The sequence below is a fragment of the Bufo gargarizans genome, chromosome 1 (assembly GCF_014858855.1).
Source record: "Bufo gargarizans isolate SCDJY-AF-19 chromosome 1, ASM1485885v1, whole genome shotgun sequence".
Classification (NCBI taxonomy): Eukaryota; Metazoa; Chordata; class Amphibia; order Anura; family Bufonidae; genus Bufo; species Bufo gargarizans.
This window is the reverse complement of record NC_058080.1, coordinates 535,944,353-536,088,531: the sequence shown is the minus strand read 5'-3', so window position 1 is coordinate 536,088,531 and position 144,179 is coordinate 535,944,353. Positions and strand designations below refer to the sequence as shown.

At 44.8% G+C, this 144,179-nt stretch overlaps 4 protein-coding genes across 4 annotated transcripts; 2 read left to right on the top strand and 2 right to left on the bottom strand.

Annotated features, from left to right (window-relative positions):
* The first annotated feature begins 26,458 nt into the window (after positions 1-26,458).
* On the top strand, positions 26,459-34,674 carry POP5 (POP5 homolog, ribonuclease P/MRP subunit). The gene is made up of 5 exons (XM_044289468.1): positions 26,459-26,530; positions 26,608-26,750; positions 32,942-33,091; positions 34,152-34,235; positions 34,304-34,674. The coding sequence occupies exons 1-5, from the start codon at positions 26,514-26,516 to the stop codon at positions 34,393-34,395; spliced, it is 486 nt and encodes a 161-aa protein (XP_044145403.1). The 5' UTR covers positions 26,459-26,513; the 3' UTR covers positions 34,396-34,674.
* A 38,513-nt stretch (positions 34,675-73,187) lies between these two features.
* On the bottom strand, positions 73,188-94,025 carry RNF10 (ring finger protein 10). The gene is made up of 17 exons (XM_044275434.1): positions 93,430-94,025; positions 90,341-90,522; positions 88,369-88,565; positions 87,103-87,193; positions 85,339-85,523; positions 82,557-82,693; positions 81,968-82,128; positions 81,673-81,789; positions 81,269-81,467; positions 81,056-81,189; positions 80,841-80,958; positions 77,328-77,429; positions 75,121-75,282; positions 74,947-75,032; positions 74,749-74,806; positions 74,312-74,467; positions 73,188-74,243 (listed from the first exon to the last, which is right to left on the bottom strand). The coding sequence occupies exons 1-17, from the start codon at positions 93,536-93,538 to the stop codon at positions 74,170-74,172; spliced, it is 2,268 nt and encodes a 755-aa protein (XP_044131369.1). The 5' UTR covers positions 93,539-94,025; the 3' UTR covers positions 73,188-74,169.
* Positions 94,026-94,106: 81 nt separating this feature from the next.
* On the top strand, positions 94,107-117,961 carry COQ5 (coenzyme Q5, methyltransferase). Its single transcript, XM_044275436.1, has 7 exons — positions 94,107-94,319; positions 96,760-96,909; positions 102,396-102,620; positions 104,691-104,797; positions 105,340-105,428; positions 117,232-117,343; positions 117,720-117,961. Exons 1-7 carry the CDS (start codon positions 94,166-94,168, stop codon positions 117,819-117,821), a joined length of 939 nt encoding a protein of 312 aa, XP_044131371.1. The 5' UTR covers positions 94,107-94,165; the 3' UTR covers positions 117,822-117,961.
* A 10,768-nt stretch (positions 117,962-128,729) lies between these two features.
* DYNLL1 (dynein light chain LC8-type 1) lies at positions 128,730-129,582 on the bottom strand. Its single transcript, XM_044289455.1, has 3 exons — positions 129,432-129,582; positions 129,154-129,291; positions 128,730-129,064 (listed from the first exon to the last, which is right to left on the bottom strand). Exons 2-3 carry the CDS (start codon positions 129,283-129,285, stop codon positions 128,927-128,929), a joined length of 270 nt encoding a protein of 89 aa, XP_044145390.1. The 5' UTR covers positions 129,286-129,291; positions 129,432-129,582; the 3' UTR covers positions 128,730-128,926.
* Positions 129,583-144,179: the final 14,597 nt, after the last annotated feature.

The following is a 144,179-nucleotide window of genomic DNA, read 5'->3' as shown; positions in this document are numbered from 1 at the left end:
CCATATACACTCCCTGATCACCCCCCTGTCATTGATAACCCCCCTGTAAGGCTCCATTCAGACGTCCGCATGCGTTTTGTGGATCCGATCCATGGATCCGTAAAAAATCATGCGGATGTCTGAATGGAGCCTTACAGGGGGGGTGATCAGTGACAGGGGGGTGATTACCCTGATCACCCCCTGTCATTGATAACCCCCCTGTAAGGCTCCATTCAGACGTCAGCATGCGTTTTGTGGATCCGATCCATGTATCCATGGATCCGTAAAAAATCATGCGGATGTCTGAATGGAGCCTTACAGGGGGGGTGATCAGTGACAGGGGGGTGATCACCCTGATTACCCTGATCACCCCCTGTCATTGATAACCCCCCTGTAAGGCTCCATTCAGACGTCCGCATGCGTTTTGTGGATCCGATCCATGTATCCATGGATCCGTAAAAAATCATGCGGATGTCTGAATGGAGCCTTACAGGGGGGGTGATCAGTGACAGGGGGGTGATCACCCTGATTACCCTGATCACCCCCTGTCATTGATAACCCCCCTGTAAGGCTCCATTCAGACGTCCGCATGCGTTTTGTGGATCCGATCCATGTATCCATGGATCCGTAAAAAATCATGCGGATGTCTGAATGGAGCCTTACAGGGGGGGTGATCAGTGACAGGGGGGTGATCACCCTGATTACCCTGATCACCCCCTGTCATTGATAACCCCCCTGTAAGGCTCCATTCAGACGTCCGCATGCGTTTTGTGGATCCGATCCATGTATCCATGGATCCGTAAAAAATCATGCGGATGTCTCAATGGAGCCTTACAGGGGGGGTGATCAATGACAGGGGGGTGATCACCCTGATTACCCTGATCACCCCCTGTCATTGATAACCCCCCTGTAAGGCTCCATTCAGACGTCCGCATGCGTTTTGTGGATCCGATCCATGTATCCATGGATCCGTAAAAAATCATGCATATGTGTCAATGGAGCCTTACAGGGGGGGTGATCAATGACAGGGGGGTGATCACCCTGATCACCCCCTGTCATTGATAACCCCCCTGTAAGGCTCCATTCAGACGTCCGCATGCGTTTTGTGGATCCGATACATGTATCCATGGATCCGTAAAAAATCATGCGGATGTCTGAATGGAGCCTTACAGGGGGGGTGATCAGTGACAGGGGGGTGATTACCCTGATCACCCCCTGTCATTGATAACCCCCCTGTAAGGCTCCATTCAGACGTCCGCATGCGTTTTGTGGATCCGATACATGTATCCATGGATCCGTAAAAAATCATGCGGATGTCTGAATGGAGCCTTACAGGGGGGGTGATCAGTGACAGGGGGGTGATCACCCTGATTACCCTGATCACCCCCTGTCATTGATAACCCCCCTGTAAGGCTCCATTCAGACGTCCGCATGCGTTTTGTGGATCCGATCCATGTATCCATGGATCCGTAAAAAATCATGCGGATGTCTCAATGGAGCCTTACAGGGGGGGTGATCAATGACAGGGGGGTGATCACCCTGATTACCCTGATCACCCCCTGTCATTGATAACCCCCCTGTAAGGCTCCATTCAGACGTCCGCATGCGTTTTGTGGATCCGATCCATGTATCCATGGATCCGTAAAAAATCATGCATATGTGTCAATGGAGCCTTACAGGGGGGGTGATCAATGACAGGGGGGTGATCACCCTGATCACCCCCTGTCATTGATAACCCCCCTGTAAGGCTCCATTCAGACGTCCGCATGCGTTTTGTGGATCCGATACATGTATCCATGGATCCGTAAAAAATCATGCGGATGTCTGAATGGAGCCTTACAGGGGGGGTGATCAGTGACAGGGGGGTGATTACCCTGATCACCCCCTGTCATTGATAACCCCCCTGTAAGGCTCCATTCAGACGTCCGCATGCGTTTTGTGGATCCGATACATGTATCCATGGATCCGTAAAAAATCATGCGGATGTCTGAATGGAGCCTTACAGGGGGGGTGATCAGTGACAGGGGGGTGATCACCCTGATTACCCTGATCACCCCCTGTCATTGATAACCCCCCTGTAAGGCTCCATTCAGACGTCCGCATGCGTTCTGTGGATCCGATACATGTATCCATGGATCCGTAAAAAATCATGCGGATGTCTGAATGGAGCTTTACAGGGGGGGTGATCAGTGACAGGGGGGTGATCACCCTGATTACCCTGATCACCCCCTGTCATTGATAACCCCCCCTGTAAGGCTCCATTCAGACGTCCGCATGCGTTCTGTGGATCCGATACATGTATCCATGGATCCGTAAAAAATCATGCGGATGTCTGAATGGAGCCTTACAGGGGGGTGATCAATGACAGGGGGGTGATCAGGGAGTCTATATGGGTGATCACCCCCCTGTCATTGATCACCCCCCTGTCATTGATCACCCCCCCCCCTCCCCTGGTAAGGCTCCATTCAGAAATTTTTTTTGGCACAAGTTAGCGGAAATTTTTTGTTTGTTTTTGTTTTTTCTTACAAAGTCTCATATTCCACTAACTTGTGTCAAAAAATAAAATCTCACATGGACGCACCATACCCCTCACGGAATCCAAATGCGTAAACATTTTTAGACATTTATATTCCAGACTTCTTCTCACGCTTTAGGGCCCCTAAAAAGCCAGGGCAGTATAAATACCCCACATGTGACCCCATTTCGGAAAGAAGACACCCCAAGGTATTCCGTGAGGGGCATATTGAGTCCATGAAAGATTGAAATTTTTGTCCTAAGTTAGCGGAAAGTGAGACTTTGTGAGAAAAAAACAAAAAAAAATCAATATCCGCTAACTTATGCAAAAAAAAAAAAATTCTAGGAACTCGCCAGGCCCCTCATTGAATACCTTGGGGTGTCTTCTTTCCAAAGTGGGGTCACATGTGGGGTATTTATACTGCCCTGGCTTTTTAGGGGCCCGAAAGTGTGAGAAGAAGTCTGGGATCCAAATGTCTAAAAATACCCTCCTAAAAGGAATTTGGGCCCCTTTGCGCATCTAGGCTGCAAAAAAGTGTCACACATGTGGTATCGCCGTACTCAGGAGAAGTTGGGGAATGTGTTTTGGGGTGTCATTTTACATATACCCATGCTGGGTGAGAAAAATATCTTGGTCAAATGCCAACTTTGTATAAAAAAATGGGAAAAGTTGTCTTTTGCCAAGATATTTCTCTCACCCAGCATGGGTATATGTAAAATGACACCCCAAAACACATTCCCCAACTTCTCCTGAGTACGGCGATACCAGATGTGTCACACTTTTTTGATGCCAAGGTGGGCAAAGGGGCACATATTCCAAAGTGCACCTTTCGGATTTTGCAGGGCATTTTTTACACATTTTGATTGCAAGTTCTTCTCACACATTTGGGCCCCTAAATTGCCAGGGCAGTATAACTACGCCACAAGTGACCCCATTTTGGAAAGAAGACACCCCAAGGTATTCCGTGAGGGGCACGGCGAGTTCCTAGAATTTTTTATTTTTTGTCACAAGTTAGCGGAAAATGATGATTTTTCTTTTTTTTTCTTTTTTCCTTACAAAGTCTCATATTCCACTAACTTGCGACAAAAAATAAAAAATTCTAGGAACTCGCCATGCCCCTCACGGAATACCTTGGGGTGTCTTCTTTCCAAAATGGGGTCACTTGTGGCGTAGTTATACTGCCCTGGCAATTTAGGGGCCCAAATGTGTGAGAAGAACTTTGCAATCAAAATGTGTAAAAAATGCCCTGCAAAATCCGAAAGGTGCACTTTGGAATATGTGCCCCTTTGCCCACCTTGGCAGCAAAAAAGTGTGACACATCTGGTATCGCCGTACTCAGGAGAAGTTGGGGAATGTGTTTTGGGGTGTCATTTTACATATACCCATGCTGGGTGACAAAAATATCTTGGTCAAATGCCAACTTTGTATAAAAAAATGGGAAAAGTTGTCTTTTGCCAAGATATTTCTCTCACCCAGCATGGGTATATGTAAAATGATACCCCAAAACACATTCCCCAACTTCTCCTGAGTACGGCGATACCAGATGTGTGACACTTTTTTGATGCCAAGGTGGGCAAAGGGGCACATATTCCAAAGTGCACCTTTCGGATTTCACCGGCCATTTTTTACACATTTTGATTGCAAGGTACTTCTCACACATTTGGGCCCCTAAATTGCCAGGGCAGTATAACTACGCCACAAGTGACCCCATTTTGGAAAGAAGACACCCCAAGGTATTCCGTGAGGGGCATGGCGAGTTCCTAGAATTTTTTATTTTTTGTCGCAAGTTAGTGGAATATGAGACTTTGTAAGGAAAAAAGATAAAAAATAAAAAATCATCATTTTCCGCTAACTTGTGACAAAAAATAAAAAATTCTAGGAACTCGCCATGCCCCTCACGGAATACCTTGGGGTGTCTTCTTTCCAAAATGGGGTCACTTGTGGCGTAGTTATACTGCCCTGGCAATTTAGGGGCCCAAATGTGTGAGAAGTACCTTGCAATCAAAATGTGTAAAAAATGGCCTGCAAAATCTGAAAGGTGCACTTTGGAATATGTGCCCCTTTGCCCACCTTGGCAGCAAAAAAGTGTCACACATGTGGTATCGCCGTACTCAGGAGAAGTTGGGGAATGTGTTTTGGGGTGTCATTTTACATATACCCATGCTGGGTGAGAGAAATATCTTGGCAAAAGACAACTTTTCCCATTTTTTTATACAAAGTTGGCATTTGACCAAGATATTTTTCTCACCCAGCATGGGTATATGTAAAATGACACCCCAAAACACATTCCCCAACTTCTCCTGAGTACGGCGATACCAGATGTGTGACACTTTTTTGCAGCCAAGGTGGGCAAAGGGGCACATATTCCAAAGTGCACCTTTTGGATTTCACCGGTCATTTTTTACACATTTTGATTGCAAAGTACTTCTCACACATTTGGGCCCCTAAATTGCCAGGGCAGTATAACTACCCCACAAGTGACCCCATTTTGGAAAGAAGACACCCCAAGGTATTCCGTGAGGGGCATGGCAAGTTTTTAGAATTTTTTATTTTTTGTCGCAAGTTAGTGGAATATGAGACTTTGTAAGAAAAATAAATAAATAAAAAATCATCATCATTTTCCGCTAACTTGTGACAAAAAATAAAAAGTTCTATGAACTCACTATGCCCATCAGCGAATACCTTAGGGTGTCTACTTTCCGAAATGGGGTCATTTGTGGGGGTTTTCTACTGTTTGGGCATTGTAGAACCTCAGGAATTATGACAGGTGCTCAGAAAGTCAGAGCTGTTTCAAAAAGCGGAAATTCACATTTTTGTACCATAGTTTGCAAATGCTATAACTTTTACCCAAACCATTTTTTTTTTTGCCCAAACATTTTTTTTTATCAAAGACATGTAGAACAATAAATTTGGCGAAAAATGTATATATGGATGTCGTTTTTTTTGCAAAATTTTACAGCTGAAAGTGAAAAATGTCATTTTTTTGCAAAAAAATCGTTAAATTTCGATTAATAACAAAAAAAGTAAAAATGTCAGCGGCAATGAAATACCACCAAATGAAAGCTCTATTAGTGAGAAGAAAAGGAGGTAAAATTCATTTGGGTGGTAAGTTGCATGACCGAGCAATAAACCGCTAAAGTTGTGGAGTGCCGATTTGTAAAAAAGGGCCTGGTCACTAGGGGGGTATAAACCTGTGGTCCTTAAGTGGTTAAGATATTAGAGATAGCAAAAACTTTTGAAGAGTCAGCAAAACAACGGATGCCGCAGTCCCCTGGCCAGTGTCTCTGCAAACCGCCAAGAGATGGAATACATGTCAGGTATGTATATATTATGCAATAGGGTGATTCACAGGAAAGTGGCATACAATACTAGCCACTAAAGTGTAATAACTGTGATCATCACTCTAGTGCAGTGATAGCAAACCGTTTAAAGGCCAAGTGCCCAAACTGAAACCCAAAACCCACTTATTTATCGCAAAGTGCCAACCAGGCAATTTACCCTGAATACTACAGTCCAATATAGTATATCTTCCATGTACTTTATCATTTAGCTATAACAGCCTGCCTACATTCAGTACGGTGCCTGTGCTATTCATAGCGCGCCCTGCACTGATGAATGGCAGGAAAAGTCTAAGGCATATTGGTACACCATAGACTTTTTCCAAGCCACCACTGCTCTAGTACATAGCCACTAGATGAGTCTCAAGCACTGAATCCTGATAATGCACAAATGAGAACATAGACAAAGTTATGTATATGTGGAATTCTCAAATAAGTGGGACCCCATGCACCAGACCTTCAAATAAAGGCTATAAACAGAGCTCATCTATAGGCACCTGATGAAAAGTTACAACATACCATAAGATATGATGGAGGGCAGAAACAGCAGGCACAGGACAGGCTGGAAACCTTGACGCGCGTTTTGCCTCAGCTTCGTCAGGAGGTAAATGAAAGTGTGACCATAGTCCCCAATTTATATCCCCCATGTAGCTTCAGGGCATATAATCCCAGTAATTAAATATAACAGCTGATACTCACTATCGAGCGCTCCTGTCTGATGATGCACGCCGAGTACATCATGGAGACGCCGCATTCATCAGGAGGAGGGATGGAACGCAAGCTATGCGTTCCAGCCCGCCTCCCAAGGAAACGTAGCGGCATCCCCACGTGACCCGGCGCACAGGCCATCACAGCACAGCGCTGTATCAACCTATCCAAGCATGAGGATGTCCGAACTGTAAGACTATCACAACCACATGTAACGTATTGGACACTGTCATTCACATTGAAAAGCCCAATATACGAAGTCTACAGAGGGGATATTAACAGTATAGAGCAACAATAGAAAGCAGAGTACATCTGAATACATTTACACATAAGTATCAATAGAAGAGAAGTGATATGCAGCATCGTAATTATTGCGGAGCTGAATACATCTGAATACATCTGAATATATGTAAATAATAAATACTGTTCAAAAAGATGATTGCCTAATGTCATCATTATATTATCATGTAATGCAACATTAAGTACACCATATAATCTATCCAAAACATATAGTATCACAATAATGTAGTCATGATGCATATTATAAATAGATACCATACATGATTATAAAAACACAAATGGCATGGACAATGTATAGAAATACATAATACACAAAAATACATAATCACATGACAATATAATCCTGATGCATATTACAGATAGATACCATACATAATTACAAAAACACCAATACATACAAGTGCATTATCCCACGACAATATACTCCTAATGCATATTATAGATATATACCATACATGATTATAAAAAACACCAATACCATAGACAATGCATAGTATACACTATATAATCACATCTATCATGATAGTATCCCACTAACCACCAAATATACAAAAAGTATGGGCAATCTTTTTTAATACCATCATAATGAGATTGCCGTAATCCATAATTAGTGGTGATAAATATACCCGAGTTGGCAAGGGCAGCATAATCAAATTATCAACCCAGCCAAGTCAAGTATTTTACCACCCATCTAAAGTGCTTAGTGCATAAAAAGTGACTAACAACAACAATACAAAAAAATGTGCTTCACCTCGATCATTAACCCTAAGTTCACACCTGAGCGTTTTACAGCGCGTTCAAACGCGCTGTAAAACGCTCAACACGTGAAAACCAATGCTTCCCTATGGCCCTGGTTCACACTTGAGCGTTTTACAGCGCGTTTGAACGCGCTGTAAAACGCCCAACGCATAAACAAGTTCTTGAGCTTTTTTGGGGGCGTTTGTCGCGCGTTTTGGCCATAGACTCATTGGACAACACTGCAGTCAATCACACAAACGCGCGTCAAACGCGTGTTTACTATTGCAAAAAACGCGCATAAAAACGTGCGACAAATACGCACGTAAAACGCGCGTCTCAGAAACGCTCAGGTCTGAACCCAGGGTAAGTGATACAAGTGATTGTCTAGCTAGTGTGACTGGGGCAACAAAGCCCTAACATAATAAGTCACTCTCCAATAACTAAAGTGTCCTTAAACACAAAGTGCCTAACCATAACAATAAGCCAAAAATACATAAGTGTCATTAAGTGTATTAAATACAGTTCTTATATATAAAGGTCCATCCCAGTATTTGCATGGTAGTCCTTCTCCATGTTCACAGTATAATCAAATATCCATCTCCATATTCTCGATGTATATAAAAATCATCCCTCTCCTCGCAGCTCTCCAATCATCACTTTATATGGCCACACGAAAATGGAAGACTGCGTTCAATACTCCGGCAGGACACTTTGAATATCAGGTGATGCCTTTTGGACTCAGCAATGCCCCATCTGTGTTCCAAAACTTTATGAATAACATTCTTAGGGAGTTCTTAGATAAATTTATTGTCTATCTTGACGACATTTTGATATTCTCTGCTGACTTCGAATCCCATGTGTCATATTAAACAAGTATTAGAGGTGTTGAGGGAGAATCCGCTATCCGCTAAGCAACAGAAATGTGTCTTTGGTGTACAGGAGATTCTGTTTCTAGGGCATGTTCTGACTCCTGACGCCTTCAAGATGGATCATGGTAAGGTACTAGCAATTAAGGAATGGGTAAAACCTTCATCCTTAAAGGCCTTACAATGGTTCTTAGGTTTCGCCAATTACTATCGTAAATTTATTATTAATTTTTCCGTAATTGCTAAACTGTTGACCGACCTTACTAAGAAAGGGGCATTCAGTAGCGCTCCCATTCTGATCCAGCCTGATCAGGAGAGACCTTTTATTGTGGAGGTGGATGCGTCCGAGGACGGCGCAGGAGCAGTCCTTTCACAAGGTCCTGCTAGCCTCACTAACCTGAGACCATGTGCCTTCTTCTCCAGGAAATTCTCTCCCACGGAGAGAAACTACGACATAGGGAATAGGGAGCTGCTGTCCATTAAATAGGCATTTTCTGGAGGGGGCAAGGCATTGTGTAACTGTTGTCACTGACCATAAAAACCTTATGTTTCTCGAGTCTGCTAAGAGGTTGAATCCCTGTCAAGCCAGATGGGCTCTGTATTTTACTCGTTTTGATTTTTCCATTACGTTCAGGCCGGGTAGTAAAAATGTGAAGGTGGATGCATTATCTCGGAGCTTCCATGCTTTTCAACCTACTGAGGTACCACCTGAATCCATCCTACCAGCAGAAATCTCCATAGTAGCTCTAACCCAAGATATCTCGGCTTCCATTAGGTCTGAACAACATCTGGCACCGGTATCCACCCCAACAGATAAGTTGTTTGTTCCCGTACGATTTCGTCTCCAGCTGTTGGGTGAGTGTCACTATTCTGCCTTTTGTGGACATCCGGGTGTTGAGGGCACTAAGGATCTGGTTTCTAGATCTTATCGGTGGCCCACTCTAACTAGGGATGTCAAGTCCTACGTGTCAGCCTGTGAGGTTTGTGCCAGGTCCAAGACACCTAGGACTCGCCTGCTGGTAACCTACGACCCCTACCCATTCCCAGTAGACCCTGGTCCCATATCTCGATGGACTTTATAACTGACCTACCGCCGGCGGAGGGTGAGCTGTAGTTTGGGTAGTGGTCGATAGGTTTAGCAAGATGGTCCTTTTCATTCCCCTGTCTAAACTCCCGAATGCCAAAACCCTGGCGTCTATTTTTGTGAAAGAAATTGTTCGATTGCATGGTATCCCGGAAAATATTGTTTCTGACAGGGGTGTGCAGTTTGTGTCCAAATTCTGGAGGGCCTTCTGTCAAAAATGTAAAATTTCATTGTCTTTTTCCTCTGCCTACCACCCTGAGAGTAATGGGCAGACTGAACGCCTTAATCAGTCTGTGGAACAATTCTTGAGGTTGTATGTTGCTGATGACCTGCAATTATGGGTGAAATTTCTTCCATTGGCTGAATTTGCTTTGAATAACCGTGTCAATTCTTCTGCTGGGGTTTCACCTTTCTTTCTTAACCATGGTTTCCATCCCCGTTTTTATTCTGGGGCATCCGTCTCCTCCTCTAACCCTTAGGCGGATAGGCTCTCCTCTTAACTGGGCCCGGGTTCAATCGAACTTAGAAAAGGCTCAAAGTTCTCCGAAACTCAAGGCCGATAGGAGACGTTCAAGCGGGGTGAATTTTCAGGTTTGGGATAAGGTATGGTTGTCCTCCAAGAATCTCTCTCTTAAGGTAGATTCTAAAAAGTTTGCTCCTCGTTTTATTGGACCATATAAGATCACGGAGGTGATTAACCCGGTATAATTTAGGTTGGAGCTACCTGAGTCATTCCACATTCATAATGTGCTCCATAAATCTCTACTTAAAAAATATTTTGAACCGGTAGTACCATCGAAAGCCTCGCCTCTGCCGGTTCTTGTTAATGATGCTGTCGAGTATGTAGTGTCTAAAATAGTAGATGTCAGGAAGGTGCGTAATTCCTTGCAGTACCTGATTCACTGGAAGGGGTATGGACCTGAAGAGAGATCTTGGGTACCTGCCAGGGAGGTTCATGCTCCTAGACTTGTTCGAAAATTTCATTTAGAACACCCTGAAAGGCCATCGCCTGAAGTCTTGGGTCCGGTGGCCCCTCGTAAAAGGGGGGGTACTGTAACAGGGTGCTGAAGGCGTACTCGGTCTCCCATCAGCTGCAGACCTGCTGCTTAGCCCCGGGAGCGAGGATCTGTGTTTGACCTCGTTCCCAGGGCGGCTTTGCTAGCTGGGAGGCTCCCTGCCCCTAGGTCTGCCTTGAGCGCCGAGCTGATCACTCGGTGCTCGACTGGTCGGTCATGTGACGCTGGCCACGTCACATGACCCTCACTCACCACTATAAATACAGGCAGCTGGCCACAGGTTGCCTGTTAATTAAGGTTCCTGGCAGTTTTTGGATACCTGTGTACTTACCTGATCCTGTTCCCTGACGTTCCTTTGCCTGCTCCTCCTGTACTGCGCATCCTTCCTGGTATATTGACCTCGGCTTCCACCTGACTATTCTTTGCGGACTCCTTTGGTACTTGTCGACTCTCCTGGTATTTATGACCCCGGCTTCTCCTGACCATTCTTTGCTTATCCCTCTGTACTGCGTTGTCCTCTTGGTTTTGACCCGGGCCATTCACTATCCGTTATTTGTCTTGTCTGTCCTTCCCACACGTATCCTAAGTTAGGGACTGCCATCCAGTTGCCCCCTGTCATCAGGACTCGTGAGGCAAGTAGGCAGGGCCAGGGGTGAGGGTGGAGAGCAGTGGTCACTATCCTCCCGCCTGTGTGTGTGTACATAACCGTTACATTTATCCTCGGTCCGCGCTATTTTCCAGTCAGGCTTGAAGTCAAGGTAACCACGTCCCCTTCCCTGCCCCTTCGCCTGTGACTGACAGCTGGCTGTTCGGCAAAGCCAGCCGGCTGTAAGCGCTGTCAGTCACAGGCGAAGGGGCAGGGAAGGGGCGTGCTTACTTGACTTGAAGCAAGGAGGCCGCTGCCCCCTTGACTTCAAGCCTGACTGGAAAATAGCACGGATCGAGGACAAAAGAACAAATACTTCTTCCTCATCTGAATGCAGTAAAAAAAATCATCATTAGAAACTCACTGCCTGCTACTTGGCGGTGTGGGATGGCTTTTGTCCCTGACAGGTTACCTTTAACTGAAGCGGACTGCGCCTACAGACCCCATTGACTATAATGGAATCTGATAGGTTCTGTTCAGGAGAAGGTTTTTGTAGCGGAGACAAAAGTCCTGCATGTATCAAAAACCTTTCCTGAACAGAAACCTAACGAATACCATTATAGTCAATGGGGTCCGTAGGCTCTGTTCACTTAAGTTAACTCCTTAAGGACACAGCCTTATTTCACCTTAAAGGGAACCCGTCACCGGAATTATGGGTAAAGAGCTAAGGACATGGGTTGCTGGGCGGCCGCTAGCACATCCGCAATACCCAGTCCCCATAGCTCTGTGTGCTTTTATTGTGGGAAAAAAGACGATTTGATACATATGCAAATTACCCTGAGATGAGTCCTGTCCCTGACTCATCTCATGTACAGGACTCACCTCAGGTTAATTTGCATATGTATCAAATTGTTTTTTTTTCCACAATAAAAGCACACAGCTATGGGGACTGGGTATTGCAGATCTGCTAGCGGCCATCTAGCAACCCATGTCCTCAGCTCTATACCCAAAATCCCGGTGACAGGTTCCCTTTAAGGACCAGGCCATTTTTTGCAAATCTGACCAGTGTCACTTTAAGTGGTGATAACTTTAAAACGCTTTTACTTATCCAGGCCATTCTCAGATTGTTTTTTTTTCGTCACATATTGTACTACTAAAAATACCAAATTTGCCCAAAAATATTAGAAATTTGCAAGTTTCAATTTCTCTACTTCTATAATACATAGTAATACCTACAAAAATAGTTATTACTTTACATTCCCCATATGTCTACTTCATGTTAGGATCATTTTGGGAATGACATTTTATTTTTGGGGGACGTTACAAGGCGTAGAAGTTTAGAAGTACATCTTGAAATTTCTCAGAAATTTTCAAAAACCAACTTTTTAAGGACCAGTTCAGGTCTGAAGTCACTTTGTGAGGCTTAAATAATAGAAACCACCCAAAAATGACCCCATTCTAGAAACTACACCCCTCAAGGTATTCAAAACTAATTTTACAAACGTTGTTAACCCTTTATATATATTTTTTCCAGTTACTAAGCAAGGGTTAACAGCCAAACAAAATATTTGTCGTTTACAGAAACACCCCATATGTGGTCGTAAAATGCTGTACGGGCACACGGCAGGGCGCAGAAGGAAAGGAATGCCATACGGTTTTTGGAAGGCAGATTTTGCTGGACTGTTTTTTTTGACACCATGTCCTATTTGAAGCCCCCCTGACGCACCCCTAGAGCAGAAACTCCATAAAAGTGACACCCATCTAAGAAACTACAACCCTCAAGGTATTCAAAACTGATTTTACAAACGTTGTTAACCCTTTAGGTGTTCCACAAGAATTAATTAAAAAAATGGAGATACAATTTCAAAATTTCACTTTTTTTTGCAGATTTTCCATTTTAAGTGGAAGTTTTGTTGGTACTAGTTTAGGGTACATCTGATTTTTTTGTTGCTCTATATTACACTTTTTGTGAGGCAAGGTAACAAGAAATAGCTGTTTTGGTCCGTTTTTTTTAAAATGTTATTTACAACATTTATCTGACAGGTTAGATCATGTGGTATTATTATAGAGCTGGTTGTCACAGACGCGGCGATACCTAATATGTATAAAAAAAAAATATTTATCTAAGTTTTACACAATGATTTCATTTTTGAAACAAAAAAAATCATGTTTTACTGTCTCCATAGTCAGAGAGCCATAGTTTTTTGTTTTTGGGTGATTATCTTAGGTTGGGTCTCATTTTTTGCAGGATAAGATGACGGTTTGATTGGCACATGCGCACTTCGCTCAACGAGGCAGAATCTAAAAGTCCGCACGGGCGCATCAGGCACAGGCCTGTGCGCACGCGCGGGATCTTTGAAAAGGAGGAGGGGGCACTGAGGAGAGCCGGAGGCGGATTTCATTACATCGAGGTGGCGCTGAAAGGATCATGGGAGGAGCTGGGCACCAACGGCGGCGGCGAAAAGCGGCAGATTCAGACCTTCAGAAACGCCCTGGGCACCTTATCCAGAGGATTGACAGGTTAGATAAAAGCGATTTTTATCAAAACTACAAGCCGGATTTATCTTATAACAACAGCTTTGTAATGACAAGGGCACCATGGAGAGAACAATAGTTTTAAAAGGGGGGGTTAGAAACTGGTGACAGAGTCCCTTTAAGTTTTACACAATAACAGCTTTTTTAAAACAAAAAAAATGTTTTAGTGTCTCCATATTCTGAGCCATAGTTTTTTTTTGTTTGTTTTTTTGGGCGATTGTCTTAGGTAGGGTCTAATTTTTTGCGGGATGAGGTGACGGTTAGATTGGTACTGTTTTGGTGGGCATAGGCCTTTTTTATCGCTTACTGTTGTACTTTGTGTGAGTGTTTATAGAGCCGGTCGATACGGACGCGATACCTATTTTTTTTTACCTTTATTTGGGGAAAATTAAGTTTTTGTTTATTTTTACTTGAAACGTTATTTTTATTTGGGGGGAAAACTATTTTTTCAACTTTTTTTTTCTTTATTTTTTGTCCCACTTTGGGACTTCAACTTTTGGGGGTCTAATCCCTTTTACAATGCATTCCAATACTTCTGTATTGGAATGCATTGGCTGTATGAGTAATACTGTGTGTATTACTCATGCAGCTTCCGGCCTCTGAGATCCAGGGGGCTGTATCTCACAGGCTCATCACCGGAAGGCATCGCACTGCCTTCCATGCCATCAGGTCCCCCCCTAGAGCTGCAGGGGGACCCGATGGCACCGCCGATCGCCGCATAAGGTAAAAGCCGCAAACCGCAGGTCTGAATTGACCTGCGGTTTACGGCGATCGCAGACACGGGGGGGGGGGGGGTCACGCTCGTATTTAGCCAAGGTGCCTGCGGTACGCCCTGTGTCTTTAAGTACCAGGACATCAGGGCGTACCTATGCCCTGTGTCCGTAACAGGTTAAAGGATATGGACACCTTTTACACCAATTAATTTATTTTGTGGAGAAAATCATTTCTCCAATTGGTTCTATTTTTTAAATCTTTTTTCGTTTTTGTTCTACAACCTGCTGTCCTTTCTATGCACAGCAGGCTTCTCTCAGTGAGTTTACAGATAATCTGTCATCTGATGGATTTTCTGTAACTCCTCCCAGCTCCACACAGGAGCGCGCAGTGTCTCTCTCCCTCCTGTACCCCCCCTTCAGGATGGCAGAGCGGTGTAGACTGTCAGCTGTAACATACTGCAGACATAAGCCCTTCCATGCCATGGTCATTAGGGACCTCAGTATGGAAGGGGGTTACCATCGGGCCGCTACTCTGCTGTGGCAGCGGCCCGATGCTTGAATGGTTAATTTGGGGAACATGACCCCAACCGCATCCCCACTGTTCAGTATGGCCGTCTGTGCCCCCCCTGGCATCGCAGCGGTCCTGCATCCCTCCAACCCCCCCCCCCCTGTAAAGGCTGCACACAACCCCCTCCCCCCCAGTACAGGATGGGTGAGGAGGGGGTTAGGCAGCAGACAGTACCCAAACCGAACTCCTGCCCACCCCCCCGTTCAGGATTGCCGAGGGGAGCAGATTGTCAGCTGTAACACACGTTTAACCCGTTCTATGCCGCGGTCTTTAGGGCTTGCTGTATGGAAGGGGCTAACCATCAAGCCTCTGTGCTTTTGTGGCTAACTGTAATTGAAAATACACTGCAGTGGGCTTCCGGTTCCGGCGCCGACATGACAAGCCGCAAGTGAGCTGAGCTCCGGCTACCCTCATCCAACATCCTCGACAAATCCCCACTGAACCGAATACTAGCTGGGCGATTTCACCCGCGATCATCATACAAGGTCCTATGGATCGTTTTGTCAACACTATGGGGAGCAGATCGAAGGCTAAAACACAGATGAAGGGTGGAAAGGTGGACGCTCAGAATTTAAAGATGGAGGAGAGAGAGAGCGCGCCACCAGAGGAAATCACACTCACGCAGATTGCACCAGACTCCCCTGGCTCTGCGTCTGGTGAGATTCATCCGCATATTGATTATGTCAAGCTGGCATTGGAGGTAGCAAACCGCATCTTACCAGACCTGCAGGAGTCTCTGACGACCACAGTGTCGGCCTCCTTCACTGCCTTGCAAGGAGAAGTGGCGCGAATGTCTGAGCGCATGGACATATGCGATAACAAACTACAAACCGCAGAGATTGACATTTCCAATGCTCAAGGGCAACTAAAAGATCTCATGGCTGAGAACAAACGGCTCTGGGACAAAGTGGACGATTTAGAAAATCGCTCAAGGCGCAGTAATATGTGAATTGTGGGTCTGTCCGAAAGCATACCGGCTAAAGATTTGCACATGATATGCGAGCGGGAGATACCGAAAGCACTGGGCCTCCCTCAAACTTGCAAGGTCGAGCGTGCTCACAGGGTGGGCCCGTTGAAACAGCTCAATCCTGCACGAAACCCTGAATCAGGGCAACGGATGCAACCCAGACCCAGGCAGGTTATTGTGAAATACCTTGATTATGCTGATAAGGTGGACATAATGCAACACTATAAAACTAAATCTTCAGCCTTAGAAATACGTCACCAGAAACTTCTCCTGTTCAGTGACTTTTCAGCTGAGGTGACCAGATTCCGGAAGGCTTTTGCCCCCTTGTGTACTTCACTGCACAATCGCAAGCGGGAGAAACCGAAAGCACTGGGCCTCCCTCAAACTTGCAAGGTCGAGCGTGCTCACAGAGTGGGCCCGTTGAAACAGCTCAACCCTGCACGAAACCCTGAATCAGGGCAACGGATGCAACCCAGGCCCAGGCAGGTTATTGTGAAATACCTTGAATATGCTGATAAGGCGGACATAATGCGACACTATAAAACTAAATCTTCAGCCTTAGAAATACGTCACCAGAAACTTCTCCTGTTCAGTGACTTTTCAGCGGAGGTGACCAGACGCCGGAAGGCTTTTGCCCCCTTGTGTACTTCACTGCACAATCGAAATGTAAAATTCATCCTGATGTACCCTGCCATGCTGAAAATATTCAGTCCAAATGGGTCCTTCACCACCTTCACAGATCTAGCAGAAGCAGAAGCCTTTCAAGCATTGGCAGATGGTGAACACAGCGCAATGCCTGACCGAGAAAAACGTCCATCGCCTCCACCACTGCCAACAGATGAAAGTGAAGACAGGATCCAATACAGAGGACAAAGAGGACTTTCGCGTTCACGAAAGGACACTTGATAGTTTCACTTCAACTGGGGGGCAAGTAATCTGTTTGCCGTTGAAATATGTTTTGCTAGCGGGTGTCGCTACATATTCGAGTGTGGCTAACTGCAAGCACGCAGGGTCCATACTATGCAATGTTTGGGCCCGAGTTCCACCTTTTTTTTCTCTTTACCCCTTTTATTTTATCTTCTTTCTATCTCGTTGCATACTATAGCCTGATATATCTCTGACTACTATACCGTATGTGGGGGCTTTACACTGTGATAGCTTTGGGACTTATCTCAACTATCTTGTCAATGCCTACATGATTTGATGTTATGTTGGGAAGAAGCAAAGCACGAAAGTACGATTTAAGTTGGCCATTGTTGGCCCAATGTTTAGTTGTATTCATTGGTTGGAGCTTTGAGGTTAATGCACATGTCCAACAAAACAATGCTACAGGGTTATTCCCCCTCAATGTCTTATCCTGTAGATTCCTAAATGCGCAGGATACTCTGAATGGGTCTGACTTATACATATCTCGACTAAGATATTTTAAATGGTACGAGTAGTATCGTGGAACGTCAAGGGGCTTAGATCCCCCCAGAAACGGTCAATGATACTACGTCACCTAGCTAGGTTACATGCCAAATGAGCTTATATAATTTATATGGTCCAAATGAGACGAGTGATCGATTCTTCAAGAAGGTGGAAACCGCCTTAATGGCGGACACAATACAAGATAAAATAGTGGGGGGTGATATGAATGTGGTTGTAGATGAGATAGAGGATCGTAAATCAGATCACAAACATTCACGTTCTACAAAAAGATCCACCACTGTCCTCGGTGACTTTATGGCGGCAAGTCAGTTAATCGATATATGGAGATTGTGTAATCCAGAGGGAAGGGAGTTTACCTTTTACTCCCAACCCCACAGATCCTGGTCTCGCATAGACTACTTGCTGATTACTCGTTCCATGTTCAGCAGGTGCCAAGATACTGTCATTGAGGACTTGGTCATATTAGATCATTCACCGATATCACTAGCATTAAGTGACATGGCCCCTCATGGGTCAGATTATCTATGGCGTTTCCCGTCGAACTTGTATGAGAACGAGGAGTTTTGTGACTTACTGAGAGGGTGGTGGGACGAATATATAAGCTTAAACAACATGCTAGCTAATGCCCAACTAACGTGGAGTGCAGGGAAGGCGACAATAAGGGGCAACTTGATTTTGTATATAGAGCGGGTCTAAAACAGGAAGACTCAAGAGCAGCTTGATAATTTCAGCACTATGCTGATAATATCATATAAGGCTTTTAAAGATAATACCACAGTAATTTCAGAAGCGGCGTGGAAGGCAGCTAAACAAAACTACGAACAATGGGCGCAAAAAAAAAAGAGCAACTGTTTCGTTCACGGTCAGAAGCGCATTTTTATAAACATGGCAAGAAGGTAGGTAAACTTCTAGCTAGTCTAGCGAGAGGCTTCAAGCCAGGACCTCCCATTTTAGCCCTGCGAGATACTAAGGGTATAATACAACATGATCTGGTAGTTGTCAGCAATATATTAAAAGATTATTATGCCTCCCTTTACGCGAGAGATGAGTCTCAGATTGGCTCAGACGAATCCTGGCCCGAAAACATGGACATCCCACAGATATCTACAGAAGATTTAAATAGACTTAATGCACCGATATCCAATCTGGAAGTTCAAACAGCAATAGCGGTCTGGCACTTGGAAAGGCCTCTGGCCCAGACGGCTATACGGGCGAGTTCTATAAAATACTGGGAGAAAGAGTGGTAACACTCCTTACTCCACTCTACAATCAATATCTAACAGGGACCCCTCTTCCCCAGGAGTCAAAAGTGGCATACATAAAGGTATTACCTAAAAAAGACAAAGATCCTCACCAAGCACCGTCATACCGACCCATATCACTAATAGATGTCGATATCAAGTTGATATCGAAAATTATGGCAGATAGATTGGGGACCATCATGCCCAAATTAATAGCCAACTTGCAAGTAGGATTCATAAAAGGCAGATCTGCAGTCACAAACATGAGATGCGTTCTGGCAGTGCTAGATGAAGTCAAAATGAGACCGAATCTCCACCCATCTCCAGCTCTCCTTAGCATCGATGCAGAAAAAGCTTTCGACAATGTGAGCTGGAGATGGCTGGAAAAAGTTCTTGACAAATTGGGATTACAGGGGCAATTTAGAAATTTCATTTCTGTCCTTTATGATGCGCCAGCTGCAAGAATCAGCACACCTGGTTTCCTGTCTCATAGCTTTGAGCTATTTAAAGGGACTAGACAAGGCTGTCCCTTGTCACCTTTACTATTTAACCTAACCCTGGAACCTTTGTCGCACTTTTTATTGTCCACACCAAATGTAGAAGGGATAAAAATAGGCGCCACGGAAATAAAACATGCTCTATTCGTGGACGACCTTTTAATTTTCCTTGAAAACCCACACAGGGACCTAAAGTCCCTTTTGCAGCACTTACAAACCTTTGGTAAATGGTCGGGATTTAAGATCAACATGGATAAGAGCGAACTATTACTCCTTAAAAATAAACAACAATATACCTCGATGCTGTCGCAGACCATCCCGGTTAAGGTTACCTCCACAAACATAAAATACCTAGGAATTAGTGTAGGACAAACCCCTGAGTCACTACATAACCTAAACTATCCACCGATGATCACAAAGATACTAAGAGAGATTGACAAGTGGAATAACTTGCCGCTGTCCTTAATGGGGCGTTTCCACGTGCTAAAGATGATCAGTTTTGCAAGATTGTTATAGCCAATGCAAACTATTCCACTGTTGATCAAGCACTCAGACATACAATCTTTAGAAACGACCTTTCGATACTTTATATGGAGGGGAAAAAAGTTGAGAATAGCACTCAGCAAACTCCAACTCCCGAGATCTGCGTAAATATAATCTAGCGAGCCTTTTTCGGCACTGCATCGACTGGGTGTCTAAATCCAATCACTACTCTAACCTAACCATAGAATCACAATTGGCACGCCCATGGTCGCTAACAGCTTTACTGCATACTAAATTCGCCCAAATACCCTCTCAATTAAGGACACCATTGCCACATGGAAAGTGATCCGTAAAGAATACGGCCTCCCTTTTATCTCTATCAAAACATATGACACTTTGGCACCGTCCAGACTTCACCCCTGGGATGAATAATCTGCAGTTTGAACTTTGGAAGCATAAAGGGATTAATGTGGCTGGAGACATATGGAACAAAACGGAAAACAGATATTTTAAATTCCCAGAGCTTTGCTCTACGTTTGGGCTTGCCTCCAGCCACTTCCTGGCATATCATCAAATAACCGGTTTTCTCAATAGCAGCGTCTGTGATCTTTCCAGGGAATTCCCCTCAAACAAATTTGACAAGTTGTGTAACACACGCGATGTTGGCCTGTCCCTTTCAGAGATTACTAGTCTGCTGAGAGACAACACGCTAAAGGCCTCATCTAGTAAAGTAGGAAGGTCCTGGTAGAGATCACTCAGAGTCTCTAAGATTCAAGAGGATGTGCTAAGGGGGTGGTTGGCCGTGAGACAGGCGGTACCAAATGAGGTATGGAGAGAGACACAATATAAGATAATGCATAAAGCTATATATGGCTTCTATGGCTCATGGAATGACACATGCAGTGACCACATAAGTAGATGCCCGAAATGTGACGAACCAAATGCAGATTTGTACCATGGTCTGTGGACTTGTCCAAGGGTGGGGGAGTTTTGGGAGTCTTTCATCCAGTGGCATGGTGGAGTCATGAAGAAAGATTCACCTCTATCACGCGAGTCAATTCTGCTACATTATAAGCCTGACAATGGTAGCCTGTCACAGGCCACACATGTTGGCATCCTAGCAGCCAAACGTTGCCTTCTACGTCATTGGCTCCAACCAAGCGTTCCAAAAATAAAAGAGATCTTAGACCAGGTAAAGGGATGCGCTAGGATGGAATTCTTAGGGGCAGAATATAAGAAGGAAAAATTAGTAGGTGGGCTTATGAAAAAATGGAGATACACCATTGTACGAATATTTAATAGAGACGAGTTACAAGATATAATACGTCCTTATCGTCTGACTTCATGGTATCTGAGAGAGCAGCTTAAAGGCACATTAGGTGATCTGTGAGAAAACAGTCAACATCTGACTGGTAGACGATATAAGGGATAGGAGAGGGATGTAGGTACAAGGGAATATGGACATGTGCAAATTATGTCTATGTTTATGTATTCTATTTTATGTTTAACTGCTTATTGCTTATATGGTGATATCTTTTTCACACTCATGCGTATCAATGTACAGAAACAGCTATCTTTGACATTGTTAAACCTTTTGTGAAAATGCATATCAAATGTGGATATGTCATCACTATATGAAACAATAAAATTGTGTTAAAAAAATAATAATACACTGCAGTACACTATACAGTGTACTGCAGTGTATTGTAGAGGCATCAGACCCACTGGATCTGCAAGAACCAAGTGGGTCTGGGTCAAAAAAGTGTACAAGTCTTTATTGTTTAAGGACACAATAGCTGCATGGAGGACTCTCAGGAAAAAGTACTGGTTGTCGTACAGGATTTCCAAGCATCTTCCACTATGGGACAATCCTGAATTCCCACAGGGTATGAGTAACAAGCTGTTTGAGGAATGGAGGAGGAAAGGGATTTTGTGTGTAAAACATTTAGAATGGAGGAGGAAAGGGATTTTGTGTGTAAAACATTTATTACATGACTCGGAGCCTAGGTGGCTGATTGGAGAAGAAGTGATTGCAAAGTTCTCTTTGTCGTCATTTCAGACTATTCAGTGGTCTCAAGTGAAGGCAGCGGTGGTGAATCAGCTGGTGTTAGTGCAGAAGGAGATACGTAGAAATGTACTAGATAAGATCCTAGACTTGGGGGGTGGGAGGGTCTTGATTTCCACGATCTACGCGGATATGAGGAAAGAAGATGGGACTAGGGATAGGAACAGCTGTTTCGAAAAATGGGCGGAGCAACTGGAGGACGGGGACATTGAACCAAAGATAGTGAAAGGGTGGGAGGCAGTTAGGAGGCATATAGTCAATGAGTCCTGGAGGTACACCCAGGTTAGGCTCATGTATAGGGCTATCTATGGTTTTAATATACCCCCTCATCCAGCTAAGCCAGACAGAATTACGAGTTGCCCGAAGTGTGGGATAGGGTTCCCCGATTTATTTCATGGGATCTGGACCTGTCCGAAAAGTAAAAGGCTATGGGAGGAAGTGGGTACTTTGGTTAGGGGAATTTGGGGGCGGGAGTTTCCGTTGTCAGCTAAATTGTACTTATTCCACTACGAAGAGGGAGAGGTAGGACAGGGTGGGATACCCCGCTTGTTCCGATAGTGAAGCGTGGTCTCCTGCAGCAATGGCTTCAGGATGATACTCCAGGGTTACAATCTATAATAGAGAAGCTAAAACATGTTTTTCATATAGAAAGGTTAAATTCTCTTGAGGAGAAGGAAAGACAGGCGAAAGGGTTATTTAAAAAATGGAAGCCATTTATTGTGCATTGTATGTCAAATCCGGAGATACAGATGATCATGCAGCCGTTTACACTCACGGAACGGTATTTGATGTGTCAACTGAAAGGGACACTTGGTCGTCTGCTGCTTACGCCGGCCAGCTCCCCTTGATTCTGCGCAAATATATTGATTCTGTATGCTATTGTACATTGATTGTGAAATATGACCGCTCTGTACCGAGGAAAACATATTGCCCTATGTTTGTGATTGTACTGTCTGCGGCACCTGTAGTGCCTTACTTTGTTTTTGTTATTTTATGTGTTCAGAGATGTACACTCTGAATGTATTGTATGTCCTGTTGAAGGAAAATAATAAAGAATTATTATAAAAAAATAAAAATAAAACATCTAAGAGCCAGCAGTTCTACAGAGGCTTCAGCATGCATGTTCCAATGTGAAGTGAACAATAAAACTACTAGTAAATAAAAATAAAAAAAGTGTACAAAAGTGAGAAAAGTAAAAAAAAAAATAATACATACTTTATCTGCACATTTAAGTGGTTAAAAAAAAATAATAATACTAAACATCTTTGGTATCACCACGTCCGTAACGACCTAATCTATAAAATGATCATGTTACTTTCCCCGCACAGTGAACGCCATAAAAAAAAAACTATGATAGAATTGAAATTTTGCCCACCTCACTTCCCAAAAAATGGTATAAAAAGCGATCAAAAGAGTCATATGTACCCAAAGTTAGCACCAAACTGTCACCTCATTCCGCCAAAAATGAGACCCTACCTACGACAATCGCCCAAACAATATAAAAAATATGGCTTTCAGAAAATGGTTTTAAATGCTTTTATTGTGTAAAATAAAAATTTTAATATACACATATTAGGTATCACCATGCCCGTAATGACCTGCTATATAAAAATACCATGTGATCTAACCCATCTGGTGAATATCGTAAAAAAAGAAAATAAAAAATGTGCCTTAAATCAGTGGTCCCCAACCTTTTTTGCACCAAGGACCAGTATAATGTAAGACAATTTTTCCAGGGACCAGGTGGGGTGGGGGTAAGGGGTTCTGGGGCGGGGCTTAGTGGGTGGGCAGGGTTTATGGGGGTGCTGGTCGTCGCTGACTGATTCATGCGCACGACAAAACACAAGGTGCATATTAAAATATATAACACTATATAACGATTACATTTATTATTTAAATGTGACTCCCAAAAAAAAGTATTGCAACACCAATTCGATACCATGAACTAAAAAAAAATACTCACACGTTAACCACATGTTGCATGGGGTTAACGTGTGAGTATATATTTTTTTTTACTTTTCGCAAAGTATCAATTGCCCATTATGTGAGGAGGTACTTGATGGGGTCACTTACTATTAATGTGAAGCAAATAGAAGTCTAAATTGATAAAGCCTTGTGCCTCATATTTATAGTAACACCAGAGAGTACTTCCTGACATAATGGACATTGAGCAGCATGGGGTTAATGTGTAGGCTGGTGTTGGGTACCACAGTATGATAAGGTTACTGGCTATTAATGTGAGGCACATGGAGTCTAAATTGATGAAACCATGTGCCACATATTAATAGCAACCTCGTCAAGTACCCCGCTTAACATAATGGACAACATGGGGTTAATGGCGTCAGGTACATGCTGTTAATATGAGGCACATTGTTTTATCAATTTGGACATGCATGTGCCTCACATTAATAGTAAGAAACCTCATTATGTGTACCTCACATTAATGGTTAACCCAAAGGCTGTCGCTGCTGCCATTTGCCGAGCACACTAGCTGAGACGGTGCAGCGGTAAACCCTCCCCCGTCCCTCCTCCTACTTTAATATTAGACATATTAATTGGTGGCAGTAGTGCGGCGCCTCAGAGCCCGCTCATTGTATTGGGCTCTGCAGCGGCCGTGTCATGGCAGGGAGGGATTCCCTCCCTCTGTCTCCACTAATGTTGGCAACATGTACGCGTCGGGCGCGCACGCGCCTAGCGTCTGCGCTCCTCTGCGGCCCGGCAACATATCTCCCAGGGCCCGGCAGTTGGGGACCGCTGCCTTAAATCACAAAAAGTGTAATACAAAGTGATACAAAATTCATATGTGCCCCAAAATGGTATAAATCAAACCATCACCTCATCCCGCAAAAAATGAACCCCTACATAAGACAATCACCCAAAAAAAATGGCTTTTAGAACATTGAAACACAAAAACATAATTTAAAAAAAATATATTTTATTGTGTTAATCCAAAATAAAATAAAATAAAAAATAGATATATTAGGTATCACCGCATCGTTACGACCTGCTCTATAAAAATATTACATTATCTACTCTGTCAGGTGAACATTGAAAAATACTGAAAATAAAAACTGTGCCTGAACAGCCATTTTTTGGTTACCTTGCCTCACAAAAAGTATAAATATATACACACAATGCACAACTGCCTCTAGCAAAAGATTTATATACTGCAGGAATAACTATATATATATATAACAACCGCAGCACTTCCATAGGTGAAAAAATAGTGAAGTCCTTTATTCACCCACGCAACGTTTCAGTCTGCTTTCTAGGGGACAATTCTCAAGCTTGAAACGTTGCGTGGGTGAATAAAGGACTCCACTATTTTTTCACCTATGGAAAAGTACTGCGGTTGTTTTCCTTTTGTATGTCTTGACGGTTGGTTACGTCTATACTGCGGGCACTCTGGACTTCAGTTACTGTTGGTGCTGCCTTGGATTTTCCAAATACATATATATATACAGTACAGACCAAAAGTTTGGACACACCTTCTCATTCAAAGAGTTTTCTTTATTTTCATGACTATGAAAATTGTAGATTCACACTGAAGGCATCAAAACTATGAATTAACACATGTGGAGTTATATACATAACAAAAAAGTGTGAAACAACTGAAAATATGTCATATTCTAGGTTCTTCAAAGTAGCCACCTTTTGCTTTGATTACTGCTTTGCACACTCTTGGCATTCTCTTGATGAGCTTGAAGAGGTAGTCACCTGAAATGGTCTTCCAACAGTCTTGAAGGAGTTCCCAGAGATGCTTAGCACTTGTTGGCCCTTTTGCCTTCACTCTGTGGTCCAGCTCACCCCAAACCATCTCGATTGGGTTCAGGTCCGGTGACTGTGGAGGCCAGGTCATCTGGCGCAGCACCCCATCACTCTCCTTCATGGTCAAATAGCCCTTACACAGCCTGGAGGTGTGTTTGGGGTCATTGTCCTGTTGAAAAATAAATGATGGTCCAACTAAACGCAAACCGGATGGAATAGCATGCCGCTGCAAGATGCCGTGGTAGCCATGCTGGTTCAGTATGCCTTCAATTTTGAATAAATCCCCAACAGTGTCACCTGCAAAGCACCCTCACACCTCCTCCTCCATGCTTCACGGTGGGAACCAGGCATGTAGAGTCCATCCGTTCACCTTTTCTGCGTCGCACAAAGACACGGTGGTTGGAACCAAAGATCTCAAATTTGGCCTCCTCAGACCAAAGCACAGATTTCCACTGGTCTAATGTCCATTCCTTGTGTTCTTTAGCCCAAACAAGTCTCTTCTGCTTGTTGCCTGTCCTTAGCAGTGGCTTCCTAGCAGATATTCTACCATGAAGGCCTGATTCACACAGTCTCCTCTTAACAGTTGTTCTAGAGATGTGTCTGCTGCTAGAACTCTGTGTGGCATTGACCTGGTCTCTAATCTGAGCTGCTGTTAACCTGCGATTTCTGAGGCTGGTGAAAAATACTGTTGTGAAAGACTCATGGGGAAATAAAACTAAAACCAAATAAAATTACCCAATATTCCCATCTGCTGCAAAATATATCTTATCAAACGGCTATATGTAATATGAAGCATGTTCGCCTTTGAAATGTCACCAGCAAAGACATTCTAACACTTTACTGTAAAAAGTGATCATTCTGCAGCTTTTATCAGTGTGGCAGAGATACAAAGTGGGAAACGCTAAACGTCTTTAGCCTCTCAAGTAACGTGTAGCTAATGTACAGAGACACCACTTCTGTGGAAAAGAAAATATAGAACAGTTACAAAGAAAGACCCATGCATGCCACAAGCAACATGGCCGCCGCAGTAGAGACGCTTTTCCCGGAAGTGACGCAATCGTTAGTTTACTACAACTTGAGCTCCATGCCGTTCCGCGCGTTTAAATGACGTCATCATGCGATTCAAGTCCAGGTATGCACATAAAGTATAAACGGTAATGATACGATTTAAAGGGACGGGTCACGGGAGTAACGTGTCCTTCCCTTCAGATACTTCCTGTGTGAGCTTGTGCTCGAGGATCCTCGCTTGAAACAGAATATCTCGCAGGGCACAGTGTTTTACAACGTGAGAGAGGCGGTGGCCAGGCTACACGGGGACTTCGGGGCTGCAGCCTTCTCTATTGGCCTGTCAGGTAAGCATTGGGGATGGTGGTGATAAACCAGGTCACTGATGCCACCACTGAGCCCCAAACAGGAGTGCATTGTAATGACCGTGCATAGGAGAACATATCTTGTGGCAAATATATATGTATACAGCTCTGCTATATCTTATTTGTATGCTGGTCAATATGGACGCTGTATGCAGAAGAAAATAGAAGTGGGTCCATTCTGGTCGGGATGGGATCACTCATACCTGAGGTAGATTGGCACATGTATCCCTCAATCTGCCATGCTGTCCAAGCCAAGTAACCGTTGAGGGCTGAGTCACACGATCGCGCTCAGTCCGGAAAACACAGGCTACGTCAGCCTCATCTCCTGGACTGACTGCGGCACTGCTGACCCCAACTAACTGCATGATAGTGACTTATGATACAGACAGTTCATATATGATCCTGGGTCTAATGTCCTGTAAACTCATTATCATGTCGGTCCAGCACAATAGACCCACGATCAGATAGTAATGGACTGTATGATAAATCACTATGACGCAGTCAGGTCAGGGGAGCCACAGTCAGTGTGGGAGATGCGGCCGACACATCAGTCAGAATCAGCCCTAACGCCTTTCACATTGAGGATCTCAATACCAGAAAAAAGTTTCCGTCCTCCTGTATTCTGAATGGAAAGAGATCCGTTCAGGGGGATGTCTTCGGTTCTGGCGGCTTTCCGTTTTGTGTCTGGTCATAAAAATGGATCAGGCAGTGAAAATATATATAAATAATATACCCATAATTACTAAATATATATAATTAACAAATATATATTTTGTTAAATATATATATATATATATATATATATATATATATATATATATATATATATATATATATTTAGTAATTATGGGTATATTATTCATAAGCGTTGGTGGTATAGTGTGTCTAAATATACTTTTTGTAAAATAATGGCACCCCATTTCGTTGGTGGTTGTAGTGGCTGCATGCTTATTAGGCAAATACTTACCTGAATCAAGCATCCAGTGACGTCACCGGACTCTCCGCCTCCTGTGATGCCGGAATCTTCTCTTCCTGGTGTAGGGCTGATGTCATCGGCACAGGCGCACTGAGGAAGGAGCAGTCAAGTGAGCATCCTCCTCTCAGAGCGCCTGTGCCGAATGAGGACCGGTACGGCGCATGCGCGGAATTTCAGCTGCAAACGGCCAGCGGGAGGAGGAGAGCGCACGATGGGCCTGTCAATCAAGTGGAGGAGGGGGTGTTTTTTTTTTTTTTTTTTTTTTTTTTTTTTTTTTTTTTTTAGACCGAGGATGTGGCGGCTACCAGCAATTAACCGACCAACTTGCTGGTAGTGAAGAAATTTGCATATCACAAAAGTACTATTTTTATAGAATTTAAAGCACAGCCAGAGGTAAGAGGGTATATATGGACTCTGCGTACTTTAGCAATTATATTAAGTCCAATACTGAAAATTGCTGTTTGCGGGGTGACAGAAGCCCTTTAAATATAAGAGGAGAGAGCGGGGCGGCCTTGCCTTGTGCCTTTGCCCATGTTAAAGGATTTGGAGAGGAAACCAGGAGTGTGTATTTTGGCTTGTGGGTTTGAATAGAGTGCCCCAAGATATTGTCTGAACGGGCCATTCAAAGCCAATAGTCTAAAACATGATCCATCCATCCCCAGTCCACATTATCAAAGGCTTTTTCAGCATCTATAGCAACTATGGCTGGCTCTTAGGACGCATTTTGATTTTGTCCAGCGATGTCAGTACTCTACCTACATTTGTGACTGCCGCCCTCCCTTGTATGAAGCTCACTTGAGCGGGGAATAGTAGTCTTGGCATTTTATTCGCTAATCTGTCAGCAAGAATTTTAGAAATTACCTTCAAATCTACATTGATCAATGAGATCAGACAATATGAAGAAGCCAGTGTTGGATCTTTTCCTGGTTTCGGAAGGACCTTGATACGTGCTGTTTGGGTGGGTATAGTGTTACCTTGCATATAGCCCGTGTATATTTGGGATAATGTTGGAGCTATTTCTTGAGATAAGATGCGGTAAAATTCACCCGTGTAGCCATCCGGTTCGGGGGATTTACCTAGGGTTAGATTTTTAATGGCATTCGTTACATCCTCTGGTTTAATGGTGTAATTTAGTTCTTCTTTCTCCTCAACTGATGTGGTAAAGGGATGTCTTTCAGCCATTCCCTTCCGTCTAATAATGGTGTCTGAGGGGGTCTCGTAGGATTGTGTTGATTTCCCTCAGGTGGGTTTTTGCATTCCCCTGTTTATCCTTAAAGTGGTTCTGCAGTTTGTTTAAACTGATGATCTATCCTGGGGATTGACATGCATTAATGCCGGATCCAGCCCGATTGTTCTGGCAAAACGGATCCGTTTTTGCAGTCTGCGCATGCTCAGACTGCAAAAAATGTTGAAAAAATAAATGCCGGATCGATTATCTTCTTTTTTATTTTTTTTTATTTTCCCCTTTCGGATGACACCGGAGAGACTGATCCGGCATTGACTAATGCCATCAGTTTGCGTACATTTTGAGGGATCCGGCAGGCTGTTCCGGCGACGGAACTGCCTGCCGGAATCCTCTGCCGCAAGTGTGAAAGTACCCTTAGTTATCAACGGTGATCAAACATTCTTATGCTCAATTCAATTAGGCGGTTGAAGTACTGGCTACGACCTGCGAACTATGGCAACGACCAACCGTCACATGCCCGCCATTATGGTTTCAATCTATTGCAGTATTAGGCTAGTTTCACACTAGCGTTCGGCTGTCCGCTCGTGAGCGCCGTTTGAAGGGGCTCACGAGCGGACCCGAACGCTTCCGTCCAGCCCTGATGCAGTCTGAATGGATGCGGATCCGCTCAGACTGCATCAGTCTGGCGGCGTTCAGCCTCCGCTCCGCTCAGCAGGCGGACACCTGAACGCTGCTTGCAGCGTTCGGGTGTCCGCCTGGCCGTGCGGATCCGTCCAGACTTACAATGTAAGTCAATGGGGACGGATCCGTTTGAAGATGCCACAATATGGCTCAATCTTCAAACGGATCCGTCCCCCATTGACTTTCAATGTAAAGTCTGGACGGATCCGCTCAGGCTAATTTCACACTTAGCTATTTTTTGCCAATATAATGCAGACGGATCCGTTCTGAACGGAGCCACCGTCTGCATTAATATGATCGGATACGTTCAGAACGGATCCGATCGAACGCTAGTGTGAAAGTAGCCTCAAACATCAACGTTCAACATTTAGTTATCAAAGGTGGGCAAAGCAGTCTTATATTCTAATCAAATAGGCGGTTGAAGTACTGGTTTTCCCGCCAGCGGGCTGTGACATCTCCTAACCTTCACATGTCCACCATCATGGTTTTGGACTAGAATATACAAGTTTGATATCGCTGCAATAAGATTGAGCGACAGAATAAGGACATCATGTCTTTTTTTGCGCACGTGATGTCAAAAACCTCAGCGGATTATTATTATTATTATTATTTTTTCAATTTTACCCCACAAAGAAATTCTGTCTTGTTTTCCAATGCAAGACATTGTAAATTTAAATGGCGGCATTAAAAAATACATCTTGTCCTGCAAAAAAATAAGCCCTCATATGGTTATGTGAGCAGAAAAATAAAAGTTATGGCTATTGGAACTTGGATAGATAAAATAACACACGTAAACATGAAAATAGGACCCATCTTTAAGGGGTTAATAGGGCCCAGGATTTCATTTTTTTTTTTTTTTTTCCTGTTTTTTGGGGGGTTCAAAATATGGTTAAAATAAACTTTGACTAAGGCCTCTTGCACATGAACGTTGACTCCTCTCAGTTTTTGGTACTTCCGACGACTCTGTATTTAATATGCAAATGTATTTTATACATTCCTTGAAGAAAAGAAAGGCAACATACATGTCATTACCACAGAACTACTGGCTAGGAAGCTGCTGCCTTCTCCTTTGTGTGCGGATCTTCTGCTGAAGATAGGGCAGTGGGGGGATCCGGGAAGGGGCATTTATTGTAAAACCTGATTTCCCTAGTAGAATCCCATAGTCATGTTTAAAGTTTAAGCTAATAATCTGAGCTTACAAGTTTTTATCGCCTTAGCTGAATGACAGCAGTTTTTCAAATGGTTTCCAGCTTCAGTCTTGAGCTATTGACTATCCATTCCCTTCACTTATACAAGTGTCTAGTCCTGCAAAAAACATATTTACTTAATTGAGTTATCAGTGAGAGGCTAGGTTAACCATGGGCGTTGCGCTCCCTGTAACAGCGGAAAGTATAAGTATTGTCGCTCCTTAACTGTGCGTTGCGTGCCATATAGTGAAGCATGTGAAAAGCATGCTTCTTCATGGTCACTTAACGTGTTCGTTTTGCGGTAACGTGACGCACTGCATGCATTGGCCTTTATTCTTACAGTAGAGAAGTACCGTATTTTTCGCAAAAGTGGGGGAAAAATAGCAGTGCGTCTTATGGGGCGAATGCTACGACCGTCCGGTGAATAGGCTGAGAGGGAGGAGGGGCTGGGGGCCGGCATCTGTTTCTCACTACGTCACGCGCCTGCTCCGCCCACTTTATGAATGAAGCGGGCACCGGGCCCCGTTGCCATTAAAGAAACAGATGCCGGCCCCTATTCACTACACAGGGACACTGTTATTGGGGGGGGGGGGTCTGTGGATGACACATAAGATAAGATGCTATATAGGTGTCATCCACAGATACCCCCATAACAGTGCCATCCTCAGATGCCCCCATAACAGTGCCACCCACAGACCACCATTAGTTCAAAACCCACCAAAAGCACACCTTTTGGTTCAAAATATTTTTTTTATTTTACTCCTCAAAAACCTAGGTGCGTCTATGGGCAAAAAATGCAGTAATTAATTTATACCTTTTTGTGAATTGGGACATTTAAACTTGCTTTTTTTTTTTTTTTCCTAATTTAAATCTAGTAGGAGTCGGAGTCGGTTAATTTTTTTTCCGACTCCAGGTACCCAAAATTGCCTCCGACTCCACAGCCCTGGCAATCACGGCGATGCGGAACGGAAGCACAGATCTGAACCCCATGGAAGTACTACGGAGTGCTTCTTTGGTGTTTCTGTCCGTGCCTCCGCACCGCAAAAAAAATAGAACTGGTTTTATTTTTTTGCGGTGCGGGGGGATCACGGACCCATTCAAGTTGAATGGGTCTCCATCCGTCCCGTCTGCCGCACGGAACGGATGCACAACGTTCATGCGCAGGAGGCCTAAAGCTTAAAGGGCTTCTGTCGGCCCACTAAACCGTTTTTTTTTTTTTTTGGTTAATAATAATCCCTACACTGCGAGCTCCCTATACATAAGCTAAATATTCATTTTTGTTCAGTAGATTTTGTTAAAAAGCTATTTTTATAATATGTAAATTACCTTGCTACCAGCAAGTAGGGCGGCTACTTGCTGGTAGCAGCCGCATCCTCAGAACCTAATGACGCCCCCTCCGCAGTGTGATTGACAGGGCCAGGGAACGGAATCGTTCTCTGCTGGCCCTGCCTGTTTGTATTCAAAATCCTGCGCCGGGTGTAGATGTGACGTCATCGGCGCAGGTGCATTGAGGATGGAGCGGCCTGCGCACATTGAAGATGGGTACGGCCGCGGCGCAGGCGCAGGATTTTGAATGCAAACAGGCAGGGCCAGCAGAGAACGATTCCGTTCCCTGGCCCTGTCAATCACACAGCGGAGGGGGCGTATGAATATTTAGCTTATGTATGCGGAGCTCGCAGTATAGGGATTATTAACCAAAAAAAAAAAAAAAACGGTTTAGTGGGCTGACAGAAGCCCTTTTAATATCTGTAATAATTAGAAGTGCATCGGGCATGAGATTTTCTCCCATCGGAGTATGGGAGACTTTTGCACTGCTTCCACAGTATGAGTGAAATCAGGGCCACGACTCTACATGAGGCTAAGTTCAGATGTCCATAATTGAGCTGTATATTAGCATCCACATTACAGCTGTAAGTCCTGACCCATCACAACAGCATCAGTGCTGGCCCAACTGTGGGGTCTCGGGACATGAACTAAATCCCTCCGGGTCATAAGACCTGCAGTCAAGCTGGGATCTGCAGCTGGAATACGAATGCTAAAATGTTGGCTGCATTAGAGCTGCTGGTGGGCTGTAGGTCTTGTACTTCATAGTTTTGTTTTTAGGTAGAGACTATCCTAATGTGAAACTACATTTCTTCAACAGTGAAATATTTGAATGCTTACACTGGCATCATCTTGCTTCGATGTCGTAAGGAGTCTCACCAGCTTCTGTGGTCATCCCTTCCTTTTATCACCAGCCTGGAGAACAGAGGGCAGCGCTATGCCTGCTTCATCAACACACTACATATTGGAGGTGAGTAACCTTGGTAGTGAACCATGGCACGGGGCTTTTACACAGCGGTGACCTTCTCAAGACCAATGACAGTGAAGTGGTAACTGGTTTTGTGCCATGGCATTTGTAGGGTGTAGATCCACACTCCCGTTTTTCAGTCCCACTAATTAGGCTTATCTGTGTGTCTGATGAAGGGCTGATCAAGCCAAGTTTTTATCCTTTGTTTTATTAATCGTGTCTTACCATATATGTGACATGTATATATGGTGGACTGCCATGAGCCACAATTCAAAACCATTACCTCTTCACAGATTTGAAAGCTCTGCCCTCGCTTCCTCATACCTGGGGTTATTGTCCATAGTTTTGTAAGGTAGTTATGGTGCTCTGCACTGTAAATTTTTTATTTTTTATTCCTTGTTTGTGTTTTGGAAACCACTATGCTGTACTTTGGATTATCTGGCATGATGGAGTAAACTGTTTAGAGATCGGCCTAATGTACATGACTGTATCCATCATGGATCCCCAAAATACAGATACGGTCTGTGCGCCGCCCACTTTTTTTTTTTTTTTTTGCAGACCCGTTGACTTCAGTGGGTTTGCATTTTGCAGACATATTTCCTCGGTGATCCATGTGCTTTTCTGCATCATGTCCATTGTGCAAAAAGATGATGTTCTATAATTGTCTGCAAAGTGCAGACTACGGACACAATGAACTTTAAAGGGCTTTTCCAAGATTTTTATACTGATGACCTTTCTTCTGTATAGGTCATCAGTATTTGATCACTGGGGGTCCGAAACCTGAGACCCCCACCAATCAGCTGTTTAAAGCAGTAGCGTTCTTGTGAGGCCTTCTCTTTGCTTTTCCTAGGCCATGTGATGACGCGTTCATGTGGCCTAGGAGCAGCTCAGCCCCATACCAAGCACAGCCGCTATACAATGTACAGTGCTGTACATGGTAAGTTGCAGCACTCCTTCTCAACACACCTGATTGGCGGGGGTTACATTTGATCACGACTACTAGTCTGTATAGCTTTTCATTCTACACTGACTATCCCTTTAAGATTACATTGTGTTTTTACAGGTACAATACGTACTTGTCAAAAATTCCTCATCCAGTACAACAGGAAACAACTAAGGCTGTTGCTGAAGAACTGCAAGAATCCTGGTAAGTAAACTGCATTGTAGAAGTGGTGGGTATGTCACTATACACCACTAAATGTGCTTCTGTTACAGAGGAGAAGGATGCCATCCAGAAGTCTATAGCGAGCTGTTCCTTAAAAAATGTGGAAGAACCGGAATTCATGGCTAATGAAGAGATTGATTAGGTGCTTTTTGAGTTGCGCTTTTCTGTACCCATAACTTATTTGTAGTTTATTTTCTGTATTTCTTTACTTCTGAAGAGTAAGCAATGTTGCAATCCTGTTTGTCTAGAAGGTTTCATTGTATTGCTTCAAGTATTGGCAGTAGAAATAAAGTGGAAAGATGGCCAGTTTTGGAATGGTCTTCTGAAGTTAAGATTTCTCATGTACATAGAACTGGATTATATTAAAGAGGACCTAAACCTTTTAGGGTGCATTTTGCGGTCCGCAAAACATACAGAAACATCCATGTTTGCATCTGTTTCTTTTGCAAATCCATTGTAACAATGCCTATCCTTTGCAGAACTGACAGGAATAGGACATCATCTTTTTTGCGGGGCTACGGAACGAACATACGGATGCGCACACCACACAGTATGCTGTCCGCATTTCATGTGGACCCATTGAAATGAATGGGTCCACATCCTATCTGTAATAAAAATAAAAAAATGAATGGGGCCTGAGGCTGGGTTCACATGTGAATTATTAGCTGCAAATTTGCCCCTGTGGCTTTTTGTGCAGCAAATCGGCAGCATTGTACAGTACCAGGAATTCTCATTCACATGCTGCAGAAAAGCTGTGGCATTGTGGATTTTGAAAGCTGCAGCATGTCAATTTGCACTGCAGGTTTTACATTTTCCAATGCAAAGAATGAAACGGTGTCTAATCTATAGCTGTTCTGCAACAGAATCCGCAGCATGTGCAGGTACCCGTTGGTGTGCATTTTATCTGCTGCAGAAAGTCCATAGCTAATCACATGTGAACCCAGCCTTAAGGCTCATGCACACAACCGTCTGTACTTCGTACATATTGCATACTTTTTTGTGTGGATCCTTTGTAACAATGCCTATCCTTGTCTGCAAATTGACAAGAATAGGAAAATATATATATATATTTTTTTTTTGAGTGGACATATGGAAACGGACTGCACATGGAGTCATTTCCGTTTTTTGCAGACCCATTGAAGTGAATTGTTCCGCATACGGGCCGCAAATGGAACGGAGACTGAAAGAAAATACGCTTGTGTGCATGAGACCTTACAGAAAGTACAGAGGCGTTTTTCTGAGATCTGCACCTTTTTGCTTGCATCGGCTCCAGTCTGCTCTTCCAGCAAAAAAGCTAAAGGTCTGACTACAAAAGATTTGCAGTCAGACCTAATCTCTGATGAAAGTTTCCCCCCCTACTTTCCTTCTGTGGGATTTCTTCCTGTTTTATCAAGAAATATACTAACTATACAGGGGCCTCTTTAGGGTAAAAAGGGATGGTGGTCTAGAGGCCTATACAATACATGAAAGGGAAATTAGTGAATAGTGTATTTATATCTAACCACTTTGAGGGATATATTTTATAACGTACTATAAGTAAAAGTTAAGTCTTAAACAATCCAGATCACTATTAACTAATTTCCCTTTCATGATTCATGCGAGTGATCATATATGAAAATTTCATTTTCTGATTTAGGCCTATACAATACACACAAATATTGCCTGTGATAAAGAACACAAGTGGAATACTGGTTTAGTTGCCCAGAGCAACCAGATTTCACCTTTTATTTTTCAGAACTCCTTTGAAAGGTGGAATCTGGTTGCTATGGGCAACTAAGCCAGTTTTGATAAGTCTCCCCTAAATCTTAGAACCCCACTGACAGTGCTACACGTACACGCACACTCTACTAAATCAATTGCCACAATCTGACTTTGAACCACAAGAGATGCTGCAAATCTAAGTTCTGTGTTCAGCACCAGGGGCAACACCCTGAACACATCAAATAGCTGTGCATCACAGCGAACGCTCCCGGTCGTTGTTGCACATGTCTGTGTTTTCTAAATAGAACATGCTGCGATTCTCGCACAACGCAGATGCATGAAAAACGCTTGTGCGCACAAACCCATAGAAATAAATGGGTCCAGATTCAGCGTGGGTGCTATGCATTTACGCATTGCACCCGTGAGGAGAACTTGCTTGTGTGAAAGGGGCCTAACCCTTTCCTGATGTGACAATTTTCTGTCAGGCAGATGTTGGGAAGGGGTTAAACCTATATATTATTGAGCTCACCTTCTCTCCCTCAATCATACCTTGTGTATAGGGCAACATATTTCACCCAACAGGCTAACTAATTGTCTTGACAAATTTCTTATTTCCATTTCATCCACCATGACGGCCCACATTGAGATTGACCCTTGACCTCTGTAGGGGCAGGAACACATAGAGAGTTTAAGAACCCCCCACCCCTCCACCTCCTCAGTGCTTTCCTGCCCCTACAGGGGCCAACACGTGGAGAGTTCCTCCTTCATGGAGGATGAAATAACCTTATCTCTCTTACAGGTTCTCCAGCTGGCCTCCCGCGGCAGGGGCCAAGGCTGGCCAGCTAGGAGCATCGAGGACCCTCGTCTTGGCTTATGCCGAGGCCTGTGGTCCTCCCCATACCTTCGGACTTCCTTCCCTCCTTGTGGAAGCAGTTGAAGGTGCCGGCTTCTCAGCGCGCGCGGCGCTCGGCGTCCTTTCCTTCTGGAGGACCGAGCTCTGGCGTCCGGCAGGGGGAGCAGGTGCGACGCATGGAGCGTCTCTATGGGCGGGCCGGGCGACGCACGCCTCTCTTAGTAGGCTAGTGCGGCGCAGGCCTACGCCGTCATGCAGGGCGCAGCTAGATGACGTCAGACGCCGGGAATTTTAAAAAAAGAAGACCGCGGTTCCTTTCGGCACCTCACCTGTCACACCGCGATGTCTGAGACACCTGCTCCCCGCCAGGAAGGTCCTGATCCTTCTGCCTCCAGCACCGTGAGTCCCCTTCTGGGGGGTGTATATTTCAGTTTTTGTAAGCCTGAATTACTAATGCTGGGTTATCTGGTTGCTTCCTTCTGCAGGGCAGCAAGGAGTTAAAATCTAAAACAAAACCCTTAAAATGCTGTGCTTGTTCCAAGCGTCTCCCCGAAAATTATAAAAAGAGACTATGCAAACCTTGCACTTCGGAGATTTGGAAAGAGGAGCAACCAGATATACTCTCGGAGATGAAGTCCTTTATTTCTGACGAGATTAAGTCCTCTTTAGCCTCCTTATCTACCCCTGCCAGCGACCCCATCCCTTCTAAGAAGCGCAAAATATCCGTTATTTCTTCTTCTGAGGGTGAAGAGGTTGAAGTGGCCTCTGCCTCGTCCAGACAATTTCCTAATGAGGAACCCTTGACGGACGGAGAGATTCTGGAGGAGGATAAAAGATACTTTTTTTCCGCTAATGAAATGGAAGAGCTGCTCCGAGCAGTCAGGTCCACTATGGGTATTGAAGATATTCCTAAACCCCGTACGGTTCAGGATGAAATGTTTGGGGGCCTTAGAGCTAGGTCTCCTATTGTTTTCCCCATCAATGAAAATATAAAGGAAATGATATTAGAGGAATGGTCAGATCCAGAAAAGAGACTTGGCGTTCCTAAAGAATTCAGGAATAGGCTCTGCTTTGACCCGTCTGAAAGTAAAATATATAACCAGACGCCTAAGGTCGATTTGCAAGTATCCAAGGTAGCAAAAAAGACCGCCCTACCCTTTGAGGATTCCTCTCAGCTAGGTGATCCTATGGATAGAAAGGCAGATGGCCTTCTTAAGAAATCCTGGGAAGCGGCGATGTTTGGGGTAAAAACTAACATTTCCGCTACATCCGTTGCCAGAGCAATGTATATATGGCTTGGAGAACTAGACGAACATCTGAAGAACAAGACTCCAAGAGAAGAGATCAGGGAATCTCTCCCCCTTCTCCGCTCCGCCACGGCATTTTTAGCCGATGCGTCTGCAGAGTCCATCAGATTTTCCGCCAAGGATGCTGCCCTTTCTAATGCTGCCCGTCGGGCTTTATGGATGAAAGCCTGGTCCGGAGACAAGGCATCCAAGGCCAAGCTTTGTTCTATCCCCTTTTCAGGGGAATTTGTCTTCGGCCCCACTCTGGATAAAATCCTAGAGGGCGCAGCAGACAAGAAGAAGGGTTTTCCAGAGGACAAAGAACCAAAAAAGAAGCCCTTTCGGCAGTACCAGCCCCAGCAGAGATCCTACAGGGGGAAAGGGAAGTCTGGCCGATGGAGTTATCCAAAAGGGGGGAGAGGAAGAGGCTTTATCCTCAATCCCCAGAATAGGCAACCTAAGCAGCAATGACGCCAGGGTAGGGGGGCGACTGATGGGTTTTCTATCCTCCTGGAGTCAGGTAACTTCAAATCCCTGGGTGCTAAATATAATCTCCCAGGGTTACAGGATAGAGTTCACATCAGTCCCCCCAAGAGGATACTGCATTACACCTCAGATCAGATCTCCCGAAAATCTGGCAGGGCGTCCAAGACCTCTTAGAGCTAGGGGTAATTCGAAAGGTTCCTATCCCAGAGGAAAGGAGAGGATTCTATTCCAGTCTTTTTTTAGTAAAAAAACCAGACCAATCCTTTCGCACGATAATAAACTTAAAACCCCTAAACAGGTCTATCTTATACAGGAGGTTCAGGATGGAGACCATCCCATCCACAATCCCTCTGATTCCAAAAGGAGCATTCATGTCGTCAATCGATCTGAAGGACGCTTACTACCACGTCCCCATCCATCATCTTTCCCAAAAGTATCTAAGATTCGCTCTAAGAGGACCAGACAGGTCTATACATCACTTCCAATATGTCGCCCTCCCTTTCGGTATCTCCTCGGCCCCCAGGGTCTTCACAAAGATCGTAGTAGAGATGGTGGCCTGCCTTCGTCAGGAAGGAATCATAATTATTCCTTATCTCGACGACTTTTTAATTCTGGGCAAGACAGAATCCGAAAACCTTTTGGCGACCCAAAGATTCTCGGAACTCTTAAAGAGCCTCGGATGGATTATAAATATAAAAAAATCCACCCTAACCCCGTCCATGAGAATAAAGTTCCTGGGCGTGGAATTAGATTTGTCCCGGCTGATGACCTTCCTCCCTCAGGACAAAGCTACTGCCCTGACAGAGAAAGTCAGAACATTCCAGAAGGCTCGCAACTGCTCCATCAGAAAGGCCATGAGTCTCCTAGGAAGCCTAACCGCCTGCATCCCCTCGGTGGCTTGGTGCCAAAGCCACACAAGAATAATCCAAAATTGGATCCTAACTATCTGGGACGGAAGACAGTTAAGCCTAGACAGGGTCTTTCGGATCCCTCAGTCTGTAAAAACAGATTTGGATTGGTGGAAAGTAAAAAGAAGACTGCTAGGAGGCCTTCAGTGGCGGAATCATCCCGTCATTCAGGTAATCACGGACGCAAGCCTCGGAGGCTGGGGAGCAAAGATAGGAGATCATCTTCTACAGGGTACCTGGCCCGCCGAGATAAGAGACAGATCCTCCAACTACCGAGAGCTTTACGCAGTCCTGGAAGCTTTATTAAAAGGAGAGTGCCTTCTAAAAGGGCGACATCTAAGAGTAATGTCAGACAACACTACAACGGTGGCCTATCTGCGTCACCAGGGGGGAACAAGATCACGGCCTCTTGGCGAGATAGCAAAAAGAATTTTCTCCTGGGCAGAAGTAAACACTTTATCTCTGTCCGCCATCCACCTAAGGGGCTGCGAAAACACAGTAGCAGACTTTCTGAGCAGAGAGATAGTAGACCCAGGAGAATGGTCTCTGAACAGGAAGATCTTCCAAAAAATCTCAGAAAGATGGGGCTGTCCAGAGGTAGACCTATTCGCCACCAGAAAAAATGCGCAGGTAGACTGTTTTTGCTCCCTAAACCCAGGAGACAATCCATGGGCAATCGATGCTCTATCAATACAATGGAATTGGAGACTAGCCTACGCCTTTCCCCCAATACCACTACTACCTCGGATCGTCCAGAAGCTCCTGGAGGAACCGACTACTCTCATCCTGATAGCCCCTCTATGGCCAAAGAGAAGTTGGTTCTCCACTCTAAGACAGCTATCGCTGGAGGATCCGTGGGAGATTCCCTTCCAGAGGGACATTCTAGTCCAGGGCCCTCTTCTTCATCCAGACCCAGGCATGTTCAGGCTGTCAGCCTGGATCCTGAGAGCGAGACACTAAGAAGCAGAGGACTTTCGGAAAAGGTGATACGTACTCTGAGGGCAAGTAGGAAAAAGGTGACCTCCTCCATCTACCTCAAGATCTGGAAGAAATACTGTTCCTGGTTAGGAGTTGAGCGCCCAGACACCACCTCTCCTCCCATCAACAGAATTTTGGACTTTCTACAGTGCGGCCTTGAGTTAGGCCTTAGACCTAGTACTTTGAAGGTCCAAATTTCTGCCCTAAGCTCCTTCTATGACTGTAGCCTGGCCAACCACAGATGGATCAGGAGGTTCTTCAGAGCGGTTGCAAGGTTGAGACCCTCCCTGAGATCCAGAACTCCGACCTGGGATCTTAACACCGTACTAGAGGGCTTAACAAAACCTCCATTTGTACCTTCGTCGGAGATCTCTTTAAAACACCTTTCCCTTAAGACTGCCTTTCTGATCGCCATCACCTCAGCCAGACGCATCGGGGAGATCCAGGCTTTATCATGTAGAGAGCCCTACCTCCAAATTAACAAGGATCACATCCGTCTAACTCTCGACCCAGGCTTTCTCCCTAAAGTAGTCTCTCCTTTCCATCTAGAGCAGGAGATCTTCCTACCCTCTATCCCTAGGTCCGATCATGCAGGGTCTAGTGATAGGTTACATCTCCTGGACGTTAGGGACATTGTCATCCACCCTAAAATCTCTGGTAGAATCCAGGTAACTGATAACTATCTCCTTATTCAGTTTTCAGGGAAGAATAAAGGAAAGAAGTTAGCCAGGTCTTCCATAGCTAGATGGATCAAATCCACTATTGAATGTTGCCACAAGATCCAGAACAAACCCAGTCCTGGTAATGTTAAAGCCCATTCTACTAGGGCCACGTCCTCTTCTTGGGCCGAGAAAGGAGGGGTCTCGCTGGACCAGATCTGTAAAGCCGCAACCTGGTCTAGTGCTAATACTTTTGTAAGACACTATCGTCTTAATCTTCCGGACGCAAATGAAGCTCTTTTCGGCCGGAAGGTTCTACAGGCGATATCCCCACCCATTTAGTTATCTGATATGTCTCAATGTGGGCCGTCATGGTGGATGAAATGGAAAAACCGCAATTAGACTTACCGGTAATTCCGTTTCCTTGAATCCACCATGACGGCCCATACTATTCCCCTTCCCAAAAAAAAAAAAAAAAAAAATATATATATAAAATAAAAAATATATATAAAATATATATAAAAAAAAAAAAAAAAAAAAAGGATTTTTGGATTTATGTTGCATATACATGCAGGAGTTTAAGGGTATGGATCAATATCCTTTTACTTTTGTTCCACCTTTTCGGGTAATTGTAAAGCACTGAGGAGGTGGAGGGGTGGGGGGTTCTTAAACTCTATGTGTTCCTGCCCCTACAGAGGTCAAGGGTCAATCTCAATGTGGGCCGTCATGGTGGATTCAAGGAAACGGAATTACCGGTAAGTCTAATTGCGGTTTTTTGGCAAATGTGTAGGGACAGAGAGATAAGTGTTCCCTCATATTTGAACAGTAGCGAGCACTTACTGCTCGCTGTCATGTACCTGCCAGCAGCTGGTTAGTTACTCGGCACACGGGATACAGCAGAAACACTCACTGGCCACGCTGATTAATGAGAAATAGCCAGGAAAATAAATATATTTAGGGTATGGATATTAATATATTGTTCTATGTGTGAGGGAGGAGCAAGGGCAGCAGCCCAGCCCATCCTCCCAGTCAGTTGTTGTTGTTTTTTTTATAAGTGTAAAGAGTTATATCTACTTATTTTAGTTATAATGGGTATTCATTGCCTTTTAAGAGCAATGTTGATTTATAGTCACTGTTTTGTATGGATTTTTATGTAGGCCAAAGTAAGTCCATGAGAAGATTTCTGTGCCGTTCAAAAGCTAGTGTTATAGTAACAATATATTATACATTTAGAAAGTTAGAAGATACGCCGCACCTGCGGATTCTGAGGCTTCATTGTTTTTCCTATCTGAACATGAATTCCACAGTGTGAGAATTGTCTAGATGTTCCTCAAAGTATATATTCATATATCAAAGTTTGTCCCTCGGCCCTGAGACAAGGCCTCCAGATGTCAGAGGTGAGAAGTATTGAAAATATCAGGCATGTATGAGTTAACCCTTAATGGTATGATGCTTATTGCTTATACAACAGTGCTACCTAGATATGAGCAGTTAATACTACATCAGTAGACAAAATTGCATTCTGGGTAGTATTATGACATCATGCTCCTTAAATCAATGCACACACCCATCCAACAATGATTGGAAAGTTCCAAATTCGGAGGGCGTGTTCATCTGATAAGTTTTGGGTTAAGAAACCAGATGCGAGGAAAGAAAAAAAAAAAGGGAGAGAAAGGAGAAAGAGAAACAAACATTTGGATTATCGATCTCTGGAGAATCATTGGGATTATCGGGAAAAACTCTTGAGAGCTGGCTGCCCCAAGACTCTGCACATCACTTGACCCTTGGGTAATGTATATTTTGTTTTTATGTAGTATTGATCTAAATTAATTGGCTTGATACTTAGCCAGATACCTGCTCATTTGCGGACGTGTAACGTTAGTTGCTACATCAGTATTTTCTCTGATTTCAGTTACGATGCATATAACTGAATAAAGGGGACAATATTGGAGAAACTCTTTGTTGGGAATCTTTCTATTCCCTAGTTTGATATCAAGCCAATAATTTGTAAGTTTTGTTGCAATACTACCATTCTCTGAAAGATTGGTCATCATTTTTGGGCAGAGCAAGGGCTCGTATCTGTCATCTTCTTGATTGAGTTTTCCGCATAATCCATTGATTGCATATCTCTCACAAATGTAAAGCTGTATTGCATAATATTCTTGTGTTGGTTGAGTAGTGTTTTGTTGGTATCATATAGTGGTGAATTCTGGGTACTGCATATCATTGTATATTATTGAAATTTATGTTAATTAATTATAGTTTGTATTTTTTAACTATTGTATAATAAACCATTCATATTTTTGCATAGACGCTTGTACCCTGTTTTTCTGATTGCACAAAATAATCAGGTTCGATTGAACTCTTTTTGAGATGCTTATGTCCATCTCTCGGGTCAATATCGTTTGCATAATTTTTCTTTTGATCCGTTAAAATAATTTTTTCTTTATATAAAGCATTTGCTTTATATACCCGACACAGTACTGCAATGTACTAAGAGGACATATGCCATTAATGCTCATTTAGAGAGCTCTGCTAAGGGTCAATTCTGGGCAAGTTTTCTACTATAAATATACTCATTTTATAAATTTACTATATTAGAAAAATATTTACTCTGTCCCTACAATTAGAAAATATAAAAAATAAATTGTGTAGCTAAGATGTACAGACATGGCAAATCTGTGGCACGTACAATCTGTTCAATACATCCAAGGGTCCCCATTCACACAGCATTTTGCTCAGGCAGAATTTGGCACAGAATGAGGCAAAAAGCCACTAAACAGCTGCATGAAAAGTCACCTCCCATTATTTTCAATGGGAGGCTGCAGTTTTGCCACGATGAGGACATAACCTTTCTTGTCATGATCACAGCAATAAACCACAACCATATGAATGAAAGAGCAGCCTCATTCAAAACCATGGCAGACTGATACCATGCCACCACCCTGTAGCATAGACTGCAAGTTTTGCTGCATATACTGTCTTGGATATAAAGCAAATGAGATTTTTATATAACTAATGGATCAAAATAAGAATTATGCAAATTATTTTGATCTGCGAGTTGGACATATAAACACCTAAAAAAAAAGAGTTTAAGAGCCTAATTATTTTGTGCAATCAGTAAGAACGGGGTACAAGCGTCTATGCAAAAATATAAATGATTATACAATAAATTAAAATACAATAAAAAATTTATCCATGTAAAGTTCAATGATATGCAATATCCAAAATTTGCCACTAGATGGTGCCAACAAAACACTATTCAACCGACACAAAAATATTATGCAATACTGCTTTCCATTATGAAAGATATACCAATCAATTGATTATGCACAGAAATTTAATCAAGAAAATGACAGATATGAGCCCTTGCTCTGCTAAAACTATCACCAATCTTGGCTTGTATTGGTAGTATTGCAATAAAGCTTATACATTTATCGGCTTGATATCAAACTAGAGCAGTGTTACCCAACCAGTGTGCCTCCAGCTGTTGCAAAAGTACAACTCCCAGCATGCCCACACAGCCAAAGGCTGTCCAGGCATGCTGGGAGTTGTAGTTTTCCAACAGCTGGAGGCACACTGGTTGGGAAACACTGAACTAGAGAATATAAAGATTCCCAACAGAGAAGTTTTCTCCAAATTCAATATTAGATCCTTTATTCAGTTGTATGCATCGTAACTGAACAGTGCCAATATTGATGTAGCACCATAACACTATATCCACACAAAATGGGGATTTTGGCTAAATATCAAGCGAATTAATTTATCAATACTACACATGCATAAAAATCATACATTACCCGAGAATGTAGGTGATGGGCAGAGTGTAGGGGAAGTCAGCTCTCAAGAGTTTTCCTAATAATCAAGATCCTTCTCCTGGCTCTTTGTTCCTCCCCTCTCTCGTTATCCTTCCTCCTTTTTCTCTTTGGTATGTGGTTTCTAAACCAAAACTTTACAATCATTGTCATATAGGTGTGTACATTTATAAGGAATGTGACATCATAACGCTACCCAGAAGGCACTTATGCTACTGGTGTAGTGTTACCTACTGATACCTAGGTGGCACTGTTGTATAAGCATCATACCATTAAGGGTTAACTCATACATGCCTGACATCTTCAACACTACACATACCTGACATTTGGAAGCCTTATCTCAGAGCTGAGGGACAAACTTTGATACATGAACCAACTATAATATAGACTCTGAGGGACATCAACACTTCTCACGTTGTGCCGATTGACTAGTGGTTACAAAAACACAACTTCATCTGAACGAAGTCTCATTCCCAGAAGTCCATATAAAAATAGTGACTATGAACCAACATTGCTCTTAAAGGCAATGAATATCCATCATAACTTGACTAAGTAGATATAACTGTTTACACTTCTGCAAAGGCACAACAATACTGTAAGTATTCCTTCACTTTTTACAGAAATAATGATTACTACTTACCGGTAATTTGATTTCCCAGAGCCAATGACAGCACCACGAGAGAGAGAGGATCCGCTACCACAGACAGGAAACCTGCAGAATAAAAGGGCGGACACTCCTCCCAATTCAGTGTTATATCCAAGCATTGGAGGAAGGCCGCCAACATAACGTTAGACCGTTTAACCAGGTTTTTTTTTTTTTGTGCTACACCCATGTGAATGAATATAAGACAACCAGATAAAAAAAAAAACAGCAGGGAGGGAACATAAGGGTGCTGTCATGGGCTCTGGAAAATCAAATTACTGGTAAGTAATGTCGGGCGGTAATAATTCAATTAAGAATTATTAATTATGGTCATAAAAATAATTAACTAAAAATAAATTATAACATTTGTCATAAGTTCTTAAAATCATGACCTAGTGAATTGTAGACAAACTAATCGATGCAATTCACATCTGAGTCCGACTATTTCCTCAGATAATAAGTTCTTTTTGACGTGAGATGACGTTAATGATAAAAATGTAGTCCTACATTATACAATAATACACAGGTATTATAAAAATATGCAGATTTATTGATTACAAGATTATAAACATACATAAGTAAATAAACACAATGATACATGCAAATGACTATATAAAGCATTACAAGCTTAACAATACATGTGAGTGGAAATAACTTGTCACATTATAACCAAGCTATTATTAGGTTAGGATATCAAAGTAGGAACATAAGTAGTACATAGTATTTCTGTACACTAATGTAACGTGCGATGATGTACGGTTATTTTTGCACCGATCCTTTGCATACTGATTACTCTGGATAAATGAAAAAAATCTTCAATAAAGATATATTGAACAATAAAATAGGAACATAAGTTATATACATTACTTCTGTTCAGAGAAAACCTCATGATATCAGAATGGGCATGTTTAATCCCAGACATCAATATAGAATGCTAAATACATTCTGCCCCCCTCTAACCAACTACACATTACATGACCTCAAGATGGGCAAATCCATTCAAGGATATAACTTAGAAGAGATAACTGTATCCTTCTGCCCCATCTTGGACTATTTTAACACATATGACTGTGGTAAGACTATAAGGACAAATAACAGGGATCTAGGATCTTTGCTAGACCATATCTTAAATGGGAAGGACTTGAAATAAGTCTTTCCTGTGGGAACCCATCATTTAGCTTGGCGAAGATTGTTCTATCAACATATATATAAGGAAACGGACAGCACTTGCAATAGAAAATTTATTTTTAGATTTATTCAGCCACAGTGGCACAGTGAGGCAACGTTTCAGTTCGAACACAGAGCCTTTCTCAAGCATAAACCATAGGTGTAATACAAGGCCGGCTCATTGCTAGTTGACAGACGCCAAGTTTGGCCATTGACTGCATGTGGATGCACGATGGTTCTATGTGGTATGTTACTGATCTTATCCTTTGCTCCTCCTGTTTTTAATTTAATTATGATGATACACAGCAGCTGACTTATATTGGTGTAATGTATGGATTTTATTCATTGTTTGTTTGCACTTTATATGTAAATTACAAAAATTGATTATAATAATCATGTGTTGTATTACTACTGCTATACACTGTATCATGTTAGATCACATTGTATTCACACTTTTATATATTTATATTGTAACGATTATGCTGATTAATTGTTCCACCCCCTAATCATGTTTGCCTATTTATACCTTGCATTACACTTATGGTTTATGCTAGAGGAAGGCTCTGTGTACGAGCCGAAACGTTGCCTCACTGTGGCTGAATAAATCACGATTTTCTATTGGAAGTGCTGTCTGTTTCCTTCTACATTTTTGGGTAAGCAGTTAGTCACGGGTGCTATGTCCCAGAGTGTATCATTGTGAATTGGTGCTGCAATACAGTTTTATGTATATGTGTGTGTGTGTATGTGTATATATATATATATACGGGCAGCTCCTCGGGCCGCAGTGTTGTGTGTGTGTGTGTGTGCGCGGGCAGGACGTCCACCATGTTCGGGAAGGTGCGGTGGGTGAATGTGAGGAAGCCTCTCCCCTGCTCCTCCGCACCATTCATCTGTATCGCTGTCCCGACGACGGCGATACAGATGAATATGGAGATGAGCGCTCATCGCCACTCCTACTGCCTCCGGACAGAACGGGCCCCCCTCCGGCGCTCTGCACCCGTGCACCTTTGAAAACGGGACCTGGCGCCTGGGATTTGTTAAGCCCTGTGTTACACAACAGTGCCATCTGGAGACAGGTGGATATCATGACACCATTCACACCAATTTTGCATTCTGGGTAAATATAATCTCATAGGATCATTACCATATGAGAACACCCATTCGATGTGACTGGAAAAACCTAATCTGGAAGGGTGTGATCATTTGATAAGTTTTTGGATACGAAAGCACACATTAGAGGGAGAAGAAAAACTCATAAAAGAGAAACACATCAGAAGAAAAAAGGAAAGAAAGAGGGGTCTATCAAGATGAAAGCCATGGTAAGATGCGCTATGATGGACCACCCAGCTTTCCTGGGAGCTGTCGCGAGATTCCTACTAGGACTTGGTAAGAGACACAGAGAATGATATTTAATTTTATTAAGACTAATTGGATAGTGTGGATGAAATTATACCATCTAGATTGGCAAATAAATAAACAAATTAATTGATCATCATATTGAGATGTCGTCTTAGGATATTGTGAGACTTCCTTCTACCTGCAGAAGAATCAAGACTTATAATCTAGCAAAGCATTAAATGATTTTATATATATATATATATATATATATATACAGTACAGACCAAAAGTTTGGACACACCTTCTCATTCAAAGAGTTTTCTTTATTTTCATGACTATGAAAATTGTAGATTCACACTGAAGGCATCAAAACTATGAATTAACACATGTGGAGTTATATACATAACAAAAAAGTGTGAAACAACTGAAAATATGTCATATTCTAGGTTCTTCAAAGTAGCCACCTTTTGCTTTGATTACTGCTTTGCACACTCTTGGCATTCTCTTGATGAGCTTCAAGAGGTAGTCACCTGAAATGGTCTTCCAACAGTCTTGAAGGAGTTCCCAGAGATGCTTAGCACTTGTTGGCCCTTTTGCCTTCACTCTGCGGTCCAGCTCACCCCAAACCATCTTGATTGGGTTCAGGTCCGGTGACTGTGGAGGCCAGGTCATCTGGCGCAGCACCCCATCACTCTCCTTCATGGTCAAATAGCCCTTACACAGCCTGGAGGTGTGTTTTGGGTCATTGTCCTGTTGAAAAATAAATGATGGTCCAACTAAACGCAAACCGGATGGAATAGCATGCCGCTGCAAGATGCTGTCGTAGCCATGCTGGTTCTGTATGCCTTCAATTTTGAATAAATCCCCAACAGTGTCACCAGCAAAGCACCCCCACACCATCACACCTCCTCCTCCATGCTTCACGGTGGGAACCAGGCATGTAGAGTCCATCCGTTTACCTTTTCTGCGTTGCACAAAGACACGGTGGTTGGAACCAAAGATCTCAAATTTGGACTCATCAGACCAAAGCACAGATTTCCACTGGTCTAATGTCAATTCCTTGTGTTCTTTAGCCCAAACAAGTATCTTCTGCTTGTTGCCTGTCCTTAGCAGAGGTTTCCTAGCAGATATTCTACCATGAAGGCCTGATTCACACAGTCTCCTCTTAACAGTTGTTCTAGAGATGTGTCTGCTGCTAGAACTTTGTGTGGCATTGACCTGGTCTCTAATCTGAGCTGCTGTTAACCTGCGATTTCTAAAGCTGGTGACTCGGATTAACTTATCCTCCACAGCATAGGTGACTCTTGGTCTTCCTTTCCTGGGGCGGTCCGCATGTGAGCAAGTTTCTTTGTAGTGCTTGATGGTTTTTGTGACTGCACTTGGGGACACTTTCACAGTTTTCCCAATTTTTCGGACTGACTGACCTTCATTTCTTAAAGTAATGATGGACACTCTTTTTTCTTTACTTAGCTGCTTTTTTCTTGCCATAATACAAATTCTAACAGTCTATTCATAAGGACTATCAGCTGTGTATCCACCTGACTTCTCCACAACGCAACTGATGGTCCCAACCCCATTTATAAGGCAAGAAATCCCACTTATTAAACCTGACAGGGCACACCTGTGAAGTGAAAACCATTTCCGGTGACTACCTCTTGAAGCTCATCAAGAGAATGCCAAGAGTGCGCAAAGCAGTAATCAAAGCAAAAGGTGGCTACTACCTAGAATATGACATAATTTCAGCTGTTTCACACTATTTTGTTATATATATAATTCCACATGTGTTAATTCATAGTTTTGATGCCTTCAGTGTGAATCTACAATTTTCATAGTCCTGAAAATAAAGAAAACTCTTTGAATGAGAAGGTGTGTCCAAACTTTTGGTCTGTACTGTATATATATATATATATATATATATACACACACACACACACACAATGCAAAGAGAGAGCAGCAGCACTTGTGGATGTAGTCGGGTGCAAAAATCCTCTGACCTTAGGCCACTCGGTCAAGTATGGTTATAAAATTTTCAAAGAAGAGGCAGCACTCCAGAATATCGGTTAAACGACCCACTTTAATTTCCCCTGTGCAACGTTTCAACTGCTCCTTGCAGTCTTTTTCAAGCATAACAATCAGTGTCACAGCATATATTTATACCCACAATCCTTAGTGGGTTCAATTAACAGAGTGGTTTAACAATAACATGATCAATTTCATATAAAAAAAGACAAATAACATATAAATTCCTTTCAAATTCATCTGTGAAAACCTGACTTCATTTCATATACCGAAGCAGCAATTTTATACATAGTAAAATATCCTAGGTCATATATAAATATATATAGACATTAACATATTAATAAAGTGCCTCGTGCTTTCAATCAATGTGGTCACCTGTATGTGCTAATTGTGCGGTCAATAGGCCGCGTGATTTAAAAAAAACTTACAGCAAGAGGTAAGATGATGGCGGCAGCCGTCTCCGCGTCCCCCTATCTCCACTGCGCATGCTCCATGTCTTGGCAACCAAGTCCGGACTCTCAGGCCGCGCTCCATAGTGACGTCAGCCATGATGTTCGCACCAGACGCCAAGTCCCGCCCCTGGATCGTGACGAAAAGTGTATTGGACATGGCACGTTATCGTGATATCATTGACGACAGTGTATACTCCTTTTTACTTATGGAGAATCCCCGTACGCCAATGATTTATGTATTGCCAAAAATACATAAGTCCCTGACAAACCCGCCTGGACGACCCATTGTGTCGGGCATCGATTCCATCTGTTCACACATTTCCATCTTCTTGGACCGCATACTCCGTACTTACGCCATCAATACAAAATCATATATCAGAGACACGGAGGATTTCTTGGAAAAGATCTCAACCGTGGTATTACCTGATGGATGTCTGGTGGCATCATTTGATGTCACCAGTCTTTATACCTCTATAGACCATGAACGTGGAGTCAATGCGGTCAGGAGATGCTTGGAATGTAGTGACTACTCTGAAGGTTGCCGTGAGTTTATCCTTCAACTATTGAATCTGGTCCTGAGGCATAATTATTTTATGTTTGGGGAGCAGTTTTTTCTGCAATTACGGGGGACTGCGATGGGGTCCAACGTGGCCCCAACGTATGCAAACGTGTTTATGGCGTCACTCGAGGAGGACCTTGTCTATGTGTCCCACCACTTCAACAAAGTATTGGGGTGGTGGCGATACATAGACGACGTCTTCCTCGTTTGGCAAGGTGACACGGAGTCTCTGGAGCAATTTCACTGCTATCTTAATGAGATGGATAGTGAAATTGCATTCACATTAACATACTCCAATGAACGGGTCCAGTTTCTCGACACAATGGTGACAATAGTTGGCAATATGTTGTCTACTGACATCTTCACCAAGCCTACTGACTGCAACACACTGTTGCGGTATGAAAGCTGCCACCCTAGACCCTGCATTGAGTCCTTACCGCGCAGTCAATTACTGCGCGTGAAGAGAATCGTGCAGGATCCAGAAAAATTGCCTGTGAGATATGGACAGATGATCAACAAATTTAGACAACGGGGGTACCCACAAAAAAATCTTGAAAAACATTTAAGGAGGATACAGCTCCCGCAGGGAGAGGAGGGAAAGAAATCAAAATTGAGAGATAAACAGATTCCATTTGTATCAACATACTCGGAACAGAGTAAGGATATAGCGAATATACTGAGAAAACATTGGCCTATTTTGCAGAGCAATTTTCCTAAGATCGAATTACTAGCTAGACCTCCGCTCTTTTCATATAGACGGCCAACCAACCTACGTGATAGGCTGGTGAAGGCCGATGTCCCTACCAAAAAGAAGGTACAAACATTTCTCGGCACAAGGAGAACGGGATGTTTCCCGTGCCTTACGTGCGTGAATTGTACATATATGATGAAGGGTAATGTGTTTATACATCCAGATACTGGGGTTCAGTATGATATCCGCCATTATCTCACATGTGATAGCACATTTGTCATATACGTGCTCAAATGTCCATGTGGCCTCCTCTATGTGGGGGAGACCACATGTGACATGAAAACGCATCTGAATAATCATCGTTTCTCAATAAGACGTAAAAGATTGGATTTACCGGTTCCGAAACACTTTGTAGAACGTGGTCATACGGAAAAAGATCTAAAATGTATGATCATAGATCAGGTCCAAAGAGGCAGACGAGGGGGTGACCGCACATTGACCCTTAAACAACGGGAATTGCAATGGATTCATCGCCTACAGTCACTTAAACCACAGGGCCTAAATGTGGACTTTAAATGGAATATAATGTAGAATGTTGGAGTTTCTCTCCCTTTTTTTCATTGTATATGACCCCCTGGGGTTTTCTTTCCTCTGGCTCTTTTGGTTATGTGATCACCTTTGGTGTCTGGCATTTTATTAATTGTCTTTTCTACTTTCCCTTTTTTTCAGAAGGATTCAACTCTGAAAGGGATTCTATTATATTTCAAGTACATTATGCGGCGGAGGAGGATGATGGCGATCGCTTAACCACCTCCGGACCGCCTAACGCAGATGTGCGGTCCGGAGGTGGCAGCGCTGCGCACAGTCACGCATATACGCGTCATCTCGCGAGACGCGAGATGGCGCGCGCATGCGCAGTTCGCGCCGGCATTTCGCACAGCAGTACTTCGTCAGCAACCTGCCAGCCAATGATCGTGGCTGGCAGGTTGCTGATTTTTAAAAAAGCCAATCAAAGTGCCAGATATCAGATCATATTAGTAAATATAATCTGATATATGGCTGCCTGCTCCTCTGCTGGTTCTTTTCGTCGGTTGGATCCAGCAGAGGAGCAGGCTTCACAGTGAGTACACCAAACACTACACTTTAGCCCCTGATCACCCCCCTGAACCCCAATTAACCCTTTGATCACCCCTGTCAATCACAAGTGAAAAGAAAAAAGTGATCAGTGCAAACTGTCACTGATGACCGTTAGGTTTTAGGTATAGTTTAGGTCCCTTGGTTAGGTAGTTAGCGATCAGTTAGCGCCCAGCCCACCGCACCGCAGTCCGTTATTCGCTGATTAGCGTATCGCTAATCAGCATTTGTACTTTTATAGTATCTGGAAGTGATCAAAACTGATCACGGTCAGATCTATAATAGTACTAGTGTCACTTTAGTTCGCCCTCCACCCAAAACGCAGTGTTTGCCCGATCAGGCCTGATCGGTCGCCCACACGTGCGTTCGCCCACACCCGCCCCACCGCAGTGACAAAAAAAAAAATTTTTTTGATCACTGCACATTCACTTTACACGCACTGCGGCGATAAAAAAATCAGTTTTGATATTTTTTATCAACCGCAGCGGCCTCCGGTACTTTGCTAGCCTCCCCTTTGTAAGACAGGCTTGCTTTTTTTTTCTTGGGTAGTCTCAGGGAATACCCCTAAATTTAGTTGCCCACATGTCTAACAGGGGGTATTCTTCTGAAGAGGCCTACAGGCTTCTGACCCAGTCGGATGAGGAGTGGGAACCCTCATCTGATGAATCCAGCGGGTCAGAATACGAACCTGTAGAAAGCAGTGGCTCTCTGACCCAAAGTTTGGACGAGGAGGCTGAGGTCCCTGATACCACCAGGCGTACCCGGCCCCGTGTCGCTAGACCGCAGGTTGCGCAGGATCCGCTTCAAGAGCAGCAGAGTGGGGCTGGTGCTGTCGGATTACGTGGTGAGGCATACACCAGCAGCCCAGCCCTCCCTGGACCTAGTACCAGCACTGCCGTACAACCTGGTGAAGTAGCGAGCACCAGAAGGGCAGTTGAAGCTGGTACGGTGGCACGTGCAGTAGTGACCCCGTCGCAGCCACCGCAAAGACGTGCCCGTAGAGCCCCTAGAATCCCAGAGGTGCTGGCAAACTCTGATTGGCAGTCCCCAACTTCAGCCGCACCTGTAGTTTTCCCTTTCACTGCCCAGTCTGGAGTTCGGGTTGAGACAGCTCAGATCGGTTCGGAACCTGGGATTTTTTGAGCTGTTCTTGACTGCGGAGCTTTTAGACATAGTTGTGGCCGAAACAAACAGGTATGCCACACAATTTATCACCGCTAACCCGGGAAGCTTTTATGCCCAGCCTTTCCGGTGGAAACCAGTCCAAGTTTCCGAACTTAAAACTTTTCTGGGCCTCCTCCTCAACATGGGCCTGACAAAAAAGCATGAATTGCGGTCATATTGGTCCACGAACCCGATTCATCACATGCCCATGTTCTCTGCTGCCATGTCCAGGGCATGTTTTGAGGCCATCCTGCGGTTCCTGCACTTTAGTGACAACACCGCCTCCCGTCCCAGGGGCCACCCTGCTTTTGACCGGCTCCACAAAATTCGGCCCCTCATAGACCATTTCAACCAGAAATTTGCAGATATTTATACCCCAGAGCAAAACATCTGCATAGACGAGTCCCTGATACATTTTACCGGGCGCCTTGGCTTCAAACAATACATCCCAAGCAAGCGCGCCCGGTATGGGGTCAAATTGTATAAGCTCTGTGAAAGGGCCACAGGCTATACCCACAAATTTCGTGTCTATGAGGGAAAAGATCAGACCCTGGAGCCGGTCGGTTGCCCTGACTACCTGGGGAGCAGTGGGAAGACAGTTTGGGACTTGGTGTCACCCTTATTCGGCAAGGGGTACCATCTTTATGTGGACAATTTTTACACAAGTGTGGCCCTCTTTAGGCATTTGTTTCTAGAACGGATTGGCGCCTGTGGTACCGCGCGAACTAGTCGCGCTGGCTTCCCCCAACGGCTCGTTACCACCCGTCTTGCAAGGGGGCAGAGGGCCGCACTGTGTAACGAAGAACTGCTCGCGGTGAAATGGAGAGACAAGCGTGACTTTTACATGCTCTCCTCCATTCACGCAGACACGACAATACAAATTGAGCGAGCAACCCGTGTCATTGAAAAGCCCCTCTCAGTCCACGACTATAACCTCCACATGGGAGGGGTGGACTTCAATGACCAGATGTTGTCTCCGTATTTAGTTTCCTGACGCACCAGATGCTGGTATAAGAAGGTGTCTGTATATTTAATTCAATTGGCTGTATATAATAGTTTTGTTCTCTACAGTAAGGCTGGGAGAACTGGATCCTTCCTCAAATTTCAGGAAGAGATCATCGAGAACCTCCTGTATCCAGGAGGTTCCGTGGCCCCAACCACCAGTGTAGTTAGCCGTCTACACGAGCGACATTTCCCCAATGTCGTTCCTGGTACCTCAACCCAACAGTCACCCCGAAAAAGATGTCGTGTCTGTAGCAGGAGTGGAATAAGGCGTGACACCCGCTATTTCTGTCCTGACTGTCCGGACCACCCTGCCCTATGCTTTGGAGAGTGTTTCCGGAAGTACCACTCACAGGTACACTATTAGCATAGGGATCATCTCACCAGGACAGGCACACAGGGCTATTAGGGCCCATTCACTCACTGCTGCTGCAAACGTCTCCTTTCACATGGGACAAAGTGCATAACGCACTTCACCACATCTTTGGGCGATTTGCGCTTTGCACATTGACCCATGGGGAAGGAGAGGTTTGTTCTATAAAGGTAAAAAAACACACCAGTAAGCAAACACGTTAATGTTCAGTTAAAAAAGTTAAAGTTTATATGTTCTGTTGCAAAGTTAATAAAATTATTGCGTTGCGGCCTGGTTTTTTCTTTTTTTCTTTTTTTTTCTTTTTTTACCTTCCAGGTGGACCAACCGATCTACTAGCTGCAGCACCGATGTGCATTCTGACAGAAGCATTGCGCTGCTGTCAGATTACACGCAAGTCGGTGTATGCGGCGCTGCAAGACGGGATTTTCTCCTCTGCAGTGACAGATACGTTTGCCAAGGCATACGAGCTGAGGAGGAGGCGGCGTTCCTATGCTTTGGCAAACACTTTGTATATATATATATATATATATATATATATATATAAAAAATATAAATCCCGGCAATGATTTATTCATCCACATCGATTGATGTGAATGGAGAAATCTGGTTTGCCAGGGCATACGAGCTAAGTGGGTATGGATGTAGGGCGGAGCTCCTATGTCCTGGCAGACGCCTTTCCCCTCCATTTTTTTTTTTTTGGCAGAGATTTTTTCATCCACATTGATCGATGCGAATGAAGAAATCTGTGCCGTTCATTTTTTCTTTCAGCCCAGAGGCTGAACGGAAAAAAAAATCTCATTACCTGTATGCTCAATATAAGGAGAATAGCAGAAACTCCTAATGCTGGCCATACATGTAATGATTGCGGAGACCCTCAAATGCCAGGGCAGTACAAACACCCCACAACTGACCCCATTTTGGAAAGAAGACACCCCAAGGTATTTGCTGAGGGGCATATTGAGTCCATGAAAGATTTAAATTTTTGTCCTAAGTTAGCGGAAAGTGAGACTTTGTGAGAAAAAAAAATAAAAAAAAAATAAAGCTAACTTATGCAAAAAAAAAATTCTATGAACTTGCCAGGCCCCTCATTGCATACCTTGGGGTGTCTTCTTTCCAAAGTGGGGTCACATGTGGGGTATTTATACTGCCCTGGCTTTTTAGGGGCCCTAAAGCATGAGAAGAAGTCTGGGATCCAAATGTCTAAAAATGCCCTCCTAAAAGGAATTTGGGCCCCTTTGCGCATCTAGGCTGCAAAAAAGTGTCACACATGTGGTATCGCCGTACTCAGGAGAAGTTGGGCAATGTATTTTGGGGTGTCATTTTACATATACCCATGCTGGGTGAGATAAACATCTTGATCAAATGCCAACTTTGTATAAAAAAATTGGAAAAGTTGTCTTTTGCCAGGATATTTCTCTCACCCAGCATGGGTATATGTAAAATGACACCCCAAAACACATTCCTCAACTTCTCCTGAGTACGGCGATACCAGATGTGTGACACTTTTTTGCAGACAAGGTGGGCAAAGGGGCACATATTCCAAAGTGCATCTTTCGGATTTCGCAGGCCATTTTTTACACATTTTGATTGCAAAGTACTTCTCACACATTTGGGCCCCTAAATTGCCAGGGCAGTATAACTACCCCACAAGTGACCCCATTTTGGAAAGAAGACACCCCAAGGTATTCCGTGAGGGGCATGGCGAGTTCCTAGAATTTTTTATTTTTTGTCGCAAGTTAGTGGAATATGAGACTTTGTAAGGAAAAAAGAGAAAAAAAAAAAAATCATCATTTTCCGCTAACTTGTGACAAAAAATAAAAAATTCTAGGAACTCGCCATGCCCCTCACGGAATACCTTGGGGTGTCTTCTTTCCAAAATGGGGTCACTTGTGGCGTAGTTATACTGCCCTGGCAATTTAGGGGCCCAAATGTGTGAGAAGTACCTTGCAATCAAAATGTGTAAAAAATGGCCTGCGAAATCCGAAAGGTGCACTTTGGAATATGTGCCCCTTTGCCCACCTTGGCAGCAAAAAAGTGTGACACATCTGGTATCGCCGTACTCAGGAGAAGTTGGGGAATGTGTTTTGGGGTGTCATTTTACATATACCCATGCTGGATGAGAGAAATATCTTGGCAAAAGACAACTTTTCCCATTTTTTTATGCAAAGTTGGCATTTGACCAAGATATTTTTCTCACCCAGCATGGGTATATGTAAAATGACACCCCAAAACACATTCCCCAACTTCTCCTGAGTACGGCGATACCAAATGTGTCACACTTTTTTGCTGCCAAGGTGGGCAAAGGGGCACATATTCCAAAGTGCACCTTTTGGATTTCACCGGTCATTTTTTACACATTTTGATTGCAAAGTTCTTCTCACACATTTGGGCCCCTAAATTGCCAGGGCAGTATAACTACCCCACAAGTGACCCCATTTTGGAAAGAAGACACCCCAAGGTATTCTGTGAGGGGCATGGTGAGTTCCTAGAATTTTTTATCGCAAGTTAGTGGAATATGAGACTTTGTAAGAAAAAATAAAAAAAATAAAATCATCATCATTTTCCGCTAACTTGTGACAAAAAATAAAAAGTTCTATGAACTCACTATGCCCATCAGCGAATACCTTAGGGTGTCTACTTTCCGAAATGGGGTCATTTGTGGGGGTTTTCTACTGTTTGGGCATTGTAGAACCTCAGGAATCATGACAGGTGCTCAGAAAGTCAGAGCTGTTTCAAAAAGCGGAAATTCACATTTTTGTACCATAGTTTGTAAATGCTATAACTTTTACCCAAACCATTTTTTTTTGCCCAAACATTTTATTTTTATCAAAGACATGTAGAACAATAAATTTGGCGAAAAATTAATATATGGATGTCGTTTTTTTTGCAAAATTTTACAGCTGAAAGTGAAAAATGTCATTTTTTTGCAAAAAAAATCGTTACATTTTGATTAATAACAAAAAAAGTAAAAATGCCAGCAGCAATGAAATACCACCAAATGAAAGCTCTATTAGTGAGAAGAAAAGGAGGTAAAATTCATTTGTATGGTAAGTTGCATGACCGAGCGATAAACGGTGAAAGTAGTGTAGTGCCGAAGTGTAAAAAGTGCTCTGGTCATGAAGGGGGTTTCACCTAGCGGGGCTGAAGTGGTTAAAGAGGTCCCATAGGAGAATAGGGTTGGAGTTATGATTTTACACCTAATAAAATGGATGAGTCGTGAATGGAGGAAATCATATGTTATGGGGATGAGGGGGTGAATGTAGACCACAGGGGTGAAGGGTGTGGAAACACTTGGCACCAGGGTTCTGCGGGTCTGCATGGAATATCACCTAGTGAGATGTCCATGTAGGCCACACCCCTTATTCTCCTAGATAAATACATCCTATATCAGGACTATATCCTCCGATATTTATGGCTTGATATCCTTATATTCACAATAATCACCTAGGAAGATTCGAATTCGGATTGATTTACAACCAGATTGCTCCCTATATGGGGCTTCCGTTCCCCCTGTATGTCTCACTGCCTGTTTCTCTCCGGCCCTGGAGATTGTGATAAGTGAGGGTGAGCGCTTTCCTGTTGCCAGGCTACGGTTCCCATGACTAGTCATGTGACCCGGGGGCCGGACATGGAAGCGTCCTCCCGCATCGTCACGATCCAGGGGCGGGACTTGGCGGCTGGTGCGAACGTCATGGCTGACGTCACTATGGAGCGCGGCCTGAGAGTCCGGACTTGGTTGCCAAGACATGGAGCATGCGCAGTGGAGATAGGGGGACGCGGAGACGGCTGCCGCCATCATCTTACCTCTTGCTGTAAGTTTTTTTAAATCACGCGGCCTATTGACCACACAATTAGCACATACAGGTGACCACATTGATTGAAAGCACGAGGCACTTTATTAATATGTTAATGTCTATATATATTTATATATGACCTAGGATATTTTACTATGTATAAAATTGCTGCTTCGGTATATGAAATGAAGTCAGGTTTTCACAGATGAATTTGAAAGGAATTTATATGTTATTTGTCTTTTTTATATGAAATTGATCATGTTATTGTTAAACCACTCTGTTAATTGAACCCACTAAGGATTGTGGGTATAAATATATGCTGTGACACTGATTGTTATGCTTGAAAAAGACTGCAAGGAGCAGTTGAAACGTTGCACAGGGGAAATTAAAGTGGGTCGTTTTACCGATTTTCATTATGGTTAGAATAACATCAGTCCCTCAAAGTAAATCCCATTAGCAGAAAACCAACGTAAATGCTTTCCATATATCCTAAGAATACATTTTCTTTTAGTGGGATACACATGGCATCAAATAGAGATATATATATATATCTCAATACCTTGTCATAACATGTGCCAATATAGAATATTATATATATGATTTATCAATTCGTTTATGCTAAAACTAAATAAATCCACTATAACTAGGATATATGGATAAATGTTTGGTGTTTAACAATCTGTAAGGAAGCAAGTACTCCCTCAAACTGGTATAATTATATAGAAAAATATAAAAAAAAACTTTAGGAACGTGTGGCCATTCCATAAGCTCACACAAAATGGTGGACATATCATAAAATGGCAGATGCCACACTATTTAACATAGCAATTTATGTTTGATTCATTTCGGGCCTACAATTATCCCGACAGTAATTATAATTTCTCCCTTCACCCATGACAGTACCACAAGAGAATTACCAGAGGAATTTTCAGGTTGGGAGAGTAGAAAGAAGCACCTTTTCCCCAATGGAGAGGAGTTCAAATAAAGACGATAGTGTTTAAAAATAGGTTGAAGGAGAAGACCAGGTGGCTGCTCTGCAAATATCCTCTATGGGAACCGAGGATCTTTCTGCCCAGGAGGTAGCCACTGCCTTGGTAGAGTGTGCCTTAGGCTGGTTTCACACGGGCGTTGCGGGAAAAGGTGCGGATGCGTTGCGGGAACATGCACGATTTTTCTGCATGGTATCTGCCCTACAGATATGTAATATGTTTATTCTCTATTGTTTGTAAATTTTATATGTAAAACTGAGAAGGGGGCCATTTAAACTTTTTGGTGTTTTTTTTTTAAAACTTTTTATTTAATAACCATTTCTTCCCTTAGGCCCCTTTCACACAGGCAAGTATTCCGCGCGGATGCGATGCGCGAGTTGAACGCATTGCACCCGCACTGAATACCGACCCATTCATTTCTATGGGGCTGTTCACATAAGCGGTGATTTTCACGCTCTATATTCTGCGTTTTTCACGTAACGCAGGCCCCATAGAAATGAATTGGGTTGCGTGAAAATCTCAAGCATCCGCAAGCAAGTGTGGATGCGGTGTGATTTTCACGCACGGTTGCTAGGAGACTATAGGGATGGAGACCCGATCATTATTATTTTCCCTTATAACATGGTTATAAGGGAAAATAATAGCATTCTGAATACAGAATGCATAGTAAAATAGCGCTGGAGGGGTTAACATTTTATTTTATTTTTTTAACTCACCTTAGTCCACTTGCTTGCGCAGCCTGGCATCTCCTTCTGTCTTGATCTTAGCTGTGTGTAGCAACAAGGACCTTTGGTGACGTCACAGTCATCACATGATCTTTTACCATGGTGATGGATCATGTGATGACCGGAGTGACGTCACCACAGGTCCTGTTGCTACACAAAGCTAAGATCAAGATAGAAGGAGATGCCGGCTACGCGAGCAAGTGGACTAAGGTGAGTTAAATTATTTTATTTATTTTTTTAACCCCTCCAGTGCTATTGTACTATGCATTCTGTATTCAGAATGCTATTATGTTCCCTTATAACCATGTTATAAGGGAAAATAATACAATCTACAGAACACAGATCCCAGACCAAAACTTCTGTGAAGAAGTTCGGATTTGGGTACCAAACCTGCGCGATTTTTCTCCCGCGAGTGCAAAACGCATTACAATGTTTTGCACTCGCGCAGAAAAATTGCGCATGTTCCCGCAAAGCACCCGCACATTTTCCCGCAATGCCCGTCTGAAAGAGGCCTTAGGGACTAGAACCTGGATCTTTTCATCCCTTGTGCTATTCACCCTGAGGCTAGTTTCACACTTGCGGCAGGACGGATCCGGCAGGCTGGTCTCCCTGTCGGATCCGTAATTCCGCTGTTTTGCCGTATCGCCGCTCCGTCCCCATTGACTATAATGGGGATGGGGGCAGAGCTCTGGCGCAGCACGGCGAAAGCCGCCAGACTAAAAAGTCCTGCATGTCAGACTTTTTAGTCCGGCAGCTTTCGCCGTGCTCCGCCCCCCGTCATATAGTCAATGGGGACGGAGCGGCGGTCCGGCGATACAGCGGAAGGACGGATCCGACAGGGAGACCAGCCTGCCGGATCCGTCCTGCCGCAAGTGTGAAAGTACCCTGATAGAGCTCTATCAGGGTGAATAGGATCTCACATCTCCCTGCTGCCCTGTGCTTTGTTCACACAGCAGCAGGGAGCTGAACATGGCAGCCAGGGCTTCAGTAGCGTCCTGGCTGCCATGGTAATGATCTGAGCCCCAGCAGTGTAATCTGCCACTGCCACCAATGGAGGGGATGGGACCCTTTGGCCACCATATAACAATGGACTTGTGGCCAGTGATAATGGGGGGCGCACTGCACCACCAATGAATGTAATTAAAGAGGACCTTTCGTGGGTCCAAAGAATATGAACTTAGTAGCAGGCTGCATAGAGCGGCGCCCAGGGATCTAAGTGCACTTACTATTATTCCTGGGCGCCGCTCCGTTCACCCGTTGTGGCCCCCGGTATTTTCAACATTCAGAGCAAGGAGGAGGAGACGCCAGTGTCTCTCCTTCTCCATGACAGCAGCGCTGTCCAATCAGAGCTCAGAGTAAGGGAGTTTTTTTTTTCTCCCTGGCTCTGAGCTCTGCGATTGGACACTGGCGTCTCCTCCTCCTTGCTCTGAATGCTGAAAATACCGGGGGGCCACAGCGGGTGAACGGAGCGGCGGCCAGGAATAATAGTAAGTGCATTTAGATCCCTGGGCACCGCTCTATGCAGCCTGCTACTAAGTTTATATTCTTTGGACCCATGAAAGGTCCTCTTTAACTCCTTTATACAATTGTCTGCAGCGGTATCATAGACCCGGCACCAGGCCTCAATAACAGGGCATGCTATCTGTGGCACCTGAGGGGTTAATTGCCGTGTATCGCATGCCTTTATTTATACCGCTGCCTATACTTATGTTTTACATTCATTGGTGGCGCAGTGACGACAGCTCCTCCCCACCCTCCTCCCTGCTATCTCCCCATTGGTGGTAGTGGCAGCCGCGTCACAGTGGAGAGGGAGGGACTCCTTCCTTCTCCACTGTGCTACTGAAGAGAACTTAGGCAGCGGTACAGTCGCAAATGGCGACAAGACTAAAAAGCCTTGTTGCCATCTGCAAATCTTAAGGCGCATTGGTGACTGTTTTGGTCGCCATCTGGAGCCCTGCGCCATCCCCAGGGACTTGCGTTCGTAGTTAGGCAAATCAGGTCTTCCAGTTTACTCAGAACTCCCTGAATTCGATTTTTTTTCTCTCCAGCCACCATGTCAAGCTATGGAGAGTTTGATCTAAAATCCTTATTTTTTGCATCTAGGGAGTCCTTTTTCTCCCAGCAAGACAGGATTTCCCACTGGAGGCCCCTTGAGTGGAGTTGTGCCCATCATACTGCTAGAATACAAAATGTGAGGGATCCCAGGATAGACATTCCTTTCCTCATTGTGATCACCGGATTCTTGATCAGGTGTCAGATTATTTTTTCCTGGATGAAAATTACTTTTGCCTCTGGCAAAAAAACAGCTCTGGCAGGAGGAATCTAATATCAATCTCAGAAAAGACTGTCTTCTGGTAGGATGTGGTCTTGATTTTTCCAGGTTTATAATTCATCCTAATCTGCTCAGGATTTCTGTCACCACAGCTACTATTTCGCAGGCATATACTGTTTTCCCTACAATCTGAAAATCGTCCAGGTACGGTATGAAAAGAATATCCCTCTCCGTTTTTGTAAAAAGTCTTGGGCCATGGACAGGCCAAACGGGAGATCATGAAACTTAAAATGTCGAAACTGACCTCTTATTCTGACTACGACCCCCCTAGGAATTTTTGATGCCCTGCAAAAATTGGAACGTGATAATATGCATCTTTGAGATCAAGTACTGCCATGAAACAGAAAGGAGAAAGTAGGTTTATGACCGATTTTTATAGTTTCCATTTTGAACTTTTTGATCTGGAGGAAATTAAATTTCTTTAAGTTTGTTATTGTTCTGAATGAGCCTTTTTTTTTTTTTCCTTTACTAAAAACGGGAGGAATAACCCCTCCCCCCCCTCAACAAAAAAAAGTGTTGGCTCCTCCCAGGTGGGCTATACCCCTCTGCCAAAGCCGAGAGAGATCAGTCTAGTACTAGTGTCCGTAGGAGGCAGACATGACCTGCTGTCATTTTTCATCTATTTTATTTTATTTTTCTCTTTTTTTCTCTGCAGGTTTCAGCCTGCTGCAGGGGTGGCTCCATCGTGTTCCAATTTAGTTGCCCCCCTGCGGGCGTGTACCTAGGTACCTGGCAGCCACCCAGTCCCCGTTTGATCTGCTTCCGCAGTGGAATTCCGGTGGACCCACGGATCCCGTGTTGAGTCCGCCGAGGGGGTGGTCATTGCCGCGCCTGAAGACATCGGAAAGTGAGTAGGGATCTGGATCCATTTCGGGGACCCTGTAACCCCTTTCTTGCCAGTGTTTTTCCTGTCCCATCAGGATAGGAAGCAGAGAGGTGCATGGAGCTCGTCTGGGCTCACCTGGATTCTTTCATCGGCAGGCCGAGGTCGGATCTGCAGTGCAGCTCTCCCTCCTCTGTCCAGGCCTGGGCTCGGGCTCGGGCGCGTTGTTTGTAACGGCCCCGGCGAAGATTCCCTCTGCGGCGGTCCCGGAGGGCTTAATGCAGGGGGAAGGAGGAGCGCGGCGGATCGGCACTGTGATGTGTCCCTTCCGTCCGGCAGGCCGATGACGTCAGACGCGGAGCCAAGGCGCGCTTTCATCATCCACATGCACCACAGGTCCTGAAGTCAAAGGAGGACACCCTAAAAACCCACAGGACCTGTGCAATGGCGCCCTGCATAGCGCGGCTCACGTGGACAGCGGAGCACTTTTGGAGCGGTCGGGAGTCAGAATGAGTGCCCCCCTCACGCCGGGCTCTGGAACAGAGCCTGCAGCAAAACCTGGGACCGTGAGTAACCTGTTCTCAGGCACATGCTTTGTATAGGTGGTTCAGTCTGCTCATCCTTTCCTCCCTTACCGTTTCAGGGAGAAAAGGATTCGGCTTCTACAGCTAAAAAAGCTAGGAAGTGTGGTATATGCTGCAAAAGGTTGTCTAACACAGGAGCCAAGCCCCTGTGTAAAGAATGTACCTCCAGTGTCATCAAATCTGAGTCGTCTAGTTTAATTGAAGACATTAGGAAAGTAGTTAAGGAAGAGGCCCAGCTGGCCTTAACTGCCAAGGAACCTTCTCTCCCCCCCCCCCCCCCAAAGCCCCCCTCAGGACGCCCGTAGCATGAAATCGCTTATCCTGGATTCCGACTGAGGGGCTGGCGGCCTCAGACTCCGAATCAGTGCAAAAACACCCGGCATCTTCAGACGAAGAGGGTGAATACAAGAGTTTCCTGTTTAATCCCAAAGATATTGATGAACTTATCAGGGCCATCAGGGCTACCATTCAGATGGAGATACCTAAAGCTCCGAAATCTACCAAACAAGAAATTTTTGGGGGTCTAGGGGAAAGGAAAAAGGCGGTTTTCCCAGTTCCAGATAGCGTCCAAAAACTAATTCGGTCCGAATGGGAAAAACCGGATAAAGGATCCTTTATCCCAAGGGGAATCAATAGGCGTTGCCCCTTTAGCCAGGAGGACTGTACGGACTGGGAGACCATACCGAAAGTAGACGCGCCAGTGGCTAAGGTGGCAAAACATACGGCGCTACCATTCGAGGACTCAGCACAGCTAAAAGATCCTCTAGACAGGAAAGCAGAGAGTCTCTTAAGAAAGACCTGGGAGACTACGGCTGCCCTTCTCAAACCGGGCGTAGCCTCTACATGCGTGGCCAGAACACTAAACCTTTGGCTAGAACAGCTGGAGATACATCTGGTCAATAAGACGCCGCGGGATCAAATTCTAGAGAGCTTGCCTCTGTTAAAGATGGCAACCTCCTTTCTAGCAGACGCAGCAGCCGAATCGGTTAAAACTATCCGCCCGTACAGCTGTCCTTTCAAATACAGCGAGGAGGGCACTATGGCTTAAAGCGTGGTCAGGAGATATCACGTCTAAAAATAAATTAATTGCACTTCCCTTCCACGGTCAGTACGTTTTCGGAGAAGATTTGGATAAAATCCTAGAAAATGCGACAAATAAAAAGAGGGGTTTTCCAGAGGAGAGATATAAACAAAAAAGGCAGCCCTTTCGTGACCGATTCTTTCAGCCCGAGAATAAAAAAAGATAAAGGGAAGAATGGGAGGTGGAGCTATGCGAAGGGAGGCAGGGGAAGAAGTTTCCTCTTCAACCCGAACCGGGCTGAAGCCTCCACATCCAACAGCAAGCAATGACGCCATACCAGTGGGGGGAAGACTCAGCTCCTTTCTGGGATCTTGGGAGCACGTAACAAACAGCCGGTGGAGTATTATAGAAGAGGGTTACTTGATAGATCTACTCTCTTCCCCTCCACAGAAATATGTGATCACTACCCTTCCCCATCTCAAACTACTACCTTAAAAAACGACATAAAGAACTTGTTAACCTTGGCCGCCATAGAGCCCATTCCAAAAGATCAGATAGGGTTGGGATTCTATTCCCGTCTCTTCATTAAAAAGAAACCAAACTGGAAATCCAGGGTGATCATAAATTTGAAACACCTAAACAAATACGTCAGATATCAAAAATTCAAAATGGAGACCCTGAAGTCAACAGTGAAGCTCTTAAAGAAGGATGCAGTGATGGCCACAATAGATTTAAGCGACGCCTACTATCACGTCCCAATTCACAGGGCGTCAAGGAAATTCCTAAGGTTCGCAATAGAACTGGAGGGAAATATTCAGCATTTCCAGTTCAAGTGTCTCCCCTTTGGGATCTCGTCTGCCCCAAGGGTTTTCACCAAAATAATGGCGGAAGCCTTGACAACCCTGAGAGAAAAGGCAATTTGTGTGGTCCCCTATCTGGACGACCTACTGGTAGCGGCAGACAACATAGAGACCCTGGAAACCCATCTCAGGTTAGTCCTGGATCATCTCCAGAACCTAGGTTGGCTCATCAATTGGGGGAAATCGGATTTAATCCCGTCCAGACGGAAGGTTTTTTTGGGCATAACTTTAGACAGTTTTCCAAAGATCCTTTCTTCCACCACAAAAGATAGTAAAACTTCAAACAGCCTTGAGAAAATTCAAGAAGAAGTTCTGTTCAATAAGACAGGCCATGAAGGTGTTAGGGAGTCTTTCAGCCTGCATCCCAGCAGTAGCCTGGGCACAGTTCCATCTAAGGCCGCTCCAGAAGTTCATTTTAGACAAATGGAACAGATCACAATTAACTCTAGAGAGGAAAATATTTCTAGATGCGGAGACCAAAAAAAAAATCACTAAATTGGTGGCTCAGCAAATCCAACCTAGAGAAGGGGATCTTTTGGGCACAAGATCTCCCCCTAGTCATTACGACAGATGCCAGCGGTCGTCCAGGGAAACTCCTACCAGGGAACATGGGGGAATTATGTGAAACAATCCTCGAATTTCAAGGAGCTGAGGGCAGTGTGGGAAGCACTGAAACGCACAAGTCAGTTGGCGGAAGGTCGTCACGTATTAGTCTACTCGGACAATGCTACAGCCGTGGCCTTCATCCAACACCAGGGAGGCACAATGCACTGCCTACTACAGAGCCTGGCAAACAAAATCTTTTCCTGGGCAGAAGACAATATACAATCTCTTTCAGCGGTTCATCTGAAGGGAGTTTTAAACATTCAGGCCGATTACCTAAGCCGGCACAGTCTAGACCCAGGGGAATGGATGTTAGCACCAGAAACCTTCCACCTGATCACAAAGAAATGGGGCAAGCCGATGATAGACCTGTTTGCATCCAGGAGAAATCATCAACTAAACCAATTCTTTTCCCTCAACCCCAGGGATCATCCTCGGGCAGTAGACGCATTCAACCAGAGCTGGACAACAAAATTAGTCTACGCCTTCCCCCCCATTTCCGCTTATCCCCCGAGTACTACAGAAGTTCCTAAAAGAAAAATGTACACTAATCCTGATAACCCCCTTCTGGCCCAAGAGAAGCTGGTTCTCTCTCTTGAAAGCCCTCAGCATGGAAGCTCCTCTACCTCGGAGGCCGGACCTTCTAAGTCAGGGCCCCATCACTCACCCAGACCTAAAAATACTAAAATTAACAGCCTGGATTCTGAGGAATCCAACTTATTAATGTTTGGTTTATTCAAAAAAGTAGTGAACACCTTACTCCTTAGCAGGAAACAGAGTACCAATGACAAGTATCTAAAAATATGGAAGAAATTTGCTGATTGGTCTGGAACCGCCTTCAACCAGTACAGAGCCAACATCTCGCTAATCCTCGATTTTCTTCAGGAAGGGCTAGATTTAGGTCTATCCCCCAATACCCTTAGGGTCCAGGTATCGGCTCTAGGAGCACTCTATAATACCAAGCTAACAGAGCATCCCTGGATATCCAGATTCCTTAATGCAGCAGATAGGATCAGACCTACAATTAGAAACATGGTGGCACCATGGAACCTCAATACAGTACTAGGGGGCCTAACCTCCGACCCGTTCGAACCTCTGGACTCTACCCACATCAAATGGCTTACCATTAAAACTATTTTCTTGGTGGCAATAACCTCAGCCAGAAGGGTCTGTGAGCTACAGGCCTTGTCCATCCAAGAACCGTTCCTTGCAGTATTAGAGGACAAATTAGTTTTCAAACTAGATCCGACTTTCCTCCCCAAGGTAGTTTCGACATTCCATAGGTCTCAGGACATAGTTCTTCCCTCATTCTGTGACGACCCGAAAAATGATCAGGAAATCACTTACCATACACTAGATGTTCGGAGAGCGGTCTTAAAGTACCTGGAAGCCACTCCGCTGTTTTTCGGCAGCATCTCTGCAATCTGTTCTCTGTCCGGACACAGCACCATTGGGGCTGGTAGGCGGCTGACTTTTTTCCCTTTGCAGGCTCCTCCATCCGCCCTCATGTCTTCCTCTGGTCAGGACCCCACTCCCCCGGCCACCATTTCCACTCATTATGCATGTTCCATGTGCAATAGGAAGTTCCCATGCGGCCAGTCTACCTCTCTCTGCGTGCAGTGCCTCACCCCCAGGCCGCCCCTGCGGCTCCCTCTTTATCGGTTCTTCCAAAATGGGCTGCTACCCTGTCCCAAGCCATAGGCAACCTTGCCAGCCTCTCCCAATCCCTGGCACAGTCCTGCCTGCTCAAATTACAGCCGCCTCTGGCAGGGACTCCCCCGCTGGGGACATCCGTTCTAGCTCTGGCACACGGTCTCGGCCGGGTCCCACTCTTCCTCAGCTACCCCGGAACATTCCCCGGATAGGTCTGAGACAGGTGAGATTTCTTCTTCAGCCGCTTCCGCCGCTCCTGGGGACTCCTCCGCTTCTGAATCAGAGCAGTGCTTGGCGATGTCTGCGGCCCTACAGGATCTCATCAAGGCTGTCCGGGACACGCTCCATGTGCAGGACATTCCTTCTTCCTCCTCCCAGGAGTCTGTGTCCTTACGCCGTTCTAGACGGTCCGCTGTGGTTTTCCCGAATCACGAGGATCTTGACGCACTTCTGGCTAAGGAGTGGCGTCACCCCAATCGGCACCTTCACCTTACCAAGGCCTCTGATGTCCCTTATCCTTTTTCTGAGGAATCCGTCAATCTTTGGACGGTTTCTCCTCAGGTAGACCCTCAGGTTGCTCGCCTGGCGAAAGCTACTACCCTTCCCCTGGCTGACGCGGCTTCCTTGTCGGATCCCGCTGACAAACGAGTCGACTCTGGCCAAGTCTGTTTTCATGGCAGCGGGTGCCACCATCCGTCCTGCATTTGCCGCCTCCTGGGTGGCTAAGGCGTGCGCTATCTGGGCAAAACAGCTTGTCCGGGCCTTACCTCCAGGGGGACCTGGCAGTGCTTGCTTCTCAAATCTACCAGGCGTCCAAGTTTCTTTGCAATGCCTCTATGGAATCAGCCCGCCACTCCGGCCGCTAACTCTGTGGCTATACACCGCACCATCTGGCTTCGTTCTTGGGCGGCGGATTCCGCCTCCAAGAAGGCTCTAATTTCCGTTCCTCAGTGGGAAGCATTTGGAGGAGCTCATCTCTGAGGCCACTGGTGGTAAGAGTTCCCCTTCTCCCCCAGAACCAGCCATCACTTCCCTGGGTCGTCCTCTCGGGCGCTGTCCTTTCGGACCCCTTCCGCCCGTTCAGACAAGAAGATCACCAGGCCTTCCTTTAAGGCCAAGCCCAAACCTGCTCGCCCCCAGTCCGCTAAGCCTCCTTCCGCATGACTCGGCCTTGGTCAAGGTGGGAGGGCGTCTGCTCGCCTTTAAGAGCGTCTGGCAAGCAAGCGTGGAAGACGCTTGGGTTCTGGAGGTGGTTTCGTCCGGGTATAAGATCGAATTTTCCGATCTTCGGTCGGGATGGTTTGGAGTCAGAACGCTTTCGGGGTTTCTACTCGAATCTGTTTACAGTTCCCAAGAAGGACGGTTCGCTCCGTCCAATTCTGGACCTGAAGGTGCTCCATCACTTCGTCCGGGTCCATCATTTTCGTATGGAGTCCCTCCGGTCGGTGATCGCCTCCCTGGAGGCGGACGAGTTCCTGTCATCCATCGACATCCAGGACGCTTATCTGCACGTCCCCATTGCCCTCTCCCATCAAAAGTTCCTTCGCTTCGCGGTGGGTTCTCTTCATTTTCAGTTTGTCGGCCTGGCCTCCGCTCCGAGGGTTTTCACCAAGGTGCTAGCGCCTCTCGTGGCTCTTCTCCGTGCCGGGGAGGGGGGGTCGCCTTGGTGCCTTATCTGGACGACCTTCCGATTCGGGCCCCGTCCTTGGAGGACAACCTGTCCAGCCTACACATCACCCTCTTAGCTCTTGCCAAATTTGGGTGGCTCATCAACCACTCCAAGTCCTCTCTCGGCCCTTGCCGGAGGATGCTCTTTGTAGGCATGATTTTCGACACTCGCCTCGGGCGGGTGTTTCTTCCCCCGGAGAAAATTGCCTCTCTTCAGGCGGGGGTGACTCGTCTCCGCAGCCCGTCCTCTCTGATGGTGGCCTTTTTCGAAGCCATTCCCTACTCCCAATCTCACTCCCGGGACCTTCAGCTGTTCATTCTATCCAGGTGGGACAAGTCCCCGGCAGGCCTCGATCGCCGGACTAGTCTCCCTCCCCAGCGTTGCCAGGATCTCTCCTGGTGGCTAAATCCTCGGTGTCCTTGGGGCAGTCCTTTCCTCCCCCCCCAGTTGGTGGGTGATCACGACAGACGCCAGCCTCGTTTGTCTGCTCAGGAGTCATCCCTGCAGATCAATGTTCTCGAGCTCAGGGCAATTTTCCTGGCACTGTCTCACTGGACCCCGCAGTCTCCCATTCCGGGTTCAGATGGACAATTCCACCGCCGTAGCCCATCTGAACCACCAGGAGTGTGATGGCCCTAAAGGTAGCCTCCCATATCCTGGAGGTGGGCGGAGAGGCATGTTCCCGTCCTCTCCGCCGTGCACATTCCTGGGGTCGACAATTGGGCGGCGGACTTCCTCAGTCGTCAGCTCGTCGACCCGGGCGAATGGTCTCTCCACCCAGAAGTGTTCCTCCAACTTTGTCTCCGTTGGGGAACTCCAGACGTGGACCTCGTAGCGTGGGAGCCTGTGGTTAAGGCGCGACAATGTCACGCGATCCAGCGACCCTCAGGCTTTCCCGGTCGACGCCCTAGTTCTGGTTTGGTCTCAGTTCAAACCTTCTGTACCTGTTCCCCCCCATTCCTCTCCTGCCCCCGAGTCCTCAAGCGTCTCAAGGCAGCCCGTGTTCCGGCGATCCTGGTTGCTCCGGATTGGCCCCGCAGGGCGTGGTACGCAGATCTGGTGTTTCTGCTCGCCCGATGTTCCGTGGTGACTTCCTCTGCACCACGATCTCCTTTCTCAGGGTCCTCTGTTCCACCCAAATTTACCTCAGCTTCGTTTGACCGCGTGGCTGTTGAGACCGCAGTCCTGAAGGCCCGTGGACTCTCGGATTCGGTCATCCAGACGATACTTCACGCTCGCAAACCCCAGTCTACCCACATTTACTACCGGACCTGGAGCGCGTATTTTGCCTGGTGAGAGTCCGGGCGTTTTCGCCCTCTCCATTTCTACGTCCCTAACATTCTGGCCTGTTTTGAGAAGGGTCTTCGTGTGGCTTCTCTCAGGGGGCAGATATCAGTCCTCTTCCAGCGACCTGTGGCTTTGCGGGCTCAGGTGAGGACTTTTCTACAGGGCATTGCCTGCCAAGCCCCTTCCTTTCATTTTCCAGTGGAGCCGTGGGTTCTGAATCTCGTCCTCGACGCCCTTGGCAGAGATCTCTGTCTGTTTCGTTCAAGGTGGCTTTTCTCGTGGCCGTCACCTCCATCTGCTGGGCCTCCGACTTTCTTGCCGTTCGCCTTTCATCAGGACAAGGTGGTTTTGCGCCCAGTTCCCTCCTTTCTGCCAAAGGTGGTCTCCTCGTTTCATATTAATGAGGAAATCGTCCTTCTTTCTGCCCTAAATCCTTCTCACCCTAGGGAGAAGTCCCTCCATTGCTTGGATGTTGTTCAGGCTCTACGCCTGTATCTTCGCCTCACGGAACCCTTCCGTCGCTCGGACTCTTTTTGTGGTCCCGTTGGACCCTCGTAGGGGTTTGGCTGCCTCCAAGGCCACCATCTCTCGCTGGGTTTGGTCAGCCATCAAGGAGGCCTATGTCACTAAAGGCCATGCTTCCCCCTTCCAGGTTGACTGCTCATTCGACTAGGGCCGTTGGGGGTTCCTGGGTGGTGCGTCATCACACATCGGCTTCCCAGGTCTGCAGGGCCGCCACCTGGGCGTCTGTTCACGCTTTCTCTAAGTTTTACCATATTCATTCACTGGCTTCTGCTGACGCCAGCCTGGGGCGCAAGGTTCTGCAAGCAGCTGTGCTTTAGATTGGCGGCATGGCGTTTTTTTCTTCCCTCCCTCGGGGACTGCTTTTGGACGTCCCATGGTGCTGTGTCCCCCAATACCATGCACGAGAAAAATAGATTTTTTGGACTCATTGTAAAATCCTTTTCTCTTAGTAGGCATTGGGGGACACAGATCCCACCCTTCCGAGTTTGTTCTTGTTTGTGGTCCCGTCGTTGCCTGCGTGGTTGTCGGGTCTCCCCAGTTGAAGACTTGTTGGCTTTCAGTTTCTTTTTGGTTCAGGTGTGGTGTTCCTACTGCTTTTGTACAGACTGATCTCTCTTGGCTTTGGCAGAGGGGTATAGCCCACCTGGGAGGAGCCAAAACTTTTGTTTCTAGTGTCAGCTGGGCATATACCCATGGTGCTGTGTCCCCCCAATGCCTACTACGAGAAAAGGATTTTACGTTGAGTACAAAAAATCTATTTTTCAATAACTGATTTAGCTTCTAACTTGTATGTGTCATACACTTGGAAGGGTACAGCTATGAAATATAAGAATACAAAACATTAACTTGCAAGTAATTTATTATTTAAACTACAGTCGGGGGGGGGGGGGGGGTAATCATTTCCCTTCACATAAAAGCCACAACCAGAGTGATGTCAATCTTCAAAGGGTGGGACAAAAAAAATAAAAAAATAAAAATAGTTAATTCACTGGTCCATCCTTTTCAGCTCCAATACCAGATAAGCAGCTTGAGTACTTTCATCATGGCAAAAAGTCTATAAATTCTTTAGCCAAGCATTAAGCCTGCACCTCCCCGGACACAATGTTAGGCCTTTTGCACACAAACGTATTTTTTTGTGTCCAGTTTTTTTTGTGGACTGTATGCGGAACCATTCATTTCAATAAATGGTTTCTGTATAGCCGTTCCGCTAAAAGCTAGAACTTGTCCTATTGTCAGCATAACAGACAAGGATAGTACTGTTCTATTAGGGGCCAGCTGTTCTGTTCCACAAAATACGTAATGCACACAGACGTCATCCGTATTTTGCAGACCACAAAATTCATACGTCATGTGCAAGAGGCCTTATGGTTAGACAATTAATGTACAGTATTCTGCTCCACAATCTAGGAAACTATAATTAGTACTGTCCAATGAATAAAGATGAATGGCAGCACTCACCTTACATTGCAACGTAAGGCAAGTGCCGCCATTCATCTTTACCTACATGGCTGAGCACCATTTGTTGCTGCTTCTCAGTGATCACCCAAATACATTTGTCTCAGATCCAGAAACTCTGGGATTTGTAGTGCCACCACTATTTTGTCTGAATGTATAATTAGTACTGTGTAGGCAGAATTGGCCCAGACCAGGTGAACTATTGGGGGAGGGGGGAGAAGGGAAATAAAGCCCACTTTGCAGAGATGACAAAATTAAGAAAATTTTAAGTTTTCAACCATAAATACTGCAGAAAGTTTAAATGTTACACCAAGCAATGTGCGCAAAGATGAAGGGAAGATAGATTGAGCCCATGAGACGCGTTCTGCTCATTTTGTGTGAACCATAGAAGTACTGAATAGAAGTTTCTGTTGCTTCTTCTTTCTCTTTCCTCCTTTTTCAACTGTAAAAGGGAAACGGAGTTAGACCAAGAACACACATGAAATACCACCTGTGAAATCATGATCTTACCAGGTGCTGGTGGAGTTGGAAGTGCAGTGTCTAGCTTTAGAAAGGCTGCCTCCATGGCTTCACTGAAGGAGTTCTGGAAGCTTGGAACTGGAACTCGCTCAGAACAGTCACTCTCCCCATCACTGTCTGCAGGTGCTGTGCTCATAACTGGGTTTTCTGTTGATTTAAGAAAATTATTATATATTCTATAAATTTGGCCAAGACCCTCTGGCACTGGGAGTATTTAGGATGCCAATTACTCCATAACTTGTGTCCAATTTTACACTGATACTTTTTCTCCCAGATTCTGTGGAAATTTGGGGATATTAGATTAAATCATGGCACAAAACACCTTGTGGTATTGTCGACATGGCATCTGCTAGTAGCACTGTGCCTCCAAGGTACAGGGTAGGTGCTCATTGCCTTTCCAGTCACAGAAGACCAGCACTGTCATTTACCTTTCTTTACTGCATGCTTCGGCCACAACTCAGACTTTGCCTTGCCAACCCTTAACATCTACAAGAAATAAAGATAAATAAATATGGGGGTCTTGAAGTATGTCCTTGAGTTCCTAAACATACATAACTTCCTATCGCTATGACAATTAGCTGTTTACTAAAACAGCATATAAAAGAATATTTCAGATTTTAACACACCTGTGCAAAGGAAGGACACTTGACATCATCTTCAAAGTTTCCATGGAAGTCGGTTGGGCTCTCTGCACATTGACCAAAAATAGAGCCTTCATAAAACAAGAACATGATTGAGAACAGTCAAACAAATATTTTCTATTAAAGTAAAATGATATACAAAACATGCAGAAACCTTACTGGTTTGAGAGGCTGGGCTGCAGCTCAGTGAAGAGGGTGTTAAAGAACTCGGAGGCTCGACTGTGGGCAGCAAAGACAGTGAACCAGGCACTGTGGCTTCTGTTGTAGAACTGACTGCCGGGAACTGGTGCAAATTTTCTAGTGCAATATGCACTTCAGGATCTGCAATATAAGTATATTGTATGTACAGTTACAGGTGCACTACATGACAAGGTGGTGTGCATATGTATGCAGAGAAGCCACATTTTTTAATCAAGTGGTTATTGCCGGGGAAAACAATGTGGCCAGATGTTTCTGCTGCAAGGTCATTCAAATGAATTGGGATCCAAGCAGCCAACCTCTAATATCCATACTCCCTTATAGGATATAGGAAAAAGGGGTTGTCCTGCATACAGACTTCCATAATACTACATTAGTGTGGAAATGTCACAATAAACATGCAAAATGTTATGCGATACTGGGAAGTGCTTTATATAGCACCTTACCAATTTGTTATACATTTTCTAGTGGATCCCTCAGTCTTCTCTACTAGTGACCATGCTTACACAGCCACCTCTCCAGTGACCTGTGCTAAACTACATTCTTGGGAGTGATTGGGTCTGGTCAGTCAGAATCAAAAGCACCCCAATTTTTTGGCATAACTAGTATATGTTTTGGAGAAACACTCTAAAATGAAGAAGTACTTTAAAAAAGGGACTGTCCAGCCTTTAAAGGGAACCTGTCACCTGGATTTTGTGAATAGAGCCGAGGACGTGGGTTGCTAGATCGCCGCCAGCACATCTGCAATACCCAGTCCCCATAGCTCTGTGTGCTTTTATTGTGTAAAAAACGGATTTGATACATATGCAAATTAATCTGAGACGAGTCCTGTATGTGAGATGAGTCAGGGACAGGACTCATGTCAGGTTAATTTGCATATGTATCAAATTGTGTTTTTTTACACAATAAAAGCACCCAGAGCTATGGGGACTGGGTATTGCGGATGTGCTAGCGGCCACCTAGCAACCCATGTGCTCAGCTCTATACACAAAATCCCGGTGACAGGTTTCCCTTTAAGCTATGGCCTGTCCTCAGGATTAGCCATCACTAGCTAATTGGCAATGGTCCGGTTCTGTACCCCCGCCGATCAGATATTCTGTACAGCTCAGTCACCAAAAGTCAGAGCTGTAACTACACTGCAGCAACAACCTTGTAATGAACAGTGCATGTTACTGCAGCGCTGCTCCTAGAAAGATCAATGTGAGCAGCAGCACTGCAGTGACAGGGGCTGTCCACCAGGACTGAAGTTACACAGAAAAGCTGATTGGCGGGGTGCAGGGTATCTGAACCCCCACCAAACAGGTAGCCGTGGGCTATCCTAATGATAGGCTGGACAAACCCCTTTAATGGTTTTGTTCTTAACAACTTGTAAAAAAAAACAACTGTCAGAATAATAAACCAGTTGTCCCCAGCATTCAGAGTCCATGTACAACTTGAGTGCAGTTTAGAAAATAAAGGCAAAATGATGGTTGGGCAAAAAGGCCAACCTTTCCATCATAATGTTGAGGCCAAGAGTTTGCAGTTGTAAGGAAGAGCTTCTATGCGCACTTCTGTATCAGCCCTGGAAAGGGGTTGTCTGAGGACAGTGCAGCAGGTCCAGCTCAGCAGTTTTTGCCTGGGGAAGCCATGGCCAGTCAACCAATTCCTTTGCAGTGACCACCGCAGAGGAAATGTAGTATCGCATGGTGACCAGATAATTGGCCATTAAAGGAGTATTCCCATTGTGGACATTTATGGCATATCCTTAGGCTATAAGTGCAGGTCTCACCTCCGCGACCCTTTCCAATCTCTAGATTGAGGCCCTGAAGTGAATGGAGAGCAAGCTGAACATGCGCAGCCAACCCTCTATTCACCCATTTCAGAATTCCAAGAACAGTCAAGCGCTGGCTATTTATTGAAGTCTCAACACACTAAATGAAAATGATGCTGCTCATGTGCAGTTCACAGCGGAGCAATGTTCTTGAGCCACCTCTAATCTGCATCTATTGGTCATTTATAGAATATCCTATTTATCTGCCATAAATGTTGAGATGGACCTATGCAATTCATTAATGGGCTGAGTATTCCCCTTATGAGCAAAAACAGGAGCCGCTCTAAGAGTGTCTACCCTGTTGTAGTTTATAGGTAGGTCCCACTTTCCCCATTCATGCCACAAAATAAGCGCTTACATTTTCCCTGTTTTCGGTTCTCTTCGATCTCAATCCTTTTCTCTCTGCGTCGCTCATCTCGAGCTTTCCGCTGACGTTGTCTTTTTCTCTTCTCCACTTCATCTAAAGAATTTTAATATACAAGGGGTTTATTTGGATTAAATCAAAGTGCCAGCATATTCTTCAAAAGCCAACTTTAAAGGGGGTTTTCTGAGATTTTAATACTGATGACCCCCACCGATCAGCTGTTTGAGAAGACTGCGGTGCTTGAAGTAGTTCTCTCTGCCTTTCCTAGGCTGAGTGACGACACATTCTTTGGTCACGTGGCCTTTGAGCATCTCAGCACCATTCAAGTAAATGGGGCAGAGTTAGATACCAAGCAGAGCCGCTATACAATGTATGGCACTGTGCTTTGTGAGCTACGAGAAAGCAGCGGCACTCATAAGAGCGTCAGTGCCTTCTCAAACAGCTGATTGGTAGGGGTCCGGGGTGTTGGACCCCCATCAGATACTGATGACCTATGCAATGGATTGGTCATCTGTATTAAAATCTCAGAAAACCCCTTTAAAGAGGGCCTGTCGGGAAAGGTAACTACTATTTGCATTCCTCATGTAAAAACTATTGTGGAGCATCTTATCTTATGACTCTAGGTGGTGCTATCTACTAGAAGTTATACATGAATTGCCAGAAGCTTGCAGTGTCCCTACACCGTGGCACCAGCAGCACTGATTGGACAAAGTCAGACACCCCACGCAGTACCTTTACTGCAGAATGCTGGCAATTTATAAACGTTTAGCAGGAATACTACAAGAATGGCACAACAGTAAAACCCCTTAGAATAAAAACACACCGGCAATTGCCAGATATCTTAAAGGGAGCCTGCCAGCACGTTTTCACCAAGTACCAGCAATGCCCAACAATACATTTTAACAGCATTGCACACATACCTGTATGTTTTTTGTCATATTTGTAGATCTGTAGAATGTTTTTATTCTTCCTTCCCTCTCCCTTATGTCACGGGGATGGTTCTAAGACTCTGGGGCAGGAACCCTCTGCCACACTCCCAGCGCCTGCGCAAAAACAGCTCCCTGATGCGATTTCTCACAGAAGGGAATGTACTACGCAGATGCCGGGAGAGGGGAGGAAGCCTGGGGAAGAGCGCTTCGGTGCTTTGAAAAATCAAGCCAGTGCTCCAGATGGCGACCAAAATGGTCACCAGTGAGACTTAGAATTGTAAAATGGCAACAAGACTTTGTAGACACTCCTTTAAGAAAAAAAGGCTTTCACCCAGCAGACATCTGCTGGGTGAAGATCCACCCCTCACACACTACCCGGCATAGAGGGTGTGCATGGCTTGGGCTCCCACCTCCAGCAGTCTGAATCTGCTGTGGAGCCGAGCTTCTGGAGACATGTCAACTAGGGACACAGATCTCCTGCACAGTCCACGGCTGATAACACTAGGCATGCAGATTTATTAGTGTGTTTTATAGGACTGGGACCCCATGAGGTCACAAGGAGAAGCCAGAGATCGATAAACCCTGTTAGAACGTGTATAAAAGCACCAGCTGTGCTGGTTTCACACCACAGTATGTCGGTGGGATCCCCAGTCCTCGCCTGTGTAGCGCTAACCAGGTCGCATAGCATTATATTGATTTATGATGCTATGTAACCCTTAGAGGTCTGGAGTGTACTAGATAACACTGACAGCGTTCTGTGCATTCCAGAACTGTAAGGGTTACATAGCATCATAAAGCTATGCGGCCCCGGCAGTGCACACATACTGTGGTGTGAAACCAGTGTAGTCCCATCAATGCACAGACTAGTAACGTCTGTAATTAAACCATTTCTGATCATAAATGATATAATCTATATTATCATTCGACAAGACAAGTATTCCCCCACCCTCCAGGGATTCGCTCAGCAGTCCCAAGGCATGCAGATTAACCAGGAGAGATTGCCGCCTATACAAGGACAGCTATGTTAGTGCACGGCTCCTTACTGACATTGAGGTGATGGGCAGATGGTTAGGTGCTCCTTTCTGCTTCAAAGACATGTAGTGAAGTTAAAAAAAAAAAAAGGATAATGACACTAAAGCAGCCTATAAGGGGTTAAGCACAGGCTAGTTTAGCTGCCAGAGGAGGTCTTCTACCTTTCCCACACCTGCTTGCTGGCAGTGAATGGAAACCTTCAAGGCTGACATACAGACAGAATGTCCATGTCCGGCCACAGTGAGCAGCACTAGAATATGGGCGATCTTTCCTCCCTCAGAGAAAAGTTTTTCATTCACTGACAGGCAGAGGTGTTGAGAATAAAAAGTAAAGCTCCTGAAGTGTAATAAATATGGTGGCGACTTAAGTGATTGGCCTTTTAAGGAATGCAGCGGGGATAGTTTATTTTAACCCATTCTCTGTCATAGAATATTGGTTTGAAATCCCCTTAAAGAAAATTAACTCCTTAAAGGGTTTGTATACACTAATTTCTGAGACTGGCAGGACCTTTGTTGATGACCATACTTGCCTGATCCCCAGTGCTGGGTCCTGGCTCGTTTGCTCCCCAGTCCGTTGCTTATTTTGAGTCCCCTTCATGAAAACGTCCTGTTTGCCGCCATTACAGCCAATAACTGATCACTGCTTCCCTTGCATTATGTTAAATAGTCTTGTGATGCAAGGGCAGCATATCTCCACTGTGGCCAGTGATTGGCTGCAGCAGCAGCATGAGGATAAAAGTTTTCATGGAGGAACCCAAGACAAGCAGCGGAGGCCTGGAAGCGAATGAGCCAAGGACCAGCACCTAGGGATCAAGAAAGCATGACCAGCAAAATTAATCTGGCTAGTCTGAGTTCATAGAAATTAGTGCACAACCCCTTTAACTGTGTGGGCTGTAGCCTAGGAAACCTCATGCTCCTAACTTCCATTTTTTTTGGGGGGGGGGGGGGGGGGGGGGGGGGGGCAGGCATGCTCAACCTGTGGCCCTCCAGCTGTTGCAAAACTACAACTCCCAGCATGCCTGAACAGCCTACAGCAGGGCATTGTGGTAGTTGTAGTTTTACAACAGCTGGAGGGCCGCAGGTTGGGCTTGCCTGGGTTAGAAGAACGAATCAACAGGAGAGACAATGGGCAACTACACAAGGTAAGACATTATACCATAATTGTATGCATTTTAAATTTGGCTCCAAAATTTTTCAGGTTAGGAGCCAATGGCTCCTTGATTATTTGTATTTATTTTAGTCTGGAGCACTGAAAGCTCCACCCAACTGGGCACTTGACACCCAATTACATTAACAATGAAAGTTTATTTTCTGCAGATCACAAACATGATAAAGGACCTACAGGTATGATTGGAATGCTGTTAATGTATTGTTGGGTATGGCTGGTACTGCTATTAGTGAAGACGTGTTGACAGACTCATTCAAGGGGTTTTCTGAGATTTTACTACTATCCAGGGTTGGAAAAGTTATGTGGGAACTAATGTTCATTACACCTGCATTTGTTTCTAATCCCAGTATCTACTGCTCCCCAAGTCTTAATTTCTCACCAGAAAAGTATGCTAGCGTTTCCTGTGAAATAGCTGGGGGTCCCAGGGACATCTCACAAATACTGAATTCACAGGTAAGTGGCAGATGGCACAGGTAACGGTGACGCCTACGCACGTCCTGCAAAAAAAAAAAAAATTCATAAATAAAATGCAACACTTCAGTCAAACAGATGCAAGCCAATTTGCCATTGATTCCTTATGAATTTCAAACTCACCTCAGTCACTGTGAAGCCATCAATTTCAACTACTGTAGCTGTAATAGTTTCTGGACATCTTTCAAGACTGCCATATTCATGAACCAGGCATCGTACATTGACAGGGTGGAGATACACATGCTGTCCATCCACAGCTACAGTGACAAAAGTCTATTCATTTTTTTGCCAAGGGAAATGTAAAAATAAATTCATAATATACATGTAGGCACACACCTTGGTAAAAATAGTAGTAATGCAGGTTCCCAAGCTGTCCAGATTCTGAAGGGACTTCTTCCTGATGACTGTCTGAAGTAATGGTTGAATCATCTACAGGGGCTAGATCACAATATTCAGCAGACTCAAGTGCCGCACCAAGGTCCTCATCCAGTGGCTCAATTGTCTCCTCATCAAAAGCAGAGAGGTAGTGCACCACCTATGAGCAGTACAAGATATACTGAGGATTTGTTCAATAAGTTATTTCCTGGGCACATGTATCTACACAAGTCAATTGCCATCAGTATTGTTTATAAAGGCTACTCAACAGGTCAGCAACAAAAACCATTTCCAATGGAAAACTTATTGTGACTAGGGAGTGCTAAAACATACAAGTGGCATAGTCATTGTATTATGACACTTACCTTACTATCCAAGTCTGGATTTCTCTCTTCAAGCTTTGTCTCCAACTTCAAAGCCTCCATAGAAACTGCAACAGCTTCAACTTTATGATTGGGTGCCGGAAGACTATCCTGACGATCCTATGAGTTATAACAGACACTTAATGAACTAGGACAAAAGCCCACCAACTTCATGGACATCTGACATGTGCAGAATCTCAAACTGAAAAAACACCTCTCACTTTGTCAATTATAGTGCACATTAGAGACCCCAAGCCACACACCTCCCACCAACTACTCTGTATAATTCATAACTCACTTTCAACTCCTGAATGGCAGCTTCTATAAAACAGGCTTCTGGGGTTTCACCCTCAATACGGTACTGCTCTAGCAGTGCAGCCTTCTCTTCTGAAATCACTTTGTTGACTATCTGGTCTCTTGATGCCAAAAGCAGCTTGGAAAACAAGGAATGCTCCTCATCTAGAAGAAAAATAAGCAGTTACTTAAAGTGGTATTCCCACCATAGACATTTATAGCATATCCAACGTTCATGCCATAAGTGTTTGGCAGATGGGATCTGCACCTACCTTCAGAATAAGGGTTTCAAAATCCCTCTCCCAACTGGTGAAATCTCGAAAACACAAGTTTTCCTAATCTGTCTCATGAGGTGGGAACTGCATCTTGGCTTAACATGGAAGGTGGCCAGACATGGGAGTGGCCACAACCATTCAATCTGTCAGGATGCAGGAACCATCGCATCAGGTAGGACAAGGGTCAGAAGAACCCTATTCTGGAGAAGGGTGCGAGCCCCACTTGAATGGTCTGTAAATCTGTCTCACTGAGACACCAGTCTTAATAAGTCTGCCCCTTTGCCTCCAAAGCATGTTGTCAAAATGCATGTTTCTTACCTCCTAGATGAATCGGCTCCTCCAGTTTCATCCACTTCGATTTAGGCATCGCCACCAGTACACCCTTCTCTCTCCGCATCAGCTGCATTGTGATGGTGTCACCAAGACCATAAAGTTTTCGCTCAGTGGCAACAACGCTGCAAACAAATCAATAAAGGCAAATGAGAATTTGACAAGTAGAAACTTGAGTTCCAACTTCATTAACTTGTATTTGATTCAAGAATGTATTTGAACCATATGGATAACATTTCAAGCTCTTTGCTTTCTGTATGTATGGATTTATCAAAGGTGTGACCAGTACAAATTACTTCTCTGTAGTAAAGGGAATCTGTCACATTAAACGTGGTGTTTGAGCTGCAGGCAGCATGTTCTAAGCAGGAGGAGCGGAGCAGATTAATGTAGAGTTTTGTGGGAAGAGTCGGTACAACTTGTAATTAAGTGGTCTTGCATAGCAAGACCACTTACTGTTAGGTCACATATTATAGCCAAATTTACCACCCTAACGCCTCCCAGTTTTTACACTACATAGACCGTAATACCGAAACGTGCGGATTGTTCCTGTTTAGTGTGCTATTACTTTGTAGAACGTTTTGCCGAATGGTTTACAAAATATTGGCGTTTTTGTGGAGAAATTGATCCCATAGGAATGAATGGGGGAATGTTCAAAACTAGAGTGTGAGCTGAAAAATCAGGACATGATTTCTAAACTGCCACCACTCCCTCATTTTCAAGCCCACCTACACAAATCTTATATCCAAACGTTCAGCTATCCCTGCTGCCACTGACCCTGGGTTCACACTTGAGCGTTTTACAGCGCGTTCCTACGCGCTGTAAAACGCGCAACACATGAAAACCAATGCTTCCCTATGGGGCTGGTTCTCATTTTCGCGTTTTACAGCGCGTTTGAACGCGCTGTAAAACGCCTGACGCTCAAACAAGTACAGGAGCTTTTTTTGGCGCGTTTGACGCGCGTTTGGGCCATAGACTCTTTGGATAACACTGCTGTCAATCACCCAAACGCGCGTCAAACGCGCGTTTACTATTACAAAAAACGCGCATAAAAACGCGCGACAAAAACGCGCGTTTGAGAAACGCTTAGGTGTGAAACCAGGGTAAATGGGTTCTGATAGTTTTCACAATATGACCATTTGTTTGCAACTCCCACCTCAAATTTGAAGGGCAATTTTTAAACTGCGACTGCCTTCATTTTTAATATTTCAGAGACATAGTATGCAATGTAGGTCTGGGTCTTGTGATTCTCACAACATAAAGCTCTTCACTGTAGGATTTATACATTTTTAAACCACAACCGTTTGAAGATGGCAACTGCCAGTGAAGTGACCTCTTTACTGCAAGGACTGGGGTGTGCCTTTTATTGCTGTGTCTGTACAGAAGTCTGAGGGGTAGTCATGTGACTACTCCTCTGAAGATGTTGCTGCAATGCATGCTGGGATATTTACTTCCACTTTACAGCTGCTCCGCCCACACAGGCTGTCTGAGGAAGCTCCTCAGGGGAACATGTCATGGTGAACAGATTAGAAAAATTACATATAGCATGATATAAATACTTCATAGTTTGGGCTATTGTCTGGGGCACTTTGGATTTTTGATAACTTGGGGGGGCCAAACCCTTTAAAAAAGTTTGGAAATAAGTTTTATACAGTAGAGAGTATTTGAGGCGTTTCAACTAGCTACAGTTATGAAAAGAAATGACAGCTGTGTGAATATCATGCCATCTAAAGGAAAGATCTAAAGCTGCAACGATACGCTGGACTGAACCTTTCATACCCACACTTTCAGGATCCGGAGCCCCACAGCAGCATAGTGGAAATGGAGGTCTGTGACAGTGAATGTGCCCAGGAGGTACATAGTGATGTGGTGTCACACACTTAGAGCCTGCATAAACGGGCATGAGCGTTGCCAGGAAACGGATCAAACAGATAGCACACCTTCACCTCCATTCTAAGTCAAGATGCTGATACCCCCCAAATGTATGTGGTCATACCTTCACCTGCTAGGCTTGATAATGCTGCTAATGTTTTTTTTGTAACTGAAGGACTTTGGGCTACAACATTGCAATTAAATGTGCTACATAAAATAAAAGTTGAAATGCATTTCTCTCTATCAAGCTTGCCATGTGCACTTTTTAAATTTAATCAATTGGTTAGTGTAATTTTTACCATCTTTACTCCCTCCAGCCACTCCACAGTCCCTCAAGTTGTAGACTACTGGTGGAGGCAAGAACACTTCACACAATTTCCCCAGAAATTGTAGCTTTTCTAGTTTATAAGTGTAAATTCCTGCTCATTCTGGTCTTTAAAGTTAAGAAGGCAGTGCTATAGGTGACTGACTCTTCGCTCTATGACCGTAACATGCAGCCTACATTGAATTTTTATGGTGACAGGTTACTTTCAACTCAACAATTAACAAATCCCAAATAGCGTTCCCTAAATGGATTTTTCTTACTCAGCATGTCACTTTTTTCATAAAGTACAATGGGAAGAAACACAGGGGCAGATTTACTAATCCTATGCATGGTGTAAGCTTAGCCAGACTGGCTAGACCTGCAGCAGATTTGTTACAGGGGCTCCGGCTGGAGGATACATGTTCTACAGGGAGAGACACTCTGGTAGGCCAAGTATGATGCAGAATTTTAGACCAGTGAAACATGGCACATCTTAGGCTCCCTTCCTTTCCTGTGAAGCCCTGCCCCCTTGCCTGAGCAAGTCAGAAAAGCGCAAGCTGTGCCAAACATCTAGGCGCAGTAAATCTGGATCATTACCTTTTCAGGTCTTTTTTTAGAACGGAGCTGTAACATATTGGACATCTACTCCAGTCCTTCTCACTTAGAGACAGGTAGTGTAATATACAAGCCCAGCAGTAAATATGTCCACATCGAGTGATCTTTGCAGCAATAGGAGGATACAGACAAATAGGACAGGACGGCACTTCATGACAGGAGATTCGCTAAAATACAAACACCAAAACAGTTATCACAGTACAGGCTGCCATCTGTCACAGTCGTTGCAGGGATGGGGTGGTATTTAAGTCTTCAGTTCCTCAAGCTGATGCTAAAGTGCTGAGGCCAGTGACTGTGTGCACCAGGAAAGAACCTCAATCGAAGTCTATCTCGAAGTCTATCTCGAAGTCTATCTCGAAGTCTATCTCGAAGTCTATCTCGAAGTCTATCTCGAAGTCTATCTCGAAGTCTATCTCGAAGTCTATCTCGAAGTCTATCTCGAAGTCTATCTCGAAGTCTATCTCGAAGTCTATCTCGAAGTCTATCTCGAAGTCTATCTCGAAGTCTATCTCGAAGTCTATCTCGAAGTCTATCTCGAAGTCTATCTCGAAGTCTATCTCGAAGTCTATCTCGAAGTCTATCTCGAAGTCTATCTCGAAGTCTATCTCGAAGTCTATCTCGAAGTCTATCTCGAAGTCTATCTCGAAGTCTATCTCGAAGTCTATCTCGAAGTCTATCTCGAAGTCTATCTCGAAGTCTATCTCGAAGTCTATCTCGAAGTCTATCTCGAAGTCTATCTCGAAGTCTATCTCGAAGTCTATCTCGAAGTCTATCTCGAAGTCTATCTCGAAGTCTATCTCGAAGTCTATCTCGAAGTCTATCTCGAAGTCTATCTCGAAGTCTATCTCGAAGTCTATCTCGAAGTCTATCTCGAAGTCTATCTCGAAGTCTATCTCGAAGTCTATCTCGAAGTCTATCTCGAAGTCTATCTCGAAGTCTATCTCGAAGTCTATCTCGAAGTCTATCTCGAAGTCTATCTCGAAGTCTATCTCGAAGTCTATCTCGAAGTCTATCTCGAAGTCTATCTCGAAGTCTATCTCGAAGTCTATCTCGAAGTCTATCTCGAAGTCTATCTCTAATCTCCACACATACATATATACACATAGTAATTTTTTATTTTATTTTTTTTAAGATAACTCTAAAGTAATCAGTTGTCCCACCATAAGGAGGCATCCTCTATCCACAGAATGAGGAAATAAAATATCCAACTGCTGGAGGCCTGATGTTGGGACCCAAGAATGAGGGGCAAGAGTCCCACAAATGAATAGAGACGTGTTGCTCTATTAAATTCATTGAGAAATGGTACAGTGCTCACCTATCCCTGGCTGTCCCATACATTGGTGACCACCACTTTGTTCAGGTCTCTGGCACCTCATTCTTTTGAACAGTGGAGGGCCCAGCAGTCAGACTCCCCCCACTGTTTAGTTATTCCCCCTAACCTGTGGATAGGAGATGTGTTATGGCAGGTCAACCCCTTTAACTAAAACTTATAAAAACCTCAAATCTTTAGGCAAATTAAAAAAAAAATAAAAAAAAAATCCAGGTCATTTAGACCAAAAACAGTGAACGCACAGCCACAGATCATAACCATGTTATATTAAACAGAGCTCTGCAGATTCAGACCTAATCAGAAGCTCAGCAGCCCCAGAACACAGACACCTGGAGGGACACTTTACGAGTACTGATATTTCCAGACATACTGGTTTACTAGACGCACTATACTGGTGTATAAAATAGATTACTTACCACTTGCTCCACCAGATCCCAGCTGACAAGAGTGTCGGGATCAGTGAAGTGTACACTGTAATCTTGATCCTCCAGCACCACAAACTGGCAGCTAGAAAAACAAAACGTGTGAATGGATGAGATGAGATTCAACACGTTCTATGTCAATTCAGTGAGGAGGACATGTAACAGGATGCCTCATGGGGCCATGATTACATAAAGACAGGTCACCCACCATCCATTATGAGCAGGCCTTTTGCATCACACATGAAAACACAATGCAAGATACAACACAGACAAGGTTTGACCAGGAAGGGGGGGGGGGGGGAATACATTTTGAAGCCAATAAGTTACTGGGGTGGCAGTGTTTTGCCAGTAACAAGACAAATATAAATAAATTAAAATACAACTGCAGCAGAATACCCAGGTATGCACTGACCGGCACAATAAGCAGCCGGCCCCGGGGGTCTATCAAATAACCCATGGTTGTCAGCCCATATAAAATATGGACGACCATTACATAACATGCCCGAGACGCAACTAAAATTGGCTTTCCCCATTTTACCTGTGCCATTTGATTACAGCATGTAAGGAGTTACCTGCAGAAATGGGAGTTTTTACGGATGATTTCAATGGGGCTGAGCTGCGCCTAGGCCATGTGACCAAATAACATGACCTAGGGAGAGCAGAGAGAAGGCCGCAGCACCTTCTCAAACAGGTGATCAGTGGGAATCCTGCGTGTTGACCCCCACTGATTAGATACTGATGACCTATATGGAGGATAGTTCATCAGTATAAGGGCTCATGCACCCAACTGTAAGTGTTTTGCAGTCCACAAGTCGTGGATCTGCAGAAGACCAATACCGACGGATTGCATGCCGACTTTTTTACTCCTGTAGAAATGTCCTATCCTTGTCCACAAAACAGACAAGAATAGGACATTTTTCCTGGGACAGACTTCTAGATGTGGACAGCACACATTTTGCAGGCCCACTGATGAAAATGCAACTCACGGATGCTAGAATATGCCAAAGTGACAGCAGAGCTAGGAATGCCACTTTATGTCCTGTCATCCTCACTCTCTGTAGCGGCTGCATGGTGGATTATGGACCATCTAGAAGTCAGGTGACATAACAATATGACCAGATATAGCCTTTTGTTACCATACATTAGGAGGAAAGAAAACACCAGACCCACCTATCAGACAATGGAGTGTTGGTCAGAAAACCCAATTTTGAGTAACTGGCTGATGTCTTAAGGCACTACTACAATCTGAGGAGAACTTACTTGGCTTGCAAAAAGAGCTCCTTGTTAAATGGTTTGTGGCCCCATTTGTTCCTTCTGCCCCAATTTCCATGTCCATCTCTATGAGCTCCAGGATGACCACGTGGCTCATAGGTAAAGTTTAACAAGTGGTTCAAGCTTATCTTCTTAGGTCCTGAATACTGGGCTGGGCTAAACTCTGCCCGTTGAGTTTCTGCTACCTACAAAGAAAAAAAAATGAAAGAGTGTCTGTTCTTAGATTCAGACAAACCGCATGCTGTATCCCTGGTATGGAGGCCATGTTCAACATCTCATTGGTTGCAATAGCCTGGCTATGAGCTGTGCGCTGCGATTGGCCAGCAGTAGGGTTGTTGCGGGTATCGAAATTTCGATACCCAATCGATACTTTTGTCCCGGTATCGATACGATACCAGGATTTCCGTTTTTTCGATACTGGGCTGCGCTTCTGCGCAGTCTAGTATCTCTGAACATGAGCGCGCTGCTATCGGCGCGCTCATGTTCTCTCTCAGCAGCACGGGGAGAAGGAAGCTGTCCTCCCTCCCCCTGTGCTGCTGCCGCTGCCACCAATGAGAAGAGAGGGGCGGAGGAGGGGCGGCAATGAGAAGAGAGGGGCGGCAATGAGAAGAGAGGGGCGGAGGAGGGGCAGGCGCACTGCGCCACCAATGATAGGATTATTTCCACACAGAGCGGCGCCCAGCGATGTCTCAGCACTCACCATTAGTCCTGGGCGCCGCTCCGTTCGCCCACAGTTCCCCATTACTGTCTCCTCTCCTGCTCCACATGCTGCTGATTACTATCGGAGCGATGGGAGAAGACATCAGCTTCACTAGTGGGCGTTCCTTCTCCCTGGCTGTAGCGCTGTCCAATCGCAGCGCAGGGAGAAGGAACGCCCACTAGTGAAGCTGATGTCTCCTCCCATCGCTCCGATAGTAATCAGCAGCATGTGGAGCAGGAGAGGAGACAGTAATGGGGCACTGTGGGCGAACGGAGCGGCGCCCGCCTCCTGTATAAAGGGGTAATTATCATTGGTGGTGCAGTGTGCCCCCCCCCCCCCCCCCCCCCTCAACCCATTAAAATCATTGGTGGCACAGTGCGCCGGCCCCTCTCAACCCCCCAGTATTAAAATCATTGGTGGCAGTGGCCACAGGGACCTCTCCCCTCCCCCTCATTGGTGGTGCAGTGGCAGCTTCTGATCGGAGCACCAGCTGTGTAAGCCTGGGGCTCCGATCGGTTACCATGGCAGCCAGGACGCTACAGAAGCCCTGGTTGCCATGGTAACATCCCAGATGCTGTGTGCACAAAGCACAGAGCAGCAGGGACAGTGTGGAGTCCTATTCACCCTGATAGAGATCTATCAGGCTGAATAGGAAAAGGGATGAAAGATCCCAGGTTCTAGCCCCTAAGGGGGAAATAGTTATTAAATAAAAAGTGTAAAAAACAAAAACAAAAAACACTAAAATATGAAGTATAAATCACCCCCTTTTCCCAATTTCACATATAAAATATATAAATAAACATATTACATCGCCACGTCAGAAAAGTCCAAACTATTAAAATATATTAAAAAAATCTAGGTGGTGAATGCCGGAACAGAAAAAATAAAATAAAAACTGCGCGATTCGCCATTTTTAAAAATGAGGAATGCACGTGGCTTTTTTTGTTTATTTTTTTCGCGTGGTATCGAATATCGCAATACTTTTTCATGGTATCGAAACCAAATCAAAAAATTGGTATCGCAACAACTCTAGCCAGCAGTGCAGCAAGGGACACGCCTCCTACAAGAAATCAGTCAGAGGGAGCGCAGACACCGGAGCCTATACCGGGCGAACGGAGCGGCGCCCAGGCATACTAGTAAGTGCAGGGGGTCCCCTGGGCGCCGCTCTGCCCACAGGTATAGTTAGTTTTTTAGTTTGTAGAGTAGTGAAAGGTCCTCTTTAAGTAAGCAAAAAGTACACAAATCATGACTGCATCTCACCTCTTCTCTTCTTCCATATGCATATTGTTTGGGCCCTCCTCTCTGAGGGGGAACCTTGTTAAAAGTCTTGCTTTTCTGTGGACCGGGGCGGCGGGTCTGACTGGCAAAGCTCTCAGTTTTGGGGCAAGAATTCTCACGTTTGCGGCTATATCGCTGCTTTGAGCTACTGCCATTTTTTCCATCTGAAATTCAGAAACAGTAAAGATGAGTAAACATTCACCACACGGGCTGCAAACAATTAAGACCAAGTAGTGGTGGAAACTGTAGGGGTGCTAGTGTGCAGAGGGGTCTACTGTATGTGATTGACATTTCACTAATAAAAGTTGGATCATCTTTCTTTTAAGCTGCAAACAGGTCTGAAAGGAAATCCTCAGACCAGGAACATCACTGCACTGGAGAAGATACTGTATATTGGACAATATGGAGCCATTATTGAAATTGGCCCAATCTCAGATACAGGGCTTGTGGAGTTTGTCTGGATTTAATTGCTATATGTAACTCAGGAACGTTAGAAAGCTGGGCTTCACATGATGGCAGGGTACCACAAGCTACTAGAGACTGACAGCTCCCATTTCAGTTGGCTAGGGGATAACTTCTATTGGTGGGGGACAATCAGAAGAATGGAGGACTGATCTCCTTCTGCATGAAGCACTGGTTGAGGATGTGCACCATTGCCTCATTCTGAGTCTTTGACTGGTAGAGATAACTGTGTAATAAACTATCTCCACCAGACTGTGAAAGGTGCACATGCTCAAACCACTCACACGGGGACCCCAGACCAGACCCCCACTGACATGACCAGGGCTGATGTACCAGTGGTGGCAGGTCTGGCTGGCAAAGCTCTGTAATTTGTCCTAACAATAACCCTTTAAAAAGGTCTATGGGAAACTGGAAATGAAGGACAAGTTGGTTTTTTTTTGTTTTGTTTTTTGCTACTGAGTTTTATGGAGATTTTTTGTCTAGTGTTTTTTTAGGCAGCAAACTGTAGCTTTTTGTCAGGCATTTTTCCATCTCATTCATTATATGGAAGAAAAACACTACATTTCCCATATAACAATTCTGGAGCACCTATCCTTATGACTTGTGCCATTCCTCTATTATTTGAGCTAGAAGTTCTAAATGAATTGCTAGCAGTCTGCAGTAAGGGTACTGCTCGGTGTTAGGCCCGTTTCATATTTGCATTGTGGCATTCCGATTTTGAGATCTGGCAGCGGATCTCAAAACTGGGCCAAAACAGATCAATTTTGTCCCTATTCATTGTCAAGGGGGACAAAACTGATCAAGGTCATTCCAGTCTGTTTTGTTGCATTTCTTGACCGGACACACAATCGCTGCAAGCAGCGGTTGTGTGTCTGGTCTGCGACAGCAAAATCAAAGTAATGCTAGTTTCACACTAGCGGCAGGGGAGTCCGGCAGGCTGTTCCGGCAGGTGAACAGCCTTTCGGAGCCGTCCTGCTGCTAGTTCACATGTGTCCCCCGGACTGCCGCTCAGTCCCCATTGACTATAATAGGGGCGGAGTTCCGGCAGCAACACAGCGAGAGACAGCCAGACTAAAAGTACTTTTAGTCCGGCTGCCTCTCGCCGCGCTGCCGCTGGAACTCTGCCCCCATTATAGTCAAAGGGGATGAAGCGGCAGTCCGGGGAACACACGTGAACTAACGGCAGGACGGCTCCGACAGGCTGTTCACCCGCCGGACTCCCCTGCTGCTAGTATGAGAGTACCCTTAGTCAATGATGTCGGATCTGGGGTTTTTTCAGATCCAAAAAAAACCTGGATCTCAAAACCCAAGTGTGAAACAGGCCTTACCAGTAGCGGGTATGTGACTGCCCAATCAGTGCTGCCAGTGTGCGCCCCACCCCACTAGTAGCACCCATCTGTATCTTTACTGCAAGCAATTCATTCATAACTTTAAGCAGGAATAAGAGGAATGGCACAACATAGATGCTCCAGAATTATTACTATTATTGTCAGAGAAGGAGACCGGTCCTCTAAGTCGATAATACTAAACGGAAAAATAACCAGTTTGTTAGACCCAAAGTGACATATTCTAGCCATTAGAGATGAGCGAATATCACTTATAAATTCGTTCATGCTTTGTTTGGTAGTAAAAGCAGAATTGCGTTATGGATTCCGTTACCACGGACCATAACGCAATGCCTTTAGACTTATTCCGTTATTCATTCAGTCATAATAGAAGTCTATAGGCTGCAAAAAGGATCAATTCCCTTTCCCGTTATGCAGGGGAGTCCTCTCCTGCATAATGTAAACCGGACGGATCCGTTATTCAGGCTTAGACTTCTATTATGACGGAATTAATAACGGAATAATACTAAAGGCATTCCGTCACGGAATTGCGTTATGGTCCGTGGTAATGGAATCCATAACGTAATTCAGTAAATACCACAACAGGATCTTCAAAATCTGAAATTCGCTCATCCCTAGATACCATAGTGAATGTGTAATTACACAACCATACATGTGACGTTATAACCGTGTGTGGACAGAGGTGTAAGCTAGGTCTACACAGAGCAGTATCACTGGTAGAGGGCACAAAAGAACAGGGCAGCGAAGCCATCAGGTCTTATCCCCAAATAAACTTAGCAGGAGGCACAGGAGATTAGACGGGGTGGTGCCACTAGTGACTATCTGCAGCTGCAGGACTGGGTGGAGGACATAGGCAGACTGATCAGATTACACAGGCTGAAGGTTTCTGACCTGCCATGGCACACGCTGCTACCCAAAATAATGGGAAAGCAGAACGCCTTCCCCTAAAAAAGTCTATTTCCTCACCTCCTCCCTGTTAGAATGATCCCCAGACCTGTGCCACTGTACACATCTGATCCATAGGTTAATTCCCATGCCAGGTAAAGTGGGCACCAGCTGTGTGTACAGTGATGGGCACAAAGTATGCTGGTATACTAAAGATGCTGACCTGACCGACAGATGGTCTCCAGCTCTCACAGGGGCCATCACCCAGCGCCACCACTGCTGTCAGTACAAGCAGGACCCCAGGAAAGACCCAGCTTTCCCAGATTACATAACCGAAGACATTTGGGAGCACTCCCCCTCCACACACACGATCATTACCATTCTTGGGCTTAGAGTCCCCGGAAGGCCCAGTAGAGCCCGAACGGTTCTGCGTTTTGCTGGTGTTGTTGGATCCGGGCTCCATGTCTGAGGCCGGGCTCAGCGGCATAGACCGCAGGGAGGGCGGGGGAAGCACCGTGCAGGGGCCGGCGTGGAGCCAGGAGCATGGCGTTCAGACGCTGCGGGTAACGGAGAGCGGGATTCATGGCGACATCTTGATATCCAACCAGGAAAGAAAAGAAAAGTAGTAAGGAAGGCTGACGGGGAGATTCCGGGGGAGAGCGGGGAGCGCGGGGCCCCACTGACGGGAGGCGAGACCGGGCGCTGCGGGCCCCACTACACAGCAGTGAACTCGATAGCAGCAGGCCTCACTACAGTCGTCGTATCAGGAGGGGAGGAAGGCCTTGGCTGAAGCAGCAGCCCGTCGGGACGTGCAGGGTCCGGGAGCAGAGGGCCCCAGGGAGCGGGATGGACCCGGTTAATAGGAGCCCTCAGGGGACTCGCGGCACTGCTCGGTGTAGGATTTCCCCCCCGCTCCCGTGAAGGAGCAAACAACCGTAAGCGCTCCTGTAATGGCGACTGCCCGCCTGACGGTGTAAAGTCCCCGGATGACGAGTTTTTATATTGGGGGGTGTGGCTCGGCGGCAGGGCTTCTGGGACATGTAGTTTCTGGCCTGTGACGTGTGTGGTAGAGTCTGGTACACCAGGCAGAGGTCAGCGGGGCTGGAGCGCTAATATGGCGGCCCCTGTGAATACTGTCAGCCGCTGGTGCCTGTCCTCATGGAGGATGCCGAGGCTTGTGTGTCAGCGCCTCCACCAGACACAGGCCTCCGGGAGAGAGACCCACTTCGGTTTCCAGACTGTGCCGGAAGAGGAGAAGGGGGGAAGGGGTAAAGAGCTGGGGAGTGTTTCTGGAGGTTTATACGTACATGGGTCTATACTTCTCTACATGTAATGTAATACATAGTGTATACGTACATAGTGTATACGTACATAGGTCTATACTTCTCTACATGTAATGTACTACATAGTGTATACGTACACAGGTCTATACTTCTCTACTTGTAATGTAATACATAGTGTATACGTACATAGGTCTATACTTCTCTACATGTAATACATAGTGTATACATACATACATAGGTCTATACTTCTCAACATGTAATATATAATGTATACATACATACATACATAGTGTATACGTACATAGGTCTATACTTCTCTACTTGTAATGTAATACATAGTGTATTCATAGTGTATATATACATACATAGGTCTATACTTCTCAACATGTAATATATAATGTATACATACATACATAGTGTATACATACACAGGTCTATACTTCTCTACATGTAATGTAATACATAGTGTATACATACATAGTGCATACATACATAGGGTATAGATATATATGTAGTGTATACATACATAGGGTATACATAGTGTATACATGTATACATACATAGGTCTGTACTTCTCTACATGTAATACATAGTGTATACAGACATGTACTTCTCTACATGTAATACATAGTGTATACATACATGGGGTATACATACATAGTATATACAGACATGTACTTCTCTACATGTAATACATAGTGTATATATACATACATATATAGTGTATACATACATAGGTCTATACTTCTCTACATGTAATGCATAGTGTATATATACATGCATACATAGTGTATACATACATAGTGAATACATACATAGGTCTATACTTTTCTACATGTAATACATAGTGTATATATACATACAGTGTATACATACATAGGTCTGTGCTTCTATACATGTAATACATAGTGTATATATACATACAGTGTATACATACATAGGTCTGTGCTTCTATACATGTAATACATAGTGTATACATAGTGTATATATACATACATAGTGCATACATACATAGGTCTATACTTCTCTACATGTAATACATAGTGTATACATACATAGGTATGTACTTCTCAACATGTAATGTATACATACATACATACATAGGTCTATACTTCCCTACATGTAGTACATAATGTATATATACACTACCAGAAAATAAAGAACACATGGAAAAACTTACAAGGGTTATCTAATAGTAGAAATAACCCCCCCCCCCAATGCTTGGGCCCCTCCTGTAGACGATACTCGCCCAGTTCCCGCACCTGCGTCCCTCCGGAGTGCTACATGGCTTCCCCTGCATCTCCCCGCCGTGCAGATCACAAGATCTGGCGAGGGATGGTGCAGCCAATAGCAGGCCACAACTGTGACATGCTCCCCTTGCTTGACTGGTGACATCACACATGACGCAAGGGGACAGGTCACAGTCATGGCCTGCTATTGGCTGTACCGCTGTCGCTGGATGTTGTGATCTACACAATGGGGGGTGGCTGTCGAGGGATCCAGGATTACACAGGTGTCAGGGACCAGGTAAATATTGTCTGTATGAGGGGCCCAGGCATTGGGCGGGATTACAGCTTTGGATGATCCCTTTAAAAAAGTTTCAGTGGCCGCATCAAATTTATCTTCATTTCTGCTAGTTTTCTGGCACAAATGAAGGCAGAAATCTATGGCAGCTCAGTCTGTTTAGGTTCGTGGACTGCAGGAGGATGCCTCGTCATAAATTAGGCGAATGCTCTTGCAGTGCAGAATGCGCCGGTCTTGATAAATCTTCCCTGCGGTGTAGCATGGGCATAGTTTGGTTGGCGTTATCTTTTCTGCAACAATTGGAGCCATTTCTACCACTAGGAGGATAATAAATAAGGAGCCAATTTGATAGCCCTTCTCCCTTTGACATTTATAACTCATTACTAGCGTGATGTTATCAGACCCCCGTGCCATCTGTCCTCTGTGCCATCAGCCCCCCCCCCCAGTTCCACCATTTCCACTCCTAGTCTCCAGCAGCCCTTTCATACTTACCTCTCCTGTAGGGGCGCCGCTCCACAACTCCTCTGTCGTCTTCTCCGCGCGCTGCACTGTCGTCCTGACGTCACGCAGCGCCAGGTCATAGTGCACGCATATGTGCACTATGCCCTGACGATGTGTCAGGAGGACAGTGCAGTGCACAGGCCGGCGGGGGACCACGGAGCAGTGAGAAGTAGCAAGCACTTTACTCACGCTCTGTGGTCACAAACGAATCCTTGATGCAAAAAATTTGCATTGAGAATTTTTTTGTGTTGAATTACTCTATTCTACGTTTTGACAAATCTTCTCCATGTTCTATCCTTCGGGGGTTTTGTGTAATTAAAACTTTGTCATTTGGTAAATTTAGTTCACAAAGTACTAATGCTGATAATCTGATCTGATTTTACTGTTTATTACTTTTTAGTGTATCATGTATTTGAAAGTGTTGCTAAGAAGTATGATGTCATGAATGACTCCATGAGCCTGGGAATTCACCGCTTGTGGAAGGACTGGCTGGTGCGTCACATGAACCCTACTCCTGGCACTCAGTTACTCGATGTGGCAGGAGGAACAGGTAATTCATGTTATTGTATAGTCATGAACCACTTTTATCACCATCTACAGGGTGGGTGACAAATGTATAATTACTGGGGGACCAACCACCGATTACGACATTGGGGGTCCTGGAGTCCCCTGTGTGAATGGAACTTTGGTGCGCATACCTGACCACCACTCCCTTCACTTCTGTGGGACTGCCAACTACAGCTCTATCTCCAGATACCCCAAAGTCAGGTAGTGGCTGATAGCTAGCTTATGTGTGTGGCCAGCTTTAGAAGTGATATGTTTTATCTGATCCAGTCATTTATTGTGCCTGTCCACCCCACACACAGTATGTAATTAAGGCTATTTTCACACTAGCGTTTTTGCTGGATCCGGTAGGGTTCAGCAAAAACGCTCCCGTTACTGATGATACAACCATCTGCATCCGTTATGAACGGATCCGGTTGTATTATCTTTTACATACCCAAGACGGATCCGTCATGAACTCCATTGAAAGTCAATGGGGGACGGATCAGTTTTCTGTTGTGTCAGATTGTGTCAGAGAAAACAGATCCGTCCCCTTTGACTTGCATTGTGGGTCATGACGGATCTGTCTTTCTCCGCATCCCAGGACGGAAAGCAAACCGCAACATGCTGCTCTCCGGTATGAGAACGGAACAGAACGCATTTTGGAGCACTCCGTTCTGTTCAGTTACATTTTGTCCCCATTGACAATGAATGGGGACAAAACGGAAGCGTTTTTCCGGTATTGAGACTCTATGATGGATCTCAATACTGGAAAATATTAACGCTGGTGTGAAAGTAGCCTAAGTGTGGACTTTTCCAAGTGGTTCCTGCAAAAAATTATCTATAAAAAGTTGAATTGGTTGGAAAGGGGGTGGTCTGCTTATAGAGAGGCAGCTTTCATAGAGTATAATGGGTAGGAAAACTTGTCACAGAAAAAATCTGTCTGCAAAGGGGGGGGGGGGGGGGGGGGGGGCAGGAGGTTCTAAAGGACCATAAAGGTGGTCTTTTGGGGAAGTTTCCCTGTATCTATAGTTATATATTATTCTGACCACTGCACATGTTGCTATGTAATTGGCATTTGAACATGATTTAAATGGGAACCGAAAAAGCTCCCCAGTGAATAATTACATTGGGGGTTTCCTTCTGAATATTAGGGAGTTTACAGTCTTTTTCCTAATTGACAAATCTTTAAAATTGGACAAATATCATTTGCACAGTAAATTTACTAATACAAGTGCAAATTCACTCCTAGCCTAGACAGCAAAATGCATTAGGGCAAAACTGATCCGTTTTAGACCGCTTGTGAGAGCCCTGAACGGATATCACAAACGGAAACCAAAACGCGAGTGTGAAAGTAGCCTAAATCCAGTATATTTCTATAAATGAATACTCGGATTAAATGTGTGATTCATTTTTTTTTATATAAAACTGGTAAGGCTACTTTCACACTAGCGTTCGGGCGGATCCGTTCTGAACGGATCCGCTCATAATAATGCAGACGGAGGCTCCGTTCAGAACGGATCCGTCTGCATTAAAATGGAAAAAAAAAAGCTAAGTGTGAAAATAGCCTCGGACGGATCCGTCCAGACTTTCAATGTAAAGTCAATGGGGGACGGATCCGCTTGAAGATTGAGCCACATTGTGGCATCTTCAAACGGATCCGTCCCCATTGACTTACATTGTAAGTCTGGACGGATCCGCACGCCTCCGCACGGCCAGGCGGACACCCGAACGCTGCAAGCAGCGTTCAGCTGTCCGCCTGTCCGTGCGGAGGCGAGCGGAGCGGAGGCTGAACGCCGCCAGACTGATGCAGTCTGAGCGGATCCGCTCCATTCAGACTGCATCAGGGCTGGACGGCTGCGTTCGGGTCCGCTCGTGAGCCCCTTCAAACGGAGCTCACGAGCGGACCAGCGAACGCTAGTGTGAAAGTAGCCTAAACCGTGCATTTCTGGATATTATCCTGTGCAGCCAGGGCCACATCAACTTCTATTAGCGTTATTAAAGAGAACCTGTCACCTGGATTTTGGGTATAGAGCTGAGGACATGGGTTGCTAGATGGCTGCTAGCACATCCGCAATATCCATTCCAGATAGCTCTCTGTCCTTTTATTGTTTAAAAAAAACGATTTTATAGATATGTAAATGAGGCTACTAAAGTTTCCGGAGCCCAGCCACGCCTACTGTGAAGGAGCCCAGCACTGCCCCGCATACCCGAATCTCCTCCTTGCTCCCTGACGTCACAAAGCTAGAGTGCATAATCTTGCGATGCACGAGCTAGCGCATGCGCAGTGTCGGCATAGTGTTCTTTCCCTGTGCTGGCATCAGCCTCAGAGATCGAACTGCGCATGCGCTGGCTCGCGCATCGTGAGATTACGGCGCTCTAGCTTTGTGACGTCGGGGAGCAAGGAGGAGATTCGGAGGATGCAGGCGGTGCTGGGCTCCTTCACAGTGGGCGTGACTGAGCTCAGAGTCAGAGAACGCTGGACTCATCTAAGGTTAATTTGCATATCTATAAAATTGGTTTTTTGACACAATAAAAGCACACAGAGCTATGGGGACTGGATATTGTGGATGTGCTAGCGGCCATCTAGCAACCCATGTCCTCAGCTCTATACACAAAATCCCGGTGACAGGTTCCCTTTAAAGAGAAGCTGTCACCTCTACTGACATGTCTGTAACTACTTGTATTCCCCATGTACTAACGATTCTGGAGCATCTATTCTTATGACTTTATGTTGTGCTGTTTCTCTATTATTCCTGCTCAGAGTTTACTGGCAGTACTGATTGGACAGTGTCAGACTGTGCAGGGACCCCCCACTGTATTGCATTGAACCCAGCAGGGATTTAGCAACAATCCGGCTCTACTGACTTCTTATCAGCCTGTAGACTGTTACACTGAACCCAATAGTGTTGCAAAGTTGTAGCAATTGGAATACTACTATGTATCTCTGATTAGCAACAGTAAGGAGCCAAACCAATAGTGGTACTCTATGTAATACACACTCTCCTCTCCAGCCAGTCTCTCAATAAATGCCCTAATCTCATGCCTTTGTATCACTGTCGGCCTTAGGCCTCATGCACACGACCGTTGTGTGCATCCGTGGCCGTTGTGCCGTTTTCAGGTTTTTTTTTTGCGGACCCATTGACTTTCAATGGGTCTGTGGAAAAATCGGAAAATGCACAGTTTTTCAGCCGAGACCGTGATCCATGTATCCTGTCCGTCAAAAAAATAGGACCTGTCCTATTTTTTTGACGGACAGCGGTTCACTGACCCATTCAAGTCAATGGGTCTGTGAAAGCACACGGATGCACACAAGATTGGCATCCGTGGCCGTAGGTTACTTTCATACAGACCCCCCCTCCCCCCCCCTGTAGTTAAGACATTGGTGGCCAGTGCGGCCAGCCCCCCCCCCCTCCCTCCCCTGCAGTTAACTCGTTGTTAGCCAGTGGTTTTATGGTCTTATTATATGGTTCTATGGTGTTATTTTATGCAATTTTATTTTAGTGTATATTTTAAGTAGTTTCATTCGTTCTGATGAAATTGGAAATACACTTTTTGTGAAAAAACGCAGGTGATCTGTGATTCCATATAGTGAGTGCCTGTCCTAACTATAGCGACTAATGTACAATTCTCTTTCTCTGACTGGGTGAGTCAGAGTTCGATACGAGCACCAATTCCATTATCACCAGACAGTGAGCCGCCTATTCTTTGTTTTTTTATATAGCGCCACCATATTCCGCAGTGCTTTACAAGGAAGGTTCATGTACAAAACAAAAGACATCACAACGTAACTAGCTAATCTACAACTGGTACACTGGGAGTGAGGGCCCTGCTCGCAAGAGCTTACAATCTATGAGGAAATAGGGGTGACACAAAAGGTAGTTGATTGTGAGATGTAGTAATCAAGCCATTTTTGTACTGAAACAGTGGTGTAGGCCGATCTGTAGATCGAGTTCAGGTCTGAGGCAGGAGTTAGGGGGTGGGGGAGGGGTTATTCGGGGAACAGTTAGTTTAGGGAGCATGATAAGCCTGCCTGAAAATATATGTTTTCAAGGCACATTTGAAGGTAGAGAAGGTGGAAATTAACCTGATATTTCGGGGCAGAGCATTCCAGAGAGTAGGTGTAGCTCAAGAAAAGTCTTGAAGATGGGAGTGAGAGGTACAAATTATGGAGGTTATTAATCTTAGGTCTCTAACAGAATGGAGAGCACGAATCGGGTGGTAGATGGAGATGATGGAGGAGATGTATGGAGGTGCAGCACTGTGGAGAGCTTTGAGGGAGAGGGTGAGAAGTTTGAACTGTATTCTGTGGTGGATGGGCAACCAATGAAGTGACTGGCACAGACTAGTAGCATTAGTGTAGCGGTTGGATGGATAGATGAGCCTGGCTGCAGCATTTAGGACAGACTGAAGGGGGGAGAGTTTAGTGAGAGGGAGACCGATTAGTAATGCGTTGCAGTAGTCAAGACGAGCATGAATCAAGGCAACAACAAGAGTTTTTGCCGTTTCCACCCTAAGGCTGAGTTCACACGGGCGAGATTTCCGCGCGGGTGCAATGCGGGAGGTGAACGCATTGCACCCGCACTGAATCCTGACCAATTAATTTCAATGGGTCTGTGTACATGAGCGTTGTTTTTCATGCATCAGTTCTGCGTTGTGTGAAAATCGCAGCATGTTCTATATTCTGCATTTTTCACGCAGCCCTGGCTCCATAGAAGTGAATGGGGCTGCGTGAATAACACATTGCATCCGCAAGCAAGTGCGGATGCAATGCGTTTTTCACTGATGGTTGCTAGGAGATGTTGTTTGTAAACCTTCCGTTTTTTATCACGCGCGTGAAAAACGCATCAAAACGCATTGCACCCGCGCGGAAAAAACTGAACAACTAAACGCAATCGCAGACAAAACTGACTGAACTTGCTTGCAAAATAGTGCGAGTTTCACTGAACGCACCCTGAATGCATCCTGAGCCAATCCGTCACGCTCGTGTGAACCCAGCCTAAGAAAAGGCAATATTCTGGCAATATTCTTGAGGTGCAGACGACAAGAGCGTGTAAGTGATTAAATATGGGGAACAAAGGAAAGATCAGAGTCAAATGTGGCCCCAAGACAGCGGGCGTGTTGTACAGGAGTTATTATAGTGCTGCAGACAGAAATAGAAATATCAAGTTTAGGTGAGTTAGTAGATGGGGGGGGGGGGAACAAGAAGTTGAGTTTTTGAGAGGTTCTATGCTAGATACAGAGAGGATATGATGTTAGAGACAGTTCTAACTAACCACACCTACTTTTCCACAAACAATTCAAAACTGGAATAAGCGATCTAAAAATGCAAAAGATCACAAAATGTTTGTGCAAGTGAGTGCAAAAAGTCGCACAAGCCCTATTTTTATTTTATTTTATTTTATATTTTTTTTGTGAGTGAGGATTCTGGAGTGAAGGTAGGATAAATTGGGGCCAATGTTCTCTTTTATTGTCATGACTTTCTATTTACAGGAGATGTTGCGTTTCGCTTTATTAATTATATCCATGCACAGAGGGAAAAATTCAACCGTAATAAACTGGATCATCAACAAAATCTGTCATGGTCAGACATCTCAAGGACTTATAGCCAGGAGCAGGAGGGCTCATTGATGGGCTCTAAGGCTGTGATCTGTGATATAAACAAGGAGATGCTGAAGGTTGGGAAGGAGAAGTCCTTACGGCTTGGTTATTCTGAAGGTATGTCATAGGGAGGTAATCATTTTGTGCTGGTTGCTCCTGTTTGATTTTTTGTTTAGCGCCATTCTAATGGTGCGGTCAAAACACAGTTGATTGCCAGATTTAGCAAGAATTTTACTGAACTGTGTGAATAGATGCTAAAGGCGCTAATACACATTGATTTTCGAGTTTCGCCTGTAAGTAAGCCACTGCCAGACACTTCTGATGGCTTAACTCCAGGGAGAACAAAAAGATTCAGCAAAAATATTCTTGCAAATATTCGGGGGGCCTTAAAGGGGGTTGCTTCTTCTGTTTACCTGCTCGCTGTTAATAATGCTGAAGCAAGCAGTGTAATTACAGCTTCTCTGTGCCATTCACTTGAATGGGATAGAGTGTAACTACAACTGCTCTGTACTATTCAAGTGAATGAGACGGAGGAACTGTAATTACACTGCTCGCCACTGCCATGTTGACAGTGAGCAGGTAAACAATGAAGAGAATGCAGTGCATGCCGGACCGCTGCACTCTCTTCTAGGGTTGTTTCGGGTATCGAATTTTCGATACCCAATCGATACTTTTGCTTAGTATCTTCCTCGATACCAGGATTTGCCTTTTTTCGCTATTGCGCAGTCTAGTATCAGAGAACAAGGAGCTCGCTGCTCTCAGCGTGCTCCGTGTTCTCCTCAGCAGCACAGGGGAGAAGGAAGCAGTCTCTCCCTCCCCCCATGCCGCAGCTGCCACTGCCACCAATGAGGAGAGAGGGGCGGGCACACTGCGCCACAAATGAAAGTAAATGTTTAATACAAATTCTGGAGGCGGGTGCTGGCGGGGAGCTGCGATTAGTGGCAGTTAACCCTTCAGTGCACCCCCCACACCTCAACCCCCCCGTATTAAAATCATTGGTGGCAGTGGCCACAGAGTCCCCCTCACCTCTTCCTCATTGGTGGCAGTGGCAGTTCCGATTGAAGCCCCAGCAGTATAATCCTGGGGCTCCGATCGGTTACCATGGCAGCCAGGACGCTACTGAAGCCCTGGCTGCCATAGTCAGCTCCCTGCTGCTGTGTGCACAAAGCACAGGGCAGCAGGGAGATGTGAGATCCTATTCACCCTGATAGAGCTCTATCAGGGTACTTTCACATTTGCGGCAGGACGGATCCGGCGGGCAGGTCTGCCTGTCAGATCCGTCCTTCCGCTGTATCGCCAGACCGCCGCTCCGTCCCCATTGACTAAAAAATCTGACATGCAGGACTTTTTAGTCCGGCGGCTTTCGCCGTGCTGCGCCAGAGCTCTGCCCTCATCCCCATTATAGTCAATGGGGACGGAGCGGCGATACGGCAAAACAGCGGAATTACACTGCTGTGTGTACTATGCGCAGGGAGAGTGTGAAGTCCTATTCACCCTGATAAAGCTCTATTAGGGTGAATATGACAAGGGATTAAAATATCCCAGGTTCTAGCCTCTAAGTGAGGGAAATTAGTTATTAAATAAAAAGTTAAAAAAAACCCCATCAAAATATTAAGTATAAATCACCCCCCATTTCCCTAGTTGGAAAAGTACAAACTATTAAAATATTTTAAAAAATGTCCTATGTGGTGAGCGCCGTAACAGAAAAATAAATAAATAAAAACTACGCGAGTCGCCATTTTTTTTTTGTCACCTTGCCATTGTGGGCCAGACGTTATATAAAATGGGAATGCACGCGGCTTCTTTTTGGTGTTTTTTTTTTTTATTTTTATTTTTTGCGTGGTATCGAATATCACAATACTTTTTTATGGTATCGAAACCGAATCAAAATTTTGGTATCGAAACAACCCTACTCTCTTCGTACATCTGATCCCGGCACCCCCACCGATCTGATATTGATGACCTTTCCTGAGGATAGGTCATCAATATGGTAAAAACAGAAAACGCCTTTAAGGCTGGAATTGTAACTGCAGTTTTTCTTGCTTTTAAATACTGGAGTATCAAGAGAAGTATCAGCACATCTACATTGCGTTTCTGCCCTTTATTTATGAGATGTATATGGCATATATTATTTAAAAAGTTTATTCAAAGGCATTTTGGTGTAAATGCAATATCTTGCCATACTAGGACTTTCTTGGGTGGCTGGGGATGCTGAGGAACTGCCCTTTGCTGATGGAAAATTTGATGTGTACACCATTGCCTTTGGGATTCGAAATGTTACCCATATAGAGACAGTAAGTAGTAAAAAAAAATAGTGTGAATAGTTTACTGTAAAATGTGTGTTTATTCTCATTATTGTGGCTACGGGAGAATCACAGACATAACAGTATAAAATGATATGTAATAACATGTAGTAGCATACAGTAAAAAACATACCGTCACCACTACCCTGCCCATTACTTTTGTTACATAGGGGGTGGTGCGTGACACAGGGATTGTCTCTTTGGAGCTTTCTGGATCCCTGTGTCATTCTCCTCCATGTCTTGGGCAAAACGCAATGTAACTTTTTGCGTGAGTATGCTTTTAACTCTTTGAGCTCCTATGTGCCAATTACGCTGTTAAAGGGGAAATCAGGCTAATCATGTTCTCTGACATGTCTTATAGACTGAAATATAACTCTGTGTTCTCGGTTATTCACTAATTCTGCAAACTAAGGGACCTCAGATTACAGGCATCTTTGTGTCAGTATGCAGAGAAGCATTTACAATGAAGTTTAACTGTAGAAGTATGGCGTGTTAACGTGATCTATAGCTTTTTCAATGCTTTATTCCTAAAGGCTCTTCAAGAAGCCTACCGTGTCTTGAAACCAGGAGGAAGATTTTTATGTCTGGAATTCAGCCAAGTTAACAATCCACTACTAGCCCGGTAAATAATGTTGTGTTGTTGTTGTTGTTGTTATTATATATTAACCCCTTAAGGACCCTGCCATATTTTGCAAATCTGACATGTCACTTAATGTGGTGATAACTTTAAAACGCTTTTACTTATCCAGACCATTCTGAGACTGTTTTCTCGTCACATATTGTACCTCATTGAGTCAAAAAATTTCATTTTTATTTAAGAAAAATTACCAGATTTACCCAAAATGTTGAAAAATTAGCAAATTTCCAAATTTCAATTTCTCTACTTTTATAACAGATAGTGATACCTCCAAAACTAGTTATTACTTTACATTCCCCATATGTCTACTTCATGTTTGGATCATTTTGTGAATGCCATGAAATTTTTTGGGGACGTTAGAAGGCTTAGAAGTTTAGATGCAAATCTTGAAATTTTTTAGACATTTTCCAAAACCTACTTTTTAAGGACCAGTTCAGGTCTGAAGTCACTTTGTGAGGCTTACATAATAGAAACCACCCAAAAATGACCCCATTTTAGAAACTACACCCCTCAAGGTATTCAAAAACTATTTTACAAACTTTGTTAACCCTTTAGGTGTTCCACAAGAATTAATGGAAAATGGCGATGAAATTTCAGAATTTCACTTTTTTGGCAGATTGTCCATTTGAATCAATTTTTTCAGTAACAAAGCAAGGGTTAACAGCCAAACAAAACTCAATATTTATTGTGGTCGTAAACTGCTGTGGAGGCACAGGGCAGGGAGCAGAAGGAAAGGAACGCCATATGGTTTTTAGAAGGCAGATTTCACTGGGATAATTTTAAGCTGCCATGTCATATTTGAAGACCCCCCTGATGCACCCCTAGAGTAGAAACTCCAAAAAAGTGACCTAATTTTAGAAACTACACCCCTTAGGCCTCTTTCAGACGAGCGTGACAGATTAGGTCCGGATGCGTTCAGGGTGCGTTCAGTGAAACTCGCACTATTTTGCAAGCAAGTTTTGTCTGCGATTGCGTTCAACTGTTCAGTTTTTTCCGCGCGGGTGCAATGCGTTTTGATGCGTTTTTCACGCGCGTGATAAAAAACTGAAGGTTTACAAACAACATCTCTTAGCAACCATCAGTGAAAAACGCATCATACCCGCACTTGCTTGCGGATGCAATGCATTTTTCACGCAGCCCCATTCACTTCTATGGAGCCAGGGCTGCGTGAAAAACGCAGAATATAGAACATGCTGCGATTTTCACGCAACGCAGAACTGATGCGTGAAAAACAACGCTCATGTACACAGAGCTCATTGAAATGAATGGGTCAGGATTCAGTGCGGGTGCAATGCGTTCACGTCACGCATTGCACCCGTGCGGAAAACTCGCTCGTGTGAAAGGGGCCTTAAGGTATTCAAAACTGATTTTACAAACTTTGTTAACCCTTTAGGTGTTGCACAAGAATTCATGAAAATTGGCCCGATTCTGTAGTGTTCAGAAACGCCCCATATGTGGTCGTAAACTGCTGTATGGGCACATGGCAGGGCGCAGAAGGTTTTTGGAAGGCAGATTTTGCTGGACAGTTTTTTTTTTTTTTTTTTTTTATACACCATGTCCCATTTGAAGCCCGCCTGATGCACCCCTAGAGTAGAAACTTAAAAAAAGTGACTCCATTTTGGAAACTACGGGATAAGGTGGCAGTTTTGTTGGTACTATTTTAGGGTACATATGATTTTTGGTTTTTCTATATTACACTTTTTGTGAAGCAAGGTGACAAAAATGTGCTGTTTTGGCACCGTTTTTATTTTTTTGTTATTTACAACGTTCATCTGACAGGTTAGATCATGTGGTATTTTTATAGAGCAGGTTGTTACGGACACGACAATACCAAATATGACAAAAAAATTGCGTTTTAGTGTCTCCATAGTCTGAGAGCCATAGTTTTATTTTTTGGGCGATTGTCTTAGGTAGGATATCATTTTTTCCGGGATGAGGTGACAGTTAGATTGGTACTATTTGGGGGGACATACGCCTTTTTGATCGCTTGGTGTTGCACTTTTAGTGATGTAGCACAGTTTTTATTTTATTTTTTTGACTGTGCTCATTTGAGGGGTTAGGTCATGTGATATTTTTATAGAGACAGCGATACCTAACATGTCTTTTTTTCCCCCCTATTTTTTACAAATTCTTTTTACTTTATTTTGGGAAAAGGACGCTTTTTTTTATACATTATTTTTTTTTTTTTTTACTTGAAACACTATTTTTTTACTTTTTTTTTTTTTTTCACTTTCTTTTTTGTCCCACTCTGGGACTTTTGGGGGTGTGCTCCCCTTTACAATGCATCACAATACTTCTGTATTGTGATGCATTGGCTGTAAGTGTATTACAAACTCTACCAAAAGGCAGCCATAATGCCTAAGGAGGGCAGCGCAGGGACCCGATGGCTGCTCTCTCTCTCTCCACACATCGCACGTGCCGCGGTCAGTGCTGACCGTGGCACATCAAGGGTTAATGCTCCGGCATGCAGCAGGGGTCCGGTTATCAGTGACTGCTTGACCCCTGCCGCAGATCGGGTGGGCGCATCTCCTGCACCCGCCCGATGACGGGTACAGCGCTGGTTCTTAAGTCATCAACATCAGCGCAGTACATGTACGGCGCAGGTCCTTAGGGGGTTGAAGGGGCTCTCCGGGGATTCATTTAAACCCGTCTTAGAATGTGAGGAGGACTGGTTGCCTCCACTTGCAGAGCTGTCTAGGAGGGAGGGGAGGCCTTACTACACATTACGCTCTAGCACTTGCATATACTACATATTAGTGAGTTTTCCAGTCAGGCTGCTCTGCCATGATGGTGTATCAATGAGAGCCTGTCATCGACAGATGCTCCTGTATGCCTATGCAATAGCATCTACTGTAGATATGTCAGGAAGTCATTCAGTGGGCACTGCAAAATGTGGTGTGAAAGTACCTTTAGGGCTCTTTCACATCTGCGTTATTGTCTTCCGGCATAGAGTTCCGTCGTCGGGGCTCTATGCCGGAAGAATACTGATCAGGATTATCCTAATGCATTCTGAATGGACAGTCCGTCCTTCAGGATGCATCAGGATGTCTTCCGTTCCGGAACGGAACGTTTCGGCACATTGCCGGATGCGACGTTTAGCTTTTTCTCAATGGTTACCATGGCTGCCGGGACGCTAAAGTCCTGGCAGCCATGGTAAAGTGTAGTGGGGAGCAGCATACGTACCATCCATGCGGCTCCCGGGGCGCTCCAGAGTGACGTCAGGGCGCCCCAGGCGCATGGATGACGTGATCGCATGGATCACATGATCCATGCGCATGGGGCGCTCTGACGTCACTCTGGAGCGCCCCGGGAGCCGCACGGACTGTAAGTATGCCGCTCCCCCGCTCCTACTATGGCAACCAGGACTTTAATAGCGTCCTGGGTGCCATAGTAACACTGAAAGCATTTTGAAGACGGATCCGTCTTCAAATGCTTTCAGTACACTTGCGTTTTTCCGGATCCGGCGTGTAATTCCGGCAAGTGGAGTACACGCCGGATCCGGACAACGCAAGTGTTAAAGAGGCCTTAGCTATCTCTGAAGCCAGGGCTACACACAAACCTTTTATGACTCCACTTCAAATGTCACACAACAGTCAATTGAAAAAAAATAACTATGAGAAAACAACTCCTTAGCCATTTTTATGAATAATGTATACCAGAGCCAAGTGGTGTGCATGGGGCTTCAGTGTGAAATCTGTGTACAAATTATTATTATTCCACTAGGTAAAAGAAAAGAAAGTGGCAGTGTGTACGGTTATTTACGTGAAAAAACCTTATAGATGGTGTTTTATTTGACATGAACATAATTGTATTAATCGTGAAACATTCCAGTTTGACCGGTTGTCAGGAATAAGGACCACCTTATTCCTAGTTATTATAATGTTTGCTGTGATAATATATGTTTTATGGTTATGTGTTGTGGTGTAACATTTTCTGGTGTGATTCAGCCCGTTTGCCTTTTGTCAGCATGGGGGCTTCCTAACCAGAGCATGAACCATAATCTGTAATCCTTCATAACTTGTTCAGGAGGGATCGGATGTCCCCAAAATCTAGCTTATCTCTGGTATGATGGGGGCATCGCATGGACACCAGACATGGCATATCAACTCGCCTTCATCTTCTTAAAATAAGGATCTCATCTTCCGAACGTCTTGGACATGTGGTTTTTGATATGTTAGGACTCGGAACAATGAGATATAAATTATGAAGAAGGTTTGAGGTCTGTATCTTCATCAGGGCAACTGGGAAACTATCTTTTTAATATTTTCATACCTGTTCCCTAGTTGGCCAGGGGGCCAGCTGCATGGGTAATGTAGCTTGGCCCAGAGGGGCTGAGCCAGAGGTGGGAGGGAGAATCCCCCTCAGGCCTGCCCCTGAAGGAAAGGCATAAAAATGCAATCCCTGGATATTTGGGTGTCACAAAGTGGAAGATCCAATCGAATTGGTTTGTGCACCATTACTCTGCCCAAATCTCCTGGAAGGAAAGAACTTTTACCACACAAATGTTAAGTATTAGAACTTTGTTTTCTCCTTTTTTATTTTACAATTGTTTGCCATTTATGTATGTCTCTTAATCATTTTCTGTAACCAAGTACTGTCTATTTTTTATACATTAAACCTAAAAGTTTGATGGTTTGTCTTGTAACCTTAAAGGAAACCTGTCACCATGATTTTGCGCATAGAGCTGGGGACATGGGCTGCTAGATGGCCGCTAGCACATCTGCAGTACCCAGGTCCCATAGCTCTCTGCGCTTTTATTGTGTTAAAAACCCGTTTTGATTGATATGCAAATGACCTGATATAAGACCTGTAGCCGGAGATGAGTCAAGCGGAAAGGAGCCCAGCACCACCCCGCGTCCTCCGAATCTCCTCCTTGCTGGCTGACGTCACAGAGCTGGAGCGCCGAAATCCTCGCGATGCGCGAGCTAGCGCATGCGCAGTGTCGGCATCATGTTCATTCCCTGTACTGGCATCAGCACAGGGAACGAACTGCGCATGCGCTAGCTCGCGCAGATTTCGGCGCTCCAGCTCTGTCACTTTCAGTGAAGCAAGCCATCAAACAAAACAAACCCATCAGAGAGATAGCAAACATTAGGCGTGGCCAAAACAACTGTTTGGAACATTCTTAAAAAGAAGGAACGTACCGGTGAGCTCAGCAACACCAAAAGACCCAGAACACCACGGAAAACAACTGTGGTGGATGATCAAATAATTATTTCCCTGGTGAAGAAAACACCCTTCATAACAGTTGGCCAGGTCAAGAACACTCTCCAGGAGGTAGGTGTATGTGTGTCAAAGTCAACAATCAAGAGAAGACTTCACCAGAGTGAATACAGAGGGTTCACCACAAGATGTAAACCATTGGTGAGCCTCAAAAACGGGAAGGCCAGATTAAAGTTTGCCAAACGACATCTAAAAAAGCCTTCACAGTTCTGGAACAACATCCTATGGACAGATGAGCCCAAGATCAACTTGTACCAGAGTGATGGGAAGAGAAGAGTATGGAGAAGGAAAGGAACTGTTCATGATCTTAAGCATACCACCTCATCAGTGAAGCATGGTGGTGGTAGTGTCATGGCGTGGGCATGTATGGCTGCCAATAGAACTGGGTCTCTTGTATTTATTGATGATGTTACTGCTGACAAAAGCAGCAGGAGGAATTCTGAAGTGTTTCGGGCAATATTATCTGCTCATATTCAGTCAAATGCTTCACAACTAATTGGACGGCGCTTCACAGTGCAGATGGACAATGACCCGCAGCATACTGCAAAAGCAGGCAAAGAGTTTTTTAAAGGGAACCTGTCACCTGCAAAACGCATATTAAACCGACCACAGTACCTTACAATATCCCCCAGTGTGTTGCTAATCATGTTTTTCTTTCCTCTTTGTGTTTCTTCATACTTGTTAAAAACGCTGTTTTAATGTCGGTTGGCGCTGTCTCCGAGTCAGGCTTGAAGTCAAAGGGGCAGCGGCCTCCTTGCTTCAAGTAAAGCTAAGCACGCCCCTTACCCCTTCTCTCTACAATTAGATGGACATGCTGCCGTGATGCTGATGCCGGGAACCGTTCCGGCGCCTTCGCAGTCAGCAAAATGCAGGTGGATGAGTGAGGATCGCGCTGTAACAGGCAGCGTACCGCACATGCGCTAGAAGAGTGTGATCCCGGCATCATATCGATCTAATTGTAGAGAGAAGGGGTAAGGGGCGGGCTTAGCTTTACTTGAAGCAAGGAGGCCACTGCCCTCTTGACTTCAAGCCTGACTCGGAGAAGGCGCCAACAGACATTAAAGAGGACCTTTCCCCTGGAAAAACATTGTGAACGAAGTATCCTAAAATATACAGCAGCGGCCAGGGATCTCACTGCACTTACTATTATCCCTGGGCGCCGCTCCGTTGTCCCGTTATGTCCTCCGGTATCTTCGCTCAGTAGGTTATAGTAGGCGGAGACTGCCCTTGTTCTGCTGGGCGTCTCCTCCTCCTAGGCTGTAGCGCTGGCCAATCGCAGCGCACAGCTCACAGCCTGGGAGAAAAAAAAATCCCAGGCTGTGAGCTCTGAGCTGCGATTGGCCAGCGCTACAGCCTAGGAGGAGGAGACGCCCAGCAGAACAAGGGCAGTCTCCGCCTACTATAACAGCGTTTTTTAACAAGTATAAAGAAACACAAAGAGGAAAGAAAAACATTATTAGCAACACACTGGAGGATATTGTAAGGTACTGTGGTCGGTTTAATATGCGTTTTGCAGGTGACAGGTTCCCTTTAAGGGAAAGAAGTGGAATGTTATGCAATGGCCAAGTCAATCACCTGACCTGAATCCGATTGAGCATGCATTTCACTTGCTGAAGACAAAACTGAAGGGAAACTGCCCCAAGAACAAGCAGGAACTGAAGACCGTTGCAGTAGAGGCCTGGCAGAGCATCACCAGTGATGAAACCCAGCGTCTGGTGATGTCTATGCGTTCCAGACTTCAGGCTGTAGGATTTGCAACCAAGTATTAAAAGTGAAAGTTTGATTTATGATTATTATTCTGTCCCAATACTTTTGGTCCCTTAACAAGTGGGAGGCACATATGCAAACTGTTGTACTTCCTACACCGTTCACCTGATTTGGATGTAAATACCCTCAAATTAAAGCTGACAGTCTGCAGGCAAAGCACATCGTGTTCGTTTCATTTCAAATCCATTGTGGTGGTGTATAGAGCCAAAAATGTTACAATTGTGTCGATGTCCCAATATTTATGGACCTGGCTGTATGTTCACTATGAGCTCCAATAATCGTAGAAGTACCCAGAAATGAAATGTGCCTTTTAATCAAAATTTTAGTAAATATATCCAGAATTGCACTTTTATGTATCATAACAAATAAAACTACACTCCCCTTTTTTTTTTTTTTAACGCATTCAAAACTTTATTTAATTCGATAATACTGTGTTTTGGTGCATTTACGCGCACATCGCAAATGGTGCATTTTTTTCTGCTTTCCATTAATTTGAATGGGAAAATCAGTGCTGATTCAGCCTCAAGATAGGGCACGGTGCTTCTTTTTTACACGTGTTAAATTAATGAGAGCCTGTTTATGACGCGCTTTATTCGTGTAAAATGCGCAAAAATCATCCGTGTGAACTGAACCTAAGGGTCTTATTAGTTTAACTGCCTCCCTGCAGTTTTCCCCCAAAAAATGACAACTCTGACTATTTATTTTAAGACTGCAAAGGAAAAGGGGGTCAGTCAGCACATCCCAATGCGCAGGGACACGTTGCTGTGGCTGAAAACACTGTAAAACAAAACATACAATGCAACAGCTCTCTGCAAACCAAATAAAGTACAAAAATGCATAATAATTGCTAGTGCTATGCTTATAAATTAGAGATGCTTGGCAAATACATTTTGTACAAAATTATTTGAGCCCGTCTGCCGCACGTCAAGGCGATCTCTGTAAGGCTACTTTCACACCTGCGTTTAGGTGCGGATCCATCTGGTATCTGCACAGACGGATTTGCACCTATAATGCAAACGCTTAGATCAGTTCAGAACGGATCCGTTTGCATTACCATGAACAAAAACAAAACAAAAAAAACATTGTTTTTTTGTTTTTTTTGTTCATGATAATGCAAACGGATCCGTTTTGACTTTACATTGAAAGTCAATGGGGGACGGATTTGTTTGAAAATTGAGCCATATTGTGTCAACTTCAAACGGATCCGTCCCCATTGACTTACATTGTAAGTCTGGACGGATCCGTTTGCCTCCGCACGGCCAGGCGGACACCCGAACGCAGCAAGCAGCGTTCAGGTGTCCGCCTGCTGACCGGAGCGGAGGCTGAACGCCGCCAGACTGATGCATTCTAAGCGGATCCGCATCCACTCAGAATGCATTAGGGCTGGACGGATCCGTTCGGGGCTGCTTGTGAGAGCCTTCACAAGCGGAGCCCCGAACGCTAGTGTGAAAGTAGCCTAAGACTGCTTCCTAACACGAAATTCTACTTGTTATGTGCCATGACGGCTACCATACAATACAAAATGTATTTGCCAAGCATCTCTAATTTATAAGTATAGCATTAGCAATCATTATGCATTTTTGTACTTTATTTGGTTTGCAGAGAGCTGTTGCATTGCAGGTTTTGTTTTACATTCTTTTAAGACTGCGTATATCTAAAAGATCCTATCATTGAAACACAGGCCACTGACAACAGATAGTCTGGAGGCACACACAGATACAGCTCGCTCCAGTCTGGGACACATGCCACCTACTACAAATGCTTAGAATTGTCTTGCCCACACCCACAGATTGGCAGCGAGTGTGGCTACTGCCACAGCCTTACAGACACATCACAGTCCCTCTTAAGTATTTGTCAGTGTTTTACTAAAGTATACCTCTAAACCATTGAAGGTATTTCCACAATAAACCGCCCAAAGTCAGACAGCTGGCAGACTGCTAGGCACAGTGAGAACTCGCTTACTATCCCTAGGAGGGGGGGTTCTGCAATTCTTTCCTTATACCATTTACACAACTAGTTATTTCTAACATATTTAACATACAGTATACCTTATGCTCTAACTCAGTGATGCCCAACCTGCGGCCCGCGAAGCCGTGTCATGCGGCCCGCGCAGTGACAGGACTTTATCAGCGCAGGGCGCGCTGCGAATGGCACAGGCAGCAAAGCGATACTGCTTGTGCCTGCAATCTCCCCGCCCAGCGCCGCCTCATAGCTAATTTATTCACTGCACTTGCCTCTGTGAAATCGAAGAGAAGCGCCGTAATCTCGCACAGGCGCACTGGCAGAGGCATCGAAGTGCACATGCACAGTCTTCCTGGCCTCTGCCATTTCGCCTGTGCGAGATTACGGCGCTTCTCTTCAATTTCACAGAGGCAAGGGCAGTGAATAAATTAGCTAGGAAGCGGCTCTGGGTGGGGAGGAGATCTGTGGATGACACTGAATGGGGGTGGATCTGTGGACGACACTGAATGGGGGTGGATCTGTGGACGACACTGAATGGGGGTGGATCTGTGGACGACACTGAATGGGGGTGGATCTGTGGACGACACTGAATGGGGGTGGATCTGTGGACGACACTGAATGGGGGTGGATCTGTGGACGACACTGAATGGGGGTGGATCTGTGGACGACACTGAATGGGGGTGGATCTGTGGACGACACTGAATGGGGGTGGATCTGTGGACGACACTGAGGGGTGTTTGGGTGGGAGCTCTGGAAGGGGTGGGAGGTCCGATAGGATGGGGCCTATAAATTTTTTTGTTATGGGGCCCAGTCATTTCTAGCTACGCCCCTGATTGTTAAGATTGGGCGGGCACTGGAGCGATAGAGCGTGGTGTCGGGCACACGGCGCAAGCATGGCGGTGGAGGATCTGACTGAAGCCTAAAAACCAGACATCAAAGTAGACCTGCAGAAGAAGGTGACAGCGCAGTATGTGATGTATACATGTGTGTAATGTATGTAGTGCAGTGTGTGATCATAACATACTGCACTACATACATTACACACATGTATACATCACATGCCCCCTCACAGTAATAATGCCAAGATATGTGCCCTCTTCACAGACTTAATGCTCACACATGCCCCCTCACAGTAGTTATGCCCAGATATGTGCCCCCTCACAGTAGTTATGCCAGATATGTGCCCTCTTCACAGTAGTAATGCTTACTCGTGCCCCTTCACAGTACTCCTCACAGCTCACGGTAGTTATACCCTGATATGTGCCCTCCTCACAGTAGTAATGCTCACACGTGCCCCCTCACAGCATTTGCATTTCTTTCTGGCAAAGCTACCTGGTTCCGGCCCGCGAAATTTATACCAAGTCTAGTGCGGCCCTCAGACGAAAAATGGTTGGGCACCACTGCTCTAACTCAATTACCCGATGAGTCTGTTATAGTAAATACACAGTGGCGTATAGACAATATGACTGCAATGGGGCGGGGGGTGAGGGGGTGCTTAATTTCTTCTGTTCTAAACATAAAAATAAAAAAAAGAATTTTCAAGCAGCTGCCACTAGGGTGAGCTCAATGAAAAGAGATTTTTTTTTTTTTTTTTACAGCTTCCATTGCAGTTAATGATAACTCCATAAATTGCTATGCACTGAGCCCCCACAAACATTTTTATTCTCTGACCTGATAGGAAGGTACATGATGTAAACTGTAGTGAAGGAAATCTTCTTACCAGTGACTGTATTTGTGAGTTATAACCTCACTTCTTATCCCACGCTGTGTCATGTGACCAACACTCTGACTTTCCAAATAACACTGCATCTTATGTGTAGACAGGAAGCCAGTTTCTCTATGGGAATGAACAGAGAAGTATCTGACTTCCTGTCCTGTGTCAGTTGGGGATCAATGAGTTGGTCGCATGACAAAGCTAAGGCTCAGAAGTGAGGTTATAACTTACAAATACAGTCTCTGGTAAGAAGATTAACTTCACTGCAGTTTACATCATGTACCTTTCTAACAGGTCAGAGAATAACAACTTTTGTGGGAGTTCTACTGTATTTATGCCTGGTGTAAATGCATTGAGAAATATGATGTTCAGAATGAGTACCATATTTATTAAGCATGTTTTCCACCTTCTTCCACATAGAAGTCAGATAAAGTGGGGGAGGCAAAGGACAACATTTAGAAAAAAATTTGAATTAACATTTCTTCTGCTTAATAAAAAAAAGAACACTTACATTTGGCAGAAATCTGTGGAGTCGAGCTTTGTGCTCCGTTTTACCTAAGAGTGTTTGACGCATGCATAATGGAAAACTTGTTGTGGCCATGGGTACCCAAACAAGTTTTGCTATGGGGCCCTGTGAGATCCATGTACTTGGAAAATAAATATTGCACAATCGAATTTTTAGTCTAAAATGCGGCATATTTATCAGAGGGGCTAAATCTGGTGTAGTTTAGGTTTATACTACCTATAAGTTGGCTTAGAATGTTGTGGCAGAATGTTGGCCCTTTTTTTTTTTAGGGAATTGCCTTTCCCACTGTGCCAAACCCCCTTGTCACTGAGTCAAACGGTGTCTGAAATACTTTGTTAAACCGTTCATAATAATATTACTATGTACATATATATCTATGTTTATATCTCCTGTATTTCCCTAATGCAGTATGTACATTTCAGGTTTATACTGCATACCTAGCAGATCACATAGAACGTACTTTTTTCTTTTTTTCTAAAAACGTTGGCTTTCAAGAGCCGATTTTTGAGGAGTTTCCACTGTAGCACAATATACACATAGGATCTAATGCATGAAAGTAATTTAATACATTGAATATGTTCTCTTTTTCTTGGCAGCATTTATGACTTATATAGTTTCCAGGTTATTCCGGTGCTTGGGGAAGTAATTGCTGGAGACTGGAAGTCTTACCAATATCTAGTGGAGAGTATCCGACGCTTTCCTCCTCAGGTAACCTACTAATCCTGTCAATCTATATGACTTTATCCTTAGACGGCATGCTTTCAATTTTACATTCTTTGACAGACAGCAGGAATTACTGTAGTCATACAAAACTCCTTTCCCAGCCATTTAGCGTATGTTATCCCATTCTAGTGATGGCCCTAAGGCTACTTTCACACTAGCGGCACGGGACTCCGGCAGACTGTTCCAGCAGGTGAACAGCCTGTCCGATTCGTCCTGCCGCTAGTGAACGCGTGCCCCCGGACAACCGCTCCGGCCCCATTGACTACTGCATGCCGAGAGGCCGGATCCGACAGTCTGTTTACCTGCCACTAGTGTGAAAGTACCGTAACATAAGAGTTTATTATTATTTTTGTCATTGTAGGAGGAGTTTAAAGAAATGATTGAAGATGCTGGCTTTTTCAAGGTCACCTATCACAACCTGACGTCTGGTGTTGTGGCGGTCCACTCAGGTTTTAAATTGTGATACCATATAGGTAACAGATACTGTGATAACGACATAGAACTAGAAAGAGGAGAGATATAAAGCTGAGGCGGCATAATCAAGCAGTTTCTTAAACATATATAATGTAAATTATAATATTTTTTTTATTAAAGAGAGTTTGCTTTAAACATGTTCTTATGTGATCATTAAAGTGAAAAGTCACACGATACAGGAGGTGAAGAAGGTTTATGCTTGGTAAAAGTATTAGAGATGAGAAAATATTTAGCTTGCATCCGTTTTTTTTTTTCTTTTTGGAAAAGAAAGAAACCTGATCCAGTTTTACTATTATTATTATTTTTTACCCAAAAACAAGGTAAGTGTCCTGTGATTGGTTACATTTTTTGCTTTGTTTTTTTAAAACAGATAAGTAATTGATATTAAATCGGCAGAGGTCCAAACTTCCGGCACACTTGCTGATCAGACTGTACTGCTGAAGAGACTGTAGTTCTCCAGCGAGCACTTTGGCCTCTTTGTAGGCCTTTCACGTCATGTTCATGGGTCACATGGCCTAGTGCAGCTCAATCCCATTCAAGAAAATGGGGCTAAGCTGCAAAATTAAAGATCTCCTTACACGGAACAGAGCAGCAGATTATCTGGAAGGAAACGTTCCTTCCTGACAATCTGCTGCTCGCTGGTGGAGGAGACCACTACATTTACATGCAGCAATCTCCTGCAAAGTATGGGGAGGAGCGATCACTAATGCCATCGCTCTACTCCATAGAGACTCGTTTCCCGGCAGCAGGTTGCGTTTACACAGCACAATCTGCTGCCGGCAAACAACAATTTTTGTGTACGCACAAATGATTGGATTATCTGATGAAAGAGCGTTTCGCGCGTTCATTGGGTAATCAGCGGTACATTTACACCGCCAGATAATCGTTAACGAGCGTTCCCATATTATCTTTAAGATTCTTGGCCTGTGTAAAGGGCCTTTTAGCACAGCAGCTATACAGTGGACTGCTCTGTGCTTGGTAAGCCGTGAGGAGGCGGCAGCTCTCACCAGAGCAATGCAGCCTCCTCAAACAGCTGATCGTGGGGGGTGCTGGGTGTCGGACCCCGCCGATCTGATATTGATAACCTTTCCTGAGGATAGGTCATTAATATTAAACACGTGGACAACAACTTTAACTGATTGCATATAATAGCATCATGTTTTTGTTTATTATCAATAACTGATCCTCCTATTACTTTCAGCAGGTTTTTTTCTTTGCCTTATTGCAACTGAAAGCATTGTATCAGTTTTTTCGCTGGATGGAAAAGCACAGACATCTGCGCTTTCCCATCCAGTTAAATAAAATAAAAAAACTGGCAGCAATGTAAAAGAAACAAAACGGGAGCAATTTTGGCATCACTTTTTTATTTTATATAACCCTAATTATGAGATCAGTTTTTAATTGGATTGTTTTAAATCCTATTCACAGCTTATTGTCTTCATTTTCAAATGGCAGTATGTCCTGTCTTTTTCAGTTTTACTGTTTCTCTTCAAAGTTGGAAAAATCTAGTATTGACAACCCCACATAGAAGCGTGGGATGTCAACTTTCTCCTGACACATGCCGTCAGTGGAAGTGACCCCAAAAGTATGATACAGGAATTTATTTTAATGTTGTGCCCCCCACTTACCATTCAGGAAGCGTATGTGTTCCCTGATTGTTACTTTTTTGAGGGGTGTATTATTATTTTTTTCTTCAACCTAAGGCCACTCTAACATGGTCAGTGTTTATGCAGTATTTTATATCAGTATTTGTAAGGTCGGATTCACATGCCATTATTGTTTTCCGTTATAGCATGGTTATAACAGAAAATCACTGAATCCATAAGACAGAAATCAAAACGGAAGCCTTTAAGAGGCATTCCGTTTTGATGCGTCATAATAGAAGTCTATGGGCAAGCATAACGGATCCGTCTGGTTTCCGTTATGCAGGACGGTAAAAAAAAGTTCTGACGACAGAGACCTAGGATAAAGGAAGCAAAGATTAATCAAACAAAAAAACACAGAGAAATGGGGGGTGGTTTGCTGTGATGACCATGCCAAGTAAGGAGCCCTTAGAAGCATGTGAGGATATGTGCATTTAGACAAGTGGCATGTGTGAATACATCCTGAACCTTTATTTTCATTTTTTTCTGTTTTGTGCATCTAAGGTTCTGTTTTTGGCCAGACTCTATGCCAGGATTGTAAAGCGCTGGTTGACATTTTCACAATCTGCCATGAGTCACTTTGAGAAAAGATATGAATATTTGTTATGGGTTTTTTGGTCGCTAGAAAAAAGGCCATACATTTGCATTTTCTAATGTTTTTTTATGGCACTATTTCAGTGTTTTTTATTTACATGCAAGCATTTTGTTTTGTTTTTCTTTTTGAAAACGTCATTGGTATAACACGCTGCCGTGCCTATCCATGCATTTCTTTGGTATCGGTTAAGAGGATCTGCTAAGTGAATGCTAGAAATGTGACGTGAACCCAGCTTAACAACTGGAGTTAGGCCTAGTTCACACAAACGTTTTTTTTGCAAGTGTACAGGCCGTTTGTTTGTGTTCTGTATACGGTCCGTATACGGAACCATTCATTTCAATGGTTCCACAAAAAACGGAATGTACTCCGTATGCATTCCGTTGAAAGATAGAACATGTCCTATTATTGCCCGCAAATCACGTTCCGTGGCTCCATTCAAGTCAATGGGTCCGCAAAAAAAAAAAAGCATACAGAAATGCATCCGTATGTCTTCCGTATCCGTACGTTTTTTTCTGAACCATCTATTGAAAATGTTATGCCCAGCCCAATTTTTTCTATGTAATTACTGTATACTGTACATGGCATATGGAAGAACGGAAAGCAAACGGAAACAGAACGGAACATAAAAATTGAACAACGGATCCGTGAAAAACAGGACCGCAAAAAACTATAAAAGCCATACGTTCATGTGAACTAGGCCTTAGTGGGGGTTTTTTTTTTCAGAAAAAAAAAAGCTCAAAAACTGTTACAGCAGAAACGCCATAAAACACTATGGCCCAGATTTACTAATCTTATAAATGGAGTAAACTAGCCCTGCAGCAGATTTATCATGGGGGTTTAGACTGGATGATGCATGTGGCGCAGGGAGAGACACTTCTTCTAAATATATACCAACTATTGGTTGGCTTAAGAATTTTACACTAGAATAGTGGCACCATTTTGGCACAAGATGGTGCATATTAGGCCATGCCCTTTCCCCAGGAAGGTCTGCCCCCTTTCCGATCAGACCCATCCTTTTCGTGCAATTCATAGAAAAGTGTATAAAGCCTGGTTGCACCAATTTGGGCCACTTTTTAGACACATTTTAGGCTGAAACATGAGTAAATCTGGTCCTGTTTGTGAACACACAGGTTCAGGTTTTGTATCGGTCAAAAACTGTGAACAATTTGGCAGCAAATGGTTATCCGTGTCTGATCTGCATTTTTTGCAGATTGCACAGAGATCCTATTCATTTCTATGGGTAAAAAAAATAAAATATTCTGTCACGAACCAGCGGGTGTGAACCCACTGTGCCACGTGTCCTCCTCTAAGGGCGTTGTCTAAGTGACTGCCCTGGATCTTCACAGTACCCCTGATGGTGGGGATAGACTTTCCCGAGGCGAACCCCAGGTCACTACCTCTTGAGGAGGATAGGCACACGAGGCAGCTGGTCCAGGCTGACCAGGAGGTACCTGAGAAAAGTACCAGAGGTGCAGGACCGAAGGATGAGGCAGAGGTGTAGTCAGACAGGCAAAAGGTCAGGGAAGGCGCCACAGGCACAGGTCAGGCAAGGCGCCACAGGCACAGGTCAGGCAATCCGGGGTCGGCAACAGGAGAGTCAAGGCAAGCAGGTAGGGATATAACGGGTAGCAGAGTCCAGGAACACAAGCTGAAACAAGGCCCATTAGCAGGGCACAAGGACCTTAACACTGAGGCATCTGGGAAGGGGGCGGGCCACTTATAAATGCGCAGGAGAGCTAGGATAGGTCAGCGAGGTCACATGACCTAACCCATAAAGCCAAGGAAGTGCTGCAGGAAACACACAGCAAGCATGCTGTGGCCAGGGCTGAGGGCAAACTGTGGAGCAGATCCCAGAACAACAGCATCCACACAGACAGAGGATGGAGATTGCACACGGAAAGTGTCCATATTTTGCAGATCCTTGCTAATGCTGACATATAGTGCTTAAAGACAGTCAGCCATCATTTGCATCACTATTCAGCCAAGCATAGTGCCAGATAGACTTAGCCAACCCCATTCAGACTGTACTGTATCTATCTGTATTACGGTATCTGTATAGTGGGTGTGTATGGCTATTAAAGGGATTGTGACTTTTGGGACATTTTGTTAAGGAGAGTCTGTCATCAACTACATTGCTATGTTATATAGGCTTAGCTCACCTGATTCCAGCGGTGCCATTCTTATAGTGGTCCATGGCTTCCTTGCAGATAAAAATAGGCTTTTTTGAATAAAAACAATGGGGGGAAATTATCAAGCCCCATGCACCAGCTTTGTTCCGTATAAAGTTACAATTTTTGTGCAGACCCTTTTTATGCCCATCAATTTGTGACTCTTTGTATTTTTTATGCCTTTCATGCCACCTCTTAAAAAAAACTAAAAAACACAGAGCAGTTGAGAACCCAAAGATGCACTAGATGTACTCAGTTGTTAGATATTTTCTTTACATCATTATAATGGCTCCTGTATTAGTAATGTGCATGTCCTACTGAGGCGGTCACACATGCACAGTTCCATCCTCCAACTGCCACCAGCAATATCTATTGTTAAAACTCTGAGTTACATGAGAGAGAGCTGCAGCAGAAAGGACATGCCCCAAGATAAAAGATATGCCCCTGAGCTGCCAGCTTGAAATAAAACTAGCAGAACAATTGGAGCAATGAACGGGGAGATCTCTGGATCCATGTTTTTTTTAATTTTTTTTACTAAGACTGCCATATAAAATAATTGTTTTAACAAAGCTTCCTCAATCTTTGGAGTTTAGGGCATGCTCTCCTTACTGGGGAACCGCGAAGGGAGAGGAGGACGGGGAGTGTGTTTCACTTAGACTGCTCTGGCGAGCAGGGGCAGAATTTAAAAACATACAAAAAACTGGAAACCCCCTTTAAGCCTATAATGGGTATTGACATTTTCAGCCACACATGAACATTGGGCTTAGATTTAATATTAGTTTCGTCATCTACAGAGAAAGAAAAGTCCTAGACAACACACAATGTAAATCAGGTTTGGCGGTTTACTGTTGGCAGAGAAGACTACAGATGATAAATTTGGGAATGATGGAAGGTATCAGCTCAGAAGAATGCAGAATTATGACTGCAATCTGAATACAGACTGGAAGGAAAGGTCAGAACAATGGGGCAGATTTATCATAGCCCACTGGCGTAATAACCAGGCATGCTATGCGGGTGCTGCGCCTGATTTACGTAGGTGTACACCAGCAGTCCGTGCCCCGAACTGAAATCTACGCAGGCCCCTTGCTGGCATAGATTTCCGCATTCTTCTAAGCCAGAAAACTGGTATAGAAGATGATAAATGTGAGGCCAGAGGAGAAAAGGCACTTACATAAAAAAATTGCGCAAATGCCGTTAAAGTCACAAATGTTTAGTTTGCAACTTTTTCACGCCATAAAAAAATGCTGTATTCAAATGATAAACGTGGCCCATTGTATTTACAAAGTAACTCAAATAATCATGTGGATTAAAGGGACAGTAACATAAAAAAAATGATATTAAGTGTATGAGCGGGCATGATGTGTGTGTGTGTGTGTGTGTATATATGTGTGTGTATATATGTGTGTGTGTGTGTGTGTATATATATATATATATATATATATATATAATGTGTTTTGGCGGTTTACTTTTTTTTTTTTTATAATTTTTTAAAGTTGATACATGTATTCTATTTCCTGTGCCGGCCCTTTAACTTCCTATAGCGGGCTTTTTAGCATGACAGGAAGGATTTCTTTGCTCTTCAGTAGTGAATATAATTGACATTTATGTGTGTAAAGGTTTCTGAAATATTATACAAGTGATAAAAAGTGATTTTATGATGGAAAAGTAATAAAACGACTATAAAAATGTATATCTCCATAGTCATATAAACCCTCAAGCTAGTTCTGACACAGGAGGACACGCCACTAGTTTGGGAGTGTCCTATATGTTGTACCAACCAAGAGGCTCTTTCCCTGGCTGCCGGCTTGGCAGTGGAGGGTGGAGTTCTGCAATTTGTGTTTTTTTATTATTATTTTTGTACATAACCAGGGAACTACACCATGCTCTGTGCAGTTCTCTTACTAGATGTACAGGAGCTATGATGCTGAAGATGATGTCACCACAGGTCCTGGCAGAATTTCCTATCTAAGGGTACTTTCACACTAGCGTTGTTAGAATCCGGCAGGCAGTTCTGTTGCCGAAACTGCCTGCCGGATCCGGAAATCCGAATGCAAACGGATCTTTTTTTTCCGGTTCTGTTAGACTTATTCATTGAAATACCAGATCCGTCTTTCCGGAATAAAGGATCCGGTATAAATTTTATTCAAAGCTAGAAAGAACTGCGCATGCGCAGACTGGAAAACCGGATCTGGCATTAATACATTTCAATGGAAATTAATGCAGGCAAGTGCGGTAGTGTTCTGAAATTTTGGCCAGAAAAAATAGCGGTCAAATACCGTACAAGGGACAGAACGGAAGACATCCTGATGCATGCTGAACGGATTGCTTTCCATTCAAGAATGCATTGGGACAAAACGGAAGCGTTTTTTTCCGGTATTGAGACCTTTTACTGGATTTCAATACCGGAAAAGAATAATGCTAGCGTGAAAGTATCCTAACCTAGGAACTACACCATTACGGAGTGCTGTCCGCATCTTCTGCTGCCCCATTGAAGTGAATGGGTCCGCATCCGAGCTGCCAAAACTGCGGCTCGGATGTGGACCAAAACAATGGCCGTGTGCATGAGGCCTAACTTGACATGCTGAGGATTTCAAATCCACAATGCTGCACCTCTTCGGCTGTTTTTTTGTATGCAACATGTTGATGAGAATGTCATCCACTTTGCTGGTACTGTATAAAACCACAGATTTGCAGCACGAAAATGCGCAAGAGTAAATCAGCAGCTAATCAGTCAGATGTGACCCCAGCCTAAAGCTACCTGCAAATTAGGGCTGCAGTAAACGATTATTTTAGAAATCGAGTATTCTATCGATTATTTTTTACGATTAATCGAGTATTCTAATAAGAAAAAATGAATTAATAGACTGTTTTCCTTTATAAAAACTCACCAGACCCCCTGCCATCAGTCCCCAACGCCCTTCGTTCTCCCCCAGTGCCATCAGCTCTCTCCCCTTGTGCCATCAGCTCAGCAGGGATAGTGCACACAGTGATGTCACAGTGCAGGGATAGTGTGCACACAGTGATGTCACGGTGCAGGGATAGTGTGCACACAGTGATGTCACGGTGCAGGGATAGTGTGCACACAGTGATGTCACGGTGCAGGGATAGTGTGCACACAGTGATGTCACGGTGCAGGGATAGTGTGCACACAGTGATGTCACGGTGCAGGGATAGTGTGCACACAGTGATGTCACGGTGCAGGGATAGTGTGCACACAGTGATGTCACGGTGCAGGAATATACCCACATCAGAAACTAAAAGGAAACAAAACCCAAACCACGCTGAACCAGCCACTAACGACAGGGGGTGCTCTAACACCCTATGCTGCCAATCATCAGCCCCTCTAAACAAGGCCAGTGAGCACTACTACCCCTATCATCCTCTGGCCATTCCGGCACAGGTGACACAGCTCTAACTAGAAGTCCATGCACCACACAGTGCCCCTTCCACATATGCAGCCACTTACCAGCCTTCCGCCGATAACCAGCAGCCAGCAGTCTGTACCTCCACTCGCGCCCCGCCTCCTCCACTGCCAGCCACTCAGCACTCAGCGTCGGGTCATAGTGCGCGCTTACGTGCACTATGACCTGACGATGTGTCAGGATCCAGTACAGCGCAGTGCGGGCGACCACGGAGCGGTGAGCAACAGCAAGCGCTTCACTCCCGCTCCATGGTCACATGACAGAAACGAATCCTCGATGCAAAGAATTTGCATCGAGGATTATTTTGTGTCGAATTACTCGATTAAATCGAGTAATCGTTTCAGCCCTACTGCAAATGTTGGAAATTGCATGTTTTTTGACCTGCCATGCACATTTAGAAATCCACAGCATGTTAATTGTTTGTGCCGATTTCAGCCTTCGCAATGCAATGCTTAGGCCGAATGCACACGGCCGTGAGCGGTCTGTGGTAACACGGGCTGGATTCCTGCTGAGAGCAGGAGCGCACGGCGTCATAGCAACCAATGACGCCGTGCGCTCCTGCTCTCAGCCGGAATCCAGCCCGTGTTACCATGGACCGCTCACGGCCGTGTGCATTCGGCCTTACTGTGTGGATTATGCGTGTTTTTTTTTTATGCAGAAAATCTGCAGCATAAAGGCTCATTGACGCGACTGTATTTTGCGGAATGGATGTGGACCTATTCATTTCAATGGGGCTGCAAACAGATGCGGACAGCCAGTACCAGCAAAGTGAGTTGAGATTTGCCAAATCTCATGTACAATGAACATGACATATTTTTTATACACAGAAATTGACCTGTGGTGTGGTTAAAATTTGCAGAATGTCAATTGTGCGGATTTGAGGTTGAGGTATTGTGGTTTCCTCAGACTTCAATGGGACGGATAAAATACAAAGAAAATTCACAATAAATAGTACAGATGTGCAGTTTTTCATGCTATTTTCATGTGGATTTTCTGCATACAAATCCACACCAGTGGCCTTACGGTACCTGCACATATAGCAGATTATGCATGGGAGATTCCTGCACGTAAAAACTGCAGGGTAAGGGGCAGACCACAATATAAGGGCACCGTTCCGTGGCCATTCCGCATCAAGGATGAGGACCAATTAATTTCAATGGGGAGATACGGAATGCTTTCTGGGGTTCCGTTCGTCCTCACTGCAAAAAGATAAAGTTCAATCTTTTTGCGTAAGAGGGGGGATTACGGACCCCATGCGCCTGCCCCACGGACGGTGCCCATGCATTGCAATTTGCGATCTACAGCACGGGCTTCACGCGTTTGTTTGAACGAGCACTAATACAGTACCTTCTGTGCGGATTAAGAAATCCACAGCAATTTCTTGTGCATATGTCACCTTTTGCATTGCAAGTGTGAGCATCTGCAGAAAATCCACTCTAAATCTGCAAGTAACACATTCAGTTTTGGGGGTGGAAATGCACAGAAATCCACAAAAAAATAAATATGTGCATGCTCCAAATCTGCATGTTACTTGTGGATTTTGTTGCAGCTATGCCCCAGATTTCACCCTTTGAGTTGCAAATGAACAATCTCAAACCGAGAAGATGCGATTTTAAAAAATTGAATCTACTTTGCTATATTCTGCGCCATGTGCATGTGGCCTGAAGAGTGTACTGGCTAAACCTACCCCATGATTCCAACTGCCCACTTAGGGGGCATTCACACAACCGAATTTTGCGATCTGCAAACAGATACCAGCCATGTGCATTCTGCATCACAGTATAGGCCCATGGACTTCAATTAATCTGCGGTCTGCCTGTTGCAGCGAAGTATAGGACATCACTGCGGCCGTGCCACATATAGGAGACATGTCCTATACTTTGCCACATCACACAGACCATGGACCCATTGAAGTTTTTAGTAACTTAATTTTTTTGAGTGATGAGGTTTTTAGGGTGTTTTGTTTTAGGTCATATGCACACGACCGTTGTGCGTTGGATCCGCAAAACAAGGATGGAGTCCGTTCCACAATTTGCAGAACGGTTGCGGACAGCCATTAATATAACTGCCTATTCTTGTCTGCAAAGCACGGACAAGAATAGGACAGGGGTTTTTTTGTGGACCACGCAACGGATGCGGACAGCACACTTAGTGCTGTCTGCATCTTTAGTGGCCCTATTGAAGTGAATGGGTCCACATTCAAGCTGCGGCTCGGATGCGGACTGAAACAACGGCAGTGTGCATGAGGCCTTATGCCATTACTCCGCAGCAGTCAGGTGCAGTATCCCGGTCTGTTACATCTTTCAGCAGCTAAAGTCGGCTTTTCCCCTTGTAACAGCAGCTGATCAGGGCTTAAAAGAGGCCAGAATTCCCGGGAGCCCTGGTTGGGAAACACTCTTGGGGTACATTAACATACAGCCAGGTCCATAAATATTGGGACAGTGACACAATTCTAACATTTTTGGCTCTATACACCACCACAATGGATTTGAAATTAAACGAACACGATGTGCTTTATCTGCAGACTGTCAGCTTTAATTTGAGGGTATTTACATCCAAATCAGGTGAACGGTGTAGGAATTATAACAGTTTGCATCTGTGCTTCACACTTGTTAAGGGACCAAAAGTAATGGGACAATTGGCTTCTCAGCTGTTCCATGGCCAGGTGTGTGTTATTCCCTCATCATCCCAATTATAACGAGCAGATAAAAGGTCCAGAGTTCATTCCAAGTGTGCTATTTGCATTTGGAATCTGTTGCTGTCTAAAGATGAGATCCAAAGAGCTGTCACTATCAGTGAAACTCTCAAAAGCGCTTCTGTGGATTTTCAGGTCTGTGCACCGCAGACGACAGAACATGTCCCACCTGTTGCTGTATTTTGTGGATCGTAGACCCAGTCAAATCAACGGGTCCACACCGCAGTACGGGATCCACACGGCCAGTGCATTGCAGACCACAACCCAGGCATGGCAACCGTATAGTCGTGTGAACTGAGCCACTAAACTAACAGTTAGGGTTAACAAGCATCACATTCGCCACACCTTCTCAGTCAGGAGACACAAACATCGTAGAAAGAAAAAAAAAAATACCACTTTAATATATAGAAAAGCAAAACTTACAAAATAAATACAGTTTCATTTCTTTTGTTCCCAAGAGGTCTTTATGAGCAGTGTGAACAGTCCCAGTGATCCCAGGGGCGGTTGGGGGCTGAGGGTCCGCACCCTCCAACCGGACCTTATTTCAGCAGTCCATCCAGTCCTCCTCCTTCTAGCCGGATTTAAATAGAAGGATTGCAACCTGGCCCAAATAGAAGTAGATGAAGTGTTTGGTCTCGTGGGTGACGTAGCTGCCGAAGTTCCTGCCCACGATGCAGTGCCATGTAGGGTTGTACTTCTTGTCAAACTCCTGAGGAAGAAACCATGGCGTCAGGCGTGTAGGAGCCCTGTACACCCCATCCAGCGTGCTCGGGCCACCTACACCCGCCGGGTACTCACCTTCTTGATGCAGGCAGCTATGTCCTTCTCTATGTTGAATTTCTCCAGGGCTTGGGTGGCGATTTCCACCGCGTCCTGCTGCATCTCCTCGGACATGTCCGCATTCTTGATGACGGCTTTTCTCTCAGACATGATGACCTAGTGATACAAAGGGTTAACATGAGCATGAAAGATCCCCCCTAGTTATAAACTACTCAAATGCACCAGTTCTATATATTCCTATTAGCACTTCATGACGCAACATAAAGGCGAGCATGCAAAGCGGTCATTACACTTACTCTGTGAGGTGTTTTCTCGGCTTCTATTCACACCCGAAGTCTCCCGCCCGGCTCTTCAGTAGCTGCGCTGTCTTCCACTCCGGACCTCACCGCACTGCAGCCACTATTACTTGCCGCCTTGCTTTCCCACGCTTCCTCTGATTGGCCAGATTTTCACCCACGCGCATTTTCATTGGCTGTTCAGTAAATCAGTTCCCGCTTCTTTTCTCAGCATTTTGTTTCATCCCAGAATGCACCGCGGATTGGCGTCTGTCTCCATAGAGACACATGCGGCAGCTGGCGGGAGTGTGCCTCTGGCGGCGTCTCCAAGGTAACAACACATGCACAGAGGATGGTAGTGCTAGTCTCTGGTAACAGTTGACATGATGCTTTGTGACTCTTATGTAATAACTCTGCTGACGAATTTGTAGTACACGGAGTCCTGACCATATTTGTTAGGCTGAACAGAGCTTAGCCGCGCCCAGGCCAGTGATACTAGTCGTGACGTCACTGGGCCTCGGCGCTCCTGGGGTGCCACTACCTTCTCAAACAGCTGATCGGTGGGGGTCCTAGGTGTCCGACCCCCGCCGATCATCAGTTTAAACAAACTGCAGACCCCCTTTAAACAATATAAAACCCATCATTGGTATCCCCACATCCAGAAATGTCTGATCTACAAAAACTAAAATACTTATCCTGCACAGTGAATGAGTGAAAAGATAAAAAAAAAGTATTGCCATTTTTGTCAACAATCTGTGCTTAAAATCCACAAAAACGACTGACATGTTGCGGATTTTAAAGTCCGCTCTGTAGGCCAATTTCCGCACTGTGTACATTAGATTTAGAAAATTTGATCTCATCGCTGGTACTGTATTACACTGCCAATTTTCCACACAAAATTTCCGCACGTGATATGTACCATGTATATATACCCTAAATGGTGCGATCTAAAAAATGTGTCCTGCAAAAAAAGAAACTCTCATAAGGCCTCGTTCATGGACATCTGCTATCGGCATTTTCCACGGACAGAACCCGTACCCTTTGATTTTAGGCTACTTTCACACTCGCTTTTGGTGCGGATCCGTCATGGATTTGCCCAGACGGATCCGTTCAGATAATGCAACCGCATGCATCCGTTCAGAACGGATCCATTTGTATTTTCTTTAACATAGCCAAAACTGATCCATCTATTTAAAGTCAATGGAGGACTGATCCGTTTTCTATTGTGTCATAGAAAACGGATCCGTCCCCATTGACTTACATTGTGTGTCAGAATGGATCCGTTTGGCTCAGTTTCATCAGACGGACGTTTTGGTGTCTGCCTCCAAAGCGGAATGGAGACAGAACTGATGCATTCTTAGCGGATCCTTATCCATTCAGAGAGTATTAGGGCAAAACTGATCAGTTTTGGACCGCTTGTGAGAGCCCTGAACGGATGTCACAAACGGAAATCCAAAACGCCAGTGTAAAAGTAGCCTTAGGCCTCATGCACATGACTGCAACGTCCGCAAAAAACGGAAGCCGCCCGTGTTGCCTTCTGCAGTTAACGGAACGGGCGCCGGCAATATAAATGCCTATTCTTGTCCGCAAAGCACGGACAAGAATAGGACATGTTATAGTTTTTTAGCGTGGCCCCATTTGCGGCCCCATTGAACTGAATGGGTCTTTTGCAGCCCCATTGAACTGAATAGGTCCGCATCTGATGCGAACCCAAACAACGGTCGTGTGCATGAGGCCTTAATGTGTTTTGTTTACACATCAGTGGTTTTCCACTGACGATGGAGACATGCACTACTTTGGTCCGTGATGTGAAACAAGCATCCCCATTAAAATCTATGAGTCCGCGAAAAACGACTGACACAACTTGGATGGCAACTGTGTTCTTTCAGTGGTTTTTCACGGACCATTGATAGAAGAGCCTTGTCTGTGAAATCTGTGGAAACACAGATGCTTCATGGATAAAACACAGACATCAAACGGATACAGAAATGTGAACAATGCCTAAGGGCGCATTCATACAACCGTGTTATGGCTGTACCCGTTTTGCGGACCTAGAACTAGAAAAAAATGGCTGCTTTGTTAAAAAAAAACTCCACCGCACCTGTCCATACCTGTGTGGTATTACAGCTCAGCCCCATTGACTTCAGTGGAGCAGAGTTGTAATACAGGATACAACTAGGGATGAGCGAATCGACTTCGGATGAAACATTGGAAGTCGATTCGCATAAAACTTCGTTCCAATGCTGTATGGAGAAGGAGCTCTGTACTGTATTAGAATGTATTGGCTCCGATGAGCCGAGGTTATTGCTTCAACTTGGAACCAAATCCGAGTTCAGGAAATGGTTTTTTACAGTACAAATTAATTTATGCAGTTATTACACAAAGTCTCGCAAGACTTCGAGAAGCAATAACTTCGGCTCATTGGAGCCAATACATTCTAATACTGTGCGGAGCTCCTGCTCCGTACAGTATTAGGGCTTGTTCACAAGACCGTGCCGTTTTTTGCGGTCCGCAAAAATACAATGCAACAGCACTCTGCAAACCAAATAAAGTACAAAAAAAATTGGCAAGAATCTCAAATTCACTTAATAAGCATAGCATTAAAATACTTTTTTGTACTTTATTTGGTTTGCAGAGTGCTGTAGTATTGTATTTTTTTCTTTGTGTTTTCAGCCATAGCAACAGGCACCTGCGCATTGGGATGTGCTGACTGACCCCCTATTTTTCTTTGCAGAACATACGTGTGCTGTGCTTTGTGGCCCCCCTCCACTCCCATGAGGCACCCTCTAACCAAAATGCACTGGACACTGTGGTCTCAATCACAATATCAGTTGTAAGTCACGCTGGAAAACAGGGACTAGCGCACATCATAGATTAGTCAACTAAGCCATTGAACACCAAGAGGTGGCCGTACTCACTGGACCATTTAGGGTCCATTCACGCGACCGTATTTCTCTGTCTGCATCCGTTCTGCAATTTTGTGGATCAGTTGCAGACCCATTCATTTAGGCAGGGGTGCAAAAGATGCAGACAGCACTACGTGTGCTGTCCTCGTCCACCCTTCTGTTCCACGACCCCGCAAAAAAGATAGAATGTCCTATTCCTGTCCGTTTTTGCTGACAAGAATAAGCATTTCTATCATAGGGAAGGACGTTCCAATCTGCAAAATGCGGAATGCACACAGCCGGCATCCATGTTTTGTGGATCAGCAATTTGCAGTCCGCAAAATCAGATACAGTAATGTGAATGTACCCTTAGGCCCCTTGCAGACGAGCGTGTCCGGATTAGGTCCAGATGCGTTGTGTCTGCGATCAGGGAAAATCGTGCGAGTAGGTACGCAATTGCAGTTAGTTTAGACTGCGATTGCGTTCCGATGTTCAGTTTTTATCGCGCGGGTGCAATGCGTTTTGCACGTACGTGATAAAAAACTGAATGTGGTACCCGAACCCGGACTTCTTCACTGAAGTTTGGGTTTGGGATCGGTGTTCTGTAGATTTTATTATTTTCCCTTATAACATGGTTATAAGGAAAAATAATAGCATTCTGAATACAGAATGCATAGTACAATAGCGCTTTATTTATTAAAAATAAATAAAAAATTAACTCACCTCATCCCCTGGATCGCGCAGCCGGCATCGTCTTCTTTCTTCTTCTTCTTTCAGAACCTGCAATAGGACCTTTGGTGACGTCATTTCGCTGACCGCGTGGTGATGTCAGTGCAGGTCCTGCTGAATGAAGATAGAAGATTTCTATCTTCATTCAGCAGGACCTGCACTGACGTCACCGTGCTCACCAAGTGGTCAGCGCAATGACGTCACCAAAGGTCCTATTGCAGGTTCTGAAAGAAGAAGAAGAAAGAAGACGATGCCGGCTGCGCGATCCAGGGGATGAGGCGAGTTCCCTTTTTTTTTTTTTTTTTTTTTTTTTTTTTTTAACCCTACAATGGACCTTTTACTTAGCATTCTGGATTAAATAATGCTATTATTTTCCATTAAAACCATGTTATAATTGAAAATAATCAAGTAAATGGGGTCCCAGGTAACTCATCCCTCGTCTCCTTAGCAATCATGCGTGAAAATCGCATTGCATCGCACTTGCTTGCGATTTTCACGCATCCCCATTCATTTCTATGGGGCCTGAGTTGCTTGAAAAACACAGAATATAGAACATGCTGCGATTTTCACGCAACGCACAAGTGATGCTGCGTGAAAATCACCACTCATCTGCGCAGCCCTGAAGTGAATAGGTCCGGATTCGGTGCGGGTACAATGCGTTCACCTCACGCATTGCACCCGCGCGGAATTCTCGCCCGTGTGAAAGGGGCCTAACTGTTACAATATCAACCTTCTCCTGACTGCGAGAAACAAGGGGCCTCCGTGATTGTCACCTATCCTGGGGATTTCCTGTAGCCTGCCAATAATCTGCAAGGTGTGGAGGAGACCCTCTAAATACTGTTAAAGAGGACCTTTCATCAGGAAAAAGTATGTAAACTGACTATACCGACGTGTAGAGCGGCGCCCGGGGATCCCCCTGCACTTACTGTTATCCCCGGGCGCCGCTCCGTTCTCCGGTTATAGCCTCCGGAATGCTCCTACTTAGGCTCCACCCGGGGGAACTTAGGCTCCACCCAGGGGAACCTGCCGGCGTCTCTTTCTCCTATGCTGTAGCGCTGGCCAATCGCAGCGCTCAGCTCATAGCCTGGCTATGAGCTGAGCGCTGCGATTGGCCAGCGCTACAGCATAGGAGAAAGAGACCGCGGCAGGTTCCCCTGGGTGGAGCCTAAGTAGGAGCATACCGGAGGCTATAACCGGAGAACGGAGCGGCGCCCGGGGATAACAGTAAGTGCAGGGGGATCCCCGGGCGCCGCTCTACACGTCGGTATAGTCAGTTTACATACTTTTTCCTGGTGAAAGGTCCTCTTTAAATCTGTTCCAGTGTTATGATTGGCGTTGTTCCTGTGTGTACTGTGTTTGAAGTGTTTCCTTGGCTCGTACATGACCAGAGTAGAGACTAGTTGTTGCTGGTAATGTCTGCGCTACTTGACAGCCAGTTGCAGATTCCACGACAGTCCTTGTGGCAACTGATGCTGTGGGGCTCAGTCAATCCTGAGTGATTGCTCGTTCCCATACAGCAGAAAGGATTGCCATATGTAAACACAGCTCTCTCCCTGACGATCAAGCAATTATCAGGCACATATACAGCCACAAACCTCTGAGTCAGGAAATAATAGCATTGGGACCACTATGGCTGTACTGTAAGTTGGACTGTGTAACGTTAAAAACGGACTTTCTTGTGAAGCCATGCCTGTGTTGCGAACCGGAAACTCCGGAAAGATGGCACTGGCCTTGTGAACTCCATGCTGCAGTGCAGACCGATCCATAAGATACGGCAGACGATAGGACATATACTGTTTTTTGTGGTGCAGAGGCTTCTGTGGGCTTCCGATCCGTTTCCTATCTTTTGCAGTATCTTCCTGATCGCAGACCTGTTGAGGTCAATGGGTCAGCACCGCACCGTAGCATGGAGTTCACACAGCCGGTGCCCATGTTTTGCGGACCCGTGGCTTGCAACGCGGGCACAGCTACACCACGGTCGTGTGAATGTAGTCTTAATCTGCTATTTTTCAATAAAGCTCTGCACCTATGTCTCAAAAACTAATTACACCTACACTGCTCAAACCAACATCATCCTTAAAGGGGTTGTCCCACTTCATTAAATAGGTTTTATCTAATTTATTTACCCCCACAGAACATATCTTCCTATCCATGTCATTATCCAAAAGCTACCTTTCTTTCAGAAAATCATGTTATGCGATGCCTTTGTTGATTTCTGTATCCCATGGATACGGCCTCTTTCGTCCGGCCGCATCGCTGTGCCGCGCCTGCGCACAACAGGTCTACAAACTTTCGGGCCGCCTCTCTATTCCTATGAGTACGCGCACGTCCGCGCATGCGCAAATACAGGAGGCGGGTGCCGGAATCAAATAGCCGGCACCCGACCTCTATGACAGGGAACGGCACCTTAGGGGTTAACTGCCGCTGATCGCAGCCCCCTATCATAGAGGTCGGGTGCCGGCTATTTCACTCCGGCACCCACCTCCTGCATTTGTATTAACATTGGTGGCCCCCCCCCAGTATTATAAACATTGAGTCCGCCCCCCCTCCCCGTATAATATACATTGAGTGCGCCCCCCCCAGTATAATATACATTGAGTGCGGCCCCCCCCCCCCCCCCAGTATAATAAACATTGGTGGCGCAGTGGGAAGTGCCAATGAGGGTTAAAAAAATAAATAAAAAATTAACTCACCTCCACCAATTGATCGCGCAGCTGCCGGTCTCCTGTTCTTGCTTCAGGACCTGTGGTGACGTCACTGAGCTAATCACATGGTCCATTACCATGGTGATGGATCATATGATGTACCATGTGATGACCACAGTGATGTCACCACAGGTCCTTTCACAGGTCCTAAAGAAAGAACAGGAGACCGGCAGCTGCGCGATCAATTGGTGGAGGTGAGTTAATTATTATTATTTATTTTTTATACTGGGGGGGGGGGGGGGCCGCACTCAATGTATATTATACTAGGGGGGGGGGGGCGCACTCAATGTGCATTATACTGGGGGGGGCCCACTCAATGTTTATTATACTGGGGGGGCCTCACTCAATGTTTATTATACTGGGGGGGCAGACTCAATGTTTATTATACCGGGGGGGGGGGCCGCACTCAATGTTTATTATACTGGGGGGGGGGGCCGCACTCAATGTTTATTATACTGGGGGGGGGGGGGGGCGCACTCAATGTATATTAAACTGGGGGGGGGCCCGCACTCGATGTATATTATACTGGGGGGGGGGACTCAATGTTTATTATACTGGGGGGGGGACCTCACATACATTGTCGGCTCCATGTGGATGACTCATCCACATGAACGAGCACGCAAGGACTGAGCTCTGAGGGTGAGTCATGAGGAGGCGTGGCCTTCACTCAACTGCCTGAGCCAAACCAGGAAGTTATCAGGACATCTACTGCTGGTAAGATTGAAAAAGCAAAGTGGGACAACCCCTTTAAGGGCTCTTTCACACAAGTGGATCCCGTGTGGGTAATCCGCTGCGTGATGGAGTGCCAAGCCCCGCTCCGGACAGCAGAGACACGAAGCAGTAACATGACTGATAATGCTCTTTGCCTCTCTGTGACCTTTTTACTGCAAAATCACGGTGACAACTTTATCTCACTGTGATTTCGTAGTAAAAAGGTCACAGAGAGGCACGGAGCATTATCAGTCATGTTACTGCTTCGTGTCTCTGCTGTCCGGAGCGGGGCTTGGCACTCCATCACGCAGCGGATTACCCGCACGGCATCCGCTCGTGTGAAACAGCCCTAAGGCTCTTTTACTCTGGATGAGGATCGGTCCAGTTATTGGGAATGAGATGGTCAGGTGATCGCCTTGCATCGTCTAGCAGAGCAGGGGATATCAAGACTGTTGTAGAATACGCTAATCTTGATTAATCTCCCCCTATGTACCTGTTCTCATTCTCAGCTCCTCCTGTTTTACAGCATACTGTCTGTAAATTGCACTGCATTTTTAATGTGAGAAGTTCCCTTTAAATAAGTATTGACTGACTTGAATAGTCCTGATCTGTTCTCTTTATTGGTCTGGCATTGGTCAAGTAAGAGGAGGACCCTAAGGCCAGACCCATACGAGCAAGTTCAATGCAAGAAACTCGCTGCGTGTGACAGTGTGAGTTTCCATTCTGACCTCTGCTTCTCTGACACGGATGCATGGCATTATAATGATTTAGGCTGAGTTCACACGGGCGAGATTTCCGCGCGGGTGCAATGCAGTAGGTGTACGTATTGCACCCGCACTGAATCCTGACCCATTCATTTCAATGGGTCTGTGCACATGAGCATTTTTTTTTCACGCATTACTTCTGCAATGCTTTAAAATTGCAGCATGTTCTATATTCTGCGTTTTTCACGCAGCCCTGGCTCCATAGAAGTGAATGGGGCTGCGTGAATAACGCATTGCATCTGCAAGCAAGTGCGGATGCAATGCGTTTTTCACTGATGGTTGCTAGGAGATGTTGTTTGTAACCCTTCAGTTTTTTATCACGCGCGTGAAAAAAGCATCAAAGCGCATTGCACCCGCGCGGAAAAAACTGAACAACTAAACGCAATTGCAGCCAAAACTGACTGAACTTGCTTGCAAAATGGTGCGAGTTTAACTGAACGCACCCTGAACGCATCCGGACCTAATCTGTCACGCTCGTGTGAACTCAGCCTTATAATGCTGTGTGTCCCTGCTAGACCTGGAATCTTTTGTATTATGCCTCATTTACGCCGTCGGTGTTCCATCAGTGAAAAGGTGCAGCTCTAAACACAGAAAAGGTGCAGATCTTTCCCTTACCCTGCTTTCACACCTGAGCGTTTCTCAAATGCGCGTTTTTGTCGCGCGTTTTTTGTAATAGTAAACGCGCGTTTGTGTGATTGACTGCAGTGTCCTATGGCCACAAACGCGCGTCAAAACGCCCCAAAGAAGCTCAAGAACTTGATTATGCGTCGGGCGTTTTACAGCGCGATCGTACGCGCTGTAAAACGCCCAGGTGAGAACCATTCCCATAGGGAAGCATTGGTTTTCATGTGTTGAGAGTTTTACAGCGCGTTTGAACGCGCTGTAAAACGCTCAGGTGTGAACTTAGGGTTATACATTATGTCTATGTAGGCTCCACATCTGTTTTTGGCTCTCAGTCACTGATGGAAATCACTGACCAAACACTGATGTGTGAATGAGGCATTACACTGACAGCATTATGTCAGTGTAATTCAATAGATTCCAGGTCTCTCAAAGTCATACAACATTATAAATCAGTAGAATGCTGTGCGAACTGTGTCATTCTACCAGCACCGCAAATTGCGGTCCCCAATGCACGGAACGGATGCACAACGTTCGTGTGCAAGAGGCCTTAGTGTAATGTTACAGGTCAATACCTCTTCATCTTTAGTTGATAAATACCCTAGGTCATGGGAAATGTCTCCTAGTGATTATAGTGGCATGTTTAAAGATGAATTACAACACTCAACATTCACAACATACCTACCACGCCTCAGACTCTTCATAATACACAGCACGCCCTTGTTATAGTCATACGGGAGACCTGCCCTTTCTTGACTACTTTTTTGTTAATTAACTTACCAAGGCATCCAGAGGCGTGAAGATTCTCAGGAGCCATCTGCCTGAAAACCAATAATTATTAGCGTTAGTCATTATGTTTATAGTATTCAAGAAAAGACTAGAACTTGTTTCAGTTTATTTTCATGTCACTTTCTAGTCTTTATTGAAGACATCAGTCTGTTTCCACATTAACCTGTTCCTGACAACCACCAGGTCTTTAAATATGGCGCCAGCTCAGGATCAGGTAATCTGTCATCATTAGTTGCGACCACGGCAGCTGAGAGATGTTAGGTCTGTGGTCCTGCTGTACCCTGCGGAAAAGGACGCCACTCACCATGCCATTCAGTATCCTGGTCGCCGGTGTCGTCTCCATCCTTCTGCCTGATGCTCCATAGGTAAATTGCATAGCACTTGACCAGGGATGCCCAACCTGCGGCCCTCCAGCTGTTGTAAAACTACAACTCCCACCATGCCCTGCTGTGGGCTGATAGCTGTAGGCTGTCCAGGCATGCTGGGGGCTGTTAAATTTGCAACAGTTGGAGGGCCACAGGTTGAGCATGCCTGCACTAGACTATCAAACAGCTTTGTTGGTCACCAGGAAACCTAAAGCTCAAGCACCTTCTGCCTGAAGAGGGTGCATTAAATACCCAGGGACCATCCCAAGTCAATGCCTGAAGTTCCCTGAATATTTAAGGCATTTTCTCCAGACAGGTGGTGCCTGAGCTTTAGCTTCCCTGGTGACAAACAAAGATGTTTGATAATTTAGTGCTATTGCAATTTACCTGTTTATCCTGCCTTATTTCCTGCTTGTATTTCTGCTGTGCTTCAAGTTCTGTTTCCATCCTTCTTGTGTCCTCCTACCCTTTCAAGTTCAATTTGTATTTAACCCCATATTGTTTTTTTACTCCCACAATACAAATGTTTAGTTATTATTTTTTTTTATTCTAGTGAAAGGGGGTTGATTTGAGTTTTGCGTATTGTATTCTGTACTTAATATCTGTGCATTACAGAATAAAATATTCAGTATATTCCAATGCTGTGCTGCCACCTGCAGGCCAGTAATGGAATATACTAGTAATGAGCCTGTAAGCCTTGTACAGGCTTAGGCCTATTACTAGTATGGGCCGCCTTTCCCAATCTCAGCGAGGGGAAGACGGCCTGGGCCTGGAAGTGTGCATCTCCTGGTTTTAGCCCCCCCAGATGCAGTGTTCGCATTTTACCACAGTATCTGAGGGGTTAAATTCCGATGATCACATACATTAGCCCTGGGCCTCTGCTGTGAAAAAAGGAGAAACCCGACGGTTATGGTGCCAGCAAAGGAAGCAATATGGATAATAACAATACATTAGTAAGTGCCTTGTATTAACTTTCTCGACATGATAACTGCCACTTACTGAAGACAGCCCCTTTTAATAGTAAATAACCCCCTCATGTACCTTACATTAATGCGATGTTGCCCAATATGTGAGGAGGTACATGATGGGGTTACAGATCTCCGTACAGTATTATTCCAAAGTTTTGAACGAATCGACTATCTGATGTATTTAAAATTTGGACTACAGTATAGTATGTCTGGTTCTTGTGTACGAATGTCCTGCATCATCCCCTGAAGAACCATTGACAGTGGGGAAGCGCATCTGGATCTCCAGTGGGGTTCTCTCAGTACCCTGCAGCTAAGGGCATTTCTATTTACAAGGTAGTTTAAAGGACCTCTCTGAGGAACATTATTTTGGACCAGTTGATCAATTTATGTTGAGTTTAATGTTTGTAGTACACTTTGGTGTTTATTAGGGGACAATAAACCTCACATTGCTTTCTTAGGCTACTTTCACGCTAGTGTTCGGGGCTCCGCTTGTGAGTTCCGTTTGAAGGCTCTCCCAAGCGGCCCCGAACGGATCCGTACTGCCCTAATGCATTCTGAGTGGATGCGGATCCGCTCAGAATGCCTCAGTCTGGCACCGTTTGTCCTCCGCTCAGCAGGCGGACCTGGCTGTGAGGAGGCAAATAGATCCGTCCAGACTTACAATGTAAGTCAATGGGGACGGATCCGTTTGAAGTTGACACAATATGGCTCAATTTCAAACGGATCCGTCCCCCATTGACTTTCAATGTAAAGTCTGGACACTTAGAATTTTTTCTAAAATATAATGCAGACGGATGCGTTCTGAACGGATCCCATCATCTGCATTATAGGAGCGGATCCGTCTGTGCAGACACCAGACGGATCCGTTCTGAACGCAAGTGTGAAAGTAGCCTTATCTGAATTGTTCATGACTGACATTTGTATGATTGTGATATCAATACCCTGGTTGACCTATTATTTATCATTAAAGGGACACTGACAGGCCCAATAACCATAATTAGCTGTACATATCCATGCACAGGTCTCCTAATGTGCATTAAAAACATAAGTATCCCCCCTGTCCACATTATGAATACAGTTAACTCACGTTTTATAACCTGAACTAACCGCTGTTCTTTCTGCCCAAGGGGCGGGGTTTCAGCTTCTCTTGCGCCCAGCCAGCATCAGCCCAACCGCCCAGCTCATCAATATTCACTTAGCTGGGCGGCTTCTGCTGTCCCCGACCTTCCGAGATCCGGCGCATGCCCAATAGAAAGCTATGGGTGCCGGGCGCATGCGCAGAAGCTGAAAGCGAGTCCGATGCCCATAGCTTTCTATTGGGCATGCGCCGGATCTCAGAAGGTCGGGGACTGCAGAAGCCGCCCAGCTAAGTGAATATTGATGAGCTGGGCGGTTGGGCTGATGCTGGCTGGGCGCAATGAGAAGCTGAAACCCCGCCCCTTGGGCAGAAAGAACAGCGGTTAGTTCAGGTTATAAAACGTGAGTCTGCAGTATTCATAATGTGGACAGGGGGGATACTTATATGTTTTTAATGCACATTAGGAGACCTGTGCATGGATATGTACAGCTAATTACAGATTGCATCTAAAGCACAGACACAAATTGTGCAAATCTGTCCAACCTCCTCGCACTGCGTGCAGTCTGATCCTCCAGAAGGTGCTGCCTGTGCCCTTTATTCTGTATTCTAGACTTACATGTGTTTTTTTTTTTCTGCTATGTTACATATTAGAAAAAGCTACTAAGATGGACAACACGCGGAGTCTGGACCTCACATTGTTCTCCCCCGCTTTTTAGAAGAGCGATAAAGGGGGCGGGAGGCACAAGCATAACATTTAATGAATCGGCACATTGTCTCCTCACAGTAAAGGTTACGGTAGAGCGTTGTGACAGAAATCTGTTTTATACTTCTTACACATTAAAATGGAAAGGTCTATTGAGCTCCCAGCAGGACCGTAAATACCTAATGTATTAGGCATCTAAGCTGTATAATTAGCAGGAGGCGCCCAGTTGTGTCCTGTGATGACTGGTGCATCTGCATTGTTAAGGCTGAAACGCTTTCAGCCGACTATTATCTGACTTAGGCCTCTTTCACGCGGGCGTGTGCGCCCCGTGGTCGTGCTGCGCGGGCCGCAATGCACGAGCACGGTCCGTGGGGCAGCCGCAGCAGACCCATTCACTTAAATGGGTCCGCGATCCGGCCGTTTCGCAAAAAGGCAGGACATGTTCTATCTTTTTGCGGAACGGAAGTACGGGACGAAACCCCTTGGAAGCACTCCGTAGTGCCTCCGTAGGGTTCCGTTTCGTGCTTCCGTTCCGCACCATTCTGCATCTCCGGATTTGCGGACCCATTGAAGTGAATGGGTCCGCATCCGTGATGCGGAATGCCCACGGAATGATACCCGTGTATTGCGGGTCCGCAATACGGCAACGGGGCGCACACGCCCGTGTGAAAGAGGCCTTAATGTTAGACCTCTTGACTACGTCAGTGGGGAACTCCTATGTTGTGCTTAGATTATAGGCGGACAGGATGACGTGGGAGGGGAGAAATATATTGAGAATATAATAAGGAGCAAAAACAAGATCAGGGAGGAGACCAAACCAATTGCATTCAGCATTTATTTATTTTTTTGAATTGAAAAGGATGTCTAAAATTTTACATAATAAATGTTTTATTTTATTTCTTTGATTGATTTCAAACTACTGTTTGATACTTTGTTGTTGACTGGCTTTATTGTGGATGAGCAGGGCACCTATCTGCACACTGACGAGATTGCAGGGCCTGAGCCGTTATACTGAGGATTCCACCAAGGTAAGCTACTGTTTAAAGCTTTAATGGGAACACTACTATCAAAGTGGGGTATTTTTTTTTTTAAACTTAGTATTTTTAATATTTTTCTTTTCAGCAGTACTATGAATTAAAAAATTAACCCCGTAAGGTCGCAGGCTAGTTTGGTACTTAAAGCTCAGCAAATTTTTTTCTTTGTTTTTTTGATCCCTGCATTTCAAAAGTACTTTTTTGTCAGCATAGTCATATCAGGGCTTGTTATATGTGCCGCAAGTATTTTTTCTTAACGGCATTTATTTATTTTTATTTTTACAATAATTATCTTTACTGCTGTTTTTGTATTTGTTTCCAGTTTTGTTCAAATATAACATTATATAAAAGAAAAAAAGGCAAGACAATCAGAGCACAATGTATAATGAATGGTTTGCAAAAAGTATGCGCATGTTATATTGTTGAACAATAGCAAAACCCTAAGGCCCCTTTCACACGGGCGAGATTTCCGCGCGTGTGCAATGCGTGAGGTGAACGCATTGCACGGGCACTGAATCCGGACCCATTCATTTCTATAGGGCTGTGCAGATGAGCGGTGATTTTCACGCATCACTTGTGCGCTGCGTGAAAATCGCAGCATGCAACTCTTTGTGTGTTTTCCACGCAACGCAGGCCCCATAGAAGTGAATGAGGCTGCGTGAAAATCGCAAGCATCCGCAAGCAAGTGCGGATGCGGTGCGATTTTCACGCACGGTTGCTAGGAGACGATCGGGATGGAGACCCGATCATTATTATTTTCCCTTATAACATGGTTATAAGGGAAAATAATAGCATTCTTAATACAAAATGCATAGTACAATAGGGCTGGAGGGGTTAAAAAAATAAATAAATTTAACTCACCTTTAATCCACTTGTTTGCGCAGCCCGACTTCTCTTCTTTCTTCTTCTTTGCTGGGATAGGAAAAGGACCTGTGGTGACGTCACTACGCTCATCACATTGTCCTGTCACATGATCCATCACCATGGTAAAAGATCATGTGATGGACCATGTGATAAGCGCAGTGACGTCATCAAAGGTCCTATTCCTCAAAGAAGAAGACAGAAGAGATGCCGGCTGCGCGAACAAGTGGATTAAGGTGAGTTAAATTTATTTATTTTTTTACCCCTCCAGCCCTATTGTACTATGCATTCTGTATTAAGAATGCTATGATTTTCCCTTATAACCATGTTATAAGGGAAAATAATACAGTCTACACCTAACCCAAACCCGAACTTCTGTGAAAAAGTTCGAGTTTGGGTACCAAACAAACCGATTTTTCTCACGCGCGTGCAAAACGCATTACAATGTTTTGCACTTGCGCGGAAAAATGGCACATTTTTCCGCGACGCACCCGCATCTTATCCGGGCCAAAAACATGACGCCTGTGTGAAAGAGGCCTAAGAGGGGACAATAAGG

Bases quoted from the DNA above. Each gene is read 5' to 3' on its own strand.
- POP5 (XM_044289468.1), top strand. The intron at 26,751-32,941 runs GTAAGCATTGGG...TTTCTTCAACAG, and splicing joins CTTCTCTATTGGCCTGTCAG to TGAAATATTTGAATGCTTAC. The intron at 34,236-34,303 runs GTAAGTAAACTG...CTTCTGTTACAG, and splicing joins GAAGAACTGCAAGAATCCTG to AGGAGAAGGATGCCATCCAG.
- RNF10 (XM_044275434.1), bottom strand. From the start codon at position 93,538: ATGCCGCTGAGCCCGGCCTCAGACATGGAGCCCGGATCCAACAACACC. The intron at 75,283-77,327 runs GTAAGCGCTTAT...CTTATATTGCAG, and splicing joins GAACCGAAAACAGGGAAAAT to ATCCTGAAGTGCATATTGCA. The intron at 74,807-74,946 runs GTGTGTTAAAAT...TATTTCTTGTAG, and splicing joins AGTGTCCTTCCTTTGCACAG to ATGTTAAGGGTTGGCAAGGC.
- COQ5 (XM_044275436.1), top strand. From the start codon at position 94,166: ATGGCGGCCCCTGTGAATACTGTCAGCCGCTGGTGCCTGTCCTCATGG. The intron at 94,320-96,759 runs GTAAAGAGCTGG...ATTACTTTTTAG, and splicing joins AGAGGAGAAGGGGGGAAGGG to TGTATCATGTATTTGAAAGT. The intron at 105,429-117,231 runs GTAAATAATGTT...TTTTCTTGGCAG, and splicing joins AACAATCCACTACTAGCCCG to CATTTATGACTTATATAGTT.
- DYNLL1 (XM_044289455.1), bottom strand. From the start codon at position 129,285: ATGTCTGAGAGAAAAGCCGTCATCAAGAATGCGGACATGTCCGAGGAG. The intron at 129,065-129,153 runs GTGAGTACCCGG...TTTCTTCCTCAG, and splicing joins TAGCTGCCTGCATCAAGAAG to GAGTTTGACAAGAAGTACAA.